Source organism: Aquarana catesbeiana, linkage group LG05 (assembly GCF_042186555.1).
Source record: "Aquarana catesbeiana isolate 2022-GZ linkage group LG05, ASM4218655v1, whole genome shotgun sequence".
NCBI classification, from domain to species: Eukaryota; Metazoa; Chordata; class Amphibia; order Anura; family Ranidae; genus Aquarana; species Aquarana catesbeiana.
Window position 1 is genome coordinate 457122288 of NC_133328.1, and position 139146 is coordinate 457261433.

The window sequence follows — 139146 nt, forward strand, 5'->3', positions numbered from 1 at the left end:
GTGCATATTTGTGATGGTGGAGGCGAGCATCAATAGCTGAAGCATCATAGAAACTTCCCAGCAACAGGGCAGGACAGAGGATTACCGGCTATGAGTGTTTTTCTTCTAGAATGGCGAAAATGGCTTAAAGCAATAGCACATTATTTAATACTGTTCATAGCAGCACAGTTTTATTTTCATCAACAGCCCCCTTAACTATAAGCAGGTTTTTTTGAGCAAAGGTAAACTAACCCTTCTAGCTGCGTTTTGCATTTATAAATGACCCTTTAACTTTACTTTTATGAACAGGTTACATCCATGAGAATTCTGCTGAAGACGGAACAACTTTGTTCTGGGAGTTGTGCAATAGAATAAAATTTAATACAAAGAGCAACTCCAGGCATCGAGTTAAATCAATCAGTGAATTTCAAATGCTATCTAGGAATGTCCAATATTTCAAGAATACTAAAACCAGAAAGTCCACAAAAGCCTGATTCACACCTATGCATTTCTAGTGCTTTTTGCATTTTGCAAATTTGCACTACAGAATGTGTTCCACGGAAAAGCATGCAGAAGGGTTTTAATCATTCATTTGTGAAGGACCTAACCTTAGAAAATCATCCTTTTATCTAGCACTGTAATTCAGGGTGTGGTAAACAACAAATGCACTTTTAGAAGAATGGTCAAACATTCCCATAGACACACTCCTAAACCTTGTGGACAGCCTTCCCAGAAGAGTTGAAGCTGTTATAGCTGCAAAGGGTGGGCCAACTCAATATTGAACCCTACAGACTGAGACTGGGATGCCATTAAAGTTCATGAGCGCGTAAAGGCAGGTGTCCCAATACTTTTGACAATGTCTTTTTTTTTAACCGAAAACATGTAGCCTGAATTTATAAAGAAATTAGATTTTTTGATCTTTTTTTTCTTTATTGGATATGTTTTATATCAGAAAGTTAAAAATATTGGGGTTTTTTTTTTCAAAATTGTTGGTCTTTTTTTGTTTATAGAGCAAAGAATAAAACTGCCACCAAAAGAAATCTCTATTTGCAGGGAAAAAAAGGGCATTGTTTTTATATGGGTACAGCGTTGTATGACGTCAGTTAAAATAATACAGTGCAATGCCATATCGCAAAAAAATGGCCTGGTCATGAAGGGGGGTAAATCTTCCAGGGGTCAAGTGGTAAAGCAAAGTAAACCATAGCAAAAAGTTAGACCAGTGCAATATAGATTATGATTGGTTGCTATGGGTTAGTCAGCTTATGCAAATGGATAAAGCAGTGCAGCGCTATAAAGCGCTGCACTGCTTTATTTGTCCTATGTACTTTATTCATCCTATGTACTTTGAGGTGCTTTATGTTTACCTTCAGTGTTCAGCTGCTTGTATTTTTAAATATTGGATTTTTTGCGCTGACTTTATTTTATTTATAATAGCTTATGCAAATGCAAACATTTTATTGAAATGGGCCTTTTGTCACAGAAGGAACAAACCTGGTTGGAATGTTTTTTAAATATATAATTCTAATGAATGTATTACTTGCTTGAACAATGGCCAAAAATGGGATTCCTTATATTTTTGCTGTGATAAAATGTGCACTAAAACAGAGATCAAGCTGGGATTTAAACCTAGAAATAAAATAATTGGTTTTCTTCATCCAAAACCGGGCCTGGGTTGGGTTTCAATATAATTTTCCGAATTTTGTATTGCAGCTCACCAGCTTACTAGCCCTTGGATGTGGTGGCTACTTTTTAAATTTTTTTTAGGCCTTTTTTTCTTACATTTTCACTAGATGATCCTGCAAATAACAAACATCCTATCCCTTTATATCTGCACTAATTTCTTGATTGTGTCTATTGGGTCAGCCATGGTTGTTATACAGATTGGACTTGGTATTTCTGACAAAATCAACAGGTATTTTCTGTACTTGTTAAAAATGTTCTCTTGTAATTTATACTGTTGAACTACCTCATTATAGATATATGATATGGGCTACTATGCTTAAATTACAAACTATAACATGAGAACTGCATAAATAGGGCCCAGACAATCGTATTTTTTTTAATTGTACAAATGTACTGTAAAAACAGCTCTAAAAGCATGCGGGTAAACCGACAATTTTTTTTTTGTTCTTTCTCTTCTCATATATTTGTACAATTTGTTGATATGGAAAGAAAAAAATTTCAAAAAATAAAATCTAAATTACAAAAAAAAAATCAGTAAAAATAACTTTCCTGAGTTGTTGGGTAAGGTGATCCAATCAACTATCCCCTGAAGGAGAACTGACATTTTTTTTTTTCTTTTTATCAGATTACTGCCACTCAATTGGATCTTGTGTGTTGGCTTCTGTACTCTCTAGTCCCCTCTTACGGAACAGGGGTATTTCCTATTTAAAGCGGAACTTTGCTGTATCTGAGCACCACAAACCCAAAAGGCTATTTAATTCATTTTTTAGTATATTAAAGCAAACTTGCCCATCTATCCACGTCTCCATCCTTTTTTTTGCAGAGAAATAATTTTGCAAAACAACCCCCTAGCATTTCTGGCCATGACCGTGATGAGTAAGGGCAGATGATCCATGTAGCACAGGGGTGTCAAACTCAATATCATTGTGGGCCACATCAGCATTATGGTTGCCCTCAAAGGGCCAGTTGTAACTGTAAGACTATAAAAACTTTTTTCCCCAGAAAATAGGTACAAGAACTCAACCACACCTACCGCCAAAATGCATCAAACTGTGGTTGTGGCCAATTGCATTAAAAGTGGGAGGATGTTAAAGCTGCAATAAATCCCAGGAGTGTGGAGTTCAGTGGTGCGCTATGTACATAGTGCAGAGTTCAGGGGTGCGCTAAGTACTGAGTGCAAGGTTCAGAATGCAGTTTCAGGTGTTCCCTAAGCACAGAGTACAGAGTTCAGAGGTGCGCTATATGAAGAGTGCATAGTTCGGGGGTGCATTGTGTACAGAGTGCAGGATTAAGGAGTGTGCTATATACTGCGTGCAGCGTTTAGGGGTGTGCTAGTGTGTAGGGTTCAGCTCTCTTACAAAGGCTGTCCGCATGTCACTTTCACCCTTCCTCAGTTCTGACCCTTGCACCACTCTTCCCCACCTCTGAACTTAGCTCCACCCACAGCCCTCATCTCTCCCCGCACCCCCAAAAGCTTCCTCACATCTCACCTACCCGGCCTGGCTCTAGTATCTCTCAGCAGTGTAGGCTGCTCCACCTCTCTCACTTGCAGGGAGATTACTGGTCCACATCTGTGCACCCAAGCACAGTTGGAGATCATAGTGCAGTTTACTTTGTGATTCTCCATCCCAGTCTGCACCTGCATCTCCCCTGTGCCCGCTGTGAGTGCAGGGCAGGCAGGGATCTGTGAAAGCCACCAAGAGGAAAGCTGTCACAGGCTTCTGTGTTTACAAGTGACAGAAGTGAGTGGGGATCCGATGGCAAGAGTTGGAGGTAGTGGAACTCAGTTCTGCTATATTCTAGCTGAAAAAGAGGTACTGGGTGTGGGGGTCACATAAAAAGACCTGATTCGGCCTGTGGGCCTTGTATTTGACATATGTGATGTAGCATTTATATACTTCCCTGTGACCTTAGCTCATGTATGCATGCAGGGGAGTTTGATTAGCGGAGAAAACCCCTCCCACCTCCTGAATACTATGGGGATGTATGACATCATTTGCTTAGGCTTGGAAACCAGGAAGTATGTAAAAAAATGATAAAACGTGTAAACATGACAGGAGAAGACAGAGATCTTGTGTTTCTGCTAAGCAGTAATCTCTGTCTTCGTACAGTACAAGCACATCAACCACATAGTTTCACAAAGTGTATTGCCAACTTTAAAGTCTATTTAAAATTCCAAGCTCATCCAAAACTGCATCATATACATATTTATTTTATTTTGTCCAATCCACTTTAATTATGTCGGAATCCCCTCCTCTATCCCCATTGCATAAGAAATCCCAACAGATTTTGTATACTGGGAACCTTTGTGTGGACTTCAGTGGCACAGGAGTGAGCTGTTAAGTCCAAATGCATCTTAATTAATTTCTTTCTCGTTTTTATTATATATTTTAAAAAGATACAAAAAAGCCAGAGTATCACAAATATTGTAACCCAATACACAGATGACAGAGCCAGGTTTGGTGGACTGCCAGCAGAGCAAGTTTGCATAAACTTCATTTTCTGCCGGGAAATGCTTTTCAAGCCAAGAAATAATTTAGGTATGGGCAAAAACATTTTATGTGGCCAATTAGTATTAATATCTGATTTGTGATGATATTGGCCTGGCAATCTTTAACCACTTCAGCCCCGGAAGATTTTACCCCCTTACTGACCAGAGCGCTTTTTACCATTTGGCACTGTGTCCCTTTAACTGACAATTGCATGGTCATGCAATGCTGTACCCAAACAAAATTTGCGTCCATTTTTTCCCACAAATAGAGCTTTCTTTTCGTGGTATTTGATCGCCTCTGCGGTTTTCATTTTTTGCGATATAAACAAAAAAAAAATAGTGACAATTTTGAAAAAAAAACTATATTTTTTACTTTTTGCTATAATAAATATCCCCCAATTTAAAAAAAAAAAACAACTTTCTCCATCAGTTTAGGCCAATATGTATTCTTCTACATATTTCTGGTAAAAAAAATAGCAATAAGCGTATATTGATTGGTTTGTGCAAAAGTTATAGCGTCTACAAACTATAGGAAAGATTTATGGCATTTTTATGGCATTTTTATTTAATTTTATTTTCTTACTAGTAATGGCAGTGATCTGCAATTTTTAGCGGTATTGCGACATTGCAACAGACAAATCGGAGACTTTTCACACATTTTTGGGACCCTTGACACTTATAGAGCGATCAGTGCTATAAATATGCACTGATTACTGTATAAATGTCACTGGCAGGGAAGGGGTTAACACTAGGGGGCAATCAAGGGGTTAACTGTGTGTTCACTAGTGTGTTCTAACTGTGTGGAGATGCGACTAACTAGGAGAGATGACAGATGACTTTTGTAGGAACACACGATCTGTCTTCTCTCCTCTGACAACACAGGGATTTGTGTGTTTACACACACAAATCTCCACGCTGGCTCTCGTGCACACAATCGCACGTGGCCGGCGGCGATCATGCCCGCTGGCCACGCACCTCGGATCCCCCGCTGTGCAGCGGTGCTCGCGCGCCCTTTGGTGGCTTCCTGGTCAAAGCCATATATATATGGGATTTCGCCCAGGAGAGACATTCTGCCGCAGTATATCTGCGTGAGCCGGTCGGGAATCGGTTAATCATAACAACACCACACATCTATCAACAAAGGATTACTCTGAAAAAAGGGCACAGAGACAGATATGCTGGTATATGGTATCTAGTTTAATATTTGTAGGTGTTCTTATTTGCATTTTGTTTTTTAGTGCAGACTCCCCCTTGAGTCCTGTTATGAATCTGATGTGGTCGACCTCTGTCTGATGTGTTGTTTCAGATCAATTTTCTGGTGAACATCAGAGAAGAACAGTAACCCAATCCATTAAATAGTTGTAGCACAGGTAACATTTGTTTCCATTCTTATGCCAATCTTCTTCCGTTTTTAACTATCATTTAAACCACAAGGTCTGCACTGCAGTTTTTCCTTGTCATCCTAAAAGCTTGCTATCAGATACATCAAACACTTTACTACATCAAACAAATTTGCTACAGATGTTATCATGTTACTGGAGTACATAATGAAAGACCCAACACATGGCATTGCTGTGTTAAACTAATACATAATTCTCTGTACATGCTCTGCTGCCACTAGGCATGAGGTTAAAGTGGTTATAAGCTTAAAACAAAAACAAAAAATAATATATTGCAGAGTTATAATATACAAACAGAAAAAAGATCTACACGTCTCTTTAAATAATTTAATCTTATGGGGCAATGCCTATTGCAAAAAGTGTTATGTGACATCAAATTACTGCAGTGAAAAACATACTTCTAAAACAAAAATCCCAAAGATATAAAGTTCATAAATATATTGTGAATAGTCCAAATCCACATAGAATATTTCCAGGTTCATAGCGATCAGTGCTGGATACGCAAATTGATGCTACTGTGCTCAATGTGCTGTCTCATAAGCCAAGACCCTTACTGGACAGGATTGATCTCAAATCAAAGAGATCAAAAATGCTTTGTAATAAGAAGAGCCGATGCTCCCACCATCAGACCTCCAAATGGATCCGTGACCCCACCAGTAAGTAGCAGCAATGGTTTCCCCACAAAGAGATCATAAAAGCAGCTCTCATAATCCAATGAGCTCCATCTAGCACATATATCATTTTAAAGCAGAGAATAGGAGAAGCCTCATAGAGCAATGCATTTTTAAAATATTTACTAAAAAGTAATTGCACTTACCAATATAAAAGAATAAAGAAGCAGTATAAAGCTCCAGAGCACAGCCGCGGGACTTGCCAGCATCCACGTGCGTGATGATGTCACAGCTGCGGCTCCACCCGATGCATTTCCCCGTAATAGGCATCCTCTGAGGATGCCTATTATGAGGAAACGTGTTGGATGGAGCCGCAGCTATGACTTCATCACACACATGCGCGCAAGCGAGTCCCAAGCCTGTACTCAGGAGGTTTATACCGCTTGTGGATTTTTTTTAATTGTAGGTGCAATTACTTTTTATTAAAGATTTTTAAAATGTACTGCACTATGAGGCTTCTCCTATTCTCTGCTTTTAAATGATATATGTTCATATAATCACTGCGCTAGTAATAATAAAGCAGCTGACATAAATTGTTTGGTGACAATAAAAAGCATAAAAGATAGGTGTGCTCAGCGCTAAGAGCATAACATTAAAAGAAAAAGTCCATAGTGTTTAGGATAAAGTCCTTGTTCAGGGAAAGGAACTGGAACCACCCACGGTGTAGACGGAGACACAATTAGGTGACCACGAGCTTATCCACGAAACCACTTCATTAGGATCATAGATGGCTGGGTCTTGTAGTTTCACCAGATGGATATTCAAAGGTGCATGCATAGAATACAAGAAAGCAACTGCTCATGGTGCAATACTTTAAAACCAGGATCACATTTATTTAAAAATAGCCAGGGTACTCACATTTTAGCAAATAAAAACAGGCATGTCAAAAGCAGCAGTCTGTAATAGATAGTACTTGTTTCCAACCACAAAGATGGCCGCGGTCGACACGTTGCAGCATCGTGACGTCAGAGCTCCACCCTACGCTGCATTTCGTCCAATCGAACATCGTCAGGGGCGTGGTCAGAGCTTGTCATATCCTCTTTATATAGGAGGAAGGGTGGAATAGAAATAGAATAGCTCAGAAATACCCATTCCCCCTGCACTCCAAGCCTCGCTCCCATCCGCCGGAAGCGGAACCACGTCCAAACCGGATGTTTACATCCAGGCTTAGATGTATGATCACTATAAATCACCTGGAAATATTCGATGTGGTTTTAGACCATTCATGATATACAGTATTTACGAACCTTATATCTTCGGGATTATTGTTTTAAAAGTATGTTTTGCAGTAATTTATTGGATGTCATATAACACTTTGAATTTTTGAAATAGGTTTAACACATAAGATTCAATTATTTGTCTTTCAATCTTATTTTATTATATAAGTTTTTCAGATATATAGAACAAAAATTAGGTTTGCAATAGGTGAAAAGATGCAAGTGTAAAGAACATCTACATATCTATTCAGAGTACAATGTACACCTATTGTGAATCAAGGGTGTACTTTCCCAAACTAACACATAGAAAGTTATCTATATCAGCATTTAGTAGAATTCAAATATTATAGTTAAAATGTAAATAATCAAATATTCCATACTTGTATTGGGGAGCACATCTACGTGTGTGTGTCGTTCACATTAGACAAACAAAGATTTAGGGGGCACACCCTAAAAGATGCATTAAAGATGGTGCGCAAAAATGACATTTAACTCTTGCAAGGCTATTTAAAACACCTGAACTTTTTCCAAAAATATGGGGATTTAGTCACACCATATGGCTATATGGTGCTTAAGCCCATTTACCTCGACAAAGTGTGCCCCCCAAATCTTTGTTTGTGTATTGTATGGATTCTGACCAGATCCCTTTGGGCAGGAGCGCCCCACTCCCCCATCATTGCCTCTTATTAGCGTCCACCTGTGTTAAAGGAGGAGTGCTTTAGGTCTCCCATATAGAGGAGTGTATTTCTCCCATGGTTCAGAGAAGCAGGATCTTCCAGTCTATGGATAGCATAGAACCCACTGATAATGGGGTACTTTGTTGCAGTGTTAGAGCCGGCAGGGGACAGATGCAGCTGGGTAAGTATGATTCTTTTAAAGAGGCTTGTGCACCTTTTTTTTGTTTTTATATTATATGTCCGGTATTCAGGCTTTTTTGGTGCAGCAGTCGGTAATCTCTTTTTAAACTAAGCATGGGGCTTTTTATTATTTAAGAATATATTGCAGAATACCAATTCTTAGCTTTCTTCTTTTGTTTTTTTAATTTTATTTTTACCTGGTGATCCAGCCAGTAAGTCTGTTATTTTTTAACATCCTTAAAACAAAGGGGTCTCCAAACTATAGCCTGAGGGCCACATCTTAATGGCTACAAGCCGATGAAGAGCTTCCCATGTGTTGGGGGGAACTTCTGATGTGAAAGGGGGGCTTCTAATTTAAAAGAGAAATCTGATGTGAAATGAGAACTCTGATGTGATTGTGGGATGGCTTCTGATGTGAAAGGGGGGACTTCTGATGGGAAGCTATAGCTTGGAGCATGTTTTTTCATTCATTTTTTTTTTTGGGGGGCCATGAATATTTGTAAAACATACAGTGTGGCTCCCCTATTGAAGAGATTGAAGACCACTGCTTTAACAGACCAAGCTGTTCAGCTAATGTGACACTTAGAGGGTTGAACAAAATACAATGAAAACTCTGTGCAACAGGCAAAAAAAAAAAAGGAACACAGATCAATGTGATTATGGATTCTACAGTCTTCAAAATGTGTCTATTGTCCACATTCGTGAACCCTAAAAATGTGTATATTAACTACGCTGCCAAAAATGAGATTCAAGATTACTAAACAGCTCACCACATATAAAAGTGTAAAAAAATATATAAATGAACAGCACCAAAAAATACAACTAATGTCCAATGCATCAATAAGTCCCATTCAGATGATAAAAAAACACAATTATGGCGCAGTGAAGCTTTAGGAGGAGTGGATATGGGCTAAGTTCAATAGGAGAGCAACTGTGTGTCTCTGAGAGTCTCTGATGAACAGTCTATGGGATGAACTGCGGGCTGTAGATGGCTGCAGGCTCAGGGAAGAGCTGGAAGGAAACTCTGCAGGTACAAAAGGCAAGGAGAGAGAGCAGCGCCATCTGAGTGAAGTATAACAATTGATGCGTGATCAGGGATGCCTGAGGAAGGAGCACGCATGCTCCGAATGCACGCACCTCCTGCTCCATCGAAACATCCAGTAGTGACGTCAGTGGCATTCTCTCATGTAAACCCATGGATTAGGAAGTGCTGGGAGCCACCAGCAGGGCCGTGACCAGAGGGATACCCCGCACGCCGCAGCATTTCCTCCACACAGAGCGGATGAACCCTGTACTGTACAATGCTGACTGTCCTAATTTTATTCTGTGAGTGTACATATTCTTTGTTGCCATTGAATCAATTTTTATACTGCACTCAGACGGCGCTGCTCTCTCTCCTTGCCCATTCAATAGGTTGAAGGGTTGGGGGGTCAGCCTGTCAGTGCTCAGACCATATGCCGCACACTGCATCAAATTGGTCTGCATGGCTGTCACCCCAGAAGGAAGCCTCTTCTAAAGATGATGCACAAGAAAGGCAGCAAACAGTTTGCTGAAGACAAGCAGACTAAGGAAATGGATTACTGGAACCATGTCCTGTGGTCTGATGAGACCAAGATAAACTTATTTGGTTCAGATGATGTCAAGTGTGTGTGGCGGCGACCAGGTGAGGAGTACAAAGACAAGTGTGTCTTGCCTACAATCAAGCATGGTGGTGGGAGTGTCATGGTCTGGGGCTGCATGAGTGCTGCTGGCACTGGGGAACTACAGTTCATTGAGGGAACCATGAATGCCAACATGTACTGTGACATACCAAAGCCAAGCATGATCCCCTCCCTTCAGAGACTGGGCCGCAGGGCAGTATTCCAACATGATAATGTCACATGAAAAGATATAATAAAATATTTACAAAAATGTGAGGAGTGTACTCACTTTTGTGAGATACTGTATATGTGCCTAACGACCGCCACCAGGTACATACAGCACTTATGGTTAAGATGACCAGCGCCGCCCTGAGACCAGAAGCTGGCTTGCATTCCAGGGATGTGATGTAACATATTGGATGGGGAACACTGCCTCATCTACTCGTAGTTTTGTCTGTAATTGTTTTTATTTTTTTTTGGGAATAAAGTGTAAGCTCACCTTTTCAGAAAAAAAAATTAAAAGTTGAATGTACTCCCACTCCACCCTTTCATTCCCTGCTGTACTTACCTCAATGGGTGATGAGCTGTCAGTGCCTACGCAGCCAGTGCAGTGGTCTAGGAATTTGGCTTTGTGCGTGGCTTCCAGGATGGATCAGAGCGATGTTCTGTACCTTCGCTAACCAATCAGAATCGCTCTGATGATCTGTCCCAGAACTGCTACACAGAGAAGTAGGAGTAGAGTCGGACCACTGCACTGGCTGCATGGACACTGACAGCTCATCATCCACGGAGGTAAGTACAGCAGGGATGGGGAGGGTGTTAGTTCAGCTTTTGATTTTTTTCTGAAAAGATGAACTAACCCATTAAATGTAACTTAAGTTTGCTGGCTTACAGTATTGCTAAAATTTTAATGGAAAAAGGTAAAACGCACAGACCTCACTTTGCAAGCTCTGTAGACCAGCACGTGATTACAATGAGAAAATCTATCATTTACCAGTGAGACAAATGTATCCACTGGGGGAAAAAAAAGTACTGTAGTTCTTTTTTGGATTTAAGTATACACTGAAGTGCATCTCCTAAGCCCTTTACCAATAAATGTATTTCACAGCTCAAGTTATTAATCTTCAAGGAGCTATACTGCGTGTTATGTGTGCACATCTCTGCTCTGCGCTGACAGCTCATTTGTCATTACACTTCTTATGCCCTGTACACACGGTCGGACATTGATCGGACATTCTGACAACAAAATCCATAGATTTTTTCCGACGGATGTTGGCTCGAACTTGTCTTGCATACACACGGTCACACAAAGTTGTCGGAAAATCCGATCGTTCTAAACGCGGTGACGTAAAACACGTACGTCGGGACTATAAACGGGGCAGTAGCCAATAGCTTTTGTTTCTTAATTTATTCTGAGCATGCGTGGCACTTTGTGTTTCGGATTTGTGTACACACGATCCGAATTTCCGACAACGGATTTTGTTGTCGGAAAATTTTATAGCCTGCTCTCAAACTTTGTGTGTCGGAAATTCCTATGGAAAATGTGTGATGGAGCCTACACACGGTCGGAATTTTCGACAACAAGGTCCTATCACACATTTTCCATCGGAAAATCCTATCGTGTGTACAGGGCATGAGGTTTACAAGGTGGAGGTAAAACAGAATAAAAAAGCATTTAAATATCAAATTGCAGACATTGAACTTTTTATGAGCTGTAGTTGTAATTTAGTCTCTCTTCCAAAAAAAATAGATAAAAAGCCATAACAATTACACCTGCACAGGGTTTTTTAGAAGATTTATGAAAGTAGGCTAAATGCTATTTCTATTAGGAAAAAAAAACATTATAGTGAGAAATACCAAAGGTTCCGCATAATTCAGTCTGTTTTCTATCATGTAAATGTATAGCTGCAAATGAAAATACATAACAAGGTCAATAAGGTGTTTAAAGTAGACCTTCACCCTAATCTTGTGTAATCTTGTGCTGCTTCCTCTCCTACAATTGGACATTATTTTTATTTATTTATTTATTCTTTACAAAGTATTTTGTTTGTGCTGTCCTTCTCCCCGCCCCCTGCGCATGAAACCTTCCTTGTATTGTGCATTTGAGGAAAATTCCCTGTGCTTGCGCAGAGCCTGTGGGTGCATCTGAACCTGTATAGAACAGGACTGAAGTTACGCTTTGAGTACTTTTGATCACACCTAAATGATGACACCCCAAGTGTCATGTGAATGTATTCGTAAAAACAGATGTGCTATTGGTAGCAGCATGGAGTCTTCTTTAGGTTCAAAGTTAACATGGTTGTAAAAGCTCAAGGTTTTTTTTACCTTCATGCATTCTGTGCATGAAGGTAAAAAAACTTTCTGTGTGCAGCATCCCCCCCCCCCCCCCCCCAAATACTCATCTGAGCCCCATCTCAATTCAGTGATGTGCACGAGTGCCCTGGATCTCCCAGGACTCTGCCTCCTCATTGGCTGAGAATGGCTTCCACTGCTGTTAATTACTGCCACTGAGCCAATCAGGAGAGAGAAGGGGCAGGGCCGAGCCATGGCTCTGTGTGTGAATGGACACGCAGAGCCACAGTTCTGGAGGGAGCCTGCTCAGATGCCCCCATTGCAAACTGCTTGCTCAGCAGGAGGGAGGGGGCAGGAGCGCCGGCGAGGGACCCGAGAAGAGGAGGATCTGGGCTGCTCTGTGTGAAACCACTACACAGAGCAGGTAAGTATAACATGTTTGTTATAATTTTTTTTTTTAAATGAGACTTTAATACTTTAAGAGCACATTCACATGGGCACATACGTATTTTTATTTTACAGAGTGTTGGTTCTAAAATCCTGCCTGAAATATGCACCTAATGTATTCATATTTAGATAAGTTCAGATGCATTTAGACATGTACACTTCTTCTACTAACCCTATGCATATATGCATATACATGTTTATACATGTTAAGATGTGTTTATGCACAAACAAGTGTAACTCTGCAGGTATGTACCACCCAGTGCAGTTGTGTCCTACGTTTTCCGCACACCACTAAATGCAGGCACATTTTCATTTGAAGACGCAGCTCTGTGTATGATTCCTATAGGGCAACCTTTTTTTTAAACCTCTGTGAATGTGTCCTAAAGACCAACTGAACTTTCAGTTCCAATTATCTAAATGCATTCCAGGCGCATCAAAACAGAAGGTTTGCACAATCAACAAGCTAATTTCCAGTGTGCTGCAGAAATAGAACATTTACTTTCTGTGTGGAAACAGTGTACTCTCTGCCGAGGTCCAACACACCCTCTGCTGAGACAGAGCTAGAGGTCTCCAGTCAGCAGGGAGCATGGAATTTGATGATTGCACAGAGTTAGGTGTGATTTAGTAGGAGGTGTGTCAGAGAAGGATCCTTCTCTGCAGCACACCTTCTACTCAGGTTGTGGCTGCTTTCTAAACAAAGTGAACTGAAAGATTTTGCACACCTTTTGTTTTTATGGACCTGGAGTGGTTTTAGCTGATTTCAGCTTAAACTTGAATTTGACTTTAAAGTGTTTGCTACCCAAAAAAAATAAACAATTTGGATCCTGTTGCTTTAAAGCATATTATGCAGCACAGTGCTTGTGCTGTGTAGTATGCCCCCCCTAAAACTGACCATGGTTTATCATGGCTGCTGAGCTCCCGTGATCCGCAGCTCTCCTCTCTGCTCCCCTCTGTCCTCTCTCCTCCCTCCCCTCCCTGCTTGTCAGCTCGTTCCACTCCTAGATGCCCCCCCGCTGTAAAAATAACTGTGTTTTCATTCTATGTTCCCTCTGTTAAATAACATGATGCTCCCCAGTGTATGTGATTAATAAAAATATGCTGCCTAACACCTTATTTCCGAGCACCTCTCGGCGCTCCTGTGATTGCCCGCTGGTCTTCTTCTCTCCTCTCCTCCTCCCAGCTGACTTCAGGGTTACCCAGCCTCTCCTCCTGCAGCTATTAAATCAGAGGAGGAGACTAGCGGGCAGTCACGTGAGAGTCGAGCGGCACTCTGAAATAAGGTATTAGGCAGCATTTGGTATTTTTATAAATCACATACACTGGTGAGCATCATGTTGTCCAACAGAGGGAACTATTGAACGAAAAACAGTGGCTTTACAAACACTTTAATGTTATAGACTAGGGGCATTGATCATTTATTTTCCTGGGGATGGTGGGGGAATGGTGGGGGGATTTTGCTCTCTCAAATTATAAGATATAAAATTATGAGATATGTTTGTCTGGTTGACAGTTCAAGGCCTGATAAAATATACCAGCTATATCCTTCCATATTAAATTCTTTATTAGAGTTATACTAAGATTTTGAACACTGTAGAGTTGAAAACACATCGTAAAGACATTGCAATAGGTAGCAAGTAAGAGTTTTTTGTTTGTGGCCAAAATGTGGCCAAATTCACAAAGACTGGAGGAAGGAAAAATTGTTCTTGTTTCCCAAAGCCTCTGGCCACAGTTTTGCAAATTTGGCACGTGTTAGTAAAACTGTACACATGTTTGCAGCTTAGTGTATCCAGATGATTTATACTTTGTTTTGTTTTGTTTTTTCAGGATAAATGGGGGCTTCATTTGCTGGTAAATGTTAATGAATATAACCTGATTTTTTTTAGTATCAAAGGAAAACTGGCCAAAAATAGTAAAAAAAAAAAATACATTTTTGAATGTAGCCATTACCATGACCCACCACCAAAGAACAACTGAAATAAATGTTCCTACTCCAAGATTTGCAATACCATTTATATGTACGTTATTTGTTATTTGTACCTGTATTATGGCGCCAAAACAAAACAATAGCACACATTTATTTATTTTTTATGCTGCCTAAAACACACTGACGCTGACCCCAGCACTGACCCTACTTACTGTCCCTGATACTAATCTAGATCAGGCCCTGATCAAGCTATTTTATCTTTTTTTCATTTATTTTATTTTTTACACACTTTTTTGTTTACATTCTTCTCTAATCAGGAGAAGAAGACAATGAATTTTTGAGAAGAATACTGGGGAGGGTTCTACAGTTGGTTCTCACAGGCTATCACAGTGATCATGGGATCTGGAACCAGTCCTCCCGACTGCCGATCATTAGGACGAGGCCTGGAAATGTTAGTAACAGCTCCATCTCTGTGCTGGGGTGCGCTATGGAGTGCGCATCCAGCACAAAGATAGATACGCATATATGCAGCCCCACAAAAAAAGGGCAGCTTCTGTGAGGATGCATATGTGTGTATGCTTGGCAGGAATGGGTTAAACAGTATAAGCTATATATACACATTACAACATCCCAAACTATACCCATAACAAGAAATCTACCTGGCTTTACAATGAAAAAGTCAGAATGGTGGGAGAGATTTACTAAGACTGAAGCACTCAGAATCTGGTGCAGCTGTGCATTGTAGCCAATCAGCTTCATTTATCATTTATTATTCATTATTTTAGGTAACATGTCTTTCAGTTTATTAGTCATCCAGCAGTCATACAGGTCCACTTTAACCAATGTACAGTATGAAGATCCTTCAGAGGTTTTCATCTTAACTGTCAGGAACTAACCTTGAGAAGGCATATATAGTGCAAGGTAGAATGTACATTGTCATTGATCTCTTATAAGAAAAAGTAGCTGACATGCTTACTTATGTTGATGTGGGCTTTTGCATAGATCGGGATGTCACTTGGCAGAATTATACCAGTCAACCAAGTTCATGTTTTATTTCATTAATCATTGATGAAATGTTTCCCTTCTCCATCACAGCTAAAAAAAAAAAAAAAAAATATGCACACTCATGTGACAAGCACGATGAAGAGCCAAGTTCATGACAAATAAATAAACACTGTTGAAGTTTAATCAGAATGAAATTCACTATTTATTTTTAAAAGCTGAAGTATGAAGACATGCCCAAAAACTGATTACTTTCACACAAAAGATGGAATTGTTATAACTTTGACTGAGGCTGTCAAAAAGGTTATTCATATACAGTACTGTAACTCTTTCAATACCCACCAATCCAAATGCTTCTGTGCCGCACACCAATCTAAGTACTTCTCTATCAATAACGATATCATTATTGCAAAAGACAATGAAGTTAAAGTATATCAGTCACCTGCATGGCCACACTGAATATAAAAAGCAGCCCTGGCCCAAAAAGCTGTGTGTCTGTGTGTCTGACTAGATCCAGAGTTTTCAACCAGGGTTCCATCGAACCCTGGGGTTCCTCCAGAGGTTGCTAGAGGTTCCTTGAGCAATGAGTAATTTCTGACTTTCAGATAAGTTTCCACTGACACCATTGATCTTTTAAGCTATCTGTAAAGGTTAATTCTTCCCAATGACCACAAGTGTAAGGAGCATTCTTCCCAATGACCATCGCACCAATGTATCAGGAGTTGTAGATATAGTCATTTTTAGCGGGAGTTTCCTGAGACTGGAAAGTTATTTGGAGGATTCCTTTGTGATTAAAAAGGTCGAGAAACCCTGGACTAGATCTTTGATAATAGATCTTTGATAATAAGAAAAAATATCAGCTGCATTCCAATTAGCTCTTCTTGCTGTATTTTTAATAATCAGTGAATTGACTGCATACAGTGATGTCTCCAACCCCAAAACCAACCTTCCCTGGTGTGCTTCGACACTCTTTTTCTATCTATTTTTCTTGTGAGCAAGCTAAGAGTGGTGAAATGCATCAAAGGTTAGAGACATCTATTGGAGTGCGGTTGATATTTTTTCATATTTTAAATGAAGAGTGGAGATGGACTGTGATGGCCGAAACCCAGGTTGTCCATGTGCAGGAGAGGCCGCTTTTAAGCGGAGCTTCAGTACATCTGTTTGTGTTTCTGTTCTGACCAAATCCTGTTAGGTCCAGTGGGGTATTATTGGGGTATTAATATTCTTAAACTTTCTTTAACATGTTTTATACATACAACATATTATATTTTATCCATTTCGGTTTTGAGGTGGAATAGATAGAAACAGGTAGCACCAGTCATAAAACATTTAAAGCTCAACTCCAGCTTGGGAAAGAATGAAAGAAGTATAGGAGCTAGCATTGCTAAAAGTAAGCAGCTCTGGATGTTTTGCTTACTTACCGATCCTGCACCCCTCCGTTTTATAGTTGAATGACACCCAGCATCATTTAACCCATTTCCTATGAGCCTAGGGTGTCATGGCTCTGCTCCGCATCCTGGACTTAGGGGAATGCTACAGAAACTGGTACCTGGACATAACATGGCACCAGTCTCTGTAGCATTTAGAATCCACTCATTGCTAGGGGAGGATGAGGGTAAAAAGCCTGTGATTTGATCAAACCAATAATACTGGAAAACGTAAAAGAAACTACGCTAAGATGTGTAAAAAATAAATGTAAAATAAATACACCAAACACAATGTACCTAAACAGTGAGGGATTTCTATGTGAAATGGTGGAAGCGGCAATTCTCTTGTATAACACTAATACAGTGAGTGGAATGAAGAAAATATAGAATCGCGCTAAACCTATATGTATAAAGTAAATGTGAGCCACCAGCAGATAGTAAAGACACACCAATCACGGAGAGATCCAGAGCTCGGCGTGAATCAAACGTAAATATACCAGAACCTGTATAGTAGTTAAGTCTAGAACCATTATTCTCAAAAACATGATTAAACACCATAAATAAAACAGAGCATATGTGTGACATATATAGATAAAATATGATAATGTTAAAAAAGTCCAATCATAAGTGCAAAATTGGAGTATATGTGACATCCACCTGTGAAAAATTGAAATGAAATAAAATCCATCCACAAGTAAAAATAAATCTTTAGAAACTGGTATAAAGAAGACTGTGTTGAATCCACCACCGGTAATAGAGAGTTACTTCTTACCTGAAACCCATGATCCCCCATTACAGAGGATCAAGAGAAGCCTGTAGTAATGATAATATCTCCAGTGCACACCAAACAAAGCCGCTGCTCTTTGGATCACCTGTGATAGTGATACAATCTCCAGAGCGCACCAAGCAGAACCACTAATCTTCAAACCATCTCATTGTATTGAAGCCCATGAGCTGGTGTGCATGGCATGTAAAAATATATAAATACTCCAATAGTGTAAAACCTTTAAATGTATTAAAACAAGTAAACAAAGTATTGCACTTACAATGTTGTAGCAGTAAAATGCCTGAAGTCTGGTGCGCCGGCCGGCACAGACAAGCCCAACCTTCTGGGTACACAAACAGCAAGTACGAGGTGACGTCAGCGCGTCGCTCCACCCTACGCGTTTCATAAGAGAATTATGTTGTCCAGGCGCACGGGCGGCACGCTGCGTCACCTCCCTTTGTAGGATGGCAACCCGACCAACTCACACCGGCGGATAATGAACGGTGTAATCTCCCATATAAATAATATAAGATCAATAGTTAACAGGAGAAAAAAAGGGTAAAATTTCTCAAAGAACACCAGGTATCCATTATGTGGCCAGGCCAGCACAGTCCGGACACAAAAAGGGGACATGGCGCATCTCTGCCCATTCAGTGGCGGAAGTGGGTCAAATATCAGCACTGGTGCCACCTCCAGCTGCTAGGCCGAGTGACACCTAGTGGACAGATCATGTAAGACACTTGGACATCCAAAAACTGGATAGAGGCTATATGGCCAAATGTCACCTTATAGAAAAAAAAATTAAAACATTTTCCCATGCACCTTTCCAAAGTTACATAGGCAATAAAGCCAGAGTGACTGTGAAAACGGACATTTAAAAATAAAAATAAAAATAAAACATGAAAAATAAATAAGAAATATATTAAATATGGAATATAAAAAATTGAGTGTTCCAAAGAGTCCTCAATTCACAGGAAAAATACCTGGAAACGAGGGCTAATATCTATATCTCTAAGAATGGTGAGGATATCAACTAGTGGGCAGCATATAAATAGCAGCCCAACCATTGGCCCATACCGGCCAATCTGTCTAAAAAGGTCCTTAATTAGAAATTTGGAAATAGCAAAAACAAAAAAATTTTTTTGTATCAACAAATGTCTGTCACCTTATGAGAAGGGGGGTTAGAACGGGGAGGACTTGTTTAAAAATAAGCGGTCCCCAGCAGATAGAGACACAGAGCAGGAGGCCTAATCGTAGGCTGCCACAGCCAAATAAATTACAAATACATGACCCTCACATACTGAATCCCACAAACCTCCCAAGTTGTATCAATAGTGTAGAAAAGATATATATGTTGTTAAACATAATGATCATATAAAAACCCTTAAAGATAACCAAAGCGTTCAAGACATTATAACATAATAGTGATTAGGGTTCAGAAATGATTGGCCGTTTACCAGATCCAATACAAATGCAATCTCAGGAATTGTTGATAAAAGCATTCACGTCCGTATTGACGTTAAGGCCAAAAGGAACATATGTCTTAAGTCTATGGATCCAGGCCATTTCTAATTTGGAAATTTCCCCAACCACTGAACCACCTCTCCAGTGGGGTTTATATTTATCTATCGCCATGTACAATGTGTTGGATGGATCTCTATTGTGTACTTGATCGTAGTGTCTTGACACCGAGTGCTCATCGAAGCCTTTTCTGATGTTGCTGATATGCTCCTTCAATCTAAGCCCTTTTGGACCTCCCTACAAACTGTAAGCCACACAGGCACTGTATGAGGTAGACCACACCCTCAGATGAACATGTGATGACTGGCTCAACCTCATATGATTGTGAGGTACTGGTGGACACAAAATTACAGATTTTTCTCTCCTTACATCTGTTAAGAGTACAGAGCTGACAATTTTTACACCTATAGTAACCTGTGAGGTTCTGAAAAAAACACCTATTTTCTTTTGGTGGATCCTGGACGCTAGGGGCTATCTTACTGCTCAGAGATGATGCCCCTTTGAAGATTATACAAGGTCTATTGGGTAAGATAGTGCCAAGAACTTGGTCACTAGCCAAAATATGCCAGTGTTTTTTAATCAAATTCTTGACACTCCGATGTTGTACCTAAAATGTGGTAATGACCGGTGCAGAAATTTGGGTATCGTCCGTATCATGATGTCTATCTGTCAGAAGTCATTTTCTATCTTTCTCCCATGCACTTTTCATTGCCTGAGATAAAAAATTTTGGTCATAGCCCTTCTCTAGAAATCTACTTGAAAGGATGGCCGCCTGATTTTCAAAGACATCAACCTCAGTGCAATTGCGTCTGAGACATGTAAATTGTCCTTGAGGGACTGCCCTTAACCAGGGCTCATAGTGGCAACTATCTAGAGGAATATATGAGTTTCGGTCCGTTGATTTAAAAAAAGTGGACGTCACAAACCTATCTTCCTCCATCTTAATTTTTAAGTCAAGAAAGTTGATTTCTTCCAAACTGGCTTCAAAGTTCAACTTGATACCTCTGTTGTTCTCATTTAAGCCGCCATAAAGTTGTGGAGGTCGGACCCACTCCCATCCCACAGGAGGAGGACGTCGTCGATATACCTGGCCCACAGGACCAATTCCGGTCTCCTGGGGGCATCGACGGTGTCCTCCTCCCATTTGGCCATGAATAGGTTGGCCAGACTTGGGGTGTACTTTGCCCCCATAGCCACCCCTCTATCCTGACGGTAGAACTGATGGTCAAACCAAAAACAATTGTGACTGGCGTACTCCAGTAATTCCATGATGAAATCTATCTGAGGCAAAGTTAAACCAGAACCTCTTACTAGATACAGCTTAACCGCCTCTAGGCTCAAGTCATGGGGGATAAAGGTGTAAAGTGAGGTTACGTCCGCAGTAACCAACCAAAGACCTCTCTTAGGAGTAATGCCAGACAGAAAATTGATAACCTGTTTAGTATCCTTGATATATGATGAAACTGTCTGTACCAAGGGTTGTAAAAATTGATAAATATACTTGCCCACCCGGGACGTGATCGAGTCAATCCCACTCACTATGAGACATCCCGGGAGGCAAGTCTGATCCTTATGTATTTTCAGGAGGTAATAAATGACTGGCGTGTGGGGGGCACTAGGTACCAAAAATAGTCTTTCTTTCTTGTTTGAAATACCACTAAGAAAACCTCTGTCTATGATATTTTACAGTTCCTTTTTATATTTGACAACTGGACCCCTATTCAGTACAGTATAGGTCTCACTGTCATCCACAATACAGTGCATTTCTTTAAAATAATCGCACCGGTCCAGGATCACAATCCCCGTCCCTTTATCAGCTGGTCTAATGACCAGTGATTTATTGTTGCAAAGGGACTCTAAACCGACTTTCAGGTCTTTTTGCATTTTGACTTTTCTAACCTTAATCAAGTCTAAATCTCATAATACAACATCTCTAAAGACCCTGATGCTGGGTGCTAGGGTGCCTGGGGGGTTAAAGAGGGACGCGTTAGAAAGACTAGAGTGTTGAATCTCAGATCTAATCGCATTATTCTCTCTAATGGGGTTACTAAGCAATTTTTTATATTCCATATTTAATATATTTCTTATTTATTTTTCATATTTTATTTTTATTTTTAAATGTCTGTTTTCACAGTCACTCTGGCTTTATTGCCTATGTAACTTTGGAAAGGTGCACGGGAAAATTAAAAAAAAAAAATTTCTATAAGGTGACATTTGGGCATATAGCCTCTATCAAGTTTTTGGATGTCCAAGTCTCTTACATGATCTGTCCACTAGGTGTCACTCGACCTAGCAGCTGGAGGTGGCACCAGTGCTGATATGTGACCCACTTCTGCCGTTGAACGGGCAGAGATGGGTCATCCCAGGGATCCATGTCCCCTTTTTTTCTCCTGCTAACTATTGATCTTATATTTTTTATATGGGAGGTTACACCGATCATTATCCACCGGCGTGAGTTGGTCGGATTGCCACCCTACAGAGGGAGGTGACGCAGCGTGCCGCCCGTGCGCCTGGACAACGTAATTCTCTTACGAAACGTGTAGGGTGGAGCGACGCGCTGACATCACCTCGTACTTGCTGTTTGTATACCCAGAAGGTCGGGCTTGTCTGAGTGTGTGCCGGCCGGCGCACCAGACTTCAGGCGTTCTACTGCTACCAGGTTGAAAGTGCAATACTTTGTTTACTTGTTTTAATAAATGTAAAGGTTTTTACACTATTGGAGGATTTATATATTTTTACATGCCACACACACCAACTCATGGGCTTGAAAACAATGAGATGGTTTAAAGATTAGTGGTTCTGCTTGGTGTGCTCTGGAGATTGTATCACTATCACAGGCGATCCGAAGAGCAACGGCTTTGTTTGGTGTGCCCTGGAGATATTATCATTACTACAGGTTTCTCTTGATCCTCTGTAACGGGGACATCATGGGTTTCTGGTAAGAAGTAACTCTCTATTAACAGTGGTGGATTCAACACAGTCTTCTTTATACCAGTTTCTGAAGATTTATTTTTACTTGTGGATGGACTTTATTTCATTTCAATTTTTCACGGGTGGATGTCACATATACTCCAATTTTGCACTTATGATTGGACTTTTTTAATATCATCATATTTTATTTATATATGTCACACATATGCTCTGTTTTATTTATGGTGTTTACTCATGTTTTTGAGAATACTGGTTCTAGACTTAATATACAGGCACTGGTATATTTAAGTCTAATTCATGGCGATCTCTGGATCTCTCTGTGATCGGTGTGTCTTTATTATCTGCTGGTGGCTCACATTTACTTTATACATATAGGTTTAGCGCGATTCTATATTTTCTTCATTTGATCAAACCAATGACAGCTGGGGAAAAAAAAGGTATTTATAAAGATTTATTTTTATTAGGGTAGGTTAAAAAGGGTTGTTAACTAATTCCATACTCGCATGCTATGTCAAGCAGGCTCTACAGTATTTTGGATTCAGCTTGTGCTTTACCAGCTTGCAATCAAAGAATTTCTGCAACTCATTTCTACAAATTCAAAGTCTTCCCATATCTCATAAGTATTCCACAGTGAATTGATTGGTTGCATTTTCATCAATACTGGCCCAGCCATCTAAAAGGTTGCTCCAATTTGTTTAGGCAACAGGCACATTCTATAGGAATGAAGTATTATTGCTCACCAGATCCAGATCCTGCAATATATCTGTATCTCAGTTCTAATAAAAGCCTTTAAATAATTAAGCTTTGGCTATGGTTCCTATTTTTTATAGAATGGCATGCCTAAATGACCTTGGCTACGAATTCCATTAAAGGTATGGTCAGTATTTATATTTTATAGATGTGCATATCTTCTGAATATATAAATCCAATGTCACACAAAAAACAACAGCACACAGTTATACAAAAGTGCATTTATTCTTAAAAATACTAATAAACAGATTGAAATATGAAATAATTAAGCTTTTGGTTGGCAGGGAACAGAAAATGCTAGAACTCATGACTATGACATATTGCATGCCAGTTTGTGCAAGCATTAATAAAAGTCTGACTCAAATTAAAATGTATTTCAACATTGGGAAGTATAATTCAGTAAACTGAGAAGTATTAGCAACAATGGTAAGCTCTTGATTTTGCAGTATATGCTATAAATTATTGTTACCTGGAAAATCATGGAAGATATTTAGATAAACTGATAGAGAGTGTGACAATATTTAAAGTAATTACCTAAAATAAATCATGTGCTGGCCAAGCGTGTAAAAGACAGTTGTGTGTATTTGTAACACACATTCAGTTGGCATTGATGAGAATTTTTTATCTCTTTATTTCACATTGGGTAGTAACATCAAAACATTTCCAACACTTGTCATTTTTGTCCATTGTTTTCTTTAATGATAACTTGCTATGATCTGTATCGCCTATTTCCCTTTACAATTGTCATATGCTGAACTGGTTCATCAATAAGAAGACCTCTGGTTAACATTAGCCTAACCAAAGGTCAATAATTGCTAGATGCCGAGACCAAAATTGACAGTGTCAGCATAATTCTAAGCAGTGCCACGACAAGGTGTGGCCAGAAGGGGAAGCTGCCTGGGTTCAGTGTGTATTGTAGGGATGGGGCCACGGCAGGTTCCTTCTACTATAAGGCTGACAGGAGTAGTGACAGCGACATCACTTCTTCTGTCAGCCCAGTGCTGGAAGCTGCAAGGAGAAAGGAGAGAGTCAGGAGGAGGTGCAGGCTGTGCTCTCTCTCCTCCTCCTCCTTATGAGCTTGCACATAATGAAGGGAGGGGGGCGCAATTTGGCATCTTTGCCCTGGGCACTGGATGATCTTGTCCCACAACTAATTCTAAGGGCTTTCAGGTTGCAGTGGTAGATTTTTGTTAAATTAGATTTTTGTTAATGAAGCCTCCAGCCTGAGAGCAATCATTATATTATAGCTGACATACCCAGATTAGTTTTTGCGATTGTCAGCGGGGACAGAAGTTGTCAGTGACAGCCTGGCTTGAGAGGCATTTGCCATGCAAAGTGTCAGCTGGTGGTTGTCAAAGGAAAGAAATTTATTAATGTATGAAAAAAAATCAATTGACGCAATTTACTGTGAGAATTATAATTACTAAAGTAGCTGCTGTCACTTAAAGTGATTTCACTTCCACCTAAGGGGTCGTGGCTTGGCCCCACCCACCACTCCCTCCTCTTTGGCGCGCTGTCTGTGTGAGCCAATGAGGAGAGAGAGACCCCTGAAAACTGCTAAATTGAGATGGGGCTCAGGTAAGTATAAGGGGGGGGGGGGGCTGGGGAGGGGAGCTGCACCCAGAAGGTTTCTTACTCTAATGCATAGAATGCAAGCCTTGAATCTTTAGAACTACTTTATATGGATGAGAACTTGTATTGATATGTCACTGATTATTAATATTTTTATATCTTATCTTTAAAGTGGATGTAAACCCAATGTCATCCTTTCTAAACTACTGACATATGGGTTATCTATAAGGATATACATGCATGTATCTTTACCTGTCAAATGTCTCCCCTCTGTCTGTTATGAGACCCGAAAAACTGCAGATTCTGTGGGTGGGTCTGTTGTCTGGAGCTCGGTGGGTGGAGTCGTGATGTCAGTAGACTCCCTGCCCACCTCTACACTCCCCTTGTCAATATGCATATTCTCCTGTGTATTTCTTACACTGAACTTCTGCTATGATCTCTAACATCCAGTGAAAAGACAGGAAAGTAACCACATGACTTCAGCATGCCAAATCATGCTGAGGTGTGGAACAGCCAATCCTTGCAGAGCTGCTGAAGAAAGGAGTGGGGGTGGGAATTAAAAAATAATGCATGTCTTAGGCTAGTGTACAAGATATGTAAATCACCTGTCACTCACAGCAAGGGGGAGGATTTGACAAAGTTTTTCTCTGTTTGTCAAGTTTTATCTCACTGAACAATAAAAGAGGATTGCTCAGAGCTGAATTAACTCTTTGTGGCAAGACTGGGCTCAAATGATAGGAAATCCTATACTCTACATTATGACATCAAAAAAAATTTCTTACAGCTTTAGTTGCCCAGTTTTAAAATGGGGAGTACTTGACATGGATCAGGAGACACAACTTATATTCCATCTCTCTCAATAGCATTCTAAGCCATACCCCTCACCAATGCATCCTCAGTCATTGAGACTCTGCATTTCGATGTAGATCATGTATCTCTCCTTTGTTTCTCCACCAGAGACAAAGTGAGATTCTCACTTCAATCCATCCCTAGTGAGGGATGCCTATGGCAAGGTTCTTATCTTCATTATACTTTTATATCATAACTGTATGCATTTCTACTACCTGTTCAAACTTACCATACCTGAAATCCAAGCCAGATCTGTTTGCATTAAGTCAAATATTTGATAAATGTATATAAAAATCATTTTTTAAACATGGAATAGTTTTGTTATAAATTTAATTATATCTCGCAGCAACAAAAGTGTTAAATCACACTTTGGTATTCACAAATATTAAGCCACATTGGCAGTTTGACTGAGTTCAGTTGTTGAGATTATGCTAATAAATATTTCCTTGGGCTCTTTATGTGAGTGGGAGAATGATGAGGGTCAGAGGTTAATGTTCCTTTGGGGCCCTGTGCTATACACATCCTTGATCTTCCTTTTCTATATTCACTATGAAGTCTGCTGAAGCCATTTGCATTCAGTGCGGCCGACGTGCTGATAGACAATTTTTGCACAGCTGATTTTGTAATCATTTTACTCTTCCTTAAATCAAGTTTTATTGAAGACTTCTGTCTAGAATACAATGCAGCAAAATAACATTTGTTACACCCAAAAACAACAGACCATAAATTTTTATTTTTATGTATATTTTTATAGTAACTGAGATCAAAAGGAACATCTGTTAAACTGACAGCTAATGTTTCTATTATTATAATTAACTGCCTGATATGTGGATACTGACATGCACTAAACTCATCTCACTCTCATCTGTAGAATATGCCCACACCACCTTCAGAGCTAATTCCAGACTTGGTGTTAATCTGGAATGTTAGTGAAAGATGATTGCTACTCTATGATACTATAATTTGCATGCCATAGTTAAAAGTGGGGTTACATGAGGATAAAAATGGAGAGATGATAACCTAATGAGCCTAACAACAACTTTCACTGGTTTTAAATGGACAACTTTTTATACCTGGCTAGGAGAAGGCAGTGGCTTCTTTCCGTGGTGGTAGATACTGCCTGACCCCTTCTGGTGTGGGCAAAACACTCTTTAGTTCAGATCTGGGGTTTCCAAACTACGGCCTGTGGGCCACATCTGGCACACTAAAAGATTTTATCCAGCCCCCTGCTAGGGTCAGTGGCATATCCTTAATGCGCCAGGTTGAGAATTAAGGTCAGCAGAGGCTGCCTATGGTCTCCATTTGAACCCTCCCCTATGTAATGGGGGGCTCTGATGCAGGTCCTGATGCTCCGGGGAATTCTAATGTAAGAGTGGCTTTGATGGGGACACCGATGTAAGGGGGACTCTGATGGGGATCCTGATGTAGGTGGGCCTTTATGGAGATCCTGGTATAAGGAGGACTCTGATAGGGACCCTGATGTAAGGATGACACCTATGGGGACACTGATGATGATCCTGATGTAAGAGGGGACTCCGATTTTTATTTATTTTTTCTGCCCATGCATATTTGTAAATATTTGTGGCCCTGATACTGAAACGTTTGGAGACCCTTGGTTTAGATGAACAGGTGCCCACTGTTCCTTAAAGTAAACTTGTTACAAACCTCAGCAGTTCAAACTGGGCATTTAACTTTACCAACTCACAACTCCCGATCCTGCTGGGACTAAGGACAAAAAAGGGGTTGATTTACTAAATAGCCTGTTCACTTTGCAAGGGAATTTTCACTTTTTGCATGAGGTGAATCTCGACTAATGTCCATCATCCAATGATGTGAAAACAAAAATATCTTTTTTTTGCAACATGTATTTTACTTGCATGTGATTGGGTATTCTTTGCACCACATTCACTAAGCTAAGAGAAAATTTCCCTGCAAAGTGAAAATTCCCTTGCAAAGAGAAACAGCCTATTTGTATTTAGTAAATCAACCCCGAAAAAGTTTCATATCAATAGATGTGTGACCACCTCAACACCCAATTTAAGGTCAATACATAAAATGTGTCACACTCTTCTATCATATGTAGGATATGCAGAATAATGCAGACCATTGACCAGACCAATTTCCCTAGCTTTCCTCCAGGTAAGTTAGTTTGTAGAATATTGGCACTACGGGGTTGACTTGATTTACTAAAACTGGAGAGTGCAAAATCTGGTGCAGCTCTGCATAGAAACCAATCAGCTTCCAGTTTTTTTTTGCCAAGGCTAATTGAACAAGCGGAAGTTAGAAACGAATTGGCTACCATGCACAACTGCACCAGATTTTACACTCTCAAGTTTTATTAAATAAATCTCTATGTGTACCTATGTACAGTATATATACAGTATATGTATATTTATATATAGTAATATGGGAAATTCAGCTCAGCGGTAGAAGTGTTTTAGTAAGTTCACACGATCTTTAGGGCTTTCCAGACCATTTTTATTAAACAAAAAGCCAAAGTTCACACACAGTTGCCCACCCAAGGGTTTTAGTTTCACAACGCAAAAACAGGTTAACAAAAATTCAAAGTCACCTGGTTCTCTCTTCAGCAGCACCACTGCTCTTGTCACTGGTCCCTCAGACAACTCACAAGCTCTCCTGGCTCTCTGAACTCTCTCCTGGCTCTCTCAACCTAAGTCACAGCATCCAGCTGTACAGTTCCACTCCTGGCTTCTCATTAGGGGTTCTCTTGAAACCCCAGGCTCTCACTCTTTTGAGACCTCCAGATTCCCTCAGTCCCCTGGACTCTACTAGTTGCCTCTGCACTCCCAATCTTCCAGACTCTCTCAGCCATCCCAACTCTCTTAGCCCAATGGACATGGAATCTCTCCAACATGGAGTGCTGTCTCTTGAGTACAGCACCTCAGTCTTAAGATAGGATCACACATCTGTCTTCTAATGGGAGCACACTTCCCTCCTGGCTGGAGCTCTAAACTATGCCAAGCCTTTGTTGTAAGGACTGTGTGCGGTTGGACACACACCCCGTCCTCAACAAGACATGGAAACTGATACTCGGGAGTCCTGCACCCTGCATACATGTGAACCCTGTGTCCTTTTTACAACAATTTAAACAGTGGCAGGGCCTCACACTATTTATATATATATATATATATATATATATATATATATATATATATATATATATATACAGTATCTCACAAAAGTGAGTACACCCCTCACATTTTTGTAAATATTTTATTATATCTTTTCATGTGACAACACTGAAGAAATGACACTTTGGTACAATGTAAAGTAGTGAGTGTACAGCTTGTATAACATATAACAGTGTAAATTTGCTGTCTACTCAAAATAACTCAACACACAGCCATTAAAGTCTAAACCACTGGCAACAAAAGTGAATACACCCCTAAGTGAAAATGTCCAAATTGGGCCCAAAGTGTGAATATTTTGTGTGGCCACCATTTTTTTTGCAGCTGTGCCTTAACCCTCTTGGGCATGGAGTTCACCAGAGCTTCACAGGTTGCCACTGGAGTCCTCTTCCACTCCTCCATGACGACATCATGGAGCTGGTGGATGTTAGAGACCTTGCGCTCCTCCACCTTCCGTTTGAGGATGCCCCACAGATGTCTACTGGGGTTTAGGTCTGGAGACATGCTTGGCCAGTCCATCAACTTTACCCTCAGCTTCTTTAGCAAAGCAGTGGTCGTCTTGGAGGTGTGTATGGGGTTGTTATCATGTTGGAATACTGCCCTGCGGCCCAGTCTCCGAAGGGAGGGGATCATGCTCTGCTTCAGTACGTCACAGTACATGTTGGCATTCATGGTTCCCTCAATGAACTGCAGTTCCCCGGTGCCGGCAGCACTCATGCAGCCCCAGACCATGACATTCCTACCATCATGCTTGACTGTAGGCAAGTCACACTTATCTTTGTACTCCTTACCTGGTTGCCGCCACACAGGCTTGATACCATCTTAACCAAATACGTTTATCTTGGTCTTATCAGACCACAGGACATGGTTCTAGTAAACCATGTCCTTAGTCTGCTTGTCTTCAGCAAACTGTTTGCGGGCTTTCTTGTGCATCATTTTTAGAAGAGGCTTCCTTCTGGGATGACAGCCATGCAGACCAATTTGATGCAGAGTGCAGAGTATGGGCTGAGCACTGACAGGCTGACACCCCACCCCTTCAACCTCTGCAGCAATGCTGGCAGCACTCATATGTCTATTTCCCAAACGCAACCTCTGGTTATGACACTGAGCACATAAACTCTACTTCTTTGGTTGACCATGGCGAGGCCTGTTCTGAGTGGAATCTGTTCTGTTAAACTGCTGTATGGTCTTGGCCACCATGCTGCAGCTTAGTTTCAGGGTCTTGGCAATCTTCTTATAGCCTAGGCCATATTTATGTAGAGCAACAATTCTTTTTTTCAGATCCTCAAAGAGTTGAATAGGCTGCCCTGTGCACGTTTGTCATGCAAAAGAAGCTCATGTACTTTTTTGTGTGACAAGCTCTGTATGATTTTTTCTGTCGCAGTAAAATCACACTGCGTTTGGGGTGCCTTTAAGAATGTATGGCACCCAAACTTGCATTGCACATTTTGCCACAATTTTAGCGTGATTTGGAATTGTGGGCAGGATTGGTACAGCTCTGCCTGCGATTCCAAATTATTAAGTGTGAATGGGGCCTGATTGTTGTAGTAAAGAATGCAGAGTGACACTTAGCAAAAAACATCTGTCTAAAATAGCAGAAGGCAAATACATATTTCTTGTTAGTACTTAGGATACAAGGAAATGTGAATACATTACCATACCCTTTAAATGATGGTTGCTGTCTTACCTCCTAATTTCTTTGACACAACGCATATGTATGTGTTCACATCTAGAGTTTGGCCAGTCACTGTCCTATATTTGTTATATCCTACATCAAAGGTAAAGTGCCTGACCCATAAAATGATCCTCCCCCTGCTGCAGAGAGAAAGAAAACGTACCGCTCATATTTATGCATTTTTAGAACACAGGAACAGAAGAAACTGATTACTGTAGCATGAAGTGCAGAATGACACTTAGCAAAGAACATGTGTATTAAAATACAAGGGTGGTCTTAAAGGTCAGTAGGTAGAATTAATGCTGAACAGATTTCTTCAGTGGAGAATCACCTAAAGCTATGGCATAAGGTTTGCATATGGTATGACATTAAAGGCTCACACACAAAGCAAGATGAAAATTCACTTAACTGCTTTAGTACATTTTTGTGCAACTTGCAAGACATGCTATGTTTACATAAATAAGCTGAATGCAAATCAGTGTTGCTTTTGGTACATACAGGCATATTTAATAGGCATTGCAAAAAAGAAGGATAAAGTGGTGAACCATAGGACTCAAAGACATTTCAGTTGTCTATAGAGGAAAAAAATTATATGCAACTGCTTATTAAAATTACTTTGCGGAACTGCTCTTTGCACATTGTTTCATGTCTTATTTAAACAAAATTATAATATACTTTAAATAAATAACCATTTTCACTTTATATTTTAACATTTACCAGAAAGTATATTTAGATGAGGCTGTTGTACTTTTTTTTCTTGCTGTTTTATATTAGAACTCCAGTCAAAATCACAAGATGATAATACAAGATACAATCTCCTGACCCTTTCACCCTGCGTGTGATACTCCTGGCCCTTGCACCAGTGTTGACAACCTACCAGATTGAAATTTACTGACATGACATCCACGAATTACTGACACAGCCACATTTTTACTGGTATTTACAAAAGTTACAAATTTATAGTTTTAAGTGCTAATTTCAGTATTTAGGCTACAAACAAGTACAATATGCAATTAGCAATGTAATTTAACCTCCTACCACCCACCGTATAGGGAAATGACGGTGGACGGGATCACTTCTCATTCTGAGGCAACATCATGTGACATCGGTGTCGCCCCAGTGTCACCGCTCTCGTGTGCCTGACGATGACACCGCTCTTACCCATGTGATCGGCTGTGTCCTATCACAGCCGATCACGTGTAAATGTGGAAGTGCCGGTTATTGGCTCTCCTCGCCTCACACTGACAGAGTGTGAGGCGAAGAGAGCCCATCAGCGGCATCTGCTAGCAGGGGAGACTGTGCAGGTAATTAGGGCACTGATCATCAGTGCCCTGATTACAGTGCAGCCCCAACAATGCCCAGCAAGTGATGCCCGTCTTTGCCCATCAGTGACATCAATCAGTGCCCATCAGTGACACCAATCAGTGCCCATTAGTTACAACAATCAGTGCTGCCTATCAGTGCCTGCTCATCAGGGTCACCCATCAGTGCCGCCCATCAGTACTTATCAGTGCCGTCCATCAGTACCACCTATCAGTGCCCATTAGTGCATGCTATCACTGCCCATCAGTGCCCCCTATCAGTGCCCATCAGTATTGCCTATCAGTGCTCATCAGTTCCACATATCAGTGCCACCTATCAGCGCCCATCAGTGTGGCATTTTTTTTTTTAATCGAACTTTTTTATTGACTAGTATAATGGGTAACTGTGAAGTACAATAAAAGGGTAAGTAAAGTCAACAGGACAAAGATCACATGCATAGTGTATATACAGATGAGTAAAGATATAACATGTAGTTACCTATTACATAGATCATATAAGCATTTTTCTACAAGAGCAGAAAACGAAAATAAAGGGAGAACACAAAGAGAAAATAAAGGGGATTACACAAAACGAAAATAAAGGGAGAACACAAAACAAAAATAAATAGTGTGGCATATTAGTGTCTCCTCATCAGTGCCACCTAATCAGTGCCCTTCAGTACCGCTTCATCAGTGCCTATTAGTGCCGCCTCCTCAGCACACATCAATGAAGGAGAAAAATTACTATGTAGTGGTAATACAGGTAAAAGGAGCGCCTTGGACAATCTTGTCATAATTTGGCTCCAATAAGCAAAAACTTAGGGGTATCTCCATTGGGCCTCCGCATTATCCCATTGCTCCTCTAAAATATTAAGTATATAATTCTTTCATTTCTGGAACAAGAAAAAGGTCTGAGTTCCATGATAAGTAATCAGATGAGAATAAACCAAGGAGAGGGGTTTAGTGAGGTCAGCAGCTCTCAACAGGGACTCTAAAGGATACTTCTAAAGTGTAGGTGTCCAGGGCAATAGGGCCCTAATAGCATGCCTAATTTGGAGACATACCAGTTAGGGAGATAACATGCTCTTCAAATAAATCAAATATGCGGAGCTCGCCTACCAAGGTAACACTGAGGACTATCCCAGCCTTGGTCCCCTCCATACAGCACAGTGTCTCTTGTATGGTATAGCTGACATTGAGGACTCTCCCAGCCTTGGCCCCCTCCATATAGCACAGTGTCTCCTGGATGGTATAGATGACAGTAAGGTCTTTCCCAGCTTTGGTCCCTTCCATACAGCACAGTGTCTCCTGGATGATATAGCTGACATTGAGGACTACTATTCCAGCCTTGGTTCACCTCCATGCAGCACAGTGTATCCTGGACGATATAGGTGACTTTGAGGGATACTATCCCAGCCTTGGTTCACCTCCATACAGCACAGTGTCTCCTGGATGGTATAGGTGACATTGAGGAATATTCCAGCCTTGGTCCCCTCCATAGAGGATGGTATGGTGACATTGAGGACTATCGCTGCCTTGGTCCCCTCCATTGAGGATGGTATAGGTGACATTGAGGACTATCCCTGCCTTGGTCCCTTCATAGCAAATAGTATAGGTGACATTGAGGACTATCCCAGCCTTGGTCCCCTCCATAGAGGATGGTATAGGTGACATTGAGGACTATCCCTGCCTTGGTCCCTCCATAGAGGATGGTATAGGTGACATTGTGGACTATCCCTGCCTTGGTCCCTCCATAGAGGATGGCATAGGTGACATTGAGGACTAATCCCGCTTGGTCCCTCCATAGAGGATGGTATAGGTGACATTGAGGACTATTCCAGCCTTGGTCCCTCCATAGAGGATGGTATAGGTGACAATGAGGACCAACCCCACCTTGGTACCTCCATAGAGGATGGTATAAGTGACATTGAGGACTATCCCAGCCTTGGTCCCTCCATAGAGGATGGCATAAGTGACATTGAGGACCATCCCTGCCTTGGTCCCTCCATAGAGGATGGTATAGGTGGCATTGAGGACTATCCCTGCCTTGGTCCCTTCATAGCGGATGGTATAGGTGACATTGAGAACTATCCCAGCCTTGGTCCCCTCCATACAGGATGGTATAGGTGACATTGAGGACTATCCCTGCCTTGGTCCCTCCATAGAGGATGGTATAGGTGACATTGTGGACTATCCCTGCCTTGGTCCCTCCATAGAGGATGGCATAGGTGACACTGAGGACTATCCCTGCCTTGGTACCTCTGTAGAGGATGGTATAGGTGACATTGTGACATTGAGGACTATCCCTGCCTTGGTCCCTCCATAGAGGATGGTATAGGTGACACTGAGGACCAACCCCACCTTGGTCCCTCCATAGAGGATGGTATAAGTGACATTGAGGACTATCCCAGCCTTGGTCCCTCCACAGAGGATGGTATAGGTGACATTGAGGACTATTCTTTTCTTGGTCCCTTCATAGAGGATGGTATAGGTGACATTAAGGACTATCCCTGCCTTGGTCCCTCCATAGAGGATGGTATAAGTGACATTGAGGACTATCCCTGCCTTGGTCCCTCCATAGAGGATGGTATAGGTGACATTGAGGAATAACCCAGCCTTGGTCGCTCCCTAGAGGATGGTATAGGTGACATTGAGGACTATCCCAGCCTTGGTCCCCTCCATAGAGGATGGTATAGGTGACATTGAGGACTATCCCTGCCTTGGTCCCTCCATAGAGGATGGTATAGGTGACATTGTGGACTATCCCTGCCTTGGTCCCTCCATAGAGGATGGCATAGGTGACATTGAGGACTATCCCCGCTTGGTCCCTCCATAGAGGATGGTATAGGTGACATTGAGGACTATTCTAGCCTTGGTCCCTCCATAGAGGATGGTATAGGTGACAATGAGGACCAACCCGACCTTGGTACCTCCATAGAGGATGGTATAAGTGACATTGAGGACTATCCCAGCCTTGGTCCCTCCATAGAGGATTGCATAAGTGACATTGAGGACCATCCCTGCCTTGGTCCCTCCATAGAGGATGGTATAGGTGGCATTGAGGACTATCCCTGCCTTGGTCCCTTCATAGCGGATGGTATAGGTGACATTGAGAACTATCCCATTCTTGGTCCCCTCCATACAGGATGGTATAGGTGACATTGAGGACTATCCCTGCCTTGGTCCCTCCATAGAGGATGGTATAGGTGACATTGTGGACTATCCCTGCCTTGGTTCCTCCATAGAGGATGGCATAGGTGACACTGAGGACTATCCCTGCCTTGGTACCTCTGTAGAGGATGGTATAGGTGACATTGTGACATTGAGGACTATCCCTGCCTTGGTCCCTCCAAAGAGGATGGTATAGGTGACACTGAGGACCAACCCCACCTTGGTACCTCCATAGAGGATGGTATAAGTGACATTGAGGACTATCCCAGCCTTGGTCCCTCCACAGAGGATGGTATAGGTGACATTGAGGACTATTCTTTTCTTGGTCCCTTCATAGAGGATGGTATAGGTGACATTGAGGACTATCCCTGCCTTGGTCCCTCCATAGAGGATGGTATAAGTGACATTGAGGACTATCCCAGCCTTGGTCCCTCCACAGAGGATGGTATAGGTGACATTGAGGACTATTCTTTTCTTGGTCCCTTCATAGAGGATGGTATAGGTGACATTGAGGACTATCCCTGCCTTGGTCCCTCCATAGAGGATGGTATAAGTGACATTGAGGACTATCCCTGCCTTGGTCCCTCCATAGAGGATGGTATAGGTGACATTGAGGAATAACCCAGCATTGGTCCCTCCATAGAGGATGGTATAGGTGACATTGAGGACTATCCCAGCCTTGGTCCCTCCATAGAGGATGGTATAGGTGACACTGAGGACTATCCCTGCCTTTGTCCCTCCATAGAGGATGGTATAGGTGACACTGAGGACTATCCCTGCCTTGGTCCCTCCATAGAGGATGGTATAGGTGACACTGAGGACTATTCCTGCCTTGGTCCCTCCATAGAGGATGGTATAGGTGACACTGAGGACTATCCCTGCCTTGTCCCTCCATAGAGGATGTTATAGGTGACAATGAGGACCAGCCCCGGTCCCCCTATAGAGGATGGTGGTAGAGCAGAGTGAGAAGATCCATAGCAGGCAGTAGCTGGGTCGTGATTGCAGAGCAGGATGGAGTTGAGCCCTCCTCCCCCACACGCCCCTCTGTTTATAATGCAGAGAATAGAGCCGGGCTCTGCCACTATTCTGTAGACAAGGACGGTGAGCCGGGGCTTGCAGTCTGCTGATCGCTGTACCGGAGGATCGGATCTTCTCCATACACACATGGATCCATCGGCCTGATCTGGATTATAGTGTACATCGTACAGCGAGCTGTGTGTGGATTGTATCGGGGGAGGATTACTTGATCTCAGGAGATATTATGGAGATGTCCTGCCCGGGGCTCAGATCTGTCCTCCTGACAGTGATCATCGTCTCCGGTATGTGTCCTGTCCTCATAGAACCTCATGGAGGAATGGGGGGGGGGGGGTCATCGGGCTGCTATGGTGGGCTGGATCCCCCTTAATATCAGATGTCTAACCGGTACTGTCACAGCACCTTCTCCTAGAAAACAGAGCTGCTCTGATCTGCCTTGCAGTCTCACTCCTCTTGCTGCAGCAGTCCACATAAAATAAATCTTTGGAAGGGAGCATGAAGTTTGTAATGGTCAGGGCAGATGAGTGGACCTGTGATCTTGTGTGATCTTGTCTCTTCAGCTCCTGGCCAGTGGGGAGTCAGAGAGACATGTGGGATGACCCTTTAAATTGTTGTGTGTTTTCTCATTTTATGATGCATTGTATCATGTTGTTTGTAATCATAAATCAAGAAAAAACTCCCCTAAGGTTGTTTGTACTACTCAACTACCTTTTTATAAAAAAAAAACACTTAGGGCCCATTCTTATGGGCATGAATTGATGTGTGTATAATATAACGCATGCACACGGGTGTGCATTTTAAGGCTGACCATACATTATTACAATTTTTGTGCAGTTTTCCTTTAGATTTACCAAAACTATATAATATGAGGTCAAACCTAAACACTTTCAATTTGTAGGCAATCAGGCAGGCCCTTGCACTACGTAGTTGAAGGTAAATCTAAAGAAAATTGAATGAGAAAATTGTATAGTGTATGGCCAGTTTAACACTCGCTGTGCATTGTGTACAGACATCACGTTGCTTTACTTTAAAAAATAAAAATAAAAATATTTAAAACTTCTTAATGCTATTGTTGCAGTGCTTTACAGTGCGCTGAAATGCCCTGTGCAAAATAGCAACATGTCCTACTTCTTTCAGTGCACACCAACCAACCAATAGGACGTAGGGCCAATTGCCTTCTTCTTACATTGAACGGGCAATGCTTTATTGCAGGGGTCTCAAACTGGCGGCCCTCCAGCTGTTGCAGAACTACAAGTCCCATGAGCCGTTGCAAGGCTAACAGCTACAAGCATGACTCCCACAGGCAGAGACATGATGGGACTTGTAGTTCTGCAACAGCTGGAAGGCCGCCAGTTTGAGACCCCTGCTATTGGTTGTGAATGGGTCCTTATAAAGAAGGGTCATTGCTTTGAAATGTATGCGCAGGAGATTAGGAGCCTATTTACTTTTTTGCAGTGCATTAACACATGTGCATTAACGCATATTTTGTTGCGTGATAACGCACGTTGTGTTAAGGCAGCCCATCTAAAATGAATGGGCAGCTAACACACCCCTAACATATATACAATCACACATGACTATACCTGCGCACTACAACACAGGTGCATTGCCTTGGTTCATTTACAGCGAATGACACTGCGATGCGGCAATGCATGTTGCGCAAATTACCACATGTTGCAGTAATGTATGACCTCACAAGACAAGTGCAGATAGAAAAACGTACATCAACCGCATGTGAATGCGCATAAAAATGCACATCAAATGCATACATGGGCAGCACAACTAAGTGGATAGCACTTTCACCCAGCAGCAAAAAGGGTCGCTGGTTTGAATTGTGACCACAACACCAACTGCCTGGAGTTTGCATGTTCTCCCTGTGCCTGTGTGGGTTTCCTCCGGGTACTCCGGTTTCCTCCCACACTCTAAAGACATGCTGGTAGGTTAATTGGATCCTGTCTAAATTGGCCCTAGTATGTATGAATGTGAGTTAGGGACCTTAGATTGTAAGTTCCTTCAGGGCAAGGACTGTATGTGAATGTAAAATGTAAAGGTAAAGCGCTGTGTAAATTGATGGCGCTATACAAGTACCTGAAATAAATAAATAAATAAAATACATCTGTGCAATGACAAAACACGCCGTAGATGTGCACAAAATAAAAACGAAAATAAAAACAAAACAAAATAAAAACAAAATAAAATAAATACAAAATAACATAAAAACAAAATAAAATAAAAGTAGATGTGCAGTTTCTAGTGTGAATGGGCCCTTGGAGTTGCCCATTAGGTATCACAATTGGAGTTTTTTGTGTTGCTGAACAGGTGCCTCTCTAAAGCCGCTGTCATGATGCCGTACCACAGTCTGGCCGCAGCTTGGGTGCAGCACAGCGTACCTGCGGTTTTCGTGCGGGTTACCCCGTATTTTTCCATAGACTTCTATTATATCCCGCGTTTTTGTCACATTTTCTGAAAGTGCACCAAAAGTCCAGCATGCTGCATTTTTTGGTGCGCTTTCAGATAACGCACCAAAAAACGAAGAACATAATGGATGTCTAAAGGAAACCGTGGCTAACCCACAAATAAAACTGCAGGTAGACTGTGCTGCACCCCATCTGCGGCCAAACCGCAGTGCGCCAGTGTGAACTATACCTAAGGCTAGGCTCACACTAGTCTGTATGGTAAAATGCAGCAAGCTCTGTGATGCCCATTTCAGCCTTTTTCAGTTTTGCTTTCACCAGTAACAGGCTGGTGGCTGCGGTGCTTGCCTTCCCATCTCCATAAACATAAAAGTTTGCCCAGTGTTGGTGCAGTGATCCTTCATATTACCTGGACCGCCTCGTGTCTGTAGGCACCTTACCAGCCAAGGGTTGTAAATCCTGTGTGATAAGTGCGTTCTTTATAGAGTTGGTATATTAAACTTTTTAATTTGCCTTCATGCACTGCATTTAGACGGCCCAATGTGTAGGGGGGAGTCTTGGTTTGTTATCGGGGTATATGTTACAGTTGAGGTTTATTAATGATAAAATGTTGCCATATTTGATGTCAAATAAAATATATCTCTAACCGTGACAAATCCATAGATCAGATGATCTGTCACAATGAGTGTCCTCTGGAATCTGACCTTCTGCTACTCTTCTGCTTAATAATTACATATCCGATAATTAAATAGCTTTGGTTTTTAAAGCTTGTTTATTATAGTATACATTGGTGTGGATTATTCTTGAATGGAAAGTAAATGCACTCCATGAAGGTTCTTGATTTATTATTCATATTTCCTGTATTTGATTATAGATGGTAAAGTAGAAACCACAGGGCCGGAGTTCACTTGTGAGCCCCTCTAGCTGCATGTTTCCCAATACTGTATAAAGAGAGATTTACTATAGAAGTAGACTGCCATCATTGGGACGTAAACGTGTTTACTTAAAACATCCGTATGCTGGAGAAGTTTCTATTTATTTAAATTCTCTAGTAGAGCAATTAGTGTTTAATAAAGGGAAGGAAAATTTCAGTTTGAGGCTCTTTTTAAAATTGTCATGCGACTTTGGATACATAAAGTTGCATGACAAGTCACAGCTTATTGATTTCAACGGCATCCATTCCAATATATGCACTATATTTTGATGCGACTTGAGTGCCAGAGAGTGTAAAGTCACATGAAAGTTGCATTTGAAACTGTGCGACTTTGGTGACTTAGTCACCCCCTAAATGTGTTATTTTTTCATAAGCAAAATTTTAAATTATTTCACACTTGTGCTAAATTAAAGTAATATTAAAGCCTAGTTTTTGTTTTTTTTTCTAAAATAACAAACATGTTATACTTACCTGCTCTGTGCAATGGTTTTGCACACAGCAGCCCCGATCCTCTTCTTTTCGGGTCCCTTGCTGCCGCACCTGGCTCCTCCCCCTCGAGCAGTGCCCCCAGAGAAAGCTGCTTCCCCTGGGGGCACCGCTGCGTACTCACTCCCAACCCGCTCACTCCCGACCCGACCTGCGTCCATAAGACCCCCCCCCACGCTCTCTCCTCATTGGCCTACTGGCTGTGATTGACAGCAGTGGGAGCCAACGGGCTCCCGCTGCTGTCTCAGCCAATGAGGAGGGAGAGTCCCCATCCAGCCAAGGCTATTGTAAACCATGCTGGATCAGAGGGGGCTCAGGTAGGGATTGGGGGGGGGCTGCACACAGAAGGTTTATTACCTTCATGCATAGAATACGTAAAGGTAAAAAACCTTCATCCTTTAGAACCACTTTAATATAATATAACATAAGCAAAATGTCCACGAATGACCCTTGGGGAAGAATTGGGCGACTCGTGGTATTATCTGGTGGGGAAAAACTATAATTGCCAAGATTAGCATTGAATGTTTTTGCTGATAGACTTTTCAGCCTGTTGGGAAATGTTTGGGTGACCCAGTGCAATCTTTGTTCTTCTCACAGTGCCTGCACCTAGTCATGCATGTACATTAGCAGGTCCCAGTGTGTTCAAGGACTGACAGATGATTGATCACCATCTCTGGCTAGCTGAATTCACTTTAATTTACCCTTACTGATGGCACTAAGGACTCATTCACAACATACATAGCTCCCAACTGTCCCTGATTTCGTGGGACTGTCCCTGATTTGGAGCAATGTCCCTCTTTCCCCCTCATTTGTGCCTCATTTTGGTCTGATCTATAGAGTTGTATATAAAATGCACTTTTTTAGCTTTCAAAAAGTGTTTCCCAGTGCTAAACCTTTCATCTAAATTCTAAATTGCTGCATTTGTAAATGTTAAAAGCCAATATAAAGGAATAGGCGTGGCAAAAAAGTCCTTGTGGCTTTATTTAACCTTTTTTTTGGGTTAATTCTCCTTTAAAGGGGGTGTGTCAGGGGGGGCGTGTCCTATGCCTACATACATTTGCAAGTAGGTGTCCCTCATTCCCATCTCAAAATGTTGGGAGGTATACTGTATATGTTGGGCTGTGCTGGGAAATCTTGCCCATCACTGTCGCAATGCATAGATAAAGCAGTTTACAGTTTTGCATCCCCAATGCATAGACAAGGCACTCCCATGTTTTCAGTTCACTAAAAATAAAGTAGGCCATACATTGCTAAAAAGAAGTAGGAAATACGTTCCTATTTTCAGCAGAGCGTGTTGTGATGCACCACACCACATTACAGTCTGCTGCAGTAAATAAAGATGAATGAAATGTAAAAAAAAAAAAACAAAAGTAAACAGCGCAATGCATGATTTATGGTGCACCAGAATTGCTCCTTTCACAGCACACACCAGTAGAATGTCGCACTGGTGTAAATGAGCCCTCAAATGTGCTAAGCTAATAAAACAAGGGAACCACGATCCCTGATGGAAAAATCAATACTAGACCAGAACTTGCATGGCTTCATTACAACCCTGAGAGTTTGATCCATCTAAGCCAGGGATAGGCAACCTGGGGCCCTCCAGCTGTTGTGGAACTACATTTCCCATGACGCATTGCAAGGCTGGTAGTTACAATTACTCCCAGAGGCATGATGGGACTTGCAGTTCTGCAACATCTAGAGGGCCCTAGGTTGCCTACCCCTGGTGTAAGCATTTGATGTTGAATGATAATTTTACCAGGGCAGATCATTAAATTGTATGTTTGGGCAAATAAAAAAAATGTATTCAATACATCTCTCCAATACATGCACATTTCTCCTTGATTTGTCTCTGCAGATACATAGAGATACCTGTTGATCCTGCCAAAAATCTGGGCAGTCCATAACATCCTGTGCACTCTGCCTCCACTTTAATAAAAAATCTCAAGCAGTGTCATTAGCTTTGCCTGGGTAGCCCTTGCAGGACTACAGAACCCCTTCTCCCATGATATAAAGATGGGGGTGGGGGTTGGCAGGGAGGTGTTCTGTAGTCCAAATCAGGAGCTAGAAGTGACAACGCAGTACAGTACAGTGAGTGAGCGTTGTCACCTTAGAACTGGTAGTGTGTTGCTGGCAGGCTTATCAGGTGAAAATAAAGAGAAAAAAGCTTAAAAAAGAAACAGAATGCAATCATCACATCTAAGGACTGGTGGCTGCAATGTATCACATTTTCCGTCTTGGGTTTACTTTAAACTGTTGTGGGATTAATTAAAAAGACAGATCATGCATTAAGCATTCTACGCAACCGGTGAAGAAAAGTTTAAAAACTGGCAATTTGAAGTCCACCATATGTTTGTACAAGTATCATTTGATCAAAGATTCCGATGCAAAGAATAAAGAAGTGCGGTTAATAGTATATGCAGCATATTCAAGTGTAAAAGTTACGTTCATAGGAAAGGAGAACAATTTGGCGGATGAATCTTATCTCGTATATGTTATACATAGAGAATAACCTGAAATATCTTTTTCCTCTTTGATAACTATCATGTGTGCTTTAAATGCCCCTTTTATGTATAGGAATTTTAAACACTGCGGGCGAATTAAAAAAAAAAAAAGATCTTTAAAGTGTACTGTATTATGCCACGCTCGGCTGAATGTTTGACTAAACACGTTTGCTGGTCTAGTTCAACAATCACGTTTTCAGAGCTTTAATAAACTACCCTCTCAGTGTAAAACTCTTTGTAGAATATGCCGTTATTTCATAATCGAAAGAATTTTCAGAATTCCACCGTTTATTTATTCCACACTCTCTCCTTCATATTAACAGCTTGGTCCCTGCAGGGATAACATGCAGAATTCCATTGTATAACGCCATTGAAGAGATAACTTACAGCGTATTTCAACTTTTGCAGCCAGATCGAGATAACACCTACTTTATATTTGTTACATGTTCCCATTCGCATAACAAAACATCAAAAAAAAGAAATTAAAAACACCGCTTACATTTTTTACTTGTGGAAAAATCCTGCTTGGATCTCCACTTTTATTTAATGTTCAATAGAGGGTTGGGGAGTTATGTTTACCATAATTAGGAACATCTGTAATGTGCTGGCAGACCTCATTATCAGTTGTAACTAGATTTGGACACTGTCTGTTCTAACATATTAGTTCCACCCAAAAGTGGAACTTCCACTCATTTGTCTCCTCTCCCCCTCCGGTGCCAGAATTGGCACCTTTCGGGGGGGAGGGGGGACAGGATACCTGTCTTTGACAGGTATCCTGTTCCCACTTCCGGGAGTCCAGGCCGCGCCCCGTGACATCACTGCAAGGCTCTTTCCTCCTCTCCCTGTCGCCGGGCCAGTAGGAGAGAGGATCGGGGCCTCGCGCATGCGCAGTAGGGTTCCTGGCGTGAAGTCATTAGGCTACCCTTACCCGGAATGGCGGCGGCAGCACCCAACAGCTGATGGAAACATCAGCTGCGGTGCTGACATCGCGGGACTCCAGGACAGGTAAGTGTACTCTTGTTAAAAACCAGCAGCTGCAGTATGTGTAGCTGCTGGATTTTTATTTTTTTTTGGGGGGGGCGGAACACCGCTTTTAAGATCTCAAGGCTTGGGGTGCACACTGTGTTATTAATGCACTTTCAGATCTGCCCCTAAAATCTGTCTCCAATTACTCATTGCAATCTAATGTGAAAAAGATGAAAACAAACTCCCAATAGAGTCCTATGTATAAAACTGTTAGACAGGCAATAAATATTTTTTAAATTCGTTTTAGATATGCTGGTTGAATGGGAACACATAACCAACAAAATAAAATAATTATAATAATATTAATCATTTTAATGCTTAAGATTAAAAAATATTCAAAAGTTATAGTTATATAATAAAAAGTGGCATTCCTTAAATATGACTGCAAAAGGAGAAATACAGTTTAAAATATAACTAAAGGCAAACATTTTTGTTTAGCTTTGGATAGAGTGGAGATGGATTAGAATACCTATCAGCTTTTTATTGCTACCTCTGCCTCTTATAGGGAGATTCACCCTCTCTATATGTCCTGTTTACCATTAGCATCGAAAGTAAAAGAAAATCCCCAATTTTGGGTTACCCCTAGAACAGTAACAGAGAGGAAATCATCCAATGGGGATGCAAGTTCTGGTGACCTGGGAGGCCCCAAGAGATTCCCTAATTTTGTGAAGGTAAATCTGTCCAATGGGACACAGATGGCAAAAAAAACCCTCCTTTACTTTATCCGAAATAAAAATAAAAAGTTTTGCCTAAAGTTCTACTTAAGAGGCTTGGGTGTTGATTTCTAAAAACTGAAGAAAAGATAGGGGTGAGCTTTGTAGCCAGTTACCAATCATATTGTGGTTGGCAATTTTCTGGTGCAGCCAGGGAATGTCCATCGCTTGATCATGATAAACATATCTTTGAAGCATTTTGTGGTCTGGCTGAACATCCAACCCTAGAATTAAAACTTTACAAAGTTTTGACCCCAACAGTTAACTTGCAGCTAACGTCTTAAACAGCAGGGTAATTCTAACAGAGGTAACGTTCAGTAAAAACTGCTTTATAAACAATAATAGTTCATATGTCTACACCAACCATACAAGTTTATTGTTTTCTGCTTTTAGCCTAGGTTCACATTGATGCAAATTGACAAATCGGCAGCTATTGCAATAGCACTGTCCGAATCAGTGTAATGCCGACTTTGCGGCACCACACTGATTCCCAAAAGTAGTTGCGTTACTACTTTTGGCGACTTCGGGGAACGATTTCAATAGACATCTGTCCGGGACCCGCTCACATGTCTCTGAAACCCCCCCCCACGAAGTTGGACTGACATGCGGGTATGAAATCGTGTGAGTTCAGCTGAACTCGCATGAATTCAATCCCGCTGTCAGTGTGAACCTAGGCTTAAGGAGACTTGTACTGGGGGGAGCTATGGATGTCACCATTGCTCAGAAAAAAAGTTGGCGGGCTGTTTTTATCTTCATTACTTTTTGATACACTAACCTGAAACAACTATATATCAGGAAAGTCAGAATGAAGTTCAAACTTCTAATCTGCATAGTCATTCTTGGTCAGTGACTTAAAGGGGAACTAAACCCATTGATTTGACTGTTTTCCAAAACAGTTACTTTCAAGGCATGTTGTAAATGATAACTATCACAGCTGCTTGTGCTGTCAACCAACCATCAAGGCATGAAATGGCTGGTGTCATAGCTGATCACATGGGCAACATAATTGCAGCCACAGATCAAAATAGAGGCTCATGCTGCGTACACACGGGTGGACTTTTCGACCGGACTGGTCCGACGGGACGAATCTGACAATCCAACCGTGTGTGGGCTTCATCGGACCTGCAGCGGACTTTTCCGGGCGAAAATCTGACGGACTTTAGATTTGGAACATGTTTCAAATCTTTCCGACGGACTCGAGTTCGGACGAAAAATCCGCTCGTCTGTATAATAGTCCGACGGACGAAAACCAACGCTAGGGCAGCTATTGGCTACTGGCTATCAACTTCCTTATTTTAGTCCGGTCGTACGTCATCACGTACGAATCCGCCGGACTTTGGTATGATTGTGTGTAGGCAAGTCCGTTCGTTCGAAAGTCCGTCGGAAGTCCGTCAAAAGTCCGTCGAAAGTCCGTCGGAAAGACCGTCGGACCTTTGATGCCGAAAAGTCCGCCTGTGTGTACACAGCATTCGATTGTAAGCTCTAACGAGTAGGGCCCTCTGATTCTTTCTGTATTGAATTGTATTGTAATTGTATTGTCTGCCCTACTGTTGGAAAGTGCTGCGCAAACTGTTAGCGCTATATAAATCCTGTATAATAGTAATAATAACTATAGCCAATTTTTTTTTTACATTTTGGATAGAGTAAGGAAGGGTTATAACCCTTGTCAGTTTTTTTTTCACTGTCTGTGTCTCATAGCCAAACAGGAAGTGAAAGAAAATCCCTGCAAATTAAGGGAAATCCTTGGGGACCCCCAGGTCTCCAGAACTAGTGTCCCCATGGGAAGATTTCCCTTCTATTACTTTCACGGGACAACCCAAAATTTGGGATTTTCTTTTACTTTCCTTTTCAATGTTAATGGTAAACAGGATAAAATAGAAAGGGTGAATCTCCCTAATGGGGGCACAGACAGCAATAAAAACTGACCGGTGTTCTAATCCCTTTTCACGCTATCAAAAACTTAAAAAAAAAGTTTTGCCTTTAGTTATTCTTTAAGGATAAAAGTGTTTAGTTTTGCTTTAAAGCAAACTTTATTTTATAATTTTTTTTTTATAAGGTTATAAACCCTGTCATTTTTTCTGCCATCTTTGTCCCATTGCAGATATCTCCCTTCACTTCCTGTCCCATAGCCAAAACAGGAAGTGAGAGGAAATCCCTGCAAAGGAAAATCCCTAGTAGACACCAGGGTAACCAGAATTAGTACCAACCCAGTGGAACGTTTTCCTTCAGTTCTTGTTCTGGCACTGAAAATTAGGGATTTTCTTTCACTTTCACTCTTTATAATGATGATCATAGGACAAATAGAGAGGTTGACACGGGGACACAGACAGCAATAAATTAGGTGTTCTAATTCCTCTCTGCTCTATCCAAAACTAAGAAAAGAATTGTCTTTCTTTCTACCTTAAAATGGAACTTCAGTCTCGCTCAGTACTACACCGCCATTGTAGTGTGCGCGCAGATGTACCAAAGGGCTCTGCCTGGCCTTTGGGTCCTGGCAGAAGTATTCAGAATATAATGTAATTTCCTGCGCATGTTCAAAGACAGCAACATCGTGGGACTTCCCTAATAACTGTCTTTGCCCCACATGTGCCCACATAGTCAGGAAAAACCTGCGTGTGTGCAGATGTGCCGCAGGGCTCATTTGGGACTTGAAGCCCTGCTGCACATTTGTGCACGTGCAAAAGGGGGTGGGGGGGAACATCATTCTCAATGAGGAGCAAGAACTAAGGAGCACAAATACATGGCACCAGTAGAAAAAAAAACATTGATATCCAACTGCAAGAGAGGGAAGGGGGCAAGTCAGGGTAACATCACTTAGGATAGGTTCACATCTATGCAGGTTTCGGTTGATGTGTTTTTCTGGTGTGTTTTGTGCTTTTGAACATGCGTTTTGCTTTTTTTTTTTTTTTTTTTGCTAATAGAAAAGTATGACAGTTCTGTTCACGTAGTGCGACTTTAATGTGCAACTTTACACTCTCTGCCCCTCAAGTAGCATCAAAGTCACACCAAAGTTCCATCAAAGTAGTGCAGGAACCTTTATCTGTCCAAAGTCTAATGTTAAGGTTAGGGTTAAGGGCTAGGGTTAGGGTTAAAGAGGAAGTAAACCCCAATGGGTTTTGCTTCCGTTTTGTTCCCTGCAAAGTAAAAGCACAATGTGCTAGTATGCATCGCATACTAGCACATTATGTGATACTTACCTGCAGACGAAGCCCGCGCTGTCCCCGCTGGAGGCCGCATTCATGTTCGCCCCTCTTCCTTCCTGCGGACTCCGGCTCTGTCACTGGCCAGAGTCGCGTGACGTTATGCGTGGGAGCCGCCAGTCACGGCACTCGCTAGTGAAGAAACGGCACGGCATTTCTTCACAGCGCATGCACCGATGACATCATCGGCACAGTACAAAGTAAATATCATCTAAACATTGCACGTTTAGGAGACATTTACTGTACCTATAGGTAAGCCTTATTATAGGCTTACCTATAGGCAGTAGTGTATTTAGGTTTTGTGCTGCCCTAGGCCTGACTAAACTCGTGCACCCTCTAATTTAAATATGACCCACCCCTTCCTGTCAAGGCCTCACCCCTTGCTGTTTAAGACCCGCCCAAAAATTTTAGAGTGGGGACTAGTTCTGAGGGCCTGGGGGGGGGGCAATGGATTCCCTTAATTTACATAGATTTCCCCTAACTTCCTGTTTGGCTATGGGGCAGGAAGTGAAGATGAAATCTCTGCAATGGGACAGGGATAGTAAAAAATAAACTGACAGGGGCTATAACCCTCCCTTATTCTATTCAAAATGAAAAAAAAAAGTGTTGCCTATAGTTCTACTTTAAGCACAAATTTCTGATAATTTTATGGAGAGGACTAAGAAGATATAACCATGCCAATGGTGCAGCAGAAACCATATAGCACAGTCAGGAAGGTGTGTGGTCCAGGATGATAGGAAAGTCGAAATTAGAAGCGACGCCCCCTCCCTCCCACAGTTGCTGAATGCCGGCCGCCCGCATACCGGAAGCAGTGCGGCCGCTTTATGGGGGCGCTAGACTAATTTGCCTCTCAGCCCAGTCCACCCCATAAGACTGGCGCTACACTAACAGTGTAGCGCAAGTCGGCGGGGACTCTTTCTGTGCTGCCCCCCTGCAAAGTGCTGCCCTAGGCCTGGGCCTTGTTGGCCTAGGCCAGGATACAGCGTTGCCTATAGGTACAACTTGAACATGGAGGTTTACAACCTCTTTAAGGGTTAGGGTTAGGGTTAAATGTTAACCCAAACTCTAACCTTAACCCTAGCCCTTAACCCTAACCCAAGCCCTTAACCCTAACATTTAACCCTAGCCATTAACCCCAGCCCTTAACCCTAACATGCGACTTTGGACGCATAAAGGTTTTGCACTAATTTGATGCTATTTGAGTGCCAGAGAGTGTAAAGTCACATTAAAGTCGCACTACATGAACAGAACTGTCTTACTTTCCTATTTCCTAAAAAAATGCAAAATGCATCAAAAATGTGAAGTCTATTACACACAAAACGCAATCTGCTGCGGGGAAACAAAAGTCCCTGACCCTTTCCAAAAACGCAGCAGCTGAAAAATGCATAGATGTGAACGTGTCCATTAGGAAACAATGTTAAATGGACTGCACTAAAAAAACGCATAGATGTGAACCTAGGCTTATACTTTAGGGTGAAGAGGGACACAAGGCTAGTAATGGCAGCCTATATATTTCTCTCATGACAAATGTACGTACTTTAGCATGCCCTGAAAATATACAGGGTGGGCTCTTACTGGCTGTTCTGGGCACCCCAGACATTTTCTGATAAATGAGGCCCACTTTCCCATAGTTTGTTTATGAGAAGGCTGAGTGACAAGGGGGTGGTGGAGACATACAACAGTTTCATGTTTGCGATTATTAGTATTGGTTGTGCAAGCACAGGCTTAGGGGCACTTAGCAGTGTTTTCTTAGTTAGCACTGTATTCGTAATGCTGCGTTGCCTCCATTGTCATTCTTCAGTCAGTTGATTTCCCTTAGTGCTTAGTGGACTGAAAGAAATTATGTCTAACAATCTTGCAGAGCAATCCAGGCATTTATCACATTGGTTTGAAGGTAAAGTTCTCCTTGTCAGTTTTGTTTGCAAGCTTTTCTTTGTGCTCGCTCGGCTCAGTCAGCACGTATTTAGCGGTGTTTGAATGAAGAATATGATTTCCTTGTGAGCCATGAGAAGAGTTGCTTGCCAGGAGCATGCTGTTTGACTTTAGTGCATTAATCCCAGCTGTTTATCCTCCGCCTTGTGATATCCAATCAATCTAGAGCGTTGTCGGAACCTGCTTGCCAGAGATTTGTTCCAATTCTTTTTTTTCTCCTGTTCTTTCAGAAGTTTTTGCCCGTGCTTTTAGCTCATTCTGTTCACACACTTTTTTTTTTTTTTTGTAAATGTTATTTTCAGAAACTGTCCAGAAAGATGTCTGAAAAAGATCAGATGTGCTGAAGACATTCCTGTGCTGGAGAAACAGGCAGAAGGGACGGTATTAATTAAAGTAGAACTAAAGGCAAAAAAAAATATTTAAGTTTCAGATAGAGTGGAGAGGGAGTAGACTCCCTGGCAGGCTTTTATTGCTGTCTGTGTCCCCTTTAGGGAGGTTCACCCTAAAGGGGACACAGACAGCAAGAAAAAAACCCACATTTTGGATTGTCCCCACATAGTAATAGAGGGGAAATCTTCCAGTTGGGACACTGGTTCTGGTGACAACCAGGGATTTCCTCTCACTTCCTCTTTGGCTATGGGAGAGGAAGTGAAGGGGAAATATCCACAGTGGAACACAAATCCCAAGTTTTGGGTTGTTGCAAGAAAAGTAAAAGAGGGTGACCTGGGTGGCCTAAATAATTAATTTGCAGGCATTTTCTCTCACTTCCTGTTTTGATTGTATGTTAGGATGTGAAGGTAAATCTCCCCAATGGGACTCAGATGACAAAACTAAAACTGAGAAGGGTTATAACCCTCCCTTACACTATCCAAAATGATAAAAAAAAAGTTTTGCCTATAGTTCTCCTTTAAAAATACACTACCCTTGAAGGAAACCTGTAAAGACAGAAATATGGAGACTATTGTTGACTTTCCTAACCACTTCCCGCCCGGCCTATAGCAGAATGACGGTCGGGTGGTGGTTCTGTTATCCTGACTGGACTTCAGTGGAGTTGCTAGGGGGTGGCTTTTGGGGCTATAGCCCAGAATCTGGGGCCCATAGCCCCGAGTCTCTGCAGGGGTCCCCAAGGGGAGGGGGTGACTGTCTGGGGACCCTGATGTAAGGGGGGCTCTCCGGGGACCCTGATGTAAGGGGGTCTCTCCGGGAACCCTGATGTAAGTGGGGGGGCTCTCTGGGGATATACACACACACACACACACTTACGTACGTATATTATATACATGTGTATGCCCGCCCAAGCGTATGACTTTCTTTACTATGCTGCTATAGGCTCTAGCCCCAGATCTTTTGTAGACCTAGCAACGCCCCTGCTGGACGTCATATGACAGAGCAGTGATCGGTAGTGCGGCGTGTCAGTCTGACACACTGCATCTCCAATCATGGTAAGGAGCCTCTGACGGAGGCTCCTTACCATGTGATCAGTTGTGACCAACTACAGCTGATCATCATGTGAACCAGGAAGTGCCGGTAAACGGCTTTCCTCGGTTCACGCTGACAGGGAGATCCGATTGCGGCTCTCCCTGTCAGAGGGGGGGTCAGCGCTGATAATCAGCACATTGATTATCAGCGCATCCCCAGAGAGGTGCCCACCACAGCTGAAAATCCATGCCCATCAGCTTCCAGTCAGTGTCCACCTCAGTGTCAATCAGTGCCAATCACAGTGCCAATCAGTGCCCATCAGTAACACCTGTCAGTACCTCATCATCAGTGCTGCCCATCAGTGCCATCTATTAGTGTTCATCAGTGCCGCCTGTCAGTGCCAATCAGTGCTGCCTATCAGTGCTGTCTGTCAGTGCCCATCAGTGCCGCATGTCAGTGCCCATTAGTGCCACCTGTCAGTGCCACATATCAGTGCCCATCAGTGCCACCTATCAGTGCTGCATGTCAGTGCCGCTTATCAGTGCCCATCAATTCTACATATTAGTATCAGTGCTGCCTCATCCGTGCCCATCAGTGCTGCCTCATCAGTGCTCATCAGTGAAGGAGAAAACAAAATTTTATAACAGAAACAAAGAAAAACTTTTTTTTTTTCAAATATTTCTTTTTTAGTTTGTTTAGCAAAAAATAAAGACTACACAGGTGATCAAATACCACCAAAAGAAAGCTCTATTTGTGGGAAGAAAATGATAAAAATGTTGTTTGGGTACAGTGTTGTATGACCGCGCAATTGTCATTCAAAGTGCGACAGCAATGAAAGCTGAAAATTGTCCTGGGCAGGATGGGGCGAAAGTGCCCGGTATTGAAGTGGTTAAACCATAAAAATGCAGGTACGAGCACCAGAATAGAGTGTGGGGGGAGTTAAATAAGACTTTAATATAGATCTGTAAGGTCCATCTAAGTTTTGTCTGGTGTTGAGCCCTAATGAAGGGAGCGTGGTGTTGAGCCCTAATGAAGAGAGCGTGGTGTTGAGCCCTAATGAAGGGAACGTGGTGTTGAGCCCTAATGAAGGGAACGTGGTGTTGAGCCCTAATGAAGGGAACGTGGTGTTGAGCCCTAATGAAGGGAACGTGGTGTTGAGCCCTAATGAAGGGAACGTGGTGTTGAGCCCTAATGAAGGGAACGTGGTGTTGAGCCCTAATGAAGGGAACGTGGTGTTGAGCCCTAATGAAGGGAACGTGGTGTTGAGCCCTAATGAAGGGAACGTGGTGTTGAGCCCTAATGAAGGGAACGTGGTGTTGAGCCCTAATGAAGGGAGCGTGGTCTTGAGCCATAATGAAGAAAGCGTGGTGTTGAGCCCTAATGAAGAGAGCGTGGTGTTGAGCCCTAAAGAAGGGATCGTGGTGTTGAGCCCTAATGAAGGGAGCGTGGTGTTGAGCCCTAATGAAAGGAGCGTGGTGTTAAACCCTAATGAAGGGAATGTGGTGTTGAGCTCTAATGAAGGGAACATGGTGTTGCCCCCAAAATGTGTTGGATATTTTTGTTTGACTAATTTACCAATAATTAAAATGATTTGGGGTCTGGTGTTCCTTTCTGTATTTCCATTGTTTGATCTAGTGTTGGGTTCCTATTTAGGGAAGCCTTGCTGTATGGGAGACACCTTGCCAGAACTACTGAGCTTGTATGAATTTTCCTTCATCTGACTGCACAAGTTTGAACGTTCCAAGTGCCTTTTTATATAGGTTGTTCTGGAGTTTTTAAATGTCAAGTCATGCTGTAAATAAATAGTGACAAATATGGTACTAAAACCTTATTTCAATCAAACAATAAAATGGAAAATCGATCACATAGTGCATAGTTAATAGTCCATTCAAATTGACAGTTGTTCTCCACTGTGCAAATATCACACAAAACACCCAGGAACGGTGATAAAAGAAAAAGGTTTGCCTTCCACCTCCACACAAACTGCCACTTACCGGCTCCTGTGGATCTCTTAATTATAGGAGATCATACACACTTGTGGCTTGATACCCAGCCCGGGCCTTTGGTTGCACAAAGCAGAGATCCCAGCATCTTCCCAGGAGTTTATGGCTCATACAGGAAGGTTAAAGTAGATGTTTCCCAAAAAAGAATGATAAAGAGGGATGATGGATTATCTAGGCACACAGGCACTGCATTCTCCTGTGTCTCTCTGTACATCAAAGCATCAGGACTCCCTGCAAGCAGGATAGGTGAAGAGCCTTGAAGCAACAACTGCAATCAACAGGTGGCCAAGAGCAGACGAAAAAAGAACTGTTCTGGAGTTATTGCTGACTTTATGTCCGGTGCTTGGCGGTGATGCTATCCCAATAAATTCAATATTTGCAAAGTCACTTTCCCACAACAAGTATGCAGATCAGGAGTTCTGACCTCACTCCGGCTTCGTATGTTGACTTATTATTCTGGGTCAATGACCAGAACTGTTAAACCAGAATAGCAACATAACAGCTAGACAACTTGTGTTCATGGAAGGCTTGGTTCTTGAATAAGGTTATATATGCAGACAAATTTTGGGTGATAATGGTACACTGTAGATAATGTATATGGACCAAGGTTCACCTTGGATCTTTTGAAGAATGGATAACTGTAATTATTGGCTCCTCCACCAGACCTTGCATGTCTGTTTTCTTTGTTTTGTAACCATACTAGCTACTACTGCTTATTTTCACTGACTGAGGGAAATGCCCTATCAGCTGTGCAAGAAAAACCATGACCAGGGCCGTCTTTACTATTGATTGGGCCCTGGGCAAAAAAAATTCTTGGGCCCCCCCCATGCAAATTGTCTCTCCACCCCAACATTCGAAAAAACAAAACAAACACGTAAACTTATGTATTGCATTGTATTCTGCTTGTACTGTCTGCCCTCATGTTGTAAAGCGCTGCACAAACTGTTGGCGCTATATAAATCCTGTATAATAATGATGGGGGGAAGAGATAGAGAAGTCCAGGATGATGGGTGGGGGGGGGAGATATGGGAGTCCAGGATGATTGGGGGGGGAGAGATGGGGGAGTTCAAGATAATGGGGGAAGGGGGGAGATAGGAGTCCAGGATGACACACAGGGATTGGGGGTGTGTACTTTGAGGTGTTTGTATCATACAGGGCACAGAAAAAAATCAGCACAAGGGGCAGTACTTGCATATCCTCCTCCCTCCCGCAAGGTAACTATCTATTGGTCACCTCTGCACATCACTTTGCTTACTTCTGCTTCCTCATCCACAGCTCACTTCTGTATTCCCTGTCTATCTCTGTCCCCCCCATACACAGCTCACCTCTGTACCCCTCTATCCACAGCTCACCTCTGTACCCCTCTATCCACAGCTCACTTCTGTATTCCCTGTCTATCTCTGTCCCCCCCATACACAGCTCACCTCTGTACCCCTCTATCCACAGCTCACCTCTGTACCCCTCTATCCACAGCTCACTTCTGTATCCCCTGTCTACCTCTGCCCCCCCCCCATCCACAGCTCACTTCTGTATCCCCCATCCACCTCTGTACCCCCCCCCCCCATGTCCACCTCTATATCTTTCCATCCACCTTTGTACCCCACATCCACCTCTGTGTTCTGCTCTTTACCCCCATCCACGTTCACTTCTATATCTTTCCGTCCACCTCTGTACCCCCCCCATGTCCACCTTTGTACCCCCTATCCACCTCTGTAGTACCCCCCATCCATGTTCACCTCTGTACCCCCCCACCGCCTCTGTTCACCTCCGTACCCCCATGTCCACCTCTGTACCCCCCATGTCCACCTCTGTACCCCCATGTCCACCTCTGTACCCCCCATGTCCATCTCTGTACCCCCCATGTCCACCTCTGTACCCCCCATGTCCACCTCTGTACCCCCATGTCCATCTCTGTACCCCCCATGTCCATCTCTGTACCCCCCATGTCCATCTCTGTACCCCCCATGTCCACCTCTGTACCCCCCATGTCCACCTCTGTACCCCCCTATGTCCACCTCTGTACCCCCCATGTCCATCTCTGTACCCCCCCCATGTCCACCTCCGTACCCCCATGTCCATCTCTGTACCCCCCATGTCCACCTCTGTACCCCCATGTCCATTTCTGTACCCCCATGTCCATTTCTGTACCCCATGTCCATTTCTGTACCCCCAATGTCCACCTCTGTACCCCCATGTCCATTTCTGTACCCCCAATGTCCATCTCTGTAACCCCCATGTCCACCTCTGTACCCCCCATGTCCATCTCTGTAACCCCCATGTCCACCTCTGTACCCCCCCCCATGTCCACCTCCGTACCCCCATGTCCATCTCTGTACCCCCCATGTCCACCTCTGTACCCCCATGTCCATTTCTGTACCCCCATGTCCATTTCTGTACCCCCAATGTCCACCTCTGTACCCCCATGTCCATTTCTGTACCCCCAATGTCCATCTCTGTAACCCCCATGTCCACCTCTGTACCCCCAATGTCCATCTCTGTAACCCCCATGTCCACCTCTGTACCCCCCATGTCCACCTCTGTACCCCCCATGTCCACCTCTGTACCCCCCATGTCCATCTCTGTACCCTTCATGTCCACCTCTGTACCCCCCATGTCCATCTCTGTACCCCCCCCCATGTCCACCTCTGTACCCCCAATGTCCATCTCTGTACCCCCCCCATGTCCACCTCTGTACCCCCAATGTCCATCTCTGTACCCCCCCATGTCCATCTCTGTAACCCCCATGTCCATCTTTGCACAAATGAATCCTCTTCCCCTTCTCTTCACCTTGTTCTTTCTTACCTGATCACACGGCGGTGCAACGAACACACACAGTCCCAGCCTATCAGACCCAGCACACAGCCAGAAAACTTCACTCGGCTGTGTGCTACACAGGTCTGCCAGGCGGGGGTGGGGGCGGGAGGAACACAGAGCGCCGCTCTGGCTCTGTCATTGACTAGGGTCCGCAGCTCCTGACAGAGGGAGAAGCGGAACGAGCGGGCTCAAACACATGAAGCCCGCAGCTGTCCCACTCTCCTGTATAATGAATGTAGCCGCTTGGGAGAGCAGGGGGGATCGGCTCCAGCCGCTACTACGCAAAAACTGCGGGCAGCGCAGGGCTTAAGTGGCAGCTGCTTTGGGCCCCACAGCAATGACAGGGCCCAGGGCAGCTGCCCCTTTTGCCCTGCGTTAAAGACGGCCCTGACCATGACCCTCATTCTAATAGGTAAGACTGAATTCTCAATGACGCTGATGCTGTGGCTGAAAGCTAACCATGCTCCCCAACTCTAATTATGGACTGTTTTATTCTCAAGGAATGAAGCTCAGAGCAAGGCAAAGTGGACCCCCCTGCTTATCACATTTTTTTAATCAGTGAACAGATGGAGTGGAATGTTGCATTATTTCTAAGCGGACTTTCCGGCAGAAAAAGTCAGACGGAATCATCCCATCGGACATTCCGATCGTGTGCGGGCTTCATCTGACTTTTTCTGTAGAAAATTCTGATGGACCTAGAAATAGAACAAATTCTAAATTTTTCCGATGGACTCAACGCCTATCGAGAAAACCATTCATCTGTATGCTATTCCAAAAACGACGCAAGGGCAGCTTTCGGCTACTGGCTATTGAACTTCCTTTTTCTAGTCCAGTCGTACATCATCACGTTCTAAACGAACGGACTTTGGCGTGATCGTGTGTAGGCAAATCCGTTTCAGCGGAACTCCGTCGAAAAAACCGCCAGAGTTCAGTCCGACGAGAAGTCCGCTCGTGTGTACGTGGCATTAGGCTTCATTCACATCTAAAGAGGCGAGCAAGCGTGAGTGCATTTCAGCATGTTTTTCAGGCGTTCCCACATGTTGTGTGTAGGGCAGCCTATTGATTTCATTGCATAAATGTGAACCTAGCCTGCAGCCAATTGCTTTTAATGGGCCTGTACACACATTATCAGTAAAGTAGTTCCACGTTTAGCTTAGGAAGAAAAAAAAAAAACTCTGTTACTGGTTAGTATTTTAAGGAAGTATGCACATATGTAAATCCCTTCCCCCTTAAAGAGTAAACTATATTATTTGAATATTGCCCTTCTGGGAGCTAGAAGTATTTTTATATATGTGTATATACACATTTAAGCACGTACACTATATGGACCATACGTTTTTTTTGCATGGGAAAATTAAGCATTCATACATCAGTATTTTTTTTATTGGAAATGTGTTCTGTTGGGACAGTTTTTACAACATTTGTTTATGTTTAGTCATCAATCATCTTTTTTATTCCCATGTAAAAATAACCAACACATGGCATTCCAAATTCTTGTCTTCATGCGTATTTGGGATCTACATTTCAATTGCATTAGGTAGATTAGGTCACTAGGGAAGTGGTCTCCTGTGATTTGGCCATTACAGTGTAATGTAGAGCAGCGTTTTCATAGGACTCAATTTCTATGTAGTGCGATCCAGTTGGTCTTATATTGCCACCATCAATTTTTTTTTGGCAAGTGTAGTGCGTACCTTAATAATGCATGTGATTTTGTATACTTTGTACAAACTTTATTTAGGAGTAACAACTGGTTTCTCTAAAGCTCTGTGTGTATATTGTAAACGCGCCAGTACAAAACATAAACGCATCTTAAATGCAATTCTCAAAGGCACATTTCACTTGTTTCGAATCTTAACATCTTTGTGAACAGGAGAGCCGACATTCAGTCAGGATGGTCCTGCAAGTAACTCCTTTATCGCAATGGGTCTGATTTACTAAAGAATATGCATTTTTGCAATCACATTATTGCATCAACAAACCAGGCTAAGAAAGAAGACAATACTTTGGGTGTCGGTGCATTGGTTACATCAACAAACAAAGCCTTCTTCCTCAGTATTTACTATATACACACAGTGCTAGCTAAGATTTGCACAACTGTGATAGCGTACATACAGTCAGTGCCAGTACAAGGTCATGTAGAGCCCAGGGCGAACATGCCAAATTGCACCCCCAAATTGAGGATTATGTGTCGGCGAAAATCCCCTCCCTTTCCAAAAAAAAATTGAGCACTAATATGCATGCTCAGTTCCTAAACAAGAATTCCCCCTCCTCTCAGTACAAATCCACCCCACACTGAAATTGCCCCTCCCAGTACAAATCTTTGCCCCCTATTACCCCAGCTCAAATTATCTCTACCCATATGGTCCTAGCACAAATCCCCCCCCCCAATCCCCCCCCCCAAGCACAGATACCCCCCCAATCATCCCTACTAGCACAAATCCCCTTCCCCTATACCCCCGCCCAAAACAAATCACCCCCAAATCACCATTCCCCCTGCCTCCCACCAAATTCCCCTTCTCAACACAAATCCCCCCCCCCACACACACACTCTTCACATGATACCACGGTACTTTCCAACTCTACTTATACATGGACGTAGATAAGGGGGGGGGTTGGGGTGTCTGAACCCCCCCCACAGAGCAGAGTTATGTTTATGGAAAAAAAGGGAGCTTTGCACTTGTCCCTGTCCGGTCCGTAATTGTCAATAGATTTAGATCTTGGATCAGGCAGGGGGGGCGGGGCGCTACACTTACTTCCTGGGTTGGCTCGGGCGGTGCACTCATCTGACATTGCGGGTCGGCTAGGGCGGGGGGCAGGACGCTCCACTGACATCTCGGGTCAGGGGCGGGGCGCTCGGCAGGGTGGTCTGCTGACCCGGTGCACACTGTGTGGTGACACAAAGGAGCCTTTTTTACTAATTTCAAATATACTGCAAGGAGGGGGAGCGGGAAAAGAAGAGGATCAATTCCTACCCTCAGTGCCCTGGACTGCAGCAGAAAGTTAAAGTCAATGCATGGCAGCTCCGCTCCACACTACACACTGCCCTGCCATCTGCTGGAAAGAATCTGCAGTCAATGATGTAAGAGGGGAGTAGGGACCCTAAGATAAGGGTAATCCATCCGCAGTCTCTGATTATCTCCTGTAATCCATCCGCAGTCTCTGATTATCTCCTGTAGTCTGTCCGCAGTCTCTGATTAGCTCCTGTACTCCATCCACAGTCTCTGACTATCTCCTGTAATCCATCCGCAGTCTCTGATTATCTCCTGTAATCCGTCCGCAGTGTCTGATTATCTCCTGTAATCCGTCCGCAGTCTCTGGTTATCTTCTGTAATCCATCCGCAGTCTCTGATTATCTCCTGTAATCCGTCCCCAGTCTCTGGTTATCTTCTGTAATCCATCCGCAGTCTCTGATAATCTGTTGTAGTCAGTCTGCAGTCTCTGATTATCTCCTGTAATCCATCCGCAGTCTCTGACTATCTTCCGCAGTCTCTAATTATCTCCTGTAATCCATCCGCAGTCTCTGGCTATCTCCTGTAATCTGTCTGCAGTCTCTGGCTATCATCTGTAATCCGTCCGCAGTCTCTGATTATTTCCTGTAATCCGTCTGCAGTCTCTGATTATCTCCTGTAATCCATCCGCAGTCTCTGATTATCTCCTGTAGTCTGTTCTGCAGTCTCTGATTAGCTCCTGTACTCCATCCACAGTCTCTGACTATCTCCTGTAATTCATCCGCAGTCTCTGATTATCTCCTGTAATCCATCCGCAGTCTCTGATTATCTCCTGTAATCCATCCGCAGTCTCTGATTATCTCCTGTAATCCGTCCGCAGTCTCTGATTATCTCCTGTAGTCTGTTCTGCAGTCTCTGATTAGCTCCTGTACTCCATCCACAGTCTCTGACTATCTCCTGTAATTCATCCGCAGTCTCTGATTATCTCCTGTAATCCATCCGCAGTCTCTGATTATCTCCTGTAATCCATCCACAGTCTCCGCCCGCAGTCTCTGATTATCTCCTGTAGTCTGTCCGCAGTCTCTGATTATCTCCCGTAGTCCGTCCGCAGTCTCTGATTATCTCCTGTAATCCGTCCGCAGTCTCTGATTATCTTCCGCAGTCTCTAATTATCTCCTGTAATCTGTCCGCAGTCTCTGGCTATCTCCTGTAATCCGTCTGCAGTCTCTGGCTATCACCTGTAATCCATCCGCAGTCTCTGATTATGTCCTGTAATCCATCCGCAGTGTCTGATTATCTCCTGTAATCCGTCTGCAGTCTCTGGCTATCACCTGTAATCCATCCGCAGTCTCTGATTATGTCCTGTAATCCGTCCGCAGTGTCTGATTATCTCCTGTAATCCGTCCGCAGTCTCTGGTTATCTCCTGTAATCCGTCCGCAGTCTCTGGCTCTCTCCTGTAATCCGTCTGCAGTCTCTGGCTATCACCTGTAATCGGTCCGCAGTCTCTGATTATCTCCTGTAATCTGTCGGCAGTCTCTGATTATCTCCTGTAATCCGTCCGCAGTCTCTGATTATCTCCTGTAATCCGTCCGCAGTCTCTGATTATCTCCTGTAATCCGTCCGCAGTCTCTCCCCCAATTACCCTTAAGCCCCTCCCACAATTTTTTTGGCCACACCCGCTTTTTTTATTCTCTCTTTTGTAACCCCCTTGTTCTCAAATTCAAAGGTTTAGAGGTATGTTTTGTATGCCTGGACTTCTTTTGTCTGGTATACTGGATTAATATCAGTGAGTGTGCTGCCTTCCACAAGATGGTGCCCCTTTGCACCTGCCCAATAAAATTGGCTAATACAGTGTACCATCCTGTGATAGCTACTCCAATGGCTGAGAGCACTGACAGCTGTGTCCTGGTGTTGGGGCATCCCCGTGTCAGAACACAGTAGCACAGTGGGGAAGATCGCTGTACTAACACTGCATGTGTTAGTACAGTGATCTGTCTGGCTGAACGAAAAAAAGCTGACAGTGTGTACCAGGCCTTAGACTGGACAATAGTCAACCTCACTGCAACGTTCATAAAAACCGGAAGAAGGAAAAACTGAAATCAGGTTCAATTTTAAAGAGGATCTTACAAAATAGAATTAAGGATGTGATTGCTTACTATAAGCAACACATTGTTTTTCCTTTCTCCAGTCTTTATTAATTTAGTGCAATTTGTTTAATTTAAAATGACTTTTACTTTGTACCTGCTGCTGACCCCCCCAACAAAAAATCTACGGCCCTGTGCTTATATACTGTATGTGTTTAAGAGTTTATGAGGTTGAGCGCAAACTGTAATAACAGAATAGATTCCTATTCTGTAATGCAAAAACAAGTTGAACTTGTACTTGTGACAAATGACTGTCTAGCCAGCCTTTACTTGTTGGCCCATCAAAGTGAACAAAGTATCAGTATCAACTTTGCCTGTGACAGTTCTATATACAGCAGGCCACAAAAAAGTCATGTTGATGTCTGGAGCTTTGTTATCAGACCTCACAGGATGGACAGAGACAAGACATGTTTCTGACCTGCGGCAAAACAAACTTTTCTTTTCTTTCTCGCAGCAGTCCAAGTCAGTCAAACTAAAATCCATAGACGCTGGAATAGTAGACCATCTAACTGCTGCTCCTCTTTGGTGAGATAAGTGTCTTTTAGACAATAGACATTATAAATGTTGTATATATTCCATATTATGGAGAATACAGCTACAACTGCAATTAAAACAAAACTATATTAACAGGTCCAGGAATTCTGATAGTTAGATTTTTCCAATCTTGCTGCCAAAGTCTCCAAAAGATCCAGAGATATAAAAGGCCAGCAGGTGACTTAGCCCACCACATTCCACCTGTAATTAAAATTCACTGCTGGGTGGACTGACCCTTGATAAGTCACCCTTGTCACCCCTTGATTAAGCCACCCTTGTCCCTTCTCTCTGCTTTTTCATGAAGTGCTTTTATGTAAAGTTTATAAAAATTGGAAAATAAAAATGCTAGCAAACGTGTAGTTCCAAAGATAGGGATAAGCAGAATCTATATCTGAGTCAAGCGGGGTCTAAAGGACCACAGGATCAGAAAATGATATGAAAAATACTGCTTTCAGAGCGATCGTATGATAATCTGATCGTTAGTACAGAACTTTCGAGAGCCGATCACGACAGCTCATCCAATATTATCTGATTGGACAAGTACGAAAATGTTTCTTGTACAATACCAGAACATACGATTTTCGTTTAACCACTTCAGCCCTGGAAGAATTTACCCCCTTCCTGACCAGAGCACTTTTTGCGATTTGGCACTGCGTCGCTTTAACTGACAATTGCGCGGTCGTGCGACGTTGCACCCAAACAAAATTGACGTCCTTTTTTTCCCACAAATAGAGCTTTCTTTTGGTGGTATTTGATTGCCTCTGTGTTTTTTATTTTTTGCGCTATAAACAAAAAAAGAGCGACAATTTTGAAAAAAACACAATGGGGGTTATTTACGAAAGGCAAATCCACTTTGCACAAGTGCACTTGGAAGTGCAGTCTCTGTAGATCAGAGGGGGACATGCAAAGAAAATAAAAAACAGCATTTTAGCTTGTACATGATTGGATGATAAAATCAGCAGAGCTTCCCCTCGTTTCAGATCTACCCCTCAGATTTACAGCAACTGCACTTCCAAGTGCACTAGCAGTGCACTTGTAGTGCAAAGTGGATTTGCCTTTTGTAAATAACCCCCAATATTTTGTATTTTTTGCTATAATAAATGTCCCCATTTTTTTTTAAAAAAAAAGCAAATTTTTTCTCAGTTTAGGCCGATATGTATTCTTCTACATATTTTTGGTAATAAAAAATCGCAATAAGCGTATATTGATTGGTTTGCGCAAAAGTTATAGCGTCTACAAAATAGGGAATAGATTTATAGCATTTTTATTTATTTATTTTTTTATACTAGTAATGGTGGCGATCTGCGATTTTTATCAGGACTGCGACATTATGGCAGACACATCGGACAATTTTGACACATTTTTGGGACCATTGGCATTAATACAGCGATTAATGCTATAAAAATGCATTGTTTACTGTAAAAATGTCACTGGCAGGGAAGGGGTTAACACTAGGGGGCGATCTAGAGGTTAACTGTGTTCCCTGGGAGGTGATTCTAACTGAAGCGGGAGAGGACTGACTAGAGGAAGTGACGGATTGTGGTTCCTAGCTAATAGAAATACACACGATCTGTCACTGCTGTCAGAACAGAACAGGGAAGTGTGTGTTTACTTTTATTTTTTAGAACAATGTAGATGTTTTTAAGCATGAACAAAAAAAAAAAAGTAGAAGGAAGACATCACAGAACAAAAAAGGCATATCCAGCACTTGTCAGAGGCTGTTCATCTTATGAAAGATCTCAGGATGCCCTCTGGGAAGTAATCTGAAGTTTTTTGTTTTTTTTTCAGGCCTTGCATGTTAATGATAGCTTGTGTGCAAGCTTGAAAGATCAGCCTCCTGGAAGGCTGTGGGGTCTAACCAAGTCATCCTTTATCTATGAAAGATAGAGCAGCTCCTTTGTTTGGCCCATGCACCTTTCATACCTTCGTAAACAATCTTTGTGCTGGTAACAGGTTTTTTTATACCTTTTTTTTACCAAGACATTTTGGACAATTTCATGCGCCCAACTTTGTGGGAACAGTTTGGGGATGGCCCCTTCCTGTTCCAACGTGACTGCGCACCAGTGCACAAAGCAAGGTCCATAAAGACATGGATGAGCAAGTATGGGTTGGAAGAACTTGACTGGCCTGTAGAGAGTCCTGACGTCAACCCGATAGAGCACATTTGGAATGAATTTGAGTGGAGACTGCGAGGCAGGCCTTCTCGTCCAACATCAGTGCCTGACCTCACAAATGTGCTTCTGGAAGAATGGTCAAACATTCCCATAGACACACTCCTAAACCTTGTGGACAGCCTTCCCAGAAGAGTTGAAGCTGTTAAAGCTGCACAAGGTGGGCCAACTCAATATTGAACCCTACAAACTAAGACCGGGATGTTATTAAAGTTCAGGTGTCCCAATATTTTTGGTAATATAGTGTATGTATTTAGCTATTTTCCTGGAGTTTAGCTTTAAGGGTTAATTTACACTATAATCCCTGTGTTCAGTGTGCAGTTCAGCATTCACATGCATTTGACATGTGTTTGCAGTGCGATTGTGACACGTTTGCAGTGCATTTTTTTTCCGTTTGCAGAGCTTTTGTGCTGCATTTTTTATGGGTTTTTTTTTATGAGTTTGCGGTGTATTCATGTACGTTCATGTACATTGTTCTGGTTTGTTTACATGCGAAAAAAATGCAGCATGCAGTACTTTTTTTTAATACACTAAAAAGCACAGTAGTGGTAGAAACTAGTCCTATTGGAAATATATTGATTTTTCTTGTACATGAGTTCATATTGTGTTTAAAAATGCGTTTTTACTGAAACTAGTGTAATGCCACTTTCACACTGAGGCGCTGGTCGCGTTGAGGGTAAAGCGCCGCTAGTAAAGCACCGTTGTTTTAGCTGCGCTTTTTGACCACTAGCGGGGCGTTATTAACCCCCCGCTAGCGGTCGAAAAAGGGTTTAAAACGCCCGCAAAGCACTGTTGCCGAAACTCTTTGCAGGCACTTTGGCAGCGCTGTCCATTGATTTCAATGGCAGGGGTGGTTTAGTAGCGGTGTGTGCCGACCCAAAGATGCTGATTGCAGGAAATTTTTTCCCGTCCCGCAAATGCACCGCTCCAGTGTGAAAGCACTTAGGCTTTCACACTCGGGAAGCTTGAGAGGCGGTTTTCAGGTGCTATTTTTAGCGCTAAACGCCTGAAAAGCACCTCAGAGTGAAAGTAGCCTAAATGATCCCTAAGGCCACTTTCACACTAAGGCGCTTTTCAGGTGTTTAGCGCTAAAAATATCACCTGAAAAGTGCTTTCACGCTGGGGCGATGTACTGGCAGGACAGGAAAAAAAGTCCTGCAAGCAGCATCTTTGGGGCGTGAGGGAGCGATGTATACACCACTCTTAAACCACCCCTGCCATTGAAATCAATAGGCAGTGCTGCCAAAGCGCTTCGGCATCGGCGCTTTGTGGGCGATTTTACCCCTTTTTTGGCCGCTAGCAGGGGTTAAAAGCGCTCCACCAAAAAACAACGGTAAATCGCCGGTAAAACTAACGGCGCTTTACTGTCAACACAGCCAGCGCCTCAGTGTGAAAGTGGCCTAAAAGAACTTGAAGAAAAACAATTGAGTGCAATGGAATCTTTTGTTTCCCATTTCACATGTCACATACTAGTTGTGACACAATGAAGTTGAACATCCATGCTGTCCCTCAGATATTATCCAAAAGAAAGGACACTCTCCGTCAGAGCCCATTTTAAAGTTCTGTATGCATATAGTAATAGTAAAATCTGGTAGCCCTAAAATGTATATACTTGCAGTGTATAGCTACAGAAGAATCTACTGTTCTAAAATGAGTGACAGCCTCTGATCTGATGTCTATCTTATCTTGTACATTACATAATAAGCCTTGTTTTTGTAGACCTGCCAAAACGCCTAGGTGCCTCTAAACCCCTGTGAGCCACCAGCCTAGCACTTCAACAGAGGAGTTTGTGGTTAGAGGGTATGGCAAATAATTATAAGGCTTTTCTCCCAGACCCATCTGCTTGGAATTACAGAGAAGTTTTAATCCCCAGCATAACCTTGAGACAACTCGGAGCCCACAGGCAGATCAAAACAACAGCTGCCAAATAGATGAAATGGGGAAACAATTCAGTGTTCTGCTAAAATAAGTGTTCCAAAGTGCCGGTTCACACAGGGGCGGCACGACTTGCAGGTCGCCTCAGCGAGGCGACCTGCAAACGACTTCTGAGGCGACTTGCAAAACGACTTCTGTATAGAAGTCTATGCAAGTCGCCCCAAGTCGCCCCCAAAGTAGTACAGGAACCTTTTTCTAAGTCGGAGCGACTTGCGTCGCTCCTATTAGAACGGTTCCGTAGCACAGAACGGGAGGCGACTTGTCAGGCGACTAGGTCGCCTGACAAGTCGCCCCTATGTGAACCGAGCCTAAGGCCTACACATATCAAAGACAATAATCTGTTCTCTGGAATCATTTCTTATGTGTTAGAATTCATTCTTCACTAAGCACAAAGTATCATAGAAAATCCTTGTTTTCACGAAAATAGCTGTGCCTAGATCTCATCCAACCCTATTTCACAACAGCCTGTTAAAGCATGATGTAAAGGGGATAGGATTCATTATGGGTTAAGCAGGCCATGAAATGTCATCAGTTTATCAGAATCGCATGTGCATTACTTCATTGTTACTCCTAAATCACAAACCATGGAGTATCCGCAGCCAGTTCAACGCCCTCTAATAGGGTACTAGCACAAAAGTATATTTGCTCAGAGAATTGTTGAATGTTTTTGTTCCCCATCCATGCTCAACAAAAGATTATTAGTTCCACCTGTGGGATTTTGGGCATTCAGAAGTAATACAACTCTACTGTTCGTTGTGGCCTGGCATGCGTTTACGCAAGTAACAGCTGTGTTTCTGCACAGTGGAGCTTCTTCTAGTCTGCACTAACACCAGGACAGAATGGTGGAACTACACTCTCCCAATCATCGTTGATTATTTTTATTTCTCATGCTGCTAGCATTATTAAATAGATAGCAAATTATATCATATTTCTGTGTGTTAAACTTTTTTTTTTTTTTTTACATTTCTTCACTTACTTCTTGGTTTCTTGCCTAGGCAGATGATGTCATGCATCCCAGGAATCTTCAGGAGGGGAGAAGAGGGGGGGGGGGTTCTCAGCTAAGCACACTCTCATGTCTGCATGCTTGAGCCAAGGGCAGATGGATTCCAGGAAGTAAACGCTACATGAATCATTTGCCCTTACTCAAGATGGCCATGTCCAGAAATGCAAGGGGGTTGTTTTTCAAAGTGATTTCTCGACAAAATAAAGCATAGAGACATGGATGGATGGGGGAGTTTGCTTTGAATACTAAAAATGCATTAAATAGCGTTTTTGGTTTGTGGTGCTCAGGTGCGGTGAAGACTTATAGATTTTACTAGATGTGCTATAAGCTGCACTTTTCAGATTTACCAGGATTTTTATTCTTTCTTTAGGTATAGGTATCAATATTAACTGCTGATAGTTTTCCATATACGCCTTGTTAAATTATTTGGCAATCCTGGGCATTCTAGGTAGCAAAGCATGACCATCTCTCAATGACCATTTCTATGGGCATCTGCAAAGCTTAAGAGACCCCCACCCTCAAGTATTCTTGCTGACTTTTAATGTGGAAGTCTATTGCCTATGCTGGGTCTTCTTCTGGCTTTGGTTATCTTAAGTTAGCACTGTCATCGGGTATATGTGTCTGGAACATAAGTTCTTCAAGAATAGGTTATGAAGGCATTGTCAACCTCTGTGGTCATCTTTGTGAGCAAGATATAGCCTTATTACCAGATCTTCCAGTCATGTCTTTCAAACATGGAGTTGCATAGCTCCCAACTGTCCCTGATTTGGAGGGACTGTCTCTGATTTGGAGTAATGTCCCTCTGTCCCTCATTCCACCCCATTTGTCCCTCATTTTGGTCTGATCTACACCGGGGACGGAAAGTATTCAGACCCCCTTAAATTTTTCACTCTTTGTTATATTGCAGCCATTTGCTAAAATCATTTAAGTTCATTATTTTCCTCATTAATGTACACACAGCACCCCATATTGACAGAAAAACACAGAATTTTTGACATTTTTGCAGATTTATTAAAAAAGAAAAACTGAAATATCACATGGTCCTAAGTATTCAGACCCTTTGCTGTGACACTCATATATTTAACTCAGGTGCTGTCCATTTCTTCTGATCATCCTTGAGATGGTTCTACACCTTCATTTGAGTCCAGCTGTGTTTGATTACACTGATTTGACTTGATTAGGAAAGCCACACACCTGTCTATATAAGACCTTACAGCTCACAGTGCATGTCAGAGCAAATGAGAATCATGAGGTCAAAGGAACTGCCTGAAGAGCTCAGAGACAGAATTGTGGCAAGGCACAGATCTGGCCAAGGTTACAAAAACATTTCTGATGCACTTAAGGTTCCTAAGAGCTCAGTGGACTTCATAATCCTTAAATGGAAGACATTTGGGACGACCAGAACCCTTCCTAGAACTGGCCATCCGGCCAAACTGAGCTATTGGGGGAGAAGAGCCTTGGTGAGAGAGGTAAAGAAGAACCCAAAGATCACTGTGGCTGAGCTCTAGACATGCAGTCGGGAGATGGGAGAAAGTTGTAGAAAGTCAACCACCACTGCAGCCCTCCACCAGTCGGGGCTTTATGGCAGAGTGGCCCGACAGAAGCCTCTCCTCAGTGCAAGACACATGAAAGCCTGCATGGAGTTTGCTAAAAAAACACCTGAAGGACTCCAAGTTGGTGAGAAATAAGATTCTTTGGTCTGATGAGACCAAGATAGAACTTTTTGGCCTAAATTCTAAGCGTTATATGTGGAGAAAACCAGGCACTGCTCATCACCTGTCCAATACAGTCCCAACAGTGAAGCATGGTGATGGCAGCATCATGCTGTGGGGGTGTTTTTCAGCTGCAGGGACAGGACGACTGGTTGCAATCGAGGGAAAGATGAATGCAGCCAAGTACAGGGATATCCTGGACGAAAACCTTCTCCAGAGTGCTCTGGACCTCAGACTGGCCCGAAGGTTTACCTTCTAACAAGACAATGACCCTAAGCACACAGCTAAAATAAGGAAGGAGTTGCTTCACAACAACTCCATGACTGTTCTTTAATGGCCCAGCCAGAGCCCTGACTTAAACCCAATTGAGCATCTCTGGAGAGACCTAAAAATGGCTGTCCACCAACGTTTACCATCCAACCTGACAGAATTGGAGAGGATCTGCAAGGAGGAATGGCAGAGGTTCCACAAATCCAGGTGTGAAAAACTTGTTGCATCTTTCCCAAAAAGACTCATGGCTGTATTAGATCAAAAGGGTGCTTCTACTAAATACTGAGCAAAGGGTCTGAATACTTAGAACCATGTGATATTTCAGTTTTTCTTTTTTAATAAATCTGCAAAAATGTCAACAATTCTGTGTTTTTCTTTCAATATTGGGAGCTGTGTGTACATTAATGAGGAAAAAAAATGAACTTAAATGATTTTAGCAAATGGCTGCAATATAACAGAGTGAAAAATTTAAGGGGGTCTGAATACTTTTCGTCCCCACTGTATATAGTTGTATATAAAATGCACTTTTTATTTTTCAAAAATGTTTCCCAGTGCTAAACATTTCATCCAATTTCTAAATTGCTGCATTTGTACATTTTAAAAGCCAATATAAAGGAATAAACCTTCATGGGGTAATGCAGACACCTCGCTTTACTTGTGAACAATAGTCTCCATTTGGGAAATGATAGAAGTAAAAATACTACATGGCTGTCAATAGACCCTGCATCAGGAAATTTCAGCTGGAACATATCCATTATCACCCGTTCCCTCTGCTTACATGAAAGACTGTCCCAAAGGTCAACTGTGAAAATAATTTATATTAACAGTGCTGTTCTACTACTTAAGTGTGTACCCATTTCATGTACGATTTATATAGTTTTATTTTTTTTATACATTACTTCATGTGTTGCTTCCATCATGTGTGTTAAGTGAAGATACATAACTATGGAGAAATATTAAACAAAGCTAGAACTCGGTTAACACTGACTGTTTATTTTTTTCTTCCTTCCGTACATGTGAGAACTCAGAACCTACAGCAATCAGCCAAAAGTTTCCAACCCATCACTTCAACCTTTTTCCTAAAAATAGTTTTTTTGTGGTATCCTGAGTTTTATGTCTTAATTGGTTATAGTTACCAGCATTCTGGTTATATAACAAGCTTCTAGTACCTGGATCTTGGCGCTGTTGTATTTACTACAATACCTGTTGTATTTTGGTATCTAGCAGAGGTACATAAACTTTCAAAGCAAAGGGCCAATTCACTGTCCTTCAGACTTTAGAAAATGCCCCAGCATCAGTGCCCCTTCATAGGTTTTAATTTTAGGAATAGTGTCTCATTGTTGATATCAATCGGAAGAATAGTGCTCCATCATTGGTGTCAGTTGGTGGAATAGAGCCCCAAGGGCCAGATAGAGGCAAGTGAAGGGCCACATCTGGCCCCCCGGGCTGCAGTTTGCAGATCACTGGTATAGAGACTCCTAGTGCAGGGCAAGGTGAGTACAATGCTAAACAAGTTAATTAGTGATATAGATTATCATGAGCATTAACTGAGTTTAGTGTTAAGCTCAAGTGTTACTGGTTAAGGTTAGGTGTTTAGAGTTCAGGGCCCAGAATTGGTGCTTAATTTAGGGGTTTGTTTGAGTTTTAGATAAGGGTTAGGTTAAGTATTAAGGATTAAGAATTTCAGGTTAAGAGTTAAGGGCACATTTGAGGGAATTTTAAGAGTTACAAGTTAAGGTTGGAATAGGTAGAGGATAGTTAGAAACTGTGGGACAGTGCCAATACTTCTACTTCCTCTTGAATCTGAAACCACAGCAATGGACTGCCAGCACAAAGACACAAGGAACTGGTGTCTGTTGAAGTCGACCATGTATACCAATCCATGCCAGGCAGGCTTCCTACAGGGAGCTTCCAATTCTCTGCACAGTACAGAACAAATGGAAAACCAAATGACAATTTTAACACTATCAATTATATCTGCAACTTGAAAATGTGTGCCACTCATAAAATGCAATATTTTTGGGAATTTGCCCATAAAATATCCAGGTACTCTTGACTGTAAACTCTAACCCTTGAGACAGCGTTTGCTGTTGCTAGGAGAGTGGCCAGAATATTGTAAGCTTCAATGGAGCAACTTGAAAGCTGAACAGAACAGTGGGGGAGTAAATGAAAGATGAGTATGTGCAGCTGGGCAAGGGGGCAATAAGGTGAAACCCTTGCTTTTCCCTACATTGCCTTGTTCACTGTAAAGCAGTATTTAACTCCTTTTTTTTTTTTTCTTTAAATGGGCCCCAGGTGGTTATGCCATAATGTGCTACTATGCATAGCATTATTAGCCTATTAAGATACACTTACCCGGCGGCGTTGCTAGGTCTACAAAAGATCTGGGGCTAGAGCCCATAGCAGCGAAGTAAAGAAAGTCATACGCTTGGGTGGGCATACACATACATCAGGGTCACCAGAGATCCCCCCTTTACATCAAGGTCCCAAGAGAGATGCCCCCACTTACATCAGGGTCCCCAGAGAGCCTTCCCTTACATTAGAGTTCCCAGATAGCCTCAGGCTTGCATCAGGGTCCCCAGAGAGCCCCCCTTACATCAGGATCCCCAGATAGCCCCCCTTACATCAGAGTCCCCAGAGAGTCTCCACCTTGCATCAGGGTCCCCAGAGAGCCCCCCTTACATCAGAGAGCCTCAGCCTTGCATCAGGGTCCCCAGAGAGCCTCCCCTTACATCAGAGTCCCCAGAGAGCCTCCACCTTGCATCAGGGTCCCCAGAGAGCCCCCCCCCCTTACATCAGGGTCCCCAGACAGCCCCCCCACTTACTTCAGGGTCCCTAGAGAGCCGCTCCTTACATCAGGGTCACCAGAGAGAGGGCGGGCAGTGAGAGATGATGTAATTTCTCTGCTCTCTTGGCTGCCTGGCTCTCCCGTGCTGCCTGTCCAGTCTCCGGCTCTCCGGTGCTGCCCACCGCAGTACTGCTGAGAGGCCACGGCTCGGTAGTGGGCCGGGGCCCTGTGGTTGGAGACCCCTGGAACTCGGGGCTGTGGGCTCCAGATTCGGAGCTATAGCCCCAAAAGCCACCCCCTAGCGACGCCACTGCACTTACCTATGAAACGGAGCCCTCCAGCGCTGACCTATCACCATCCCTGGTGCTTCCATCTTGGTCTGGTCTTCCTTGTGCTCTCCAGGCGTGATGATTTCACTGCGCACGGGAGTCACCATTATGGCACGGCGCTCTATGCATTCATGGCACACTCCATGTGCTGTGAATGCAGTGTACTGCACATGCACCAGTGACATTATCAGCCGGAGCTGATGTGATTATCAACTAAATGACACAATTTAGGCCATTAGGTATCTACAGGTAAAGCCTGGTACACACTGCTAGTTTTATTTTTTTTAATGAAAAAAAACCTGACAGCTCAGGTCGGAGCCGCTGTACTAACAATGCAGTGTTAGTACAGCGATTTCCCATGCTGTTCTATTGTGTTCTGACAGGGAGAAACCCCCCCCAGCCAGAACACTCCGGTCAGTGCTTTCAGCCATTGGCTGAAAGTGCTGATCGGGAGCCAGTCGGCAGACCTTTTTTGGAAGTGCCTCTTCTGTCTTACCAGCTGCAGTACGCACGGGCCCAGTGTCAGCTGGTTCCTATTGAACCTGCTGATGCCACCCGACATTCAGCTTGTGTGTACGGGACTTAAGGCTGATTATAAGCTCACCTGTAGGGAAAAGCGTAAAATGAAAGTTTAAAGGTATTACAAGGGGTTGTAAAGGTTCGTGTTTTTTCACCTTAATGCATCCAATGCATTAAGGTGAAAAAACACCTGTCATTGACCGCCTCCCAGCTCCCCCCGTTTTAGTTACTTGAACCCTCGAACTTGGCCCACGGGGTCGCACTCTCTGTCTGCCCGGGGATTCTCGGCTCTTGATTGGATAGTTGATAGCAGCGCAGCCATTGGCTCCCGTTGTTGTCAATCAAATCCAATGACGGGGGCGCCATCTATGGACGCCGATTGCAGGACTTGGGAGCGCACCCGCAAGGTAACCCCCCTGGGAGCGCTTCTCCCAGGGGGTTATCTGATGTGGGGAGGAGCCGAGAGAGCCGCCGAGGGACCCCAGAAGACCAGGTTCGCGGCCACTCTGTGCAATACGAGCTGCGCACTGGAGGAAAGTATGACATGTTTGTTATTTTTTTTTTCTAAAAACCGGACCTTTAGTTTCACTTTAATACCACTTTAAGACATGGCATAAAATGTTTTGTAGTAATATCTGTCAATTAAATACCTTGTAATTTGCTGTGATTGCCATATTATAACTTTTAATAATGTTAAGGTATTTACGTATGAAACCAAAAAAAAAAAAAGAGCAAAAAGTAAACTGAATAAAAAAAGGAAACACGAAAAAAATCATGCTAGCCATAGCAGCAGAGGTTTTTTTTTGTGTTTTTACAGTTTTGACTTGAAAAGCCAGTCTGGTGACACTGGCTCTTTCATATCGCCATATCAGCTGTTCACTAAGAAAAGGAAATTGCAGGTGTCTGCAAACAGACCCACATACTATATATTACCAAATAAGTGCTTTCTGCTTGAAAGCATTTTTGTGTGGCAATTGCCCTTGAAGTTCCCCCTGCTACATCACATGCAGGTCATAGCGAGACAAAACAATCAAACAGCTCTTCAGTGGGTCAGTAAACATGTGTTTGTAGTTAGGTGAAGGCAAAAATTCTCTGGAGGCAAAAAAATGTGCTAACTGAGAGCACTGCTGAAATCTTTTAAATAGAGAAGGCAGGTGCCAGCATCACATCCCAGCCGAGCGGTGTACAAAACACCCGCATCTCATGACAAGAGCTTTCCACGCTCAATCACACAAATCCTTATTTTAGAATGTTAATGGCATATTGGGTAAGCAGGTTCATTTCCTAGTTACACCCCACCTAGAATCCTTATATGTATTTTCTAGTGAAATGTATGTTTTCTCTAAATAAAAGGCACATATGCAAAGACTAGTTCTGTGATTGTAAAGGATCGTTTTTGTTTTTTTTAAAATAACAAACATGTCATACTTACCTCCACTGTGCAGCTCATTTTGCACAGAGTGGCCCCGATCCTCGACTTCCGGGGTCCCCCGGCGGTTCCAATGTACTCTTTTATTATACCTTATACAAGAAATTCAAAAAAATCAGCCCCTTTATAAATCAGTAAAACTTCACTATTATAAAGGTCAGTTCTTTGAGATCCTCTGCATTTAATTACAAATAAATGTAAAGGGTATACCGCGCTAGGAACTAAAAATTTTATTAAGTAGCTGTGCACTATAACCCAGACACTAGGCACAGATAATATATATAAAAAGAGTACAGCACTAAAAAATAAAAGTGCATTCGTGCAAATACAAACAAATATGCAGACAATCAATTATATGTAAACAATATAAATAATAAACTTTTTGTTTGCACAATTGCACTTTATTCACATGTAATGTAATTTTGCATATGTGTCTTCAAACGTTATTCACAGTTATTATTGTTTACATATAATTGATTGTCTGCATATTTGCTTGTTTTCGCACAAATGCACTTTTGTTTTTTATTTTTTAGCGCTGCACTCTTTTTGCATATATTTAATTACAAATACCAAACACTTGCAATCATCAGCATCCCTTTAAATATTTTTACGTGTCACCATGTAAGGGCAAAGTCTGGGTACTTCAGATACATTTCTAATCAGGTGGTTTAAATTTAGAGGGGTGCAGTATATGGATCATAAAGCAGAATTCATTTTTTTTAGCTCTTTTAAAAAATATTCAACTCCAAATGTAATTGTATATAATATGTAATATATTGCAGCTTACCGATTCTTAGATGTGATGGCTGCATTAGTGTTCTTTTTTAGGCTTTAATCTGTATTTTCACCTGCTAATCCAGCCAGTAAATCTGTTATTTTTCATCTTCCTTTAACCTCTTAACGCCCGCGCCTCCCAGGCCTTTAAGAGGTTTATGACGCCGGGAGGCGGGGCGCGACTTAAGATCACGTGACCGCCGTGATTGGCGATAACGTGGTCCGAAAACGCCCGAGCTTTCAGGTAGGAACGGTAACTGTGCTGTGCACTCTAAGCACAGGTGTATACACAACAGTTCACAAAATATGCGGCTCCCTCGGCGCTAAGGACCCGGCACCGAGAGACCACATATTTGTTTGAAAGATTTGAAGCATGTTCCAAATCCAAAGTCCGTCAGATTTTCGACCGAAAAAGTCCGCTGCAGGTCCGATGAAGCCCACACACGGTCGAATTGTCCGTCGGACCAGTCCAGTCGAAAAGTCAGCTCGTGTGTATGCAGCTTTAAACAGGAAATGTGTTACTGACCACATGCTAAGGGAAAAAAAAAGCATAAAAAGGGAAACTAATGCAGCCACCTAAAGCGTTTGTAAAGGCAATTATTTTTCATTAAAATAAATTGTTGGCACTATATAAATCCTGTATAATAATAAAAATGTTATACTCACCTGCTCTGTGCAATACCATTGCACAGAGCAGCCCCGAACTTCCTCTTCTGGGGCCCCCCCGCTGGTGATCTTAGCATCTTATCTTCTGTCTCTGGTCCCATAGCAAGTGCTTGCTATGGGGGAAGATGTGCAGGCTTGATCCCGAGCTGGGCTGTGTGTGTCCATTGCATAGACACACAGCATGCCTCTGCCCCCACTCTCTGCTCACAGGATTTGAATGACAGCATCAAGAGCTAATGACACAATTTTCTATTTCTTTTGACATTACCAATGCATATTTACATGTAAATAATGCAATTATTACATCTTCATTATATTTGCTAGTCGCTTAGTTTTAAAAGGGGACTAGCTGACCCTCATGTAAACAATCTCAAATACAAGCCAATTACTTTAAATATGAAACTAGGCAGAAACTGTGTTTCAGGTACAGCGAGGGCAACATCTGTATTCAGGAAATACTATGGCTTGGGTGCGCAGGCAGATTAAAGTAATACTAAAGTCTCTGTTTTAAAAAAAATATACATATAATTATACTTACCTGCTCTATGCAGTTGGTTTTGCACAGGGCAGCCCAGATCCTCCTCTTCTCAGGTCCCTCTTCAGCACTACTGGCCCCTCCCTCCTGTTAAAGTGGAGTTCCGCTTAAAAGAAAAAATTAAAAGTTAGCAGCTACAAATACTGCAGCTGCTGACTTTTAATAATCGGAAACTTACCTGTCCCAGGGTCCAGCGATGCGGGGGATCAAAGCCCTGCTCGTCTCTCCCTCCGCTCGGCGGCCCCGGCATTGTAACTGTGGGCGCCCGGCTGTGGCTTTACCCACTGCGCATGCGCGAGCCGCGCCACACTCCGTGACTGGCCGCGCAATCATCTGGGACCTGTGACGTGTCCCAGATGATTGCCTAGAGGGAGGGGGGAGAGCTGATCTCCCTTCCTGCACCGAGGGAAGTGACGTCAGGAGCCCAGGCGCCGAAGGTGGCAGATTACGAGGGACCCCCTAGCAACAGGCATTAAAGAGGTGAGTAAAAAAAAAAATGTCTCCAAATGTTTTTTTATTTTTTTTTTTCATGCACATTAATGATTTTTTTTTTTTTTGGGTGGAACTCCACTTTAAGGGTCGCCCGCAGCAAGCAGCTTGCTATGGAGGCACCCAAGCCGAACCGCAGCTCCGTGTGTCCATTCAGGTACGGAGCCGAGGCCCGGCCCACCCCCTCTCTCTCCTCATTGGCTCACTGAGTTTGATTAACAGCAGCAAGAGCCAATGGCGTTTCGCTGCTGTCTCAGCCATTGAGAAGGGAGAGTCCCGGGCAGCCGAGTCTCTCGTGCAACATCGCTGGATCGAGATGGGCTCAGGTAAGTATTAGAGGGGGGCTGCTGCACACAGAATGCTTTTTATCTAGATGTGTAGAATGCATTAAGATATTAAAAAAAAAAATACTTCTGCCATTACAACCACGTTATCGCTCCTACAAATTGTAAATTATTTTGCTACAGGTTGCTAGTTATGGCTCTTGTTCAACAATTTGTAGAAGCCGTAGAAGGGAATAAAGAGCGATTGATGGCAATTTTGCTGCCTACAGAAAACGCTGCTAAATCTTGAGTGGCAAATTGATTAAAATATTTAGAAATCGCTAAAAAGGGAGGGGGGTAATTGCTGAGAAAAAAAAAATAGCAGATGGCTGCGGCTTGATTTACAGGAGGATGCGGACATAAAAAGTTTGCAGTGGAGTGATTATGTGTCCGTAACCACAGGTAATCGCTCTCTGTGCAATTACATCTGAACTCCTGTGGACAGGTGCAGCCAGCCTGTCAGCATGTCCGTGCTTTGTATGTATGTCTGCATCATCCTCCAAATCCAGCTGCAGGAATCCACCGAATTCTTGGTGCAGCTGGAACATTTTTGGCATATTATTATTTTTTCATTATTATACAGGATTTATATAGCGCAGTTTGCACAGCACTTTACAATATAAAGGGAGACAACACAGCAACAATAAAATTCAATACAAGAGGGTTAGGAGAGCCCTGCGCCTCAAAGCTTACAATCTAATAGGGAGGGACTGGGGGGAGCCTAAGGCTTGGTTCACATCTATACGTTCTTTAATGCTTTTTGCAGAAACGCACTACAGTCCATTTAACATGGTTTCCTTTGGGAGACGTTCATATCCTTGCTTTTTTCAGCCGCTGCTTTTTGAAAAGGGCCAGGAACTTTTTTAAAGCGAAACAGTAGAGATGCCCCGAAATTTTAGTGGCCAAAACATATATAGGCCAAAAATTTTGTTTTCGGCATATTGCCGATAGAGAAAAAAGTGCCAATAATGTCATCAAAAACTCACACGTTTTTGTTACGATTTTACTGTGCTTATGGTGTGTTTTTCATAGGTCATGTGACTCAAAAACTGCATCAAAAACATAACACGGGTGGTTATTGATGCGTTCTTGCTGCGTTTTCACTGCATTTCATTGGGGAAGTGCGGTTTTTTTACTGACCAAAAATGCAGCAAGCAAGATTCTTAACATCACAGTGGAAGCGAAAGGGACCAGTGTTTGCTGTGATTTGTGTTAAAAAATAAAAAAAATGTGAAACGCTTAAAAACACTCGCGTGCAAAAACACAAAATGCACTGCAAAAAGCACTGCAGAAATGGATCAAAAGCAAACTGCATAGGTGTAAACTGATGCCTTAAAGTGCAGGGGGTGTGCAAATTTAAATTAGTATACAGTATGTGTGCTTTAAAATAAAATGTATTTAGATAACACTTCAGATTTGTTTTTTGCTTCCAATTGCTTGTATGTTTGGTCAGACTCTTAACAAAAACATTTGGAGCATACTGAAAAACGTATTTTGCTAGTGTCGCAGATTTTTACTTTTTATACATTACAATTAACCAGTGGTATACTGTTATAGGGGCAGTCCTGGCAGTCTCCCAGGATTCAGAGCCGCAAGGGTGGCCTGGCATCTTCCATTGAGAATCGGTGATCAAGTTACCGCTTTTACAAGATGGAAAAGTCTGAGCTTATAGGGGTTTATATATTTTACATTGTTGAACACAGTTTAAATATCCCATCCCCAGCCCGCAGGCTGAAGTTGAAGAAAAATATTTGTCACCAACTGAAAAAAACAAAAAAAAAAAAACAAGATCATAACTAATTATAACTGATCTCTGAGAAAAAAAAACGAGTGACTCAAAAGACACGCAAGCCATTTTTGAATCAATATTTCTTTTAAGTAGAAGAAAAGCATGTGATGGTTGGGAAAACTGAGACATGAAGACTGTCCTTAAGGGAAGTATGACTAAGGAATACACTTGATGTGCTTTGAAGCTGTTAATCCGCACCCTCTACTGGAAAATTCCCATTGATAACTTGAGCAAGTTCTGCCTGGAGTCATCAGACTGACATATCTAGGCATTGAGAATACGTCTTTAAGTATTACAGTATCTTCACTTACAGGCTAGCAAGCAAATGTCAGTTCATAAAAGCTCCTCTTAAGATGTCTCTTCTATCAGAAGTGCTGAGCTACATGTGGCTTGTTTCCCAGACAAAGCAGGCCTTTGTTCTTTGTATCAGCGGAGATCTCCTTTAGAGGGAACTTGAGACTGAAATGTGCCTTTTATCTTCCATGTCTTGTCATCTTCTAGAAGAGCCACTAACTATAATAAACAAGTAAGCAGCCTTCCTCCCCGCCATCAAGTACAAAAACATCAACATAAAAAAACTTTCAGTAAAAGCGTGCTGACATTTTGATTATAATCACATCGAGGTGGATGATGGAAGAAAAGGCCTAGATGTTATTACATCAGATAATTGTGATTTTTTTTTTAAATCAGCCAATGTGAAACAACTTCAAAAAGACTAGCTGATATGGGTTACTGCACTTTGCACTTTAGTTTCTTGTACTGCACTAAAGCTGAACTTCCAGACAATAAAACAAAAACAAGAAATGTACAAAAAAAAAAAGGCCATCAAATATAACTAATGTAAAAACTGCCGTCTCAATTTTCAAATGATTACTATAAAATTAGCCAAAATTCAAGGCATTGGAGCCTCTGTTGGTACCATCCAGCTAAAAAAAATGGAACATTGTATCAAATACTTACAGTAATTTTCCTGGCGCCAATCCATGGCAGCATACATATTATAGTATGCTGCCATGTTGGCGCCAGGAAAACAGAAAATTTTATCAAATACTTACTGTAATTTTCCTTTCCTGGTTCCAGTCCATGGCAGCATACTACCACAAGTATGCTGCCATGTTTGCACCAGGAAAGGAAATTTGGCTTGGGCAGCGGATTTGGGAGGTGGCTTAAATTATTGTACTCTTCTCACCCAGCATGTTTACAGGTTAATAGTTCTTTATTGGCTTTTTTCTCCTTGTCCAGAGGTGCTAGGCAGGGATGTCCATTATCCCCATTGTTATTTGTATTGGCTATAGAACCATTGGCGATAGCCATCAGACAGACAAGTAAGGGATTTAGGTGAGGAGTAAGGGAGGATAAACTCTCCCTGTATGACGATGATGCTCTACTGTTTTTGGGGGACACAGATCAATCTTTGACCTCTGTTATGACATTGATAAAAAAACCTTTGGTAGCTTCTCGGGGTTTGCTATAAACTGGGAAAAATCTGTGTTATTTTCAGTAGATGAACCACTGCCAGTTTTACCACAGATAGCCCATCAAATAAAAATTGTGACATCTTTTAACTATCTCGGTATATGGGTTTCCCCTAATATAAGGGAATATTTAAACTATAATTTGGTCCCAGTATTAGATAAATTTAGGAAGAAGAACAGAGTATGGACTAAATTACCCTTTTCCGTGGTAGGGTGAGCAATTTTAATAAAATTGTTTTGGGCCTCGCAGTTACTTTATGTCCTGCATAACTTGCGGATGTGGATACCTCCCAAATGGTTTAAAAAAATAGATTCCCTATTTCGGCTTATTTCGAGGGTATAATTCTAGAATAAAGCTCTTCACACTACAACTTCCTAAAGATAAGGGGGCTTGGCTGTTCCAACTGCTAAAATGTACTTCTCAGCAGCCCAACTCCAACAGGTTGCAGTATGGGGATTGGTAGACTGGACAGACCCTGTTCAGTCGATACTTTTGAGTACATTTTCTCTATATCATTTGATAGCTCAGTTAGGCTCGGTTCACACTGGGGCGACTTGGGATCCGACTTGTACGCCCTCAAGTCGCCCCAAGTCGCCCCAGAAATAGTTTTGATGGGAGTTAACGCTAGTGTCTTAATAGACACTACTGAAGTCGCTCCGACTTCAGAGCGTACTCCCTGTATTACTTTGATCCGACTTGGTAGGCGACCTGTACCATAGAAATCAATGGAAGTCGCCTCCAAGTCGGATCTCTCTGTAAAGTCAAGCGACTTTGCAGGGAAAACCCCTCCCTCCCCCCCTCCCTCCCAGAGAGCTGATTGGCCACAGGCGAAGTCGCCTGTCATGGAGGCGACTTCAAGTCGCCTCGTAATTTGCCGAAGTCGCGTCGGAGTTGCGTCGAAGTCGCGTCGAGGTCGCGTCGAAGCCGCCGTGCAAAGTCGCGCTAAAGTCGTGTTGCCCATGTGTGAACCGACCCTTAGAATCAGGGTCTTTTGCATATGCCACACAAGGTCCTACCTTAGAACTTGTGCATAAAGTATTGCAGAAACTGAGACGTATCATTCAATATGGATATATTTCAGTTTTATCTCCTTAATGGGGAAATAAAAACTATTTGGAATTAGGTAAATTGAAGGGGTTTGGGGTATGGAGAGAATTTGGGATACAATATATTGCACAGCTGTATACTCATATAATGTTAAAAATGTTTCAAGAATTGCAGATAAATCATTCAATGCCCTCTCATACCTTTTTCCAATATTTCCAATTACGCCATGCCTTAGAGACCCAGTTTAAAGATAATAAAGTTAAGTTACAAAATATGCCACTTATAGACTTTCTTGTAAAGATACAGGTTAAGAGGGGCCTTATTTCCACTCTTTATAGCCATTTGATTGAACAAAACCAAAAGGCAACTAGCTGTTCAGCTAGAAAGGGATGGGAAAAAGATCTCGGAACTATGACAGATGAAACATGGCGGAGTATTTTGGAATATGACCCCAGTTAAATTATTCCAATGGGGGAGGCGGGATACATCAGAATGCTCGAGATGTTTAAGATCATCTGCAGATTTAATGCATATGCTTTGGAAATGCCCCAAATTGTATAAGTATTGGCAAAATGTGGTAGAAACCATTAATTATGCATATCAAACTCAGATACAATTATATCCTAAAGTATGTCTATTTGGTCATTTAGATAAAGAAATATACATACCAGCAGTTAGAATACCCATTAATAGGATGTTATTTTTATAGCACGAAAAATTATTGCACTGAAATGGATATCCCCCAGAACCCCTACACATAAAGAATGGAGGGTACAGGTTAATGATGCATTATTAATAAAACGGCAAGTGTATCGGAATAGGGGATTACTAAATACATTTCATAAGATGTGTGAACCGTGGCTAATGTCATCTGGCCTGGCCCATTTATTTTAGCATCAGATGGATCCTTTATTAGTTATAGAGACAGATCCTTTATTAGCTATAGAGTAGTTAAGGAATGATAAACAGGGAAGGGATCTAAGATGAATAAGCATATGTATACAATCTGCATTAATAGATGGGAGTCTGCAGTTTTAAAGTGGAGTAATAATAAAGGGAGAGGAGGAGAAAGGAAAAGGGAACTGGTTTACAGGGGATTGAGTTGCAACAATGAACGTTGATAAATGACATACTAGTATCTGTGTGTGAAATAGGATTAATATGTAGGGCTCATTAAATTGTGTTTTTTTTGTTTTTTTTTGTTTTTTTGTGGGATATTTGTAAATTGTTTTTGAATGTATTTTTTGTGTATGTGTTTTATGATTTGTAATTATAATGGGAAAAAAAGGAACTGGTTGAAAAATAGTTAGATTATTTTCATTCAGCCCATGGGCTGAATGAAAAACCTATGCATATGCATAAATTAGGCATGAATCAGAGTCTTGTAATCCCCTTTACGGTTGCACTTAGAATGGGAGAAAGAAGCACAGTCCTTGAAGCCAGTTAAGCCCTCCATAGAAAATCGCTTGATAATCATCCTATAATCTCATCCTAAAAATCCGTACATACTGGTTGTGTGTAAGTCGATCAGTGAATTGACTTGAGTACAATTGGCTTGTCCATACATGGTTCGAATCTCAGTTGGTCCCTGCTGGCCGAGATTCAAACAGTCTATGGCCGGCTTTAGGATTGCTGCATTCATATAAGATGACAAGGAAAGTGCTGCCAGGAGAGAACAGAGATGTAATTTACTTACCGCTAGCAGCGGGAAGTTGGGTACTTAAGGGAACCTGTAACTTTGCCCTGATTAGGTAAAAGAAAGGTTCACTTTAAGGTGTAAAGCTGGCATTTACTGTTAGTTTTTTTTTTCCTTAAGTCAAACAGGTTGGATGAAGGTTGCTGCTCGAGGAAATTTTTCGAGCATGTCCCTTCAGTAGAAGTCGATCAGATGGGAATGCCACACACTGATCAAAAATTGTCCAGTCTCTGCTGAACTGGCCAAATATCCATCATTGTATGGCCAGCTTTACAGACAATGCCTCCTGACTAATCCTGCTCGAGGCAGAGTTGATCACTTTGGGAGGATTTTCCTGTCTGACCATTATTATTTCCATGAACACAGGCCACCACCTGCAACCCTTCTTCTTCCATGGGCAAAAAATGCAAGTTTAAACAAACTGGTCACTATTAGCAAATGTTCCACTTTTGTAAAGAACATTCTCTCCAGCTTTTAAAAATACACCCTTTGGTTTTACAACATGTTTCGGGTCATATTTTATGTAATGTGCTGGACTCCTGGCAAAGTCAGACACTAGTAGTATTCAGTGCCAATAATTTGTACAGATTTTGGTGACGTGTGTATGGGGTGGGGGCAAGATGGAAATGATCTCTTTACATAGCAAACATGCACAGTCCAAGAGGAACTTATGTCTTTGCAGTGGATGGAGCCAGGGTTCTGTTCATTTTTTCCCTGCAAAGGTTATATTACTCCACCAGCAAGGCCATTTCTACCAACATTTCTATGTTTCTTGGAATTTAGTAGTGCACCAATGTATCTGGGTTGTGTCTATATGTAAATAAGTGAAATACCCTTTAGGGATGTAAAGCGAAGTGGATATATTGAGGATTCTAGTAGCTGACACAACAACAATTATTATAATTGCAGTAAGGAGATTTGATCCAGATTCCAAGTGAGATCATCTAAGTGTATGTCTTTCTATGATATTATTGATAAGTATGAATAATGTAAAACAGTCAATGTCATAAGATTTCTACAGATTAACTTATCTTTGCAAAGCAAGACTTCTACGTAAAAGCAGACCCAAATTCAATGGTCTATCCATAGTGCATTGCACCTTACATCCAAGAGCTTTTGTAGCTTGTTATCCATGTCATTTAACCACTTCAGCCCCTGAAGATTTTACCCCTTCCTGACCAGAGCACTTTTTACAATCTGGCACTGCGTTGCTTTAACTGACAATTGCACAGTCGTTCAAAGCTGTACCCAAACAAAATTTGTGTCCTTTTTTTCCCACAAATAGAGCTTTCTTTTGTTGTTATTTGTTCACCTCTGTGTTTTTTATTTTTTTACGCTATAAACAAAAAAAGAGCGACAATTTTGAAAAAAAAATATATTTTTTACTTTTTGCTATACTAAATATCCCCCAAATTTAAAAAAAAAAAACAAATTTCTTCATCAGTTGGCCAATATATATTCTTATACATATTTTTTGGTAAAAAAAAATCGCAATAAGTAGTAAAGTATATTGATTGGTTTGCGCAAAAGTTATAGCCACTGCAAACTATGGGAAAGATATATGGCATTTTTATGTCATTTTTATTATTTATTTATTTTTTACTAGTAATGGCGGTGATTTTTAGCGGTATTGCAACATTGTGACGGACAGATCGGAGACTTTTGACACTTTTTTGGGACCATTGACAATTATACACCGATCAGTGCTAAAAAAATGCGCTGTTTAATGTGTAAATGTCACTGGCAGGGAAGGGGTTAACACTAGGGGGCGTTTAAGGGGTTAATTGTGTTTTCCCCCACTGTGTTCTAACTGTATGGGGATGTGAGTGACCAGGAGAGGAGACATATATTTTTTCCTACTTAGTAGGAACAAACGATATGGCTCCTCTCCTGTGACAGCACAGGGATTTGTGTGTTTACACACACAAATCCTCATGTTGGCGCTCGTGCACGCGATCACACGTGGCCGTCCGTGATCGTGCCCGCCAGCCACGCGCATCAGGTCCCCCGCCGTGCAGCAAACACGCGCGCCCTCTGGTGGCCGAAAAAGGGTAGGATGTACCTGTATGGATTTCGCCCAGGAGAGCCATTGTGCTGCAGTATATCTGCGTGACATGGTCGGGAACCAGTTAAGCATGATTTGGATTTTCGTCTTAAACCACTGGAGATCATTGTTTGGACTTAGACTTTGGAGTCAGCTGAAGCAGTAGTCGCCAACCAGAGAAAATTTTGGTGGTCCCCAGGGTTTCTGCCACAAATCAACATTGTGGCAGATGTATACCTCCCAATGTTGTTTTCAGTGTAGTTTACATTTCGAAGCGACGGGAGTAGTGCAGTGAGTGGAAGATGAAGGAGGGGACTTCCTATGGGAGCCCTAATCACAGAATGTGGGAGGGAGCACAGAGCTCGAGCACATGGCTTGGTAAGGAGGTGAGATCCAATGATGTGTCTATGTGACTATGTGACGCAGAATGCAGGGGGGGCACAGAGCCGGAGCATTGTGTGTATAAGGCAACAGTGTGATCCAGGGGGAGGGGGGCAGTGAGCCGGAGCATTGTGTACATAAAGCATGTAAAATCCATGTTAGTGGTTCGCGGGATTCAAAATTGTAGGCGAGTTAACTGGTCCATGAGGTCCCAAAGGTTGGTGACCACTGAGCTAGAGCATGGAGTTCAAAAATGTATGAAGTCTTCTTAGAGGAAGGGTTCACACAAATTAAAGCTATTCCATGTCTATATTCTAAATATACAGATAGGACATGGATGTATCTGCTCTGTGTTGATTTGATTATTGGCTACAAATGGATAAATAAGGGCAAAAATGTGCAAAGCACTTAATTAGCAATTAAGGATCTATGAGATTTGTCTCCAGCCAAATCAAAGTTCTAAAATAGATGTGATCCCTAAAATAGAAGTATGGCCAAATCTTTTCTGGTCATACTTCTCTTCTGGGTCACAGGCGTCTTCTTTTTCACTCCTATGACCTAGATTCAGCCAGCTAAAGCCTGCTGTTGGCTGACTTCACAGAGCTGATCTAGGCTGGAAGGATCCTAACTATATTGTCTGAATTCATCTTAAGGCTGCATTCACACCTGAGCGTTTTCAGCTCATAAAAAAACGCCTGAAAAACACCCAACAAGCAAAATCCCATTCATTTCAATGGCACCTGTTCACAGCTAAGCATTTTGTAACCTGAAGCAAAATGCCTGAAAAACGCTCTAAGCTCAAAAAAGAACATTAGCTTCTTTGGGGCAGATCACAGGCCTTTTTCTGCCTTTTACATTGGTGACCTGAACAAAATCGCGGTAAAAACGCGCCGTAATCGCAGTAAAATCGTTGTAAAAATGCGCGACTTTGAAACGCTCAGGTGTGAATGCAGCCTAAATCTGCTAGTCTTATGCCCTGTACACATGATCGGACATTGATCAGACATTCTGACAACAAAATCCATCTGATTTTTTCTGATGGATGTTGGCTTAAACTTGTCTTGCATACACACGGTCACACAAAGTTGTTGGAAAATCCGATCATTCTGAACACGGTGACGTAAAACACGTACGTCGGGACTATAAACGGGGCAGTAGCCAATAGCTTTAGTCTCTACAACTATTCTGAGCATGCGTGGCACTTTGTGCGTTGGATTTGTATACACACGATTCAAATTTAAACGATTGGATTTTGTTGTCGGAAAATTTTATATCCTGCTCTCAAACTTTGTGTGTCAGAAATTCCGACGGAAAAAGTCCGATGGAGCCCACACACGATCGGAATTTCTGACAACACAATCCGATCGCACTTTTTCCGTTGGAAAATCCGACCGTGTGTACAGGGCATAATACTACCCTGTCCCCAGACTGAGAGTGCTAATGTCCAAAGCTTTAAGCCAGGTGAACATGTATCGAAAACCAGCCAGTTGAGCAGGAACTGGCTGAATTTCATTCCTTGCGTAGCCTTTTCCGTTCAACTATTTGTTAGAATGCAGACACCCTAAGAAAGGAAATGTGTTACTGGCTGGATCACTAGGTGAAAAAAACCTTAAAAAACAAATGCAGTCACCACATTTAAGGATTGGTAAGCTGCAATATATTACAATCTTATGTTTGGGTTTAATATCGCTGTAAGCTAGCACATTATTTATTTTTTGTACAAAGAGCAATCATTATTCTTCTGTAGAGTGATTAAAGGTGTTGCACTTATTCATTGTGTTGTGTGTTGTTCTTAGATACTGTACATAGAACATTTAAGATTAACAGTAATAACTCTTTCTCATAAGCCTGGGATTCAAGCAGTCTCTCCAGACCATCTTGGCCAATCTGATTCCACTCACCCAACATAAAAGCAAACTCTTTGCAGGAGGTCAATAGCTAAGCTCAGGTGAGTGTGTCTGAAAGGCATGGATGATAAGAAGCAGAGTGTCTTGTATATGCGGGAGGGGTCGTTGTCTGACAATCACAGCTGCACTAGATCTTCCACATTCTGTCTCAGTAATCAGTGTTGTTGTATTAAAGAGCTGTGTTGCCTGAAGGCACAACTGGTTTTACTGGAAGCCAATTAAACATCATCCTACACAACATAAGCATGTGTGCTGTATACTGTGAAAGTCAAGTATTATATTCTTGTCTTTCAATTACAGGGCAACCCTTTTATTTTGGGTAGACAGAAAATGTGCATTTTATGACTGTATTTTGCCTTTAATTATTTAATGTTGTTGTGCTTTCAAACACAACACAGCAGGTGCCTGTTTCCTAGATCTCCGATGGAAATGCCTGATGAAAATGTACAAATGAATATCTGTCTGTCGTGGTGGAATTTTTAGACCCTTTTCATCAGACTTTTTGCCCGTCTAATGATCCAACTTGGGAGAGTTAAAGCTGAACTCCAGGGAAAGAAAGAATTGCTCTCTTGCAGTAGGGCTGTCCTCGCATCGCAAAGGTTCAATGCATGTTTAAGTCTAGGAGACTGTAAATAAGCATTTTTACTTACCCAATCCTCCACTCCCTCAAAGATTTAAGATCAATCCCTGCAGACCACTCTGGTAGTCATCACAACCAGTGCAGAGCACACAGTCCTGCACTCGATGTGAGATGGAAAGGGACAGTCCACTATCAGAGCTTAAGGGAGTAGAGGAGGGTGCCAGCTGCTGGGGGGATAGAGAAACAGGCAAGTAAAAGTGCATTACGTAGTCCCTAGATCTAAACATGCCTTTTTTCCCCCCAGAGTTGGGTTTTAAATATATGCAAGATGCATCTACAATTCCTGTAGCTGAAAGCATCAGTTCTGTATTTTCTGGCCACATTTAATTGTATTGTTTACCATATGTGTGTTTTTAGAAGAGAAAAATTACAGTTTTAGAACAATTTTTTGTACCAAAGATCAAGACTGTTCACAAGTTGCCTGAGCTCTTTCTTTTGTCTAGGATTAGGACAACTGGGACCAATAGATCTGCTGGAATTCACTACAACACTCTGTGCTACTTGGAAAGTATTGCGTTGCATAGAGAAAAGGGATGGGAGCAGCACATAGATAAGGGAACAGTTGACGCAGTTCATAGAAAAGGGAAGGATGGCACAGCTCATAGAATAGGGGAAGATGGACATAGCTCATAGAAAAGGTGAAGATGGACACAGCTCATAGAAAAGGGAAGGATGGGCACAGCTCTAAGAAAAGGGAAGGATGGGCACAGCTCATAGAAAAGGGGAAGATGGACACAGCTCATAGAAAAGGGGAAGATAGACACAGCTCATAAAAAAGGGGAAGATGGACACAGCTCATAGAAAAGGGAAAGATGGACACAGCTCATGAAAAAGGGGAAGATGGACACAGCTCATAGAAAAGGGAAAGATGGACACAGCTCATAAAAAAGGGGAAGATGGACACAGCTCATAAAAAAGGGGAAAATGGACACAGCTCATAGAAAAGGGGAAGATGGACACAGCTCATAAAAAAGGGGAAGATGGACACAGCTCATAGAAAAGGGAAAGATGGACACAGCGCATGAAAAAGGGGAAGATGGACACAGCTCATAGAAAAGGGAAAGATGGACACAGCTCATAAAAAAGGGGGAAGATGGACACAGCTCATAAAAAAGGGGAAGATGGACACAGCTCCTAGAAAAGGAGAAGATGGACACAGCTCTAAGAAAAGGGGAGGATGGGCACAGCTCATAAAAAGGGGGAAGGTGGACACAGCTGATTTTTCTGTAAAATAATACTTCCTAAGATTCGTTTTGAACTTTCCTTCTGCTAGTTAGAGGTGATGTCCCCATGTTCTTGATCTTGGCTTTATATTGAAAATACTGCCCTCCTGAATTTTATTCACCCCGTTGATGTATTTAAAAGTTTCAATCATGTCTCCCCTTTCCCTTCTTTCCTCCAGACTGTACATAATAAGTTCCTGAAGTCTTTCTTTATGTTTTATCCCTCAGACCTTTCACAATTTTTGATGCCATCTCTGGGCTCGTTCTGTCTTATCAATATCCTTTTATCAGTGAGATCCCCAGAACTAGATCTAGATCCCCTATTCTAAATGAGGTCTAACTAAAGATCTATATAGGGGAATCAGAACCAACTTATTTCTGCTGGTGACCCCTTGAGTGAATTTTATTCACCTTTCCCACTGCATGGCCACACTGTTTGCTCATTTTGCAATCATCTGAAATAAGTACCCCTATTTTTTTGCCTTTGTAGTGCTGACCAACACTGTATTCACTGTATTGTACTCTATCAAGAGATTCTTTTTTCCTAGCTGCATTATTTTACATTTATAAACATAGATCTGCAGTTTCCACTGTTTTGACCAATCTTCCTGAAATGCCAAATCAAGTTCCATGTTCCAGACACCACCTGGGATGTCCACCTTATTGCACACCTTTGTGTCATCAGTAAAAAGACATACCTTGCACACCAAACCTTAGTTATTTCACTTTCATCAACAAACACTTTTAACTATTATAAGCCTTACACAGCTGGATTATCATGTGATCACCACATTCAGTGCTTGAATTTGACCAGAACCCAGTGTTGATCATACAAATTACACTTTTGGCAGCATTTCCTCAGCTTTTGACTACAAAATGAATTCCTTAATATTAATAAGTATTACACAGAATATGCCATTCATTGTTTCAGCTGTCTTCCAGTTTGGAGCAACTAATTAAAATGGATTAAAGTTACCTTAAGATTCAGTTGTTTTGAACACTTTCCACCACAGTTACAATTATTTGGTTGCTCAAAACTGGGCTACAAATGGAAACCATCGGTGCTGGCAGATTGCTGGTTAGCATTCAGTTCCATGTGAATTTTATGGTGACAGCTGACAGCGGGAATCCAATAGTAAAAAAAAATCAGACTCCCATATGATCCCCGGCTCATCCAGTGTCCTTCACAATTAATTAATTTTAGAAATCAATAATAATGGACACATTTATTGCTGTACACAGAGCAATTGCTGATGGGTCAAGCAGTTTCGTACATGTGACAATATGCACCTGCTTTTTTGATAACTGGGTCAGCTCTTCTAAAATTCAGTATTTAAGCTTTGAACCGCATGATCCTTATTTCCTTGCTGTCACTTTCATGTTTGTTGTCTCTGTGATGGTTTATCCTCTAACAATGAACCTTTTCATCTTTCTTCATTACCAGATTTTTTTTCATTTCCACGAAAACAGATTAGGAGAGTTTTGAGAAGCCAATTCTGTATACTGTTGGATCTCCTGCATTTTGGGCACATTACCCTTTTCAGACATTGATGTTGTTGACAGAATTATATTTGGGCAAGGTGTACAGGAAGCATTGTGCAATACAGCTAGCATGTTCATCCAAAGTAAACTAGGTCACAGTTTATGCCTGATAACTTAGTTCTTATTGATTCATTAATAATGGAACCTGTTGTTTTATTTGCCAATTTTATGTAATGTTGGATTTTTTAACAGTGAACAGACAGTTACTTTGTAATCCCAGTATTAAAGTGTAAGTACACCCCAAAACTGGTATTTATTTATTTTAGTTGTTGAAGAGTTAAATCACCTGATAGTTGCTATAACTCTATTGGTGAGAGCTATGTGTTTGACTTTCTAAATCTACACAACAGTTGTGGCCATTATGTGGGGTTACACTCTTTAATGTATGTTATATTATGGATAATGCAGTAGGAGGTCCTAGAGAACAGGTGGTGGGAACATCCACAATTCTCAGTTGGACATGAGCTGGGACATTTGACTGGGAGATCTCGCTAAAGTATCCAGAACATATGAGAAACCAAGGGCTAACTCAGCTCACCAGGCTTCATATGTAACTAAAATATACCTTTTGGGGGACCCTATAAAAATAGTCTAGTCAATAGATTGTAGTATGTTGCTGTTACTAATAGCCACCAATTTATATGTACAACCATCTTTTTTGTTTTCTCTGTATTAACAAGTTCAGAGCAGTACCCAATGGAAATATTAGGCTCCCCCTTAGAACTTGACAAGGGCCTTCTGAGATTAGTGTTGGCACAACCATCGGAATGGTTTCTAAAATAAGAGCTAATTTGTTTATGTACATCAGTCAAAACAACCAAAGAACTCTAGGTGCTTTGATGGTCCAAGAGCTTAATTCTATGGCTGAGGCTTGAAAAGGTTTATCATTTTTCTAAAGAAACTAACATTTACGGAGAAAAACACTTCATTTAAGCAACTACCCCTCCAAATCTTTGACTTTTAAAGCTGACATTTAGCCAAACAGCTTAAAGAGGAACTGCAGCCTGCTCACATAATTTGTAATAAAAACATCTTTGCCATTCTGAAGCTTCCCTCCAACCACTTTGCATATTATTTTATATATACTGTGATTCTGTATTTGCCAAATATGCTGCAGAAATCTCCCTCCACTTAGTCTGGCTGCGACCATTTTAACTGTTCACTTCCTGGATTTACACAGACACTCACAGGCACACTTCCAACTCTGCAGCCCTGCAGCTCCCATTGGCCCTCTTTTGGCTTACCCCCCCCCCCCCCCCTTCCTGGCAAACTTCCACAAGAGTGAGAGAGAGAGCTGTGCATGATGTCATAAGCCTAGGCTAATGACCAGACAAGAAACAGGAAGAGGGCTGTATAAGGTATTTACTGGCATAAAAAAATGTGTTTCTATCCAAAGTTAAAACAACAAGGGCAGAAGATTTAATAGATGGAAAGTTGAAAAAATGACTGAAGGTCCTTTTTAAAGTGGAACTGTGGGCAAAATAAAAATGATATAGTCTGCCTGTCTTTTGTTTACTCAGTCCTCCATAACATAGTTTTATTACCCATTGAACCTGCCAGTAAGTCTGATATATTTTAACTTCCTTTAACAGACCAAGCTGTTCAGCAACCAGCAGATTCGGCAGTTAGAGGGTTGCAACAAATTCTTTAACACTGACAGGGGCGCATATGGCCAGCTTGTATCCGTTTAGTTACAAACTTTATATAACTTTGTATAAACTTTATATAATTATGGGTTTAGATATGCTTTAATGCAGAGCTTGACAAATTTGATTTGAATCTAGAAGCCAGCTAAAAAAGTTAGGAGCCCTTTTTTTTAACTAACAAATCTTACGGGTGGAACATGTTCCCGGAGGTGAACTTATCCTTTAACCCTTTTGCAGCCAGAGCTGTTTTTTGCACACGTTTAAAAAATAATTTTAGGCCTGAAGATTACATAAAACTTTAAATATTTTCTGAAAGCAGACACCCTTGAGAATAAAATAGTGGCAGTGCCAATTTTTTATGTCACACAATATTGTTGCAAAGGTCTAGGAAACATTTTAGTAAAAAACACATTAAAATGAGATTTTAGGGGGTACAAAACCACAATAAATTACCCAATTTTTTGGTAAAATATAAAAGCAGAGGTTACACCGAGTAAATAGATACCCAACGTGTCAAACCTTAAACATGTCAGTACCCTATATTTTCCATAGGCGACGCTTAAAATTGGAGATAGGAATAGGAAATACTAGCTCATGAAATACTTACCTTAGATCAAAACTGTTGCAGTGGTCCCCGTACACCGCTGTGACCAGCGACATGTCTCCCGGAGTTATTTCCGGGTTCGCGGGCTCTGTTGCTGTGATGGGCCAGAGTCGCGATGACATCACTCCCACGCATGCGCGCGAGAGCCGTCAGTCACGGCACAGCTCCTGAAGAAACAGTGTTTGTAAACAGCGTAGGCTTCCCCGGCCCCTGCCAGGACCTTGTCTTGTGTCAGGACTGGGGACAGGGAGCAGCTGCATGTGTCTGGATTGTAGAGGTGTCAGAGATGATAAAAAAGAAGAGGTCTATTTTCAGCACAGCGGGGAAAAAGAATTTTCAAAATACAGCATATACTTATGAGAATGCTACAGCTTGGGATGCTTATCCTATTTGGTATGGGATGCTGACAGAGTCTCTTTAAAGTACAAGCAAACTTTCCAAATTAGCTGCATTCTAACCAATCAGGGAAACATTCCCCAGTAATTTTTTTACAGTGTATTCACAAGAACTCACAATTTGTGCTTCTCAATCCTGAGTGCCTCTTGCCTACAGTTTCGGAGTGGAGAGTGCTCACTATAGTGTCAGATGATCTTACCTCCCCTATGTCTCTGCTCATGCGTGCCTGAACCCTGAATTGAAATTAAATGTCTCAAGATTACTCATACCCAGCCCATACTGAAAAAAAAACATTTGTAGAGCCTGCTATAAGCATATTCCTCAGGGTGGCTCTAGGGAGGCAGTGTATGGCAGCAGAGTCACCCTATAGGTGGCTTTACCATGGTCATAGACTTTATTTGAAGATTGTGCTGCAATCACAAGGTGCCGAGACAAAGGGAACAGCAACAATAGCGGGACATGAGGTATGGTGCTACCTGTTCAGTTAAAGAGGGTTTTAATATCACATTAGAGTTGACGTTTACAAAAAAAAAAATTCCTACAGTTTTAGTGATCTAACTTACCTGCAATGATGCCAGTCCTCGTTCTGTCTTTGAACTTCCAGCACTGTGTTAGTTAAAGTATAACTAAAGGCAAACTTTTTTTTTATAGTTTTGGACAGGGTGGAGCTAGATTAGAACATCGGTTTTTATTGCTGTCTGTGTCCTCCTTGTTTTCCTCTTTACCATTTTCACTGTGAGTGAAAGTAACAGAAAATCCAAAATTTTGGGTTGTCCCAAGAAAAAGAGGGGGAATCTTTCAATGGGCACACTGGTTCTGGTGACCTGGGGGGGCCCAAGGAATTCCCCTAATTAGCAGGGATTTCCTCACACTTACTGTTTGGGCTATATGTTTGGAAGTGAAGGTAAATCTCCCCAATGGGACTCAGATAACAAAAATAAAACTGAGAGGGGTTATAACCTTCCCTTACTCTTTACAGTAAAGGAAGAAAAAAAAAGCTTTGCCTTTAGTTCTACATTAATAGGTTTGGGGTCTTTGAACTGAATTCAATAGAGGACACTCCTGATGAGGACCTCCTCCACTCTCATCCTTTGAAAGAAACCCATGCATTGATTACATTGCATGTATCAAAATCTGTGCATGGGGCAGAGAATCTTGTACTTCATCAAGCTGTCCCCCATGTACAGATCATGCTACATTCAGCATAACCAATGCATGGGCTTCTCTTAATGGACGAGAGGGATGAAGATGGGCGGCATCTGCTATTAAACCACCCCAGGATTGGGACTTTGCACTGTGTTATTAAAAATGAGCTGCAGATTTAAAATCTTTGTATTGACATGATTTGTTGTTCTTTTCCAGGTTTGGGAAGTGGGTCCAATGTGCTATTAACAGACAGGTCACAGCACAGGTCCTTGGAGAAAACTGCATGGAGATCCTACAAAGAATCACAATGTCACCACATGCTAAAACATCTTCACAATGGAGCTCGAGTCACTGTGCAGATGCCTCCGATGATCGAGGGACAGTGGGTCTCAACAGGGTAAACATTTTATCCTCATATCAAAGAGATTTTGTTTTCTTGTGGTTGAAATGATCAACACACATTAGGCTCCTATCACCTGTTGCACTGGAATGTTTACAAGTTTGGGATGTTAGTCAGGCTCTTCATTGGGCGTGGTAGATAAGAACAGATATTATATAATCAGGCCATCATTGCTGAGTGAAGGAGGACAACAAGAGAGGGGGAATTTGTAATGTTTTTATACAATATTCTCTAACCAGTCATAGAAAAAAGCAAATGTTTGCGGCACCCCTATATGAATGTTGTTAATAAATGTCTTCAGTTCTGCCAGGTTTATGTCAGAATCAGCTAAATAGATCTGGCAGGAGAGAGGTGAGCTGTGCATACATTCCCCTATCCCAGTAGAATTCAGCTAAACGCTTCTTTTATTTCAGTTCCATATGTTTAAAAGGCTCTTCAGCTTATGACATTCACTGCATTTTGGGGTATAGGCCTATTATGATAAGTGTGTATCACAAACAATGAGCCACAGTGACCACTGCTGTCAAAATTTTAAGCTGCCGTGTCTACGGGGCAACCACTGCGTAATTCTGACACTGTTTTTGCGCTTACTCTGGTTTGACAGTTCCTGTGTCCACTCATGAGCTAGTAGAGCTTCCAGCCACAACAGGCAGTCTCCTGTTTCCTTGAGGTCTGGCATGGGACATGCCAGGGGAACCTGTCTATGGAGAGTTTCCTTGCTGTCTGGCTTTAGAAGTGCTTGGCAAATTGTGGCTGTTACTTTTTACATTTATATTTAGAATCTAGTACATTCATTCCTTACGAGACTGTAACTCACAGGTTTTAATTCTCATGTCAAAGTGGGCTCTTTCAGAGTTTCAGTAAACAGAACCAACTCTATTATGCTTTGTGGTCATTAATGTATCTGAGATTTTTTTTTCAAAGCCGCACTCCCCACAACTGACATAGCACTTGCAGATTATATAAACACATAGATGTTGTGCTCCAGTAAAGAATTTACTATTGTGCTCTACAAACCCGCTAGAGGAGGGGAAAAAAAATCAGACTTGAATTAAGTGTTACAAGACAAAGTAGAAAACTTAGGACCTCCAGCTCTAATGAAGGAACTTGGTTTGGTGTTTTGGTTAACTATCACACGATACAAATAATTTGATGTGCTCCAAAATCTGATGTTTCTATGGTTCTCTGTAAAGGCAACCTGTCAGGAAATAAATATTAAAAACTGCTACTGATAACTTTTTGTTAAGAGTACAAGTTCACACCATTATCCCGATTGTTATTATTCTTGTCGTTGCTTTACTACTTATTGGGTTACTGACCTGGAACAAGTAAGAATGCCAGATAAGTGTCCTGACACTACACTGCTTCATTGTTCTGTGGGGTGGATTTACTAAAGGAAAATAGACTATGCACTTTGCAAGTGCAGTTGCTTCAGAGCTTAGTAAATGGGGGTGAAGCTTCACTTCGTACCCAATCACATGCTAGAAAAATGTAAAAAAGAAAACAGCCTATTTGCTCGCACACGATTGGAGGATGGAAGTCAACAGAGCTTCCCCTCATTTTCTAAGCTCTGGAGCAACTGCACCTGCAAAGTGAACAGTCTATTTGCCATTAGTAAATCTATACCAGTGACTACAACTATGTAGTAAAACATGGGAACTGGTGCACAACTTGCAACATTAAAATAAGTCAGGAGTGGCAACTTTCATATTTCTGTCCTGACAAGTTCCCTTCAACCTGCGAAAGAAGCAATAAATAGATAATATACAAAATACCACATTTTTTGATGATTGTAGTTTTTAAACTGAAACGTCCCAGTTTACTGTAAAATTAAATGAAAATTCCTGTTACTGGTCCATCATATATGAAAGCGTCTTAGGCTCCATTCACGCCAGGAGGTGTGACCGTGCACACTTTTTTGCGTGTTCCTGCGCATTGCATTTAGAGCAGTCTATTAAATTCAATGGGCTTCCCTATATGCAAGAAGCATAGCGCCACACTAAAATGTGTGTTAGCAAGATGCGAAAGGGTGGCATTAAGAATAATGTACTGCTGCGCATCTGCAAATGGGCAGCCCATTTTTGTGCATTGCGGGATTGTGAGTACATTCTCGCAATGCATTGGTGTGAACAAAGCTTTAAAGGTGAGCTCCAGGAATTATATCTGTAAAGGCAACAGAATATAAATAGAAATTATTCATTACATTTACCTCCTGCTGTCCCTTCTGAGATTTAACTCAGCCTAAAAAAGGAATGAAGTGCAGTGGTACTGTTACTCTAATGTTTTCTTATTAAAGTGGTTGTAAACCCTCACATATACCCAGTGAGATGAAACAAATCCTCTTACATAGGTTTTACTTGTTTATCTGCAGTCTTTTCCTCTCTACACCCTTTCAAAAGTGCAGATTGTGTTAAAAATCTCTCTTCACCTGTCAGTGGCACAGAGGAATTGGAGAGACTGCAGTTACAGTGTGTGAGAGCTGATTAGTGGCGGCTGGTGCTCAATATTTTGGGGGGCAGTAAATCAATGCCAACACCCCTGCACACGGGAGATGGACGGGAATGCGGTGATATCACCCTACCCCCGCGGGAGACGGAAAGGAATGGGGCAGCAATCAGAGGCCTCCTTACCTTAGGAAGGAGGCAGATCAAGCAGACATGGATCTGGGCCACAGCTCCTCGCTTTGGGACCATCACTTCTCCTCCAGGCCAAACAGGAAGTGGGTCCTGACTGAGACCCGATTGGCCAGGAGTCCTAAGACTCCTTGGCCAATTGGGTCTCAGGAACTGCTTCTTGATTGACTGGGAGGAGAATCAGGAGGACAATAGCGAATATTAATTATACTAATATAGCCAGCCTAAGAGACACAGCAGGAAACAATAGAAGATCTCTCCAAAGCCAAAGGATATCCTCTCATAAAATGCCTTGTTGCTCTGAAGATTTCCCTTAACCTCTTGGTCCTGTGACAACTCAGAAATGTTGGGTTTTCCATCACCTTCTTTACCAGGGACAGTGGTCACCATTACCATTAGAGAAAGTAAATCTATCCAGCGGGAAACCAGACAGCGATAAAAACAGCCAAAATGTATTATTGCTTTGGGTAGACTAGAAATAAGTAAATATTTCAGTCAATGCGTTATTGTTGTCTGTAACCCCAATAGAGAGATTTTGCCTCTTTTCCAGCCCTGTGAAAACAGGATACAAAATAAAGGGAGCAGTTGTTACTTGGACAGGAAGACAGAGACATACAGTGGGGACGGAAAGTATTCAGACCCCCTTAAATTTTTCACTCTGTTATATTGCAGCCATTTGCTAAAATCATTTAAGTTCATTTTTTTTCCTTATTAATGTACACAGCACCCTATATAGACAGAAAAACACAGAATTGTTGACATTTTTGAAGATTTATTAAAGAAAAAAACTGAAATATCAGATGGTCCTTAGTATTCAGACCCTTGGCTGTGACACTCATATATTTAACTCAGGTGCTGTCCATTTCTTCTTATCATCCTTGAGATGGTTCTACACCTTCATTTGAATCCAGCTGTGTTTGATTATACTGATTGGACTTGATTAGGAAAGCCACACACCTGTCTATGTAAGACCTTACAGCTCACAGTGTATGTCAGAGAAAATGAGAATCATGAGGTCAAAGGAACTGCCTGAAGATCTCAGAGACAGAATTGTGGCAAGGCACAGATCTGGCCAAGGTTATAAAAACATTTCTGCTGCACTTAAGGTTCCTAAGAGCACAGTGGCCTCCATAATCCTTAAATGGAAGACGTTTTGGGTGACCAGAACCCTTCCTAGAGCTGGCCGTCCGGCCAAACTGAGCTGTCGGGGGAGAAGAGCCTTGGTGAGAGAGGTACAGAAGAACCCAAAGATCACTGTGGCTGAGCTCCAGAGATGCAGTCAGGAGATGGGAGAAAGTTGTAGAAAGTCAACCATCACTGCAGCCCTCCACCTGTCGGGGCTTTATGGCAGAGTGGCCCGACGGAAGCCTCTACTCAGTGCAAGACACATGAAAGCCCGCATGGAGTTTGCTAAAAAACACCTAAAGGACTCCAAGATGGTGAGAAATAAGATTCTTTGGTCTGATGAGACCAAGATAGAACTTTTTGGCCTTAATTCTAAGCAGTATGTGTGGAGAAAACCAGGCACTGCTCATCACCTGTCCAATACAGTCCCAACAGTGAAGCATGGTGGTGGCAGCATCATGCTGTGGGGGTGTTTTTCAGCTGCAGGGAAATGACGATTGGTTGCAATCGAGGGAAAGATGAATGTGGCCAAGTACAGGGATATCCTGGATGAAAACTTTCTCCAGAGTGCTCAGGACCTCAGACTGGGCCGAAGGTTTACCTTCCAACAAGACAATGACCCTAAGCACACAGCTAAAATAACAAAGGAGTGGCTTCACAACAACTCCGTGACTGTTCTTGGATGGCCCAGCCAGAGCCCTGACTTAAACCCAATTGAGCATCTCTAGAGAGACCTAAAAATGGCTGCCCACCAACGTTTACCATCCAACCTGACAGAACTGGAGAGGATCTGCAAGGAGGAATGGCAGAGGATCCCCAAATCCAGGTGTGAAAAACCTGTTGCATCTTTCCCAAAAAGACTCATGGCTGTATTAGATCAAAAGGATGCGTCTACTAAATACTGAGCAAAGGGTCTGAATACTTAGGACCATGTGATATTACAGTTTTTCTTTTATAATAAATCTGCAAAAATGTCATCAATTTTGTGTTTTTCTGTCAATATGGGGTGCTGTGTGTACATTAATGAGGAAAAAAAAATGAACTTAAATGATTTTAGCAAATAGCTGCAATATAACAAAGAGTGAAAAATTTAAGGGGGTCTGAATACTTTCCGTCCCCACTGTATATAGCATTGCTATAGCTTTTGCCTTGATCAATATGTTGTGAATATCTTGTCATATTTTTACAGATGTGAACTTCGATCAGGACCGGAATTTATCACAAGATCCTACAGGTTTTATAACAATAATACATTTAAAGCTTATCAGTTCTATTATGGAGGAAACCATTGTACAAATCCCACATACACCTTGGTCATTCGTGGAAAGATCCGTCTTCGGCAAGCATCTTGGATCATCCGTGGTGGGACAGAGGCTGATTATCAGTTGCACAGCGTACAAGTGATACCCTACAGTGAAAGCATGGCTGAAAAACTCACCTGGATGGTAAACACCACTTGTCCTGGTATTATACCCCCTGGCACGCCCTGGAAAATAGATGGCACTTACGATTTGTGGAAGGAAGACAACAGTTGTAGATGTTTAGAGGCTCTTAACTTTGCAATGCATGAACTTCAGCTCATCCGTGTGGAAAAGCAGTATTTACATCACAACTTGGATCATTTAGTAGAAGAATTGTTCTTAGGGGATGTTCATACTGACACCTCCCAGAGGATGTATTACAGACCATCCAGTTACCAACCTGCTCTACAGAATTCCAAGGTAAGCACTATTCTTTATAATCATATTTCTTATATGGAAGACCATACAAAAAGAAAGGATTTTCCATAACCCTCCATTTAAATCTCCCTTTTAAAAATGACCTTAATTTTGTCTTCCCCAATTTGCCTTGAACTCCAATGCATATCGCCAAAATGGCAACTTTTGCTAAATTTTAAGGACATTTTACTCATAACTAGTGACACTTAAAGGGAACTTCTTCTGAGGGAAATATAGTCTGCCATAGCTCATCCCCTTCCCAGATAGCAAGGATAACTTTCTACAAATTTGTGGTAGTGTTGTATTGTAGGTTTGTTAACTTGCTGCACATTTTCATTGGTAAGTTGTACACTTGCAGAGCACTTGAAGCACCCAGTTCTAGTTGACACTTTTGCAATTTGTAGCAAATTTGTGTGGCAAGTCTCTAGCAAGAGGTGAGTCTACTGCAAGAACCCTGCAAGCCACAGGGACCCCTGTGGTGGGATGACTATTGCACAACATTACGGAACCAGAACTTGTAGCAGACCTGTAGAATGTTTGCAAAGAAAGTTGATCTGGAGTCATGAAATGCGGACTTGCTGCAATTGTGCAACAAACTCGTGAAGCCTGGCAAGTCTAGCAATAGCTTAGCAAGTCATTTTCACACTTGCAGCTCACTTGCTTGCTATCTGGGTTCTAAAAATGTGAGTTATCATGCTGATCCTGTGGCTTTAGTATGTTTAGTATCTGACCGGGGCAAGGATGCAGATAAAGCATTATGGTTTCACTTTGTTTTTCCTTGCTTCATACTGATTCTGGGTTAGTGACTCAGAATACTGACCCCTTCCATAGACATTATCATAAATGAAACTTTTACGTTTGCACAAGACAACTTTGCTTGTTTTGATTTGTGTTTATTAGAATAAGGCAGGCAGCAGGTATCGAGCAATTGCTTCTAGAGCAACAGCAAGGGCTCATTTGCGTCAATGAGTTGCGTAAAAGAATGTTATGAAAAAAACCTCTGCTGCCTTATATTAGGATTAGCTTTCTACCCGTCTAAGTGGAGGGGACACGGATCTAGATTATATAAAGGTGACCATATACTGTACAATCTCCTTTAGATCTACCATCGACTATGTTGTACGAGAGCCTGCCTGATTAGATATACAGTAAATTGAAAGTATTGTTTAGGTTTTCCCTCATATTATATGATTTTGGTATTATCTAAAGGAGATTGTACATGTACATGCAGATTGTATAGTGTGTGGCCATCCAAAATTAGGGGGGTAAGAAGGGTAGGCTAGCAGTTTTTAAAGCAAACTTGTCCTTTAATGTTGTTAATTGATCAGTGCATGGCTGAGCCAGCCTGCTGCAAGTAATTATGTTCTGAGGTAACCCTTGCATCCATGGCAGTAAAAGGGTTAAAGCCAGCTGAAATGCCTAGGCAGTAATGAGTATAACATAATCTTAATATGTTTTTCTCAGGACCAGAAAAATAACATTAGTAAAACATGATATGCGCTTTGCGCAAAATAAAACCTAATTAAGGAGAACACAGGCAGTCAATTCAAGGTTGGCTTTTTCATCTGTGCTTGTCCGCTTCTTGCCATTTTATTTAGTCTAATTGCAGCTCCTCAGAGACCATGTTAAGTAACAAGACCCTGAGCCGAAGAGCCATTTTCACACACAAACCTGTTTGTTTAAGTTCTTATCTTCCCCTGGGGTAATCTGAGCATGATAAGGTTCAAAAATGAAGTGAAGCGAACGGCACTGTTTGTCAAAGTGTTGTCATCCTTCCATTAGTTTTGTTATTATAAATAATAATCAAGCTGCGTCGCTTAAATCCAGGCAAGCACACTCATAAAGTTTAAACATTTGCTGAACTGGCCAGACGGGGGAATAACCAGCAATGTCAAATTCTCCACTTGTTAGTGGCTTCACTTGTGGCTGCAAATGAGAGATAATGAAAGGCCCGGGCCTGCCATGGAGTGGAATTCCACCATAACCACAGAATCCGCGTGCAAGAAAATTGGCCACGTTCCAAATTCCTGCAGCTCTCATACAACTTCAAGGTGCTAAATCAAACTTTTGGAATACATTCTATGAAGAACTGCAGCTCAAGGGCTTCTTTTAGGATTGTATATATTCATTTTAGCTTGAAATTTACAAAATAAGAGCTTCATAAATTATTATGTATAAGCCATGTCTGAGCAGAAAGATTTCGAGTAAATCAGAGCAGGATTTTGAATATGCCCTTGTGCTCTCTGTGAACTTTTAAACAGTAGCAAACCTGGGACTGCCAATATGCAGCCATGTCAGTGACAGCTGCCACCGGATTTATTTCTAGGTACACCAAGAAAGAAGGACTTTTCTTAAAAGTGGTTCCAAAAATAAATGATAGAAATAATAAATGTTTAAAAATGAATTAACAATTGTAAACCGCCAAAAAGCCCCTTCATTTTGCCTTCATAATTGACCCCAATGCTTTCTGGCAAAATGGTGAATTTTGCTGAAATGTCCTGATTTTCGACAAAGAAAAAAAATCTAAATTTTACTTATTTAGTATACCTGGCATAAAACAGGGTGTTGAACCAATGTTTTATTGCCCCCTGGCTACCCACCTGAAGCCTACTATGCAGCCAGAGAGGGCTGTTCAAATTTAACACAGCATGAAAAAGATAAAATTGTAAAAAATAATAAAAAACGTAATTAAGGTTTCATTCATAGGGGCCTGTTGTACGTGAATGAGCACTTTGTTTATGCACCTGGAACTGCCTGGATCTTTATGCACGCAGCCCGTGTTACTCCATGAGACGCAGCAGCTCTACAGTTGCAGATCCTAAATTGACAGGCATGCAGGTGAGGTTGAGCGACCTCAAATGCACACTGGCTGCATAACTGTCAAAATAGGATTTTTGTACATGCTATTGCCTACGACTGTATGCAATCGCCTGTGACTCCCAAGCACAGAAGTATGCTCATTCTTGATGCTGTGCAGCCCCTTGTGGCCATGTAGTTGAGGCCTAACACCCCTCTCCCACACACACCACATAATATGTGACATAGCGATAATACACCTTACATGTGTTGGCACGCTTCAGTGCACCAACACACCATGGGCCCATTCACATCATTGAGCATCAGTTAAGGTGCCCATATTCAGTGTGCTGGTATGCGTTGCAATCCATTGTGACAGCGCATTGCAGTTTTGATATTGTTTCCTATTTTTTCAATTTTCTTTTAAATTCCATTCATTCAACTCTGTGTGTGGTAGTGCATTACATAGTATTGCAGTGCATTGTAATGAGATGTATGCCTGATTCATTTTATGCAGTGACAAATGCATAGGTGAAAGCCAACCTCCAGATTGCTTATTTACAGTTTTGTGTACCTTTTGATTTTTTCAGTTTCGCAAAAAGACATTTCAAATTTGCAAATATTTCTTTTTTTTATTAACTCAATAGTTTTATCTTTTAGATTTAGTTGAAATTTAGTAGGAATTTTTTTGTAAGTTACTGTATTTATCGGCGTATAACACGCACTTTTTCCCCTTGAAGATCAAGGGGAAATCGTGTGTGCATTTTGTACGCCGATTCCTGCTGCCTCAGAGTGGAAGGAGGGAAGGAGCGCCGCTGAGAGCCGCGATCTCCTGTGTCCCCGGCGCTCAGACACACACAGTCCCGCCCCGCTGTCCCGGCATTGGACCACTGTTCTGTCTATCATATGAGCCAGGCGGGACAGTGAGTGACTGAGCCCCGGGTACACAGGAGATCCCGGATCTGTGTAATCCAGAACTTTTGTGGCTGCAATCATCGGCAAAGGTGAGGCTGAAGAAGGGCACTAAACAGGCTGCAATGATGGGCATATTAGAGGCTGCAGATGGGCACTAAACAGGCTGCAATAATGGGCACATTAGAGGCTGCAGATGGGCACTAAACAGGCTGCAATGATGGACATGTTAGAGGCTGCAGATGTGCACTAAATAGGCTGCTATGATGGGCATATTAGAGGCTGCAGATGGGCATGGATCAGGCTGCAGATGGGCACTGATAAGGCTGCATTGATGGGCACTGACACTTATTTTGCTTCAAAGTCCTTTATTTAAAATTAAAGTTTTTTTCCGGAAACTTTGCAGTTAAGGTGCGTGTTATACGCCCGTGCATGTTATACGCCAATAAATACGGTATGTTGTGTTTGTATCTGCTTATAATGATTTACGTGAATTTTTAGCGAAAATATAGTTTTGGTAAACGTTTGCACAACTATTGCAGGACCTAAAAAATCATTAACACCTTCTTTTTATTCTAACAGTCCTTTGCTTTCAGAAAATGTATGGTTTGAGGGGTCTTTTACAAACTCTGAAAGCTGTAAGTGAAAAATTATAACCTCCAGATTTTTAGCGTAAAGCCTGCTGTACAATGGTAGAATTTCTTTTGAAATTTTCAGTTTGTTCATTTTTCTAATCGTTATTAGGGTCAATCATACATTTGTTTTAGACCATGGTTAAGAGAAAATTCGAAGGTGCTGTATTGAATTTTTTTCTAACAAACAAATTTTTAACAGTGAATGTGGTTTTCATTTGTGAAATGACATTCATTCCAAAATCAAATGTTAAAAGTAAACCAGTTTTTGAAGTATTTTCCAGCGACATTCGTCCAGTCATTTCCCATTTTGCATACCATATCAGGGGACTAAACATTGGAAATATGCACCACACGGGGTGATTAGGGTGCGCCCAGGCACACCTGGCACACCCTGTGCACACGCCTATGGTCTACAGGACACAGTAATGATGTAGTGGTCAGCAGTTTTTCTGATGTTTTTTAAATTAGCGACAGTGTCACTTTAAAGGAAACCTCTGGCTTAATTTTGAAGGTTAGATAAAGTATATCTGAGTGGTGTCTGTCGGCACAGGAAGTATGGCTCCAAAATAAAGTTTTTGAAATAAAAAATGTAGTTCACCTGGAGGGGATTTTTTTTTTTTTTACAAAACTAGAAATTTATTGAATTAATATATGAAGGCACATTATTAATTTAGTGTTTGGTTTCTTTCAGCCATGCCTAAGCCAAATGGACATATCATGATTATCTACAATGTTTCTTTAACTTCATATGTCATTTAAATATACATGGCTATCACAGATGATGCTTTGTAAATAGACTGAGATTTCAGTAATTGCAGAAACCTGTCTTTTATGTACTGTATATACATTTTGTTTGATCACAGCAAGGCTGGTGAAGGAATCAGGTTCACTGCTCTATACATCCCAATGATCACACGCTCCTTGCAAGTTGTAACAAGACATACACCTTTGTGTTAGAACTTTTACATTTCCTTTTTCAAGATTAAAAAATCAATCAAATTGCACATGATTAAAACTGAAAAGACATACTGCACATTTATTTTGCTTCTTGATTAATTGTCAGGATAGAAATATGGGAGCTGCCATTACTGCTGTAAGGTCTGGAATCGCTATTTTCATTCACTACTTAGTGAGCCACCACCCTGAAACAATTATATGGGTCTAGAGCTCCAACTTGACTAGCTAAATGCTCCTTTCAGCTCAATGACTTGCTAGGTAGTTAAATTGTAGTATCTGTATTTCTATCCTGAAATATTTTCTTTTAGGAAAACCTGTGCTTTGCCCATGCAGACTGCTTTTACAGCAGCACCTAATCGTCCTTCCTTTGCTCCTTTGTTGCCCATTCAGTTGCTGGGAGCAAAGAAAATACACAGTACTCCTTACTATAGGGAAACATGTGACATATGCATACTTAGTGGTTGTCACAGCACTGTCACACGGGGGGTCAGTAAACAGTTCTAAAACATGTGTAAACTCTGACTAGAGTGACTCAAACTTTTTACAGGACCTCAATCTCTCTCTCCTTAGAAAGGAGCCAAAGGAACAGGGAGTATGTGCCGCTGGGGAAGCAGGCATTAATATCAACATGTTGCTTTGCGCTGCATGGGAAAAGAACAAGTTCACTTAAAGGCAAGGCTGTGCCTCCACCGAAATCAATGAACCAATGGCAGCATGGAAGGGGGTATAAGCCACCTTCCTATTTATTACCCACCTTTTGAGATGCTGGTGCTACAAAAGAGCACCAATCAGTACGGACCTGGTGTTTGAGAAAGGCCCTGTTTTTGGCACCCCACTTGAAGCATGTCACCTATACCAATGACCAAATTAGATAGTATTACAATAGCAGGGAGTATACATGCTTGGTTACAAAATGCTCTGTGACTGGATGAGGAGGAGATCCTGATGTCACCACCTTGCCTCTCTACCTCCTCCAATCAGAGGTCACTATTTATTAAAAAAAATACAAGGCCTTCTGTGAATGGTGGCAATGCTGAGTAAGTGCCTATGGTTACTATGCAGAAGGAAAGCTGCACAGGACCAAGAGATTGCTCCTATCACTGTAGTAGCACTGACTACTACAGTGATTTGCAGCTTCAAAAGCAATTGCTGAGGTATGAAATATGCATACTTACATTAGTCCAAGCTGGAAGAATGTAACTATGCAATACAAATCAAACCTAGATTTCAAATTAAATAGAAGATAGCAGACCATAAGACTGAATTGGCCTGCCCCTGTTAAAACAAGGGTTTTAAAATAATATTACAGTTAAGAAAAATATAAATGAAAAAAATGGTGCCCAAGTGCACATGGGGCTCACCTTTGTGGTGGATAGGAGCTGGTTATGTATTAGGCCAATCTGGGTTGAATCTCACTTTAGATCATTTTATGTATGTCTGATTTAGATGGTTATACAATATTTCTACATCTTTTACAATTATGCAGTAATACAAAATAAAGTTTATATGTGGGATTCATATCTATTATTACTTGTGTAAGTACTTAGAATATAGAACAGCTTAAAGAAAAACTTCAGGCAACGAGTGATTTTGGTAAACTGACCAAAGTGCTAAAGTAATATCCCAACCGGTGCTTTAGATAGCCCTGGGTATCTGGTGCCTATTGGCAGAATTTGACCAGAACATGGAGGCATCACCACTCCTTCTGAGTAAAAGCTATGGTCCTTTCCGAAAAATTGATTATATGAGCCAGGGAAGGTGGTCAACAGCATTTGCATATTTTAAAGGTATTATTTTCTGGAGTAAACTTTTACGAGTGTAAATGGATTGGTCTGGATCTGTTATGATTTGCTTCATAGGGCCCCCCAAAACTCATTTCAATAGATCATTATAATCATCTTCCACCAGTGTAGTTGGGCAGATCTAAGCACACCCTGCCCTGTGTTTGCCTCAATGAAAGTATATTTAATGGAAGAAAGCTTTGACTTTGTTCTCTCTTCCTCCAACTAGATGGGTATTGTCTGTCACGGATACAGGATATCCTCAACAATATTATTCTCATTACATAAGATCAAAGGCTCTAATACTAGCACTTCTGTATTTAAATCACATTTATATTATCCGTTGCTGCCAACAAAATTGTAATTTTATGCTAGTCACACAAAGACATTTTTTAATTGCTCTGAGTAAACCAGCCAACAGATACAGATTCAACCTGTTTAACTGGTTTAGCATGTAATATTTCATATTAAATTGTGTACAGAGCTGACCTCTTCATTCCAACAGTTTATCTGTGCAAACACAAGAACATATCACAGATATTCCAGCAACCGCTATGCACAGAGCAGCAAAGAAAAGTTCTTGTTAAGAAGCCTGTATATCCAGGGTACCGTGGCCCTCAACTAAAGTATTAAAGGGGCTGCTAAAACTTAATTAGCCTCATTAGCTGAGCATTTCCCCAAGACTAATCTACTAGGCTTTGTCATCTCAATTTGGCATGGGCCATATTAGTAGAGGAGTGGTGCTTTGCTTTCTCATATCAGATGTGCCTGACTTGATGGCTGATGATATAATTAACTACTGTAAGGTGAATTGATGACTGGTGGATGTTAATTAGGTAGAAGGATCCAAAGACAGCAGCAGCACAGAAGGGCGAGGCATCAGCAGACAACAGAAAAATGGAAAAAGAAAAGATTTGTGGAATGAATTAATTAGAAGCAAGGAGATTCTTGCACTGCAAGTCCTTAGGTACAGCTTCCTCTCCAGCAAGCCCTCAGAAAAACAATGAGTAGCAAGTAATGCCCTCATCAGCTGTCACTACAGAACAAAGAAAGACACTACAGCTTTACTAAAATTGGACCACTTAGAATCTGGTGCAGCTGTGGATAGGAGCCAATCAGCTTCTAACTTTAGCTTGTTCAATTAAGCTTTGACAATAAAACCTGGAAGCTGATTGGTTTCTATGCAGAGCTGCATCAGATTTTGCACTTTCCAGTCCACTCTTCCAAGAGTAGCAGACCTCAAAATCATGAGTGGGTAAGACAAGTGCATAGGCACTGTCACATGTCAAGAAATGTACTGTAAATTTTTACAAGAAATCAAAGTCAAATTGTAACTTTTTTAAGTGAGCTGCCACAATTAACCTTACAAGATACTCTCTATATGACATCAGCTCTTCACTTTTCAAGTATATGTCAGTTTTTAAAACAGGTTAACAGATGGTGCACAGTTTTTCTACACCGCCATTACACACTGTAAGACACTTAACACAAATGTATAAACCACCAATCACCATTTTTTTAATAAAAAATATTGTTAAAAGTACCTTAAAGTCTAACATTAGGCTTACATGATAGCAGTAGAAACCTAGAAGAGTTTATAACTCTTCCCTCCTCTACCATTTTCATTACCACCTGTGTCCCTGCTAGAGAGATTTTCCATTAGTTGAACTGGAAACCAGAGCTGGCTAGCAAGGAAAGGAATGTACACTTAGGCTGGGGTCACAGCATGGGGTCTGGTGTGTTTTTGTACAGGTGCGATTCAGGTCTGAATTTTTGCCTAAATTCGCACCTGAACCAGACCCAAAGATGCATAGGACCCTTCTGCAATCCGGACTGAGGCCACCCGGAGCTGTGTGTACCAGCTCCATTGAGAGCTGGTCACACTCGCCTGTCATGCGAATTGGATGCAGGGAAACCCGCATCCAATTTGCATATACTGTATGTAACCCCAGCCTCAAAATTCTGACTGCTCTCCATTCTACCAAATAAGTGTTTTTTTTTCTGCTGCTTCTGCCCGCTTGGAGAGATTTTTCATCAATGACAGAGTTTCCTCTTCTAGGGCCAGTGGTGACAGACAGCAATAGAAACCTGACAGAAGTTCAAACACTTCCCCACTCCGTCCAAAACTTGGAAAAATATATTTTTTTCAAGTTGGGCTTCAATATAAATTGCCGCCTGGTTTTAGACCAATTTCACTCCAGGTGCTTTAAATACATGTGTGTAAGTTTGACGTGTAATATAGTATTTTTGGTGCATTTAGCATCCAGTTTTGTTTACTTAAATGAGAACTCGTGGATCAATAGATGAAAAATGCTGTATGAGTACATTTTTCAAATGGCTTTCAGAACAAATCTTAAACGTTATCCTTCATTTTTTAAATGCAATTTTGTGTGCTGAAAATTCAGTCTAGTGTGACAGGGCTCTTAAACAGATGTATAGTATAATATGTACAGTGCCTTCCAAAAGTTTTCACCCCCTTGGCATTTTCCGTGTTTTGTTGCCTCACAACCTGGAATTAACATGGAGTGTTTGAGGATTTGCATCATTAATTTACAGAACATGCCCAAACTTTGAAGATGTTTTTTTTTTATTGTGAAGCAAACAACAAATAGGACAAAATAACAGAAAAAGTCAATGTGCATAACTATTCACCCCCCTAAAGTCAATACTTTGTAGATTTACCTTTTGCGGCTATCACAGCACCAAGTCGCTTTGGATAAGTCTCTATGAGCTTGCCACATCTTACCACTGGGATTTTTTGCCCATTCCCCCTTGCAAAACTGCTCCAGCTCCTTCAAGTTGCATGGTTTGCGCTTGTGAACAGCAATCTTTAAGTCTGACCACAGATTTTCTATTGGATTGAGGTCTGGGCTTTGACTGGGCCATTCCAACACATTTACATGTTTCCCCATAAACCACTCAAGTGTTGCTTTAGCAGTGTGTTTGGGGTCATTGTCCTGCTGGAAAGTGAACCTCCGTCCTAGCCTCAAATCACACACAGAGTGGTACAGGTTTTACTCTAGAATATCCCTGTATTTAGCGCCATCCATCTTTCCCTCAACTCTGACCAGTTTCCCAGTCCCGACTGCTGAAAAACATCCCCAAAGCATGATGCTGCCACCACCATGTTTCACTGTGGGGATGGTGTTCTTTAGGTGATGTGATGTGTTAGGTTTGCGCCAGACATAGCATTTTCTTTGATGGCCAAAAAGTTCAATTTTAGTCTCATCAGACCAGAGCACCTTCCTCCATACATTTTGGGAGTCTCCCACATGCCTTTTCGCAAACTCAAAACGTGCCATTTTGTTTTTTGCTGAAAGTAATGGCTTTCTTCTGGCCACTCTGCCATAAAGCTCAACTCTATGGAGCATACGGCTTATTGTCCTCCTATGTACAGATACTCCAGTCTCTGCTGTGGAACTCTGCAGCTACTCCAGGGTTACCTTAGGTCTCTGTGCTGCCTCTCTGATTAATGCCTTCTTTGCCCGGTCTGTGAGTTTTGGTGTGCAGCCGTCTCTTGGCAGGTTTGTTGTGCCATGTTCTTTCCATTTGGTTATGATAGATTTGATGGTGCTCCTAGGGATCATCAAAGATTTGGATATTTGTTTAAAACCTAACCCTGACTTGTACTTCTCAACAACATTGTCCCTTACTTGTTTGGAGAGTTCCTTGGTCTTCATGGCAGTGTTTGGTTAGTGGTGTCTTTTGCTTAGGTGTTGCAGCCTCTGGGGCCTTTCAAAAAGGTGTGCATATGTAATGACAGATATGACACTTAGATTACCCACAGGTGGACATCATTTCACTAATTATGTGACTTCTGAAGGTAATTGGTTGCACCAGAGCTTATTATGGACTTCATAACAAAGGGGGTGAATGCATACGCACATGCCAATTATCAGTTTTTTATTTCTGAAAAATTGTTTTATGTATATATTTTTCTAATTTTACTTCACCAATTTAGACTTTTGAGTTCTGATCCATCACATATAATTCAGATTAAAAAAACATTGAACTAAAGGCTGTAATGTAACAAAATAGGTAAAAAGCCAAGGGGTGTGAATACTTTTGGAAGGCACTGTATATGTATAGTAAAGTATGTATTAAAAAATACTAGGCTATGTTGAACAGGGGAAGTTATACATTCATTTAGTAAAAGTCAGTGTCTCGAATTTATAAAATATGTAGTGTAAAACGTGATACATGTGACAGCAGTGTAGAGATACAGATCTCTGTAGACAAACATTTCCTTTATGGAAAAGCGGCACAATATTCTAATCTTGATCAAAGGGGGCTTTGATATAACATCAAACACAGCCTTTTCCTTAATCTTAACCTTTCCTTCGCTGGAGTGCCCTAGAAAAGATCTGCCAGGCTAAGGTTACTGGGCACAGACAGCAAAACCATTTAGCAACTGCATCTAAATGTGATTTGTAGGGTCAAACTGAACTCCAAGCAAATATGGAAAACCCTAAGTAATATAGTTATGTATTCATTATATGAAAATATGTATTTTTGTAAATGTATCTAGTGTTAGTACATGAATCTGTCTTGACAACAGCCCTATGTTCGATGGGAGCTTGTTGCCGGAAATTCTGTGTAGGCTCCATCGGACATTTTCCGTCGGAATTTCCGACAAACAAAATTTGAAATCTGGATCTCAAATTTTCCGACAACAAGATCCGTTGTCGTAAATTCTGATCGTGTGTACACAATTCTGACGCACAAAGTTCCACGCATTCTCGGAATCAAGCAGAAGAGCCGCACTGGCTATTGAACTTCATTTTTTCTCGGCTCGTCGTACGTGTTGTACGTCACAGCGTTCCTTGTGTGACCGTGTGTATGCAAGACAAGTTTGAGCCAACATCCGTTGGAAAAAAAACATGGATTTTGTCCGGTCGTGTGTACGCGGCATTAGGGTTGCACTTTTTCTTCAAGCCAAACCCGAACAGTTTAGCGGTGCACAGTAATTTTTTTTTTCTTTTTAGCATACGCTATAGCAGGGGTAGGCACCCTTTTGAGCACAGTGTGCTGAAAAATGTTTTCAAAGAAAATTGAGCGTGCCGATTTTATAACACAAAAATGTCAACTTCACACTCTCAATTGCGAAAAGGATTTTTTAGTAAATGTTGTAAACTACTTAGTGACACATTACCATCCTGCACTCTCACGCCTCAGATCAGCCCCAATTCCGGCAACTCCACGCTTCATATCAGCCCAATTCCTATACCTCCAGTCCTCAGATCAGCCCAATTCCTATACCTCCAGTCCTCAGATCAGCCACAATTCCTATACCTTCAGTCCTCAGATCAGCCCCAATTCCTACATCTCCAGTCCTCATATCAGCCCCAATTCCTACACCTCCAGTCCTCAGATCAGCCCCAATTTCTACACCTTCACACATTAGATCACTGTACCCCCCTGCTAATCTGTCCCATCTCTGTCCCCCCCTGCTCTTCTGCCCCACCACTGTAACCCCCTCTGTCCCACCAATACACCTCCTTTCGCATCTGCCCCACCTCTGTACCCCCTGCTCTTCTGTCCCACCGCTGAACCCCCTGCTCTTCTGTCCCATCGCTGAACCCCCTTCTCATTTGCCCCAACATTAAACCCCCCTGCTCATCTGTACCACCAATGTAACCCCCTTCTCATCTAGCCCAACACTGAACCCCCCCCCCGCTCATCTGTCCCACCACTGTAACCCCTTTCTCATCTGTCCCACCACTGTAACCCCCTTCTCATCTGGCCCAACAGTGAACCACCCTGCTCATCTGCCCCGCCACTGTACTGCCCTGCTCTTCTGTCTCATTGCTGAACCCCCTTCTTTTCCACTACTGTACCCCCCTGCACATCTGCCCCACCGCTGTACCCCCTGCTTATCTGTCCCACCGCTAAACCCCCTTCTCATCTGACCCAACACTGAACCCCCTGCTCATCTGTCCCACCACTGTAACCCTCTGCTCATCTGCCCCATCAATGTAGCACCCTGCTCTTCTGTCCCATCGCTGAACCCCCTCCTCATCTCTTCCACCATGGTACCTACCCCCTTGCTCATCTGCCTCACTGCTGTACCCCCCTGCTTATCTGCCTCACCGCTGTACCCTCTACTCATCTATGATATACGCGATATGCAGAGTGGTGCAAGGAAGCAGAGATGAGACACATCTACCTGTCCTGATGAGCTCAGGACAGGGGCATTTTCTGAAAGCAGTGGGCCCGTGTGCAAGATCATAAGTTGGGCCCACACAGCTGAGAAAAAGTATGGCGCAGATCACCGCAGCAAAAGTTAGGTGTGATTTTCATTACTCTGAATACTGGCTGTGGCTTAAAGGGACAGAGAGTGCAGGGGTTCAGTAGTAAGTGACGCAAATGTTCAGAAATAAGTGATGCAAAGTTCAGAGATCAGGTGTAAGGGATGCAATGTCTTGGCAGGTACATCAGGCCCCATATGTGTATTTAGTACCTTTCCTGGTGTTCTACTATAAGCTTTTGTATGGTGTTTTTTTAAGGTCAGATTGGACTTTCATTTGGTGGTAAATGGTAATGGATATCTCCTATTTTTTATCATCAGAAAACTGTCCCAAAATAGTAAAAAAAAATCATTTTTTAAAATTTAGCTGTATATTTCTTGTTACCACCATAACCTACCACCAAAGAACACCCCAAAATGAATTCTCCTGCTCCTGACGATCGCAGCTATACCACATACACTATATGGTCAAAAGTATTGGGATGCCTGCCTTTACACGCACATCAACTTTAATGGCATCCCAGTCTTACTCCGTAGGGTTCAATATTGAGTTGGCCCACTCTTTGCAGCTATAATGCCGCGAACACGCGACCGGACTTTACGGCATACTTGGTTCGGCGGACCGGAGTCCGTCGGACAATTCGATCGTGTGTGGGCTCCAGCTGACTTTTTTCCCCCAAAAGTTCGACGGACCTAGAAATAAATCATGTTTCAAATCTTTTCGACGGACTCGAGTCCGGTCGAAAAGTCTGCTCGTCTGTATGCTAGTCCAACGGATAAAAACCGACGCTAGGGCAGCTATTGGTTACTGGCTATGAACTTCCTTGATTTAGTCAGGTCGTACGTCATCACGTACGAATCCATTGGACTTTGGTTGATCGTGTGTAGGCAAGTCCGTTCATTCAGAAAGTCCGCAGGACAAAGTCTCCTGTAAAGTCCGCTCGTGTGTACGTGGCATAACAGCTTCAACTCTTCTGGAAAGGTTGTCCACAAGGTTTAGTAGTGTGTCTATGGGAATGTTTGGCCATTCTTCCAGAAGCACATTTGTGAGGTCAGACACTCCACTCTAATTGATCCCAAAGGTGTTCTATCGGGTTGAAGTCAGGACTCTGTGCAAGTCAGTCAAGTTCCTCCACCCCAAACTCACTCATCCATGTCTTTATGGACCTTGCTTTGTGCACTGGTGCACAGTCATGTTGGAACAGGAAGAGGCCATCCCCAAACTGTTGGGAGCATGAAATTGTCCAAAATTTCTTTTTTATGCTGATGCCTTAAGAGTTCCCTTCACTGGAACTAAGGGACCAAGCTCAACCCCTAATAGCAACCCCACACCATAATCCCCCTCCACCAAATGATTTGCACAAAGCAAGGTCCATAAAGACATGAATGAGCGAGTTTGGGGTGGAGGAACTTGACTGGCCTGCACAGGGTCCTGACCTCAACCCAGTAGAACACCTTTGGGGTGAATTAGAGCGGAGACTGCAAGCCAGGCCTTCTCGTCCAACATCAGTGTCTGACCTCACAAATGCGCTTCTGGAGGAATGGTCAAACATTCCCATAGACACACTCCTAAACCTTGTGGACAGCCTTCCCAGAAGAGTTGAAGCTGTTATAGCTGCAAAGGGTGGGCCAGGTCAATATTCATCCTCTCTATTTGTCCTGTTTACCATTATCATTCAAAGTGAAAGTAAAAGAAAATCCCAAACTTTGTGTTGTTCCCAGAAAAGTAAAAGAGGATAAATCTTCCGATGGGGACACTAGTTCTGGTGACCTGGGGGTCCCCAAGGAATTCTCTTTACTTGCAGGTATTTCTTCTCACTTCCTGTTTGGCTATGGTACAGGAAGTGAAGGTAAATCTCCCCAATGACACAAAGATGGCAAAAATACACCTTACAGGGGTTATAAACCTTTCTTGCTCAATCCAATATGAAAAAAAAAGTTTTGTCTAAAGTTCTACTTTAAAGTGTCAGATCCCCTTCAGACCATCAGGGGTTTGTTATGCTGTACACATGGTGTAAAAAAGTCCTCAGCGTAAGCACACCAATAAGGTGTGCTGCACACAAATGTACCAACAAGCTAACAGCTGATAGGAGAAGAGAGCTGAGTGAGAAGAGCGATGATAGCATCAGTTGCTTCTTCATTATCCACCTACAGGCTGGGAGAAGAAAAGTGTATTTCCTTAAAAGAGAAGTATGACCAACGCTTTTTTATGGCATACTTCACTTGTGGGTCATAGGAGTTCACATACTCTTGTTCTCCTATGATCCAGAGACAGCTGATAGTGGGCATTGACGAGGCAGAGCTGCTCCAGGCTCTGAAAGGATCCCAACATTGTTGTCAGAATCCACCCAAATGCCTGATTGACAACTGTGCTCACCTCACAGCTGAGAGAGCTGGAGCCAGCTGCACCCGCCCTTTTCCCAGCCCCACACTCCAGTAAGCGCTGGAGGAGCAGAGCGGAGAGCAGCAACTGACAGTCACTGGTCACCACTCCGACCAGACCGAGATCTGAGCATTCGGCAGTCATATGATAGCTAAAACAACATATATATTTAATCTATGTATGTGGATGTTTGCCTGTAATTCAACTTTGATATTTGTATTTCAAAACAATAACCGTAGCCCCAAATTCAGTTACTGTAATTAGTATGTGACAAACTGTATTTTATGCTCTGATTTCTTTATATTTCTTTTTCAGAACCATGATCAATCATGCATGGCTTGCAGAGTCATCCTCCGATCTGATGAACACCACCCTCCAATCTTACCTCCCAAAGCTGACCTAACTATTGGATTGAATGGAGAATGGGTGAGTCAGCGCTGTGAGGTCCGACCAGAAGTACTCTTCCTCACCAGACACTTTATCTTCCATGATAAAAACAATACTTGGGAAGGATATTACTACCACTACTCAGATCCTATCTGCAAGCATCCTTCCTTTACTATCTATGCCAAGGGGCGCTACAGCAGAGGAGTGACATCAACTAAGGTCATGGGAGGGACAGAATTTGTCTTCAAAGGTAAGACATGGTAGTTTAATTGTATCTCTGCATAAATGATGGAACATAGCAACAGGTGCCCATGCTTGAAATGTGAGAAAGGAAAATAAAAGATTAAATAAATATATAGGTATTAAAAGTAATAATTAAAAATGATCATTTATATAGAAGGCCAAGAATAAAAAGAGCTAACCTTGGGGACATTTGTAAACCTGACATGACATTTTGGCTAAACAAAAATATGTAATTTTTCTTGCAAAACAGCAGTAAGTATTCTAGACAATATACAGTTGTGCTCATATGTTTACATACCCTGGCAGAATTTATGATTTCTTGGCCATTTTTCAGAGAATATGAATGATAACACAAAAACATTTTTCACTCACGGTTAGTGTTTGGCTGAAGCCAATTATTATCAATCAACTGTATTTACTCTTTTTAAATCATAATCTCAACAGAAACTACCCAAATGACCCTGATCAAAAGTTTACATAGCCTGGCGATTTTGGCCTGATAACATGTACTCAAAGGTAACCATCCTCACCTGTGATCTGATTGCTTGTAATTAGTGTGTGTGTATACAAGGTCAATAAGTTTCTGGACTCCTGACAGACCCTTGCATCTGTCATCCAGTGCTGCACTGACGTTTCTGGATTCTGAGTCATAGGGAAAGCAAAAGAATTGTCAAAGGATCTGCAGGAAAAGATAGTTGAACTGTATAAAACAGGAAAGAGATATAAAAAGTTATCCAAGGAATTGAGAATGCCAATCAGCAGTGTTCAAACCCTAATGCCCTGTACACACAATCGGACATTGATCGGACATTCCGACAACAAAATCCATGGATTTTTTCCGACGGATGTTGGCTCAAACTTGTCTTGCATACACACGGTCGCACAAAGTTGTCGGAAAATCCGATCGTTCTGAACGCGGTGACGTAAAACACGTATGTCGGGATTATAAACGGGGCAGTAGCCAATAGCTTTCGTCTCTTAATTTATTCTGAGCATGCGTGGCACTTTGTGCGTCGGATTTGTGTACGCACGATCGGAATTTAACCGATCTGATTTTGTTGTCGGAAAATTTTATAGCCTGCCCTCAAACTTTGTGTGTCGGAAATTCCAACGGAAAAAGTCAGATGGAGCCCACACACGATCAGAATTTCCAACAACACAATCCAATCGCACTTTTTTCGTCGGAAAATCCGAGGGCATTATCGAGAAGTGGAAAATAAGGTGTTCTGTTGGAACCAAACCACGGTCAGGTAGACCAACTAAAATTTTAGCCACAACTGCCATTAAAATTGTTCGGGGTGCAAAGAAAAACCCACAAATGGCTTCAGGTGAAATACAGGACTCTCTGAAAACATGTGCACAATAAGGAGGCACTTGAAGAAAGATGGGCTGCATGGTCGAGTCGCCAGAAGAAAGCCAATACTACGCAAATGCCACAAAGTATCCCACTTACAATACGCCAAACAGCACAGAGACAAGCCTCAAACCTTCTGGCACAAAGTCATTTGGAGTGATGAGACCAAAATTAGCTTTTTGGCCACAACCATAAACATTACATTTGGAGAGGAGTCAACAAGGCCTATGATGAAAGTTATACCATTCCTACTATGAAACACAGAGGTGGATCGCTGATGTTTTGGGGATGTGTGAGCTACAGAGGCACAGGAAATTTGGTCAAAATTGATTGCAAGATGAATGCAGTATGTTATCAAAAAATACTGGAGGAACATTTGCATTCATCAGCCAGGAAGCTGCGCATGGGACATACTTGGACATTCCAACATAACAATGATCCAAAACACAAGGCCAAGTTGACCTGTCATTGGCTACAGCAGAATAAAGTGAAGGTTCTGGAGTGGCCATCTCAGTCTCCTGACCTCAATATCATTGAGCCACTCTGGGGAGATCTCGAACGCAATTCATGCAAGACAGCCCAAGAATTTACAGGAACTGGAGGCTTTTTGCCAAGAGGAATGGGCAGCTTTACCATCTGAGAAGATAAAGAGCCTCATCCACAAATACCACAAAAGACTTCAAGCTGTCATTGATGTTAAAGGGGGCAATACACAGTATTAAGAACTGGGGTGTGTAAACTTTTGATCAGAGTCATTTGAGTAGTTTCTGTTGTGATTATAATTTAAAAAAGAGTAAACACAGTTGATTGATAATAAACTGCTTCAGCCAAACACTAACCACGACTGAAAGAAATGTTTTTGTGTTATCATTCATATACTCTGAAAAAATGTCCAAGAAATCATAAATTCTGCCAGGGTATGTAAACTTATGAGCACAAATGTAAAAGTCATAAAAGAACCAAAATCAAAAATTTTATCAAAACTGGAAAAAATGGTATTGAGACTTTTCAGGTGCATCATACTGAACGACAATATTTCATGAAAAAAATAATTATTTATTCAAAAATAGGTTACATTTCAAAGTCCACATAAAAACATTTGCACTCATAACCCATTTCATATGATCCTTGTTTTCAAGGCTGTATAGTGGTGACAAAATCCTGACATGTTTCATCCTCTGGGCTTTTTCAGGGGATATATTGTCTGCTACTGGTCATAGCATCCTGTGTTTATCTGATAGAATGCCACAACCAGTATCAGACAATATATGATGTAACCCAGAGGGTGAAACATGTCGGGATTTTGTCACCACTATACCTCCTTGAAAACAAGGATCATATGAAATGGGTTTGGAGTGTTAAGGTTTTTATGTGGACTTTTTTGATTTTTTTTTTTTTCAAATTCTTTATTTATTAAATTAGATAGAAGAGTAACAGAACATAACATAGCATAACTGCTACAACACACATCAGCAGAGAAAGAGACAAAAATATATATATGGTGCTATGTTGGAAGAGCCATAACCTAGTCTGAGGATGAGTTGCTCAATAGCAGGTTAGTGTGACAGTGCTAACAGTCAGGTATCTTTCTCCCTTCAACCAATTAGATGGTACCTATGTACATGTCGCTCGCGATGAGCGAGCAGATGTTTCAGTTTAGTGTAGGAGAGAACTATAATATAGAGTCGTATAGTCACCCCTTAGGGTGTCTCAGTGGGGAAGTAGTGGGGCAGATGAGAGAAGGAGAGCAAACAGAAGAAAAGGAGAAGGGGGGAGCAGTAGGGTGATGAGATGCATGGGTGCATGGACTTTGAATTTTAACCTATTTTTGAATATATTATTTTTAATGAAATATTGTCATTCAGTATGATGCACCTGAAAAGTCCCAATACCTCTTTTTCCAGTTTTGTCTAATTAAAAGGGATGTGGCGCTATAACCCAATGGTGATTCACCCATATTAATTTTTACTAAACAATCTTATCAGCTTTCACAGCTATCTATTGTGAACTACAAAACTATTTAATAGGGATGAGGAGATAAGGAGGTTTTTGTAGCTAAAAACAGTAAAACGGTCTAAAGTGACAATGCTGGTACCCCATAGATACAGTATAGTGAGTGTGTGTTGACCCCTAGGGCACAAACTGAGTTTCTTGCAGGTTCAATGTTTTTTCTTTTTTTTTTTTTTTTTACAGTAAATCATATGAAGGTGACTCCAATGGACTATGCCACAGCTTCTCTACTCAACGTTTTCAATGGTAACGAGTGTGGAGCGGAGGGTTCCTGGAAAGTAGGTGTGGAGCAAGATGTTACTCACACAAACGGTTGTGTGGCTTTGGGTATTAGGCTTCCACACACTGAATACGAGCTATTTAGGATGGAGCAAGATTCCAGAGGAAGGTATTTACTTTTCAATGGCCAAAGACCAAGTGATGGCTCTAGTCCAGATAGATCTGAAAAAAGAGCAACATCCTACCAAGTGCCACTAGTGCAGTGTTCCTCTTCACCACTTAGACTGGAAGAGGCAGTTGATGGAGTCCACAGACTCGGATCAGGAACGCACCTACTTGCATCATCCACATTCATTGTTTTTTCTTTACCATATTTGTGTTTATTTGTACTACTTTATTTTTGGACCAGCTGAAATAACCTAAGAAGAAGAAGTACCCTTTGTATTTTAATTTAATGGGACCAAGGACCTCTTATTTCACTGAAGAAATTATACTTGATGCACTTGGTTGGATGCCCAAGAAATGGCGCCCTGGCTATCATACCTTACCCTATCTACTTCGGAATCTCCAACTGACATTTGCCCTTAACCTAACCCGACCTTGCCTTATTTGGTTGCACAACAGTAATTGCACTTTATGTCAGCTGACAATTTTCTGTTAATATATTGATGAGAAAATAAGTAGTTTACAGCCACTGATGTACACATCTAGTCTGTGCCATATTGCTGTTGTGACATAACTATGCTCCATAATGCTTATGAAATTCTTAACAGTGTTGACAAATCAGGATGGATTTTGTACAGTATGGTGCCTCTAAGCTAAGAACTGATCTTTTTTATGAACTGGCTCCGTTGTCTAAGGGGGTATCTGCCATATAGTCCCTTCATCATAAAATGGGTCGGAACATTTGCTGTATATATCTTTATAATGTACATATATGTATATGAAAGATGCATTGATTTATATTGACGTATTACACATTTTACACCAAAGAATAAAGAGTTGAGAATTTCTGGGTAAATATTGTGTCAATTGTTCATATATAGTGGTGAAAGAAACTCAGGGCACAGTAATAAATACCTGACTAGTGCTCTGGCCTTCTTCCCCTTTACTAAAAAAGGTTTTGTTTTTTTTTACATTTCTGTCTGTTTTGCTGCTGGACAAATACCCTGACACACTGTCTGCCTGAAACCATGATTACCAAGACAAGGAAGGGAAGTCTCTATAATGGAGACTTAAATAGCAGTAGAAATCCCACTCTATCCAAAACCCCAAAAAATGGCTGAACTTTAAGTAGTACAGCTAATCAGATTCAACTTGTTCTGTAAGCTGACATTTTGGTTGATTACTGCATACTGCCTAACCCAATAAACCTGTTTCTGCTTTTACATTGTAGTTATTCCACACTCATAAATCACCAACCTCACAGAATTCACCTGTACACCTGGGCAAGGAAGGACAATGATGGGTATGGCTTGGGACCTAAAGTAAACCGGCACTGAGAGAAAATTGAAGGCTGCCACTGCTGACCGTCTTAGTTGCTAGTTTGCCATCGACTTTAGCACTTTGAGACACCGATCTAGAAAAAGCACTGGGATTAGGGTCATAAATCAGAGCTAGGTCAAAAATCCTACTCTTCATTCCTGTGAATGAAGAGTGACTAAGGCTACATTCACACCTACTTTTGCACCATGCCATTTCCCACACCAGAAAACGAGCTGCATTTTCAAATGCATGAGGATGCCATTAGGAATTAATGGCAGCCCTGTGCATCTGCTAAATAGCAGAGTGGTTTACCTACAGGTGCAGGATTGCATGTGATTTAGACGTATTCCTGCAGCTGCATACATGTAAAAGCTGGCAAAACCGGCTAAATGCTACTCTGTGTGTACCCGTTTGTAAAAAAGAAGCTGGTCGTTAGACCTGCTTCTGTCGAACATTCTTGCTGGAAAACCAGCATTCGATCAGCACTTGCAGCCAATGGCTGCAGCATTGATCAGTGTATTCTGACAGGGAGGAGCCCCTGCTGTGAGAATACAATAGTGTCGCAGGGGAGATCCATGCATCCATATCGCTTGTGTGGATGCGCTGTTTGAATTTAAAAAAAACTGTCTGTGTATACCTAGCTTTGGAGAGTACATCAAATAAGCCATCAGAGGCTTTTTTGTTTAAGTGCAAGGAATAATTATCCCTATCCAGAACAACGCACTGCAATCTGATTGTTCAACTTTTGTTACATTTTCTTTTTTTTTATCTAAGATCCACGCAACTTTGACCCAAAGTTCACACTTTTTTTACTGACTTTTAGGTGAAAATGTTTGAAATTTAGGTGAAAGTTATCAGAAACTTGAGTAGATTGATAAATAGATTTTTTTAATTAATAAAGGATTTTAAAAAGATTAACATAGGGTATATGAACATTTCTACCATTTCTACAGTATATCCAAACTCAACTTCATTCGCTCCAATTTATATGGTATAGATAAACGTAAGCCTACACACACACACAAAAGATAGAAATACATTTTTCATCTAAACGTAAATGACTGCACAATTCAGCTGTGAGCTTCACTCTGTTCAACTGAGAGTTATCTAAATCTATTACGCATTAAAGTGTATGTAAATTTTAACAATGAACTTCTCTTATTTACTCCCATTCAAAAACTTAAAAAAGTTACTACCCAAGTTAAAAAAAAAAATTCTGTTGATTGTGCCAGAAATTCTGAGCTGTCCTGTTTACTCTGCCTGTGTTATCTCAAGGAGTGTAATCAGTTCTGCTTAGCTCCCTTTCCTAAACTACAAAACTTTCTTCCTCTAGTTGTTGGAGATAAGAAGTTTTCTCTAGTTCAGAAAAGACATACCGCACAATGCTAATACCATTCCTTATAATTTCATTCAGCAAAGGCCCCGTGCGGTCAGCCCACAACAGGAAATTAGGAGCGAAGTGCATTTTTCCCAGCATGTTTAGATGGCTAAAACATGTGGAACTGTGTATGTATTGCAAAGTTGTACATTTTGATTTGCCCTGACAAACACTTTAAGAGATCCAATCATTATCCAGATTTTTATTCGTGAATAATCTGTGCTTCCAACCTCCCCCCAGGATTTACTACCATCCTGCAGACTTCCCATTGCCAAAGATGTCAGACTAGTCAGCAAACCCAGAGTAAATCTAAAACAGTACAATTAATGAGATGGATATGCAGTGGTTGGTTAGCAATAGCAAACAAATAGTTTTCAGGTTACTGAAGTTATGCCATACATGGGTCAAATTTCGAACAAATTTTCTTTAGAAATGTAATGCGTTTTATGATCCAATGGTGCCACCATTGATTTTGAAATTCGGCCAACCAAGCCTTCAGTTTCACCTCATGTTGCGACAGAAAATAATTTTAATGACCGGGAATCTTCTTTTCTTTCCATTATTTTTTTTTCTTGTGCTCATGCACGTTCAATTTATATTTCTCACACGATTCTCCCATCATTAATTAGCGAATCGTTAGTTTTTAAAAAAAATGTCCAACATACCCAATCACTCAAATTCGATGACCGCATGAAAATCGGGCGTTTCTGCCCGCTAATGGTGTTAAATTCGAACAAAAATTCTTAGAAAAGATTTTCGACCCATGTATGGCCGGCCTTAGTCAAACTGATTTCTGATTCATATGGGTTACAGCTCTATGCTTTTGAATGGCTTCCCTTCTCATCATCATCTTTTAATGGCAAGTAAAAGGCTATTGAGGACTATTCCAAAAAATTTATTCAAGGAACAGACACATTTGCAAATATATATGAAACCACAGCACAGGAAATCAGAACAACCAATTGGTTTTGCTTTATTCATCTTTTGGTATTAAAAAAGGACCATATTAAAAAAGGACCATGGCTGTTTGTCTAGGAAAGCTCTTCTTTGTACCATAATATTGGCCTAAGTAGAAGGACTTTGGGCTTGTGCTGATGTTTGTGAGACTACTCCGAACTCAATGGTAGGTACATTTGACCAGCATTTTTCGCTGATGAAGTCCTGCCCAGTGATTCAATGCATCAGAGGGTTTGGGTCTGCCCATTAACTTCCGCCATCACGCTAAAGGAGTAAGGACTGGTCACGGAAGTGGCAGCAAGTTGGATGATAAAGCATTATTCCTAAATGAATGTATTTCATCTTTTTAATGTGGGTAGTTCTCGTGGGTTTTAATAAAGGCTATCTTTTAATAGATACCGCTTAGATTTCACTTTTTCTGCTTTTTCTACTATTTATGAAATCTATTTGCCTTAAATAATCATGGAAGATGGGGATTAGAAGCTTTCAATTTTAAGGAATGCAGTGTGCCTGGATGATTTGGGCGCTATTTGTCCTCTTTATCAGAGTTAGGTCTTACATTCTGGTGAGCTGTTGTTTTGCATGGAGCATGGAGGGGAAGGTGCATGTGGTATTATGTGAATACAGGAAGACTTTGGGATGGGATCACATATAATACGTATAAAAATTGTTTTTGGACCTCGCTATATTTTACTGTGTACTAACGTACACACTGTTAGTTATGGATTTTCACTTTTAGACCTATGGACCTTTGTATATTTAATATACACAGTGTAGAAGTATTTGTATTGCAGTCTATGGGGAGCGCTGCACGTTCTTTGAAACATTTGTCCACAGATGACCAGCTTTAAATTGGTCATGCATGCCCATAGACGTGTGTAGTAATGCAAAACTGAAGCAAAACTAAGGCCTGTCTGAGGCAAACAAATGCTGTCAACACAGGCCCTAAATGAGCTGCGGAGTGCAGGGTGAATTTGGGATGACATCTAACAAAGTCAGTAGATATGCCTTGGGCTTAAAGACATATTAAATCCCCAAAAATTAGATTGCAGCTTACCATAAAAAAAGGAAAAAAAGTGTTGCTATACCTGCTTAAAAAAAGTTAGCTAGAGTTTGGCTTTATATTGTTAGTCAAGTCCATCTAAATCTGCTAATGCATTTTAAGCTCGTCATACACTGGTAGATTTTTAAGTGAACAGTAAACTCTCAGTAGATTCAAAGTATTTCAAAATGTAGTTTGCTTTTAACATTCAACACCTAGATACATTTAAGCCCCATACACACTACTAGATTTTCTGCAGATTTTTGTCTTTAGATTTACCAAAACCATGTAGTGCAAGGGCCTGCCTGATTGCATACAAATTGAAACTCCTAAGGTTTAACCTCGTATTATATGGTTTTGGTAAATCTGAAGGAAAAAAATCTACAGAAAATTGGATAGTGTGTATCCAGCTTTACACTTACACTGATGCAAGATGATAGGGGGCTGAGGATACTGCATTTTATTTACATTATAGTGCTTTGCAGAAAATTATTATGCAAGGGCCACATTGTTTTACATGTGTCATATGGTATATCTCAGCTTTCTACTGACTTATTCATAGTTATCTACTTAAGGACCAGAAGGATTTGCCCCCTTAATGACCAAGCCATTTTTTGCGATGTGGCACTGCATCTCTTTAACCGACCATTGTGCAGTCGTGCGACGCTGTACCCAAACAAAATTGACGTCCTTTTTTTTCCCACAAATAGAGCTTTTTTTTGGTGGTATTTGATCACCTCTGCGGTTTTTATTTTTTGCGCTATAAACAAACAAAAAGCGTCAATTTTGAAAAAAAAATTTTTTTTTTTACTTTTTGCTATAATACATATCCAAAAAAATATATAAAAAACACATTTATTCATCAGTTTAGGCTGATATATATTCCTCTACATTTTTGGTAAAAAAAAAATCACAATAGGCGTATATTGATTGGTTTGCGCAAAAGTTATCGTGACTACAAACTATGGGATAGATTTAGGGACTTTTAATAGTAATGGCGGCAATCTGTGATTTTTAGTGGGACTGCCACATTGCAACGGACAAATCTGACCCGAAATTACACTTTCTGGGGACCAGTGACATTCTTACATCATTCTTGATCAGTGCTGTAAAAATAGGATTTTTATAACAGCTTACCTGTAAAATCCTTTACTTTTGAAGTACATCACAGGGCACAGAGCCATAGTTATTACTATGTGGGTTATAGTCCACCTTCAGGTGCTGGACACTGGCACACCCTAAACAGGAAGTTGCCTCCCTATATAACCCCTCCCACTACTGGGGGTATCTCAGTTTTGTAGCAAAGCAATACACGTGTATACTAGAAAGAGGGGCGGGACCTCTGTGTCCCGTGATGTACTTCAAAATCCTATTTTCTTTAATCGTTCATCACGGGACACAGAGCCATAGTAATTACTATGTGGGATGTTCCAGAGCAATGCCATATGAGGGGAGGGAGACACAGCCAAGTAGGGCACCATGAGATCAGAGTATTTATACTGCTGCCTGCAGTACACCGCCCAAAGGTGACATCCTCATGTCTTTTTACATCCACCAGATAGAATCTGGTAAATGTATGGATTGAAGACCAAGTTGCGGCCTTGCAGAATTGAGCCATAGATGCTTGCTTATGGATTGCCCACGAAGCACTAACAGCTCTAGAGGAGTGCGCTTTGCTTTGAGAGGGTAAAACCACCTCTTTAAACCGTAAGCTTTTAAGCAATTACTTGTCTAATCCATTTAGAATCCATTTAGAAATAGTAGATTTCGATGCTGCCTGTCCTTTTTTAGGACCTTCAGGCAACACAAACAAAATATCCATTTTCCAAATCTGAGCAGTCGCTTTTAAGTAGACTTTGACTGCTCTCACCACATTAAGAGAATGTAGTGATTTTTCTTCCATAGAACAGGGTTCTTGAAAAATGAAAGTAGAACAATATCCTGGTTTAGATAAAAACCTGATATTACCTTCGGTAAAAAGTTAGGATGAGGACGCAATACTACCTTATCCTTGTGAACAATAAAAATATGTCTCTTTACAAGAAAGAGCAGCCAATTCTGATACCCTTCTTGCAGCAGATATGGTTACCAGAAAAAATAGTTTCCTTGTCAAAAAAGGACCAAGCGACAAAACTAAATTCAAGTCCCAAGGGTTCAGGGGTTACCTAAACAGAGATTAAGCCATGTTACCCCCTGAATAAAGTTACGAACCAAAGAATGCGAAGCAAGTGGTCGTTGAAATAATACCGATAAGGCTGAGACCTGTCCTTAGAATGCACTCAAGGCCAGCCTTATTTCTCACCCCATCTGCAGAAAGTCAAGGATTCTACCTTTGACCTATTTCCTGGGGTGCAACTCCTGGTTTCACACCAGGAGACATATGGTTTCCCAGACTCCATAATATATAATTATGGAGGCCGGCTCTCTTGCATTAACCAAGGTAGAAACTACTGAACCTGACAGCCCACGCTTCTTCAGAGTGTGGGTCTCAATAGCCAGACCATTAAATTTAGCATTTGTAAAGTAGGATGGAACACCGGATCTTGCAAGAGAAGGTCTGGCCGTGATGGTCTACCTGAATTTCTAAAATGTTAATGGCAAGGCCATTTCTGATCTGGGCCACTTATCTTGGACAGTTGCCTCTTCCAGGACTGTTCCCCAACCTAAACAAAAAAGGTTGGCATATGTTGTTACCACTTTCCAGGTAGCTGAAGGAAGGAAGTAGATTTTTGGGTATTAACCATAAACTGAGCCTGAGCACCCAGCCTAGAGGGCACCTGGTATTTCCAGGTAGTCTCTCATCCAGGTACTAACCAGGCACGACCCTGCTTAGCCTCCAAGATCAGACAAGATTGGGCACTATCAGGGTGATGTGACCGTAGGCTTTGGAGAAAGACACATTGGGAATGTAGAGCTTGAACCCTTTGTTCCAAGCCGATAGGATACTGTTTTGCAGCAGTCTCAAATAAAACTGAGTATAAGGAACAGCCTTGAATGAAGCCACCATCTTTCCCAACAACTTCATGCAAAGTTGAATAGAAGAAATTCCTCTTGCTTCGACCCCCTAAATCAGTTCCTTTATGGCGCTGATCTTTGCCTGGGGTAAGAATACCCTTTTCTGGGTGTACCTATGATCGGACCCAAGTATTTTAGCCTTTCTCCTAGGTTGAGAATCTGACCTAGATATTCCAGGTAGTTGAATGTGGTGACCATACTTTGGTCTAAGCGGGCTACCGACTGATCTAACAAGAACAGATCGACTAGGTAAACCATAATCGTTATACCTTGGGCCCTTAATCTGGCTAGAAGAGGGGCCAGAACTTTTGTAAACACTCAAGGTGCAGTAGCTGGACCGGAAAGTAAAGCTACACACTGAAAATTAAGATTTTCCACCTTAAAAGGTAGATATTACTAGTGAGCGAGGAAATAGGCATATGGAGGTATGCATCTTTGATGTCGATTGGCGCCACAGGTTCTCCTCTTTGTAGGATGAAGATTTGGATTGACTACATACAAAAAAAGGGTGGTTATATTCAGGAACTGAATTTAGATTTTTGAGATCCAGAATGTCCATTCGGATTTGGCACCGTGAAAAAAAAAAAGAAGAGGTTTGAATCAAACCCCAACCTCTGTTCTTACATGGGGACCCCCATGATCACTTTTTTCTTTTTCTCTGGATCCTTAGAAACATTTGATCTGAGAAAACGAGGAGACGGGAACTCTTGGAACTATAGTTTGTACCCTGGAGCTATTGAGGAAGTCCCCCATTCGTCTCTACACTCTTCCTGTCAGATCCTTGAGAACTGCAGAAAAATTTCCCCTATTCGATTGAACCTGGCGGTGGAAGCCGCCGTGACTGCCTGGAGGCTGATGCTTCTGGCACAGGAGAAGAAGCTTTAAAACGAAAATACATTTATCCTTTTCTTAAATGGCAAAAAGGGGTGCTTTCCACTAGAATTTCTTTGGATGTATTCCAAAACATACCCAACAGCTGTTTCACCGCAAAAAGGAAGACTAGCCAGGAGCTTCTTACAAGGCGCTTAGCGAAGGGTGCAAGGCCTGAAGGATAGAATCTCTTATATCAACTATTGCAAACATTAGGTTGCCTCCTGGGCCTGCTGAGCAGGATAACCTCGAACACCTGTTTAAACTGGTCTCTCAATGATTAAGCAATTACTGTCAGTGCAGGCTCAATCTGCCAGAGAAAAAAAAAATTAGTTTTTTTCAATAGGAATTCCACCTTTTTATCCATTGGATCCCTAAGCATTTAAGCATTGTCTACCGGACAAGTCAAATTTATTCACAGAGGATAAAGCAGCGTTAATTGCTGGTATACCCTACCTAGTGAATTTCCTCCACCATAGGATAAAGCGTGAAAACTTTTTAGGAGGGAAAAAAAAAATGCTTATCTGGGTCAAATGACGGAGCGATCACATGTAAACAAGCCGGCGTCATGTCATAACACCGGTTCCTCCCTCCCCTCTGTGTACCCATCGGTACAGAGGGGGAGGAGCGGGGGAAGGATCGGATGGTAGCAGCGTTGTGGGCTGCATCTGTAGTGCCCACAACGCTGCTCTGTGACAAATACAGTCACATCCAGCCATCCATCCCTCCATGCTCAGCCATCCCTCCATAATATAATACCCTGCAATGCTCTGCAATACCCCACAATACTCTGCCATACCCCACAATACTCTGCCATACCCCACAATACTCTGCCATACCCCACAATACCCCACAATACTCTGCCATACCCCGCAATACCCCACAATACTCTGCCATACCCCGCAATACCCCACAATACTCTGCCATACCCCGCAATACCCCACAATACTATGCCATACCCCACAATACTCTGCCATACCCCACAATACCCCGCAATACCCCACAATACTCCACAATACCCCGCAATACCCCACAATACTCTGCCATACCCCACAATACTCTGCCATACCCCACAATACCCCGCAATACCCCACAATACTCTGCCATACCCCACAATACCCCGCAATACCCCACAATACTCTGCCATACCCCACAATACCCCGCAATACCCCACAATACTCTGCCATACCCCACAATACTCTGCCATACCCCACAATACCCCGCAATACCCCACAATACTCTGCCATACCCCACAATACCCCACAATACTCTGCCATACCCCGCAATACCCCACAATACTCTGCCATACCCCACAATAGCCCGCAATACCCCACAATACTCTGCCATACCCCACAATACCCCGTAATACCCCACAATACTCTGCCATACCCCACAATACCCCGCAATACCCCACAATACTCTGCAATACCCCACAATACTCTGCCATACCCCACAATACTCTGCAAAACCCACAATGCTCTGCAATACTCTGCACTACTCCGCAACACCCCACAATACTCTGCCATACCCCGCAATACCCCACAATACTCTGCCATACCCCACAATACCCCGCAATACCCCACAATACTCTGCCATACCCCACAATACCCCGCAATACCCCACAATACTCTGCCATACCCCACAATACTCTGCCATACCCCACAATACTCTGCCATACCCCACAATACCCCGCAATACCCCACAATACTCTGCAATACCCCACAATACCCCACAATACTCTGCAATACCCCACAATACTCTGCAAAACCCACAATGCTCTGCAATACTCTGCACTACTCCGCAACACCCCACAATACTCTGCAATACCCCACAATACCCCACAATACTCTGCAATACTCCGCAACACCCCACAATATTCTGCAATACCCCACAATACTCTGCAATACCCTGCAATACCCCGCAATACTCTTCAATACCCTGCAATACCCCGCAATACTCTGCACTACTCCGCAACACCCCGCAATACTCTGCACTACTCCGCAACACCCTGCAATACTCTGCAGTACTCTGTACTACTCCGCAACACCCTGCAATACTCTGTAACACCCCGCAATACTCTGCAATACCCTGCAATACCCAGTCATACCCAGTCATACTCTGCAATACCCAGCCATACTCTGCAATACCCAGCCATACCCAGTCATACTCGGCGATACCCTGCCATGCGCAGCCATACCCAGCCATACGCAGCCATACCCAGCCATGCGCAGCCATACCCTGCCATACCCAGCCATGTGCAGCCATACCCTGCCATGCGCAGCCATATGCAGCCATGCTCAGCCATATTCAGCTGTACTTGGCCTCTGTATGTGGCCAGGCTGTGGAAGTCTCACACATGTGGTATCGCCGTACTCAGGAGGAGTAGGAGAATCTATTTTGGGGTGTCATTTTTGGTATGTATATGCTATGTGTTAGAAATATTGTATAAATGGACAACTTTGTGTTAAAAAAAAATGTGTTTTAACCACTTCCGGCCCGCCGGCCGTCATACGACGTCCTTGACTTTGTGCGGGGATATATGAATGATGGGTGCAGCTACAGGCATCATTCAGATATCAGCTTTTTCAGCCGGCAATTCCCTACACCATAGGAATGATCATAGCGGCTGTTCCACTGCTTGATCATTCTTATGGGAGGCGAGAGGGGACCTCCCCCTCTTCCCGCCTCTCTCCGGTGCTTCTACCGTCTCACCGCTACGATCGAAGCCAGGATGGTTTTTTTATTTTTTTTATTTCAGGCTTCCCAGCCTAGAGGTGAGATGTGGGGTCTTATTGACCCCATATCTCACTGTAAAGAGGACCTGTCATGCCATATTCCTATTACAAGGGATGTTAACATTCCTTGCAATAGGAATAAAAGTGATCACAAAAGTGTCAAACTAAAATAAATAAAGTAAAATGAACAATAAAAAAAAAATAAATACATTTTAAAGTGCCCCTGTCCGTGTGCTCGCATGCAGAAGCGAATGCACACGTAAGTCCCGCCCACATATGAAAACGGTGTTCAAACCACACATGTGAGGTATCGGTGCGAACGTTAGAGCGAGAGAAATAATTTTGGCCCTAGATCTCCTCTGTAACTCAAAATTTGTAACCAGTAAAAAAATTTTAAAGCGTCGCCTATGGGGATTTTTAAGTAGCGAAGTTTGGCGCCATTCCACGAGCGTGTGCGATTTTGAAGGGTGACATGTTAGGTATCTATTTACTCGGTGTAACTTCATCTTTCACATTATGCAAAAACATTGGGCCAACTTTACTGTTTTTGTTTTTTTTTAAAGCACAAAACTGTTTTTTTTCCCAAAAAAAAGCGTTCAAAAAATTGCTGCGCAAATACCGTGCAAGATAAAAAGTTGCAACAACCGCCATTGTATTCTCTAGGGTCTTTGCTAAAAAAACATATATAATGTTTTGGGGTTCTATGTAATTTTCTAGCAAATAAATGATGATTTTTACATGTAGGAGAGAAATGTCAGAATTGGCCTGGGTGCTCCAGAACGCCTGGAGGTGCTCCCCTGCATGTTGGGCCTCTGTATGTGGCCACGCTGTGTAAAAGTCTCACACATGTGGTATCGCCATACTCTGGAGTAATAGCAGAATGTGTTTTGGGGTGTAGTTTGTGGTATGCATATGCAGTGTGTGAGAAATAACCTGCTAATATGACATTTTTGTGGAAAAAAAAAAAAGAAAAAAAAAATCTTGATTTTGCAAAGAATTGTGGGAAAAAATGACAACTTCAAAAAACTCACCATGCCTCTTACTAAATACCTTGGAATGTCTTCTTTCCAAAAAGGGGTCATTTGGGGGGTATTTGTACTTTTCTGGCATGTTAGGGTCTCAAGAATATAGATAGGCCGTCAGTAATTCAGGTGTGATCAATTTTCAGATATTGGCACCATAGCTTTTGGACTCTATAACTTTCACAAAGACCAAATAATTTACACCGATTTGTACTTATTTTTACCAAAGATATGTAGCAGTATAAATTGTGGCCAAAATTTATGAAGAAAAATTACAAAATTTGCTAAATTTTATAACAGAAACAAAGAAAATTTTATTTTTTTACCGAATTTTCAGTCTTTTTTCTTTTATAGCGCAAAAAATAAAAAACCCAACGGTGATTAAATACAACCAAAAAAAAGCTCTATTTGTGTGAAAAAAAGGACAAAAAATTCATATGGGTACAGTGTTGCATGACTGAGTAATTGTCATTCAAAATGTGAGAGCACCGAAAGCTGAAAATTGGTCTGGTTAGGAAGGGGGTTTAAGTGCCCAGTTGTCAAGTGGTTAACAAACCTTCAGGAACCAGGGACCCTCGGGGAACCCACAATCCTGGACCTGTAAAAAGCACCCCACCAGTAAAACTTTATGGCCTTAATACCAAAAGTACTGGATCCCGGGGTCCAGCTCTCTAAAAAGAGAAGCGTTACAGGCAAAACCTAATTTCTTCGGATACAAGGCCCGAGTACCATTCAATTCGGCCTAAAAGACACTTTGAATGGATCCGGCTGCATAGCTAGCCCCAGCAAGGATTGCTCCAGAGAAGCTCAGCACAGCACATCTTCACTCGTGACCAACACCTTAGACACTGGCGAAAAAACTGAGATACTCCCAGAAGTGGGAGGGGTTATATAGGAGGCAACTTGCTGTTTAGGGTGTGCCAGTGTCCAGCACCTGAAGGTGGACTATAACCCACATAGTAATTACTATGGCTCTGTGTCCCGTGATGTACGATTAAAGAAAATTCACTGATCAATGTAGAAATGACACTGGCAGGCAAGGGGTTAACACTAGGGGGCGATCAAGGGGTTAAGTGTGTTCCCTAGGTGTGTTCTGTAGGGGGGATTGGCTGCCAGGGACATGACAGAGATCACTGTTCCCGATCACTGGGAACAGAAGATCTCTGACATCCGCCTTGTTTACACTGACAGATCCAGTGTAAAAGAAATGTAGAAGAAACTTTAGTTGTCCGTGAACTATGCTGCAAGAATCTGTTGTGTTTTGTATGTTAGTGACTTGGACATGGGTGTATGTCTCATTGTTCACATACAGTGGGGACGGAAAGTATTCAGACCCCCTTAAATGTTTCACTCTTTGTTATATTGCAGCCATTTGCTAAAATCATTTAAGTTCATTTTTTTCCTCATTAATGTACACACAGCACCCCATATTGACAGAAAAACACAGAATTGTTGACATTTTTGCAGATTTATTTAAAAAGAAAAACTGAAATATCACATGGTCCTAAGAATTCAGACCCTTTGCTCGGTATTTAGTAGAAGCACCTTTTGATCTGATACAGCCATGAGTCTTTTTGGGAAAGATGCAACAAGTTTTTCACACCTGGATTTGGGGATCTTTTGCCATTCCTCCTTGCAGATCCTCCCCAGTTCTGTCAGGTTGGATGGTAAACGTTGGTGGACAGCCATTTTTAGGTCTCTCCAGAGATGCTCAATTGGGTTTAAGTCAGGGCTCTGGCTGGGCTATTCAAGAACAGTCACGGAGTTGTGAAGCCGCTCCTTCGTTATTTTAGCTGTGTGCTTAGGGTCATTGTCTTGTTGGAAGGTAAACCTTCAGCCCAGTCTGAGGTTCTGAGCACTCTGGAGAAGGTTTTCACCCAGGATATCCCTGTACTTGGCCACATTGATCTTTTCCTCGATTGCAACCAGTTATCCTGTCCCTGTAGCTGAAAAACACCCCCACAGCATGATGCTGCTACCACCATGCTTCACTGTTGGGACTGTATTGGACAGGTGATGAGCAGTGCCTGGTTTTCTCCACACATACCCCGACTGGTGGAGGGCTGCAGTGATGGTTGACTTTCTAAAACTTTCTCCCATCTCTCGACTGCATCTCTGGAGCTCAGCCACAGTGATCTTTGGGTACTACTTTACCTCTCTCACCAAGGCTCTTCTTCCCTATAGCTCAGTTTGGCCGGACGGCCAGCTCAAGGAAGGGTTCTGGTCATCCCAAATGTCTTCCATTTAAGGATTATGGAGGCAACTGTGCTCTTAGGAACCTTAAGTGCAGCAGAATTTTTTTTTTGTAACCTTGGCCAGATCTTTGCCTTGCCACAATTCTGCCTCTGAGCTCTTCAGGCAGTTCCTTTGACCTCATGATTCTCATTTGCTCTGACATGCACTGTGAGCTGTAAGGTCTTATATAGACAGGTGTGTGGCTTTCCTAATCAAGTCCAATCAGTGTAATCAAACACAGCTGGACCCAAATGAAAGTGTAGAACCATCTCAAGGATGATCAGAAGAAATGGACAGCTCCTGAGTTAAATATATGAGTTTCACAGCAAAGGGTCTGAATATTTAGGACCATGTGATATTTCAGTTTTTCTTTTTTAATAAATCTGCGAAAATGTCAACAATTCTGTGTTTTTCTGTCAATATGGGGTGCTGTGTATACATTAATAAAGTAAAAAAATGAACTTAAATGATTTTAGCATATGGCTGCAATATAACAAAGAGTTAAACATTTAAGGGGGTCTGAATACTGTCCGTCCCCACTGTAGCATATAGTGAGGGAAAAACGTATTTGATCCCCTGCTGATATTGTATGTTTGCCCACTGACAAAGAAATTATCAGTCTATAATTATAATTAGGTTAGGTTTATTTTAACAGTGAGAGACAATAACAACAAAAATATACAGGAAGACGCATTTCAAAAAAGTTCTAAATTGATTTGCATTTTAATGAGTAAAATAAGTATTTGACCCCCTATCAATCAGCAAGATTTCTGGCTCCAGGTGTCTTCTACACATGTAACAAACTGAGATTAGGAGCCCTCTCTTAAAGGGAGTGCTGCTAATCTCAGCTTGTTACCCGTTTAAAAGACACCTGTCCACCGAATGAATCAGATTCCAATCTCTCCACCATGGCCAAGACCAAAGAGCTGTCCAAGGATGTCAGGGACAAGATTGTAGACCTACACAACAAGGCTGGAATGGGCTACAAGACCATCGCCAAGCGGCTTGGTGAGAGGGTGACAACAGTTGGTACAATTATTTGCAAATGGAAGAAAAACAAAATAACTGTCAATCTCCCTTGATCTCGGGCTCCATGCAAGATCTCACCTCGTGGAGTTTCAACGATCATGAGAGTGGTGAGGAATCAGTCCAGAACTACACGGGAGAATCTTGTCAATGATCTCAATGCAGCTGGTACGAAAGTCACCAAGAAAACAATTGGTAACACACTACGCCGCAAAGGACTTAAATCCTGAAGCACCCACACGGCTCAAGAAAGCACATTTACATGCCCGTCTAAAGTTTGCTAATGAACATCTAAATGATTCAGAGGAGAACTGGGTGAAAGAGTTGTGGTCAGATGAGACCAAAATCAAGCTCTTTGGCATCAACTCAACTTGCCATGTTTGGAGGAGGAGGAATGCTGCCTATGACCCAAGAAAACCATCCCCACTGTCAAACATGGAGGTGGAAACATTATGCTTTGGGGGTGTTTTTCTGCCTAGGGGACAGGACAACTTGACCACATGAAAGGGACGATGGACGGAGCCAAATTTTGGGTGGGAACCTCCTTTTCTCAGCCAGGGCATTGAAAATGGGTCCTGGATGGGTATTCCAGCTTGATATGGACCCAAAACACATGGCCAAGGCAACAAAGGAGTGGCTCAAGAAGCACATTAAGGTCCTAGAGTGGCCTAGCCAGTCTCCAGGCCTTAATCCCATAGAAAATATGTGGAGGAAGCTGAAGGTTAGAGTTACCAAACGTCAGCCTCAAAACCTTAATAACTTGGAGAGGATCTGAGGAGTGGGACAAAATCTCTCCTGAGATGTGTGCAAACCTGGTGGCCAACTACAAGAAACGTCTGACCTCTGATTGCCAGGAAGGGTTTTGCCACCAAGTACTAAGCCATGTTTTGCGAAGGGGTACTTATTTCACTCATTAAAATGCAAATCAATTTATAACTTTTTTGAAATGCGATTTCTGGATTTTTTTGTTGTTATTCTGTCTCTCACTGTTAAAATAAATCTACCATTAAAATTATAGACTGACTATTTCTTGGTCACGTACAAATCATCAGGGGTTCAAATACTTCTTTCCCTCACTGTATGTACTGCAATTTTGCAAACCATAATTCATAATTGAATTTCAGAGACTATTTGTAACAAGGAGTAAAATGTATAGTTCTGATCAGTGGTTTCAGTATCAGTTCTAGTGATGATTACACTTAAGGGCATCAAGGTCAAAGCCTTTCATACTGAGAGGTGATTCGATGACAGAATCCTATCCTAGGGCCAGACACATTCCACGGAGATACATTCCATTCCCTTGTTAGAAATCATTCAATGAAAGTAACTATCCGATAATGATATTATATATTGTTCTGTGACTTTTCACCATAAAGGAAGGCCAATAAGGTAAAATGCATTCCTTATTTATTAGTAACAAACAGGATATTGAAGTTTGTCTCAGAGCTACCAGGACGTAACTACGAAACATGGGGCCCCATAGCCAAATCTGGATGGGGCCCCCTGGCTAAATTTCTCTTTAGCAGCTGGTGGTGTCAACTGCGGCAATACATGTAATTGGTCTTAATACAAAGTATGCCCAATTTAAGAACAGATAGCAGGAGAGGGTTCAGCATAGTCAGTACACTAAGGGGGTCAAGAGTTTTGGATAAATGTTATTGCAGTATTTGCAATCATTATAACCACAATGATATATTATGACAAAACAATAAATGCTCTTGCACACTATTATGCCCTGTACACATGGTCGGACATTGATCGGACATTCCGACAACAAAATCCATGGATTTTTTCTGACAGATGTTTGCTCAAACTTGTCTTGCATACACACGGTCACACAAAGTTGTCGGAAAATCTGATCGTTCTAAATGCGGTGACGTAAAACACGTACGTCGGGACTATAAACGGGGCAGTAGCCAATAGCTTTTATCTCTTAATTTATTCTGAGCATGCGTGGCACTTTGTGCGTCGGATTTGTGTACACACGATCGGAATTTCCGACAACGGATTTTGTTGTCGGAAAATTTTATAGGAAGCTCTCAAACTTTGTGTGTCGGAAATTCCGATGGAAAATGTGTGATGGAGCGCACACACGGTCGGAATTTCCGACAACAAGGTCCTATCACACATTTTCCATCGGAAAATCCGACCGTGTGTACAGGGCATTACTCTTTAAACAAATATCTTTAAATGTTAGCTTATTTAAGCTTTTTCGCAGAACTTAGTCCTGTAAGGTGTTAGTTGTGTAGCAACACTGGGATGATTGACTGCATTAGGCATAAGGTTTAATTAAAAAATTTAAAAAACGAGCGCCAATAGATATAATAAGAGTAAAGTGATAGGCACAATATCAATCCAGCTGCAGCAAAAAATTGTCAAAAGGTGATAGAAATTATAAAAAACAGTCCACCGCGCTAGGTTTGGTACAGATTATGTACACAAATATAAAACAGTCTCAGTATATAGTGATATAAAGTGCTTGTGCTCAAAGTTGATATATCCATGCTCCAATGTGCTCAGACTTGGGGGCCCCACATAGATGTAAACTCACCCCCTAGAGTTGACCAACTATTGCTGGTATGGACGTTTGCGCATGTAGGCATACCCCTGTAGAGATCCGTTGCTGTTGTCTCATGCAGTGCAGTGCCTCATACAAATAAACAAACCAAAGAAATCCTCATTGCGCAAAATATCGTTCCAAAAATGTATTAAAAACAGTTAAAAGTAAAAATGCCACTCACATGTTAGGGTGCCTAAACATCCTAGCACCCGGCGTGTTTAACAGGTGATTTTTTTAGAGGAAAATTAGCCCACAATGGTGGTGTTTACCACTGGCCGCGGTGCTGCTCGATTCCCTGTATTCGTTCGGGCGGAAGTAAGTCACGGTGACGCGATAATGCCTCAAAAAATAGAATGGGCAATTTATGATGATTTTGTCAGTTCAGAAAAGATTATCAACTCTCCAAAAATCATTGCCGAGCTCTATGCAGTGGAAGAGTTCACTAGAAAGTGGTCTTTTCTGGTAGTAGACCCTACCATTTCAGTCTTAAACAAACATTTCACTGTACCAATTGAAGATGTTCCTTCACTCAAAGATTCTGCATATAGGGAATTTGAGAAGCTCCTAAAGGTTAATTTTACAGTTGCAGGACCAGCTCTGCAACCAGCTATTGCTGCAATTTCATTCTGTGAAACTTCAGCTAACTGGACTAGGGTAATAAATAACCAACATGATCCTGTATTCCAGGACCCAATTTTGGAGCAATCAATTACAACAATTGCCTTCTGCCCTGCTCTTTTTTGTGGATGCAACAGAACAAGTAATGATACATTTTTTCCAGAATGGACCAGATTTCCATTTATATGAGCAAAATCCTGTGGCTTAAAGCCTGGTTAGCTGAAGCTGCCTGTAAAACACATCTCACATGTATGCCCTTTGAAAGCAGATGTCTCTTTGGTGAGGTACTTAACAAATTAATCAAAGATGTCACAGGAGAAAAGGTTCTTCTTCCACAGTGGAAAGTTCAAAAATCCCCTGCCTTGATCTCTTCAAAACGCAGAGCACCACAATGTTTTACCCAGGTTTAAACTACTAAAGTTCAACCCTTCCCTTTTCCCAATGAAGGGACATGCTCACTCCTAAGAAAAAGGGTAAGTCTGTTACAATTTGCTAATCCCTGGGTCACAGATGTCCCAGAACTGTGGGTTCAATCGATGATGCTAAGGGGTACAAAATACAGTTCGAAATTCTACCCCCAACCTCTTTCTGCTCTCAAATCAACCAAAGATTTTCAGAATGCCTTAAACCATCATTAGGGATTAGTTGGGCCAGTACCCCTACAGGACAGGTTCAAAGGATTCTATTCAATCATATTCACATTACCAAAACCCAATGGGGGTATTTGTCCTATTCTGGACCTAAAATTCCTAACCAAATACCTTCAGATTTCAAAACTGTGTACAGAAATTCCCAAACTCAGTTATTGCATCTCTGAGACAAGATGAATACTGGGCATTCAGTAAAAGACAATCACTTCCAGTTTCTCGCACTGAAATTTGGGCTATCCTGTGCCCCCAGAGAATTCACAAAGTGTCCTTACACCTCTTCTTGCCCAGCTAAGTTCAATACAAGTACGATACAAGGTATCCAGGTCACAAGTTATCTAGATGGCCTTCTTCTGAAGGACTCATCTTCCTTTCAGCTATCTGCAAATGCAATGCTTCAGGCTTTCAGTTGGATGATCAACTTCCAAGCATCTGCTCTCTAAACTTATCTTTACCT

General features: G+C 41.8%; 1 protein-coding gene and 1 long non-coding RNA gene across 2 annotated transcripts; one reads left to right on the plus strand and one right to left on the minus strand.

The window, feature by feature from the left end:
• The first annotated feature begins 35754 nt into the window (after positions 1 to 35754).
• APCDD1 (APC down-regulated 1) lies at positions 35755 to 120120 on the plus strand. The gene is given in 6 exon segments (XM_073631337.1): positions 35755 to 36034; positions 93516 to 93696; positions 98647 to 99178; positions 115202 to 115523; positions 119064 to 119402; positions 119405 to 120120. Coding segments are annotated over 6 exon segments (1545 nt in total). The 5' UTR covers positions 35755 to 35976; the 3' UTR covers positions 119518 to 120120.
• On the minus strand, positions 42356 to 92771 carry LOC141145058 (uncharacterized). The gene is made up of 2 exons (XR_012244505.1): positions 92717 to 92771; positions 42356 to 49313 (listed from the first exon to the last, which is right to left on the minus strand). It is a non-coding gene; the product is annotated as an uncharacterized lncRNA (long non-coding RNA).
• Positions 120121 to 139146: the final 19026 nt, after the last annotated feature.